The sequence below is a fragment of the Gossypium arboreum genome, chromosome 10 (assembly GCF_025698485.1).
Source record: "Gossypium arboreum isolate Shixiya-1 chromosome 10, ASM2569848v2, whole genome shotgun sequence".
Taxonomy (NCBI): domain Eukaryota; kingdom Viridiplantae; phylum Streptophyta; class Magnoliopsida; order Malvales; family Malvaceae; genus Gossypium; species Gossypium arboreum.
In genome coordinates, this window is record NC_069079.1 from 8,534,378 (window position 1) to 8,678,556 (window position 144,179).

Consider the following 144,179-nt stretch of genomic DNA (forward strand, 5'->3'; position numbering starts at 1 on the left):
TATCTTTTACTTTAATATTAAGTAAATTAATAATTATATAACAAGTGTACATATTTATATTATTACAAATATCATTATCTAATTTGCTTATTAAATAAAAATCTCATGATTTAATTAATACAATTAATAATTATAAAATATTTTTATACTTAAATTATAAGTAATTAAATATTTAAATTACAAATGTACCCATACAATTCTTACACATGTATATTTTATTACCATACAATTGTCTTCTATTTAATTTATTTATAATATATTATCAATTAAATAATCATAACAATTTAATATAAAACCATAATAATAATCATTATAATATATAAAACCTAAAAAAATCTTTGATTTTATTTCACCAATATGCCACCTCATTTGTAGTCAATGGCTTAATTTCCATTTTAATCCTTTTATTTTCTATTGCTTTATAATTAAACTTTTACCTTTTATTCAATTTAATCCTTTTTATTACTTACTCTAAATTAAGCTAAATTCACTTAATTAGATCCTAATTAGACACACTACTAGGCTCATAAATAATTTTAATAATTATTTTCGAACTTATTCCACTAAGACGGAGGCCCTATAACTCACTTTTCCGGTGCCCGTGAATTTCAGGTCATTACATTTCTCCCCCCCCTTAATAAATTTCGTCCTCGAAATTTACCTGAGAAGAGATGAGGATATTGTACTCTCATAGTTTCCTCTGGTTCCCAAGTCGCTTCTTCAACATTATGATTTCTCCATAGGACTTTCACTAAAGGAACCTTTTTATTTCTTAATTCTTTCACTTCTCGTGCTAAAATTTGAACCGGCTCTTCTTCATATGATAGATCAGGTCAAACTTCAATATCTTCTGTAGAAATTATATGAGAAGGATCTGATCTATATTTCCGTAGCATTGAAACATTAAAAACATCATGAATCCTTTGTAATTCAGAAGGTAAAGCCAATCGATATGCAACTGGTCCAATTCTTTCCACTATTTCATACGGCCCAATAAAACGTGGGGTCAATTTACCTTTCCGACCAAATCTCAAAACTTTTTTCCAAGGAGAAACCTTAAGAAATACTTTGTCTCCAACTGAATATTCAATGTCTCGACGTTTCAGATCAGCATAAGATTTTTGTCCATCAAAAGTCGCTTTTAATCTCTGTTGAATCTTCTTGATTGCTTTCTTCGTTTCACGAATCAATTCCTACCAATTACTTTTCTTTCGTTCAATTCCGCCCAACATACTGGTGATCTACATTTTCGACCATATAATGCTTCATACGGAGCCATCTGAATACTAGATTGGAAACTATTATTATAGACAAACTCAGCTAGTGGCAAATATCGCTCCCAACCTGCTTCAAACTCAATAATACAAGTTCAAGCATATCTTCTAGTACCGAATTACCTGCTCGGACCGTCTCCGGTTTGGGGATGAAAAGTCATCATCAAACTAAGTCTAGTACCCAACGACTCATGTAACTATCTCCAAAATCTCGATGTGAACCGAGGATCTCGATCTGAAATTATTGATATCGGAATGCCATGTAGTCTAACAATTTCTCAAATATACACGTCATAAGCTTCGCAACGACCAATCACCCCGATCGCTATAAAATGTGCTGACTTGGTAAGTCTATCAACTATCACCCAAATAGCATTCTTTTTGCTTGCTGACAACAGTAATCCCGTAATAAAATCCATCGTGATGCGATCCCATTTCCATTCAGGAATATTAATAGGCTGAAGCAATCCAGTAGGAACCTGATGTTCTGCCTTTACCCGTTGGCAAGTCAAACATTTACTTACAAATTCTACTATGTCTCTTTTCATCCCTGGCCACCAGTATAATTCTCTTAAATCTCGATAGATTTTCGTGCCTCCGGGGTGTATAGCAAACGAACTATCATGAGCTTCATGTAGAATTAACTCTTTGAGCTCAGAAGTATTTGGAATACAAATCCGATTTCGAAACCTCAAGCATCCACAATCATCAATACTAAAATTTTCTGATGTGCCATTCTGTACCATCTCTCTTTTCTTCAATAATTTGTCATCTTCCAACTGAGCTGATCTAATCTGATCAAACAATACCGGTTTTACTCTTAATTCGGCCAAAAGACTCCCATCATCAGTGATACTAAGTCGTGCAAACATTGCTTGTGACATCCCTAAATCGACCCTAGTCGGAAAGTGGTTTCGGGACCACCAAACCGAGTCATAATAATAATTAACCATCATAATTGATGCTCATTATATGTATATATGCATGTGTGAAAATTTCGTGTTTGGATTTTGTTAATAGTAAGTGAATTTTTATCAAATAGGACTTATGTGAGAAAATTTAGAAATGTGCTAGGCAATTGTAAGGTGGCCTATTAATACATGTGGGAAAATAGTTGTCCTTGCATGTCAAATAACCCACTTCCTAAGGTGAGTGGCCGCCATGACAAGAATATGGGCAAGGAACATGTTTCCAACATGTTTAGTTAGTGGATTATGTAGAAAAAATAAAGAAATAAAAAAATGAGCATGGATGCCCCCCTTTGTTGCCGTGAGTAGAGGAAAAAGAAAGGAAAAAATTGTTCATCCATTCTCAAAATCTTGGCTGAAAATACTAAGGGAAAAGGAAGGATTTTTGCTTCATGCTTGGTTTAGAAGAGAACTAGAAGGAGATTTGGTCATACTTGTGTCAAGATTAAGGTATGTTTGAGGTTGTGTCATGAGATTCATGCATGTTTTAGTTGCTAACTTGATGTTCATGTTAGCCCATGGTTCAAATCCTTGTTATGCCATGGAAATGGTATTTGGCCAAGGTTGATATTGTGTTAAAGCCATTGCATGCTAAATGTGAAGCTTGTTGATGATACATGTAATGATGGATTGATTACTCTTGAAATTTCTTTTAGCATTCTTGAGTAAGACATGGAGTTTTCTTTGTTCAACCATGACCAAAAATTGAAAGGGGATGGTGTGGGATGTATTCGCCATGGCATGCTCATAAGTGCGATTTATGCTTGTTGCATGATAGGTAAAATTTGTGTTTTGATATATGTGTATATGTGTTTGTACATGATGTTACAAATGGATGTGAAAATATATGCTAGATTGGGAAAATTTGATTAAATGTCCATGAGATGAAATTAGGTGATTAAAAGATGTTAGTTGACATTGTACATATATATATATTCGCCATTAAAGTGAGTATGTAGGTAATGTTGAATCAAGTTTTTGGTGCATATTCGGTTAGGTGTATAATCGACCAAATGGGCGATTAGTAAGAATGGTTGCCGAATATACAAGCATACATATGCATGTGTAGTTGAATTATGAATGTTTAGCAAGATGGTTAAACTAGTGATTTATTGATTAAGCTCAAGGAGTTAAAGAAGGAGAATCAAGCAAGGGAAAGACGAAGGTCATCGAGTAGCCGACTTGGAACTATTTTACCCAACACGAGGTAAGTCATTAAGCACGTATTTGATATTGCTTAAATGATTGTAAAATTTATGCAATTGTGTTTAATGGGATGATATATATATATAAATGAAAATGTATGTGTATGGAGTGATGACAATTGTTGAATGTAAAAGAAATAGTGAAATGTGTAGAAAGTTTGCTTTCGGCACTAAGTGTGCGGGCAATACGTGTGTACGGTGACGAGATTGGCACTAAGTGTGCGTGCTGGAAATATATGGCACTAAGTGTGCATGCTGGAAATATATGGCACTAAGTGTGCGAGCTCGAAGGGCATGGCACTAAGTGTGCGAATCGAGTATTAAGCACTTGTGTGTGCGTACTCTATATATATATATAAATATCTCCAATCGAACAATTATATGGAGGGTGTGTCTCCATCGAGTGAGTATGGACAGCGGATCGGGTAAGTACCTTGAGCTCATGACGAATAGGTAATACGTGCATGCTTGGGGTTGAAGTTGGTAAGCCTTAAATCTATGTGATGATTGAAATTGTATGGTTGTGCTGGAAAATGAGTTAATGTGTAAAAATGCTTGATTATCTTGTTGTGTAGAATATGAAATGTGGATGTATGAATTGGTGCGAGATTGGACCGAAAGGTCCGAGGTATTATGGTATAGATTCGATATGGACGAGTACCTAGCCTCATTTGTTGTACATGTAGTAGTAACTTTATCGATGGATTGACGAATGCTTATGACTTCTGAGTTGTAAACTCACTCGGTGTTTTCTTGTCACCCATTTTAGGTCTCTTGGACTCGTATTGTTGCGTGCTCGGAACCGTCGTTGAAGTCATCACAATGGCTGAAATCTTGTGGTATTGTTTTTGTTGTTGAAGAATATTTGGCATGTATAGGCTATTATATTTTGTCGAATTGTGGGTTGTAAACTTTAAGCCATGTGAAAATGGCCTATGTGGTCGTCGAGTGGGATGCTAGAACCTATAGCCACGAGTCTTAGAAACTCAAATTTTGTTAAGGTGGCCATAATTTGTGTCATGTATGATGGATGATTAAGGCCAAGGAAAAATTCATGAAATTGGCATAGTCTACTGCAGTAACTGTTGCGGACAGCAGCAGTGAGATGAGATTGAAAAATCACTAAAAATAGTAGAAGTAGAATTAAATAGTGAGTAAATTATGGAACTGATCCTTGATGAATCTATTTTTATATGGACGAAACGAAACGACTATATGAGCAGTATACTGGGAGATATTAAAGTTCTCGTGAGACAGGGCCAGAACGATTTCTGGGTCCCCTGTCGCAACTTTGAAAATTTACCATAAATTATCCAGAAAGAATTAGGAGTCATGCCTTATATGTACAGATTCCATTTTGAGTCTAGTTTCATTAGAAACAAACGGCACCAGTATTAAAGCTCTGTACAGAAAGATATTCAAGTTGTAACGCGCGGAGGTCAGAGCAGTCGATCCCTGTAACATGGGTGACTTTAACTAATAAACTGTACCAATTGGCCCAACCAAAATTCTAAAAATAAATCCATGGATGGGTATATGAGTCTAAATTCAGGAAAATTTACGAAACCAGTTTCCGAGTTTTGGAACTCGAGATATTATTTTAAAGGCGACGGTGACGCAGTTTTCCAGCCTGTCCAGAAATGCCAAATTGGTCGGTACTTTAAGAGGATTTGTCTCGTTAACCCTCGTGTCCGACACGGCGTCGGTCACAAGTTAGGGTGTTACAATTTTATTGGTATCAGAGCTATGGTTTAGTCGGTTCTAGGACTACCATAGCGCGTGTGAGTCTAGCTATACATGCCAAATTGATAGTGCTTAATAATGTGATGACTTCGACGGTTGAAATTTTTGTTTTGATTAGCGATGGAACCCGGGTAGAGACCCTTGGCGGATGACGTTGAAAGTGTAGCGCCTGCTCTGCGCAAAGGGACATCGCTGTTGAGCCTCATCATCCGCGAATAATCAAAATGAAGGGCGAAACAAGCCTTCTTCACTATGATGAATGAGTGGGTCGCGCAATATGCCCGAACCAACCCGGCTGTCCAACCATTCCCGAATTTAAATACTCCACCCCAAGAGCCCGCAATGCCTCCGATTCTTCGATCCTATGAGGCTGAGTAAACCACCGTGGACTTGATTAGGAAGCGTGGGGCCGAGGAGTTCAAGGCCATAGTTACCGATGATGCCGAAAAGGCCGAAGTTCGCTCGATAACACCATTAGAGTGTTAGATGAATCGTCATGCACACCGACGAATGTCTTAAGTGTGCTATATCCTTGTTAAGAGACTCACTTACTATTGGTGGAGGACTTTAATTTCCATAGTCCCAAATGAACGAGTTACTTGGGATTTCTTCCAATCCAATTTCAAAGAAATACATTAGTCAACGGTTCATCGATCGAAGCGTAAGGAATTCTTGGAACTCAAGCAAGGCCGGATGATCAGATCTCAATCTGAACATGAGTTCGTAAGACTTAGTCGGTATGCTCGGAGTGTGTGGCTGATGAGGTTGCGATGTGCAAAAGATTTGAAGAAGGATTGAATGAAGAGTTAAAGTTACTAGTGGGAATTTTGGAGATAAAGGAGTTCGTGACACTAGTCGAACGAGCTCGCAAGGCGGAAGAACTTGGGAGGGAGAAGAAGAAGGCTGAATTTGAAGCAAGAGATTACCGTAAAAGATCGACGAGTAAAGCTCCGTTCTCGGCTGTAAAGAGGTTCAGGGAGGACACCAGTAAGTCGAGGACGATCGGGAATTTCCATTAGAGCCCGACCATTGACGGACTCCGAGCTACTTGATAGCTAGTGTGGGCAATAATCGTCAAGAGAGACCTGAATGCCCCAATGTGGAAGACGACACCTAGGTGAATGTTGGGGTAAGTCATTAATAGGGCTCATTATGGATGCGGTTCAAGGACCACTTCATTAGAGATTGCACGAGCTAGATGAGAGGAATAAGACGCAAGGTGCAAGACCTAGTGGAACGACGGTGGAGGTAGGCCCCAGAATCTCTGGAGGTAGGGGTGGTAATCGAGAGGAGCCTCTAATACGGCCGTCCGATCCGAGACCCGTGCTCTGCTAGAGCATATGCCATCCAGCATCGAGAGGAGGCATCCTCCCCGACGTTATCACGGTACTTTTACTCTCTTTGATACTATTGTGATTGCATTGATTGACCCCGCTCTACTCACTCATATGTATGTGAAACTTTAGCATCCAAGAAGACTCTACCGTTGAGTCTCTGAGTTCGTAATTCAGTGTCAAACCCTTTGGGTCAATACGTGCTTGTTGATAAAGTGTGCAAGAGATGCCCCTAATAATTCGAGAATCTGTTTTCGGCCGATCCGATGCTTCTACCATTTCATGAATTCGATGTTATTCTTGGTATGGATTGGTGACCGTACATGATGCAATGGTGGATCGCAAAGGAAAACCATTAATTTGAGGAGTGCAAATAATGAGGTAATCCGAGTCGAGTCTCATGATTTAAAAGGAGTGCAACAATAATATCTTCTATGAGCGTCAAGATATGTGAAAAGGGTGTGAAACATACCTTGCGTATGTGTTTGGGAGTAAAGAGACGGAAAGGAAACTCGAATCGGTACCGATGGTTTGTGAGTATTCGATGTTTTTCCGAGGAGTTACCGGATTGCCACCGGTTCGAGAAGTGGAATTCGCATCGGTTGTACCGGTACTATGCCGATTTCAATAGCCCCGTGTCGTATGGCATTAACGGAATTAAAGGAATTGAAGGTTCAATTGCAAGAATTGACGGATAGAGGTTTCGCTCGACCGAGTTTTTTCTCCATAGGGCGCTTTTGTATTGTTTGTGAAGAAGAAGGACGGAACCATGAGGTTGTGCATCGACTATCGTCAACTCAATAAAGTGACGATAAAGAATAAATATCCATTGCCACGAATTGACGATTTGTTTGATCAATTAAAGGAGCCTCGGTGTTTTCAAAGATAGATTTGAGGTCGGGTACTATCGGTTGAGGGTCCGAGAATCGGACATACCCAAAACCGCTTTTAGAACGAGGTACGGTCACTACTGAATTCTTGGTGATGCCTTTTGGGCTCACTAATGCCCTGCGGTGTTTATGGATTTAATGAATAGAATTTTCAGCCATACTTGGATCGGTTCGTAGTTGTATTTATCGATGACATTTTGGTCTATTCGAAAGATGAAACGAACATCTTGAACACCGAGGCTAGTGTTGCAAATCTTACGAGATAAGCGATTATACGCAAAGTTCAAGAAATGTGAATTTTGGTTGAAAGAGGTTAGCTTTTTGGGCACGTGGTGTCGCGTCGGTGTCGGTGGACTGAACAAAATTTCGACCATAGTCAATTGGAAACCTCCAAGGAATGTTACCGAAGTTAGGAGCTTTTTGGGGCTTGCGGTTACTACCGACGGTTTGTGAAAGGATTCTCGATGATAGCCACACCCATGACAAAAGCGCTTGAGAAAGATGTCAAATTTGAATGGACGGAAAAGTGTCGAAAAGTTTCGACCAATTGAAAACCCATTTGACGAAAGCTCCGGTTCTAGTACAACCGAATCGGCAAAGAGTTTGTCGTCTATAGTGATGCCTCCCTACTTGGGTTAGGGTTGCGTATTGATGCAAGAAGGTCGAGTTGTGGCCTGCGCGCCGAGACAATTAAAGCCACATGAGAAAAATTATCCAACCCATGACCTCGAATTGGTCGCCATCGTATTCGCTTTAAAGATATGGCGACATTACTTATTTGGTGAGAAGTGCCAAGTGTATTCGGATCACAAAAGTCTCAAATATTTGATGACTCAAAGAGACTTAAATCTACGACAAAGACGATGGCTCGAGTTGTTAAAAGATTATGAACTCGTTATTGATTATCACCCGAAAGGCCAATGTGGTTGCGGATGCCTTAAGTCGAAATCACTTTGCTTGCTTTTGACGATGAATGTACACTTGTCTATTCTACCCGACAATGTGTTAGTAGCCGAATTGAAGGCCAAACCATTGTTGGCTCATCAAATTCGGAAGCTCGAAAAGTTGATGAGGAGTTGCTTGCAAAACGGGCGAGTGTGTTCGAACAAGGAATCGAGTTTCAAATTGATGATGACGATTGTTTGAGGTTCGAAGTCGTCATGTGTTCCAAAGAATTGAACTTATTTCGATAATTCTAAATGAAGCCCATTGTAGTCGAATGTCAATCCACCCGGTAGTACTAAAATGTACAATGACCAAACGCCAATTTTGGTGGCCCTATGAAACGAGACATTTCAATTTGTTTCAAGGTGTCGATATGTCAACAAGTGAAAGCGGAACATCAAGTGCCATCGGATTACTTCACCGATCATGATACCCGAATGGAAATGGGATCGAGTCACAATGGACTTTGTATCCGGACCGCCATTGTCGTGAGTAAGAAGGATGTGATTTGGGTCGTTGTCGATAGACTAACTAAGTCGGCTCACTTTATCCCCGTCGTCACGGATTTTTCAATGGACAAATTAGCGGAATTATACGTTTCTCGATTGTGAGATTACACGGGTGCCTATTTCTATCGTGTCGGATAGAGACCCAAGATTTACGTCGCGATTTTGGAAGAAATTGCAAGATGCTTTGGGTACCAAGCTGCATTTTAGCACCGCTTTTCATCCCCAAACCGATGGTCAATCCGAACGGATAATTCAAATACTCGAGGATATGTTGAGATGTTGCATCCTTGAGTTTAGTGGTTCATGGAACAGTATTTACCTTTGATTGAATTCGCCTACAACAATAGCTTTCAATCAAGTATTAAGATGGCGCCTTACGAGGCTTTATACGATCGTAAATGCCGTACCCCATTATTCTGGACTGAACTTAGTGAAGGTAAATTCTTGAGGTTGATTTGGTTAAGGATGCCGAGCAAAAGTTCGAGTAATTCGTGAAAGTTTGAAAGTCGCTTGGATCGCCAAAAGTCGTATGCGGATTTGAAAAGAAAAGATATTGAATATCGGGTTGGAGACAAGGTCTTTCTCAAAGTTTCACCTTGGAAGAAGGTGCTTAGATTTGGTCGTAAGGGCAAATTGAGTCCGAGGTTTATCGGGCCATATGAAGTATCCGAACGAGTTGGGCGATCGCATATCGATTAATTTTGCCCCGAGCTCGAAAGGATTCACAACGTTTTCATGTCTCGATGCTTGACGATATAGGTCTGATCCATCGCACGTAATTGCTCCATCCGAGATTGAGATTCACCTAATTTGAGCTATGAAGAGGAACCGTTCGCATTATGAGGCGTGAAGTAAAAGAGTTGCGCAATAGGAAAATCCCGTTAGTAAAGGTGTTGTGGCATAAACACGGAATGGAAAAAGCCACTTGGGAACTTGAGGACTCTATGAAAGAGCGATACCCGAGCCTATTTACGGTAAGATTTTCGGGGACGAAAATTTCTAAGTGGGGGAGAGTTGTGACATCCCTAAATCGACCCTAGTCGGAAAGTGGTTTCGGGACCACCAAACCGAGTCATAATAATAATTAACCATCATAATTGATGCTCATTATATGTATATATGCATGTGTGAAAATTTCGTGTTTGGATTTTGTTAATAGTAAGTGAATTTTTATCAAATAGGACTTATGTGAGAAAATTTAGAAATGTGCTAGGCAATTGTAAGGTGGCCTATTAATACATGTGGGAAAATAGTTGTCCTTGCATGTCAAATAACCCACTTCCTAAGGTGAGTGGCGGCCATGACAAGAATATGGGCAAGGGAACATGTTTCCAACATGTTTAGTTAGTGGATTATGTAGAAAAAATAAAGAAATAAAAAAAATGAGCATGGATGCCCCCCTTTGTTACCGTGAGTAGAGGAAAAGAAAGGAAAAAATTGTTCATCCATTCTCAAAATCTTGGCTGAAAATACTAAGGGAAAAAGGAAGGATTTTTGCTTCATGCTTGGTTTAGAAGAGAACTAGAAGGAGATTTGGTCATACTTGTGTCAAGATTAAGGTATGTTTGAGGTTGTGTCATGAGATTCATGCATGTTTTAGTTGCTAACTTGATGTTCATGTTAGCCCATGGTTCAAATCCTTGTTATGCCATGGAAATGGTATTTGGCCAAGGTTGATATTGTGTTAAAGCCATTGCATGCTAAATGTAAAGCTTGTTGATGATACATGTAATGATGGATTGATTACTCTTGAAATTTCTTTTAGCATTCTTGAGTAAGACATGGAGTTTTCTTTGTTCAACCATGACCAAAAATTGAAAGGGGGATGGTGTGGGATGTATTCGGCCATGGCATGCTCATAAGTGCGATTTATGCTTGTTGCATGATAGGTAAAAATTTGTGTTTTGATATATGTGTATATGTGTTTGTACATGATGTTACAAATGGATGTGAAGATATATGCTAGATTGGGAAAATTTGATTAAATGTCCATGAGATGAAATTAGGTGATTAAAAGATGTTAGTTGACATTGTACATATATATATATTCGGCCATTAAAGTGAGTATGTAGGTAATGTTGAATCAAGTTTTTGGTGCATATTCGGTTAGGTTTATAATCGACCAAATGGGCGATTAGTAAGAATGGTTGCCGAATATACAAGCATACATATGCATGTGTAGTTGAATTATGAATGTTTAGCAAGATGGTTAAACTAGTGATTTATTGATTAAGCTCAAGGAGTTAAAGAAGGAGAATCAAGCAAGGGAGATATTAAAGTTCTCGTGAGTAAATTATGGAACTGATCCTTGATGAATCTATTTTTATATGGACGAAACGAAACGACCATATGAGCGATATCTTGGGAGATATTAAAGTTCTCGTGAGACAGGGCGAAACGATTTCGGGTCCCCTGTCATGACTTTGAAAATTTACCATAAATTATCCAGAAAGAATTAGAGTCATGCCTTATATTTACAGATTCCATTTTGAGTCTAGTTTCATTAGAAACAAACGGAACCAGTATAAAGCCCTGTATGAAAGATATTCAAGTTGTAACGCGCAGAGGTCGAGCAATCGATCCTCGTAACATGGGTGACTTTAACTAATAAACTGTACCAATTGGCCCAACCAAAATTCTAAAAATAAATCCATGGATGGGTATATGAGTCTAAATTCAGGAAAATTTACGAAACCAGTTTCCGAGTTTTGAAACTCGAGATATGATTTTTAAGCGACGGTGACACAATTTTCCAACTTGTCCGAAATGCCAAATTGGTCGGTACTTTAAGAGGATTTGTCTCGTTAACCCTCGTGTCCGACACCGGCGTCGGTCACAAGTTAGGGGTGTTACATTGCTCTTAATTCAATTACAGCTTTTCTGCTTAATGCATCAGCTACAACATTAGCTCTTCCCGGATGATAGTCTATAACACAATCATAATCTTTTAGAAGCTCGATCCAACGCCTTTGTCTCAAATTCAATTCCTTCTGAGAAAGAAGATACTTCAAACTCTTATGATCAATATAGATGTAGCATTTTTCACCATAAAGATAATGTCTTTAAATCTTCAATGCAAAAATCACAACTGCTAACTCAAGATCATGAGTGGGATAATTCCTTTCATGTGATTTCAATTGACGAGATGCATAGGCTATTACCTTCCCATCCTGCATCAATACACAACCCAAACCACTCAAAGAAGCATCACTATACACTACAAATTCTTTACCCGATTCTGGCAATGTCAAAACTGGTGCTTCGATTAACATTCGCTTCAATGTTTCAAAACTTTTCTGACATTGATCATCCCAAATAAAAGGAACATTCTTCTGCAATAGTTTAGTCATTGGTAGTGCTATCTTCGAGAATCCATTTACAAACCTCCTGTAATACCCAGCTAAACCGAGAAAACTGCGTACCTCCGATACACTATTTGGCGCCTTCCACTGAACAATTGCTTCGATCTTTTTGGGATCAACTCGAATTCCATCTGCAGATATTACATGTCCCAAAAATACCACTTCTGATAACCAGAACTCGCATTTACTAAGCTTTCCATATAACTGTTTCTCTCGTAAAATTTGTAGAACTATTCGAAAATGCTGATCATGTTCTGCCTCTGTCTTCGAATATACCAATATATCATCAATGAAAACCACCACAAACTGATCTAAATACGGCTAAAGGATACGATTCATGAGATCCATAAAAGCAGCTGGGACATTTGTTAACCCAAATGGCATTACCAAGAACTCATAATGGCCATACCTCAAATGCGAAAAGTCGTTTTTCGGACATCACTTTCTTGTACCTTCAATCGATAGTAACCCGACCTTAAGTCAATCTTCGAAAACACAGAAGCTCCTCTCAACTGATCAAATAAATCATCAATGCGAGGCAACGGGTACTTATTTTTAATTGTTACCTTGTTCAACTGTCGTTAATCAATACAAAGTCGCATAGAGCCATCTTTCTTTTAACAAATAATCTTGGAGCTCCCGGGGTGAAATGCTTGGTCTAATAAATCCACGATCTAGTAAATCTTGTAACGCACCTTCAACTCTTTCAACTCAAGGGCGACATTCGATACAGAGGTATAGAAATTGGTGTTGTACCTGGATACACCTCAATAGCAAATTCAACCTCTCTATCAGGTGGTAAGCCCGGTAATTCTTCTGGGAATACATCTGGAAACTCACGTACAATCCTAATCTGACTGCACTGACTCCCAACTGAATTAGAATTAATAACATATGCCAAGTATGTTGGACAACCTACTGCGAGAATTTATTAGCCTTCATCACGAGATAATACGTGTCGAACCACTGGTACGGATGCCATTCACTTCAATTCTATTCCCATTTTCTGTCTGAATACTAAACCTCTTTTTATAGCAATCCAAAACTACCCCATGTTCATATAGCCAGTCCATACCCAAAATGATATCAAAATTACCAAAAGGCATGATCAACAAGTCCACAAGAAACATTTTATCATGTATTATTAACGGGCACCTCCGACATACTCTATCTACTAACACCGTTTGTCCCAAAGGGCTAGACACTTTTATAGAAACTTTAGACATTTCAGATTCTAATTTCCCCGATTCGACTAGTTTTGAATTTATATATGAGTGTGACGAACCTGGATCAATTAAAGCATAAATAGGCTCAGAATACAATAGAAATATACCTGTAACAACATCATGTGCATCGCCTTCCTCACGGGTCCAGACTACGTACATTCTGGCCGGCGCTCTGGCCTCTGACTGTTGTGTAACTATATCGCTGTTTCTTCTGACACCTCCACCTCTAGACACAGAACCCGAACCACCCTTACTAGATCCTCTGCCACGAACAGTAGGTACTGATCTTTGAGATGTTGCAGGTGTGGCACTTTCACCTTTCGGACAATCTCGAATGAAATGATATGTGGCCCCACATCGAAAACATCGTTGAGTTATCCTCCAACATTCACCTAAATGTTTCTTTCCGCAATGCTCACAGTCTGGAATTTCTATACTTCGGGATGAACCTCTCACACTACTAGTAGATATTGTCATCTGTTTACCTCTGCTTCTACCACCTCTATCTGAACTAAAACTGGATCTCCAGTCACTTCTTGATTCTCTGAATCTCTTCGGTAATGGATTAGAACTAGTAGTTCCCATACGTTTCCCAGCTGATTTACCAATTTCTGATTTTTTATCCAGACCCAGTACTTGTTCTATCATTTTTGCTCGCTCAACCAGATCAACAAGTTCAGTAATTCTGAACTTACCAATTGAATCTTGATTTCATCTCGCAGTCCCCGTAGAAATCATTTACAACTATCAGCCTCGGTTGGAATATATTCTAAAGCATACCTGCTCAATCTAGAGAACTCTCGCTCATAATCCAGTACTGACATACTCCCCTGTTTCAACACTAAAAACTCTTGCTTTTTCTCTTTGATGTACAATTCCCCAATATACTTCTTCTGAAATTCTTTTTGAAACAAGTCCCAAGTTACTTGATCATCCGGCAAATGTCTAACCACAGATTCCCACCAGAGATACGCTTCTCCTTGTAACAAAGGATACAAGACATATCGACTCTCTCTGGGTGCAGTCTAATTGTTGCAAAACTCTTTTTGTTGTTTCTATCCAATTTTCAGCAACGGATGGATCAGCTCCTTTTAATCCCTGAAATTCCGTGGCACCATATTTTCGTAGCTCTTTAATTGGGGCCTGTCTGACAGTGGGTACAGATGTAGTAGCAGGTATAGCTCTCACTATATGCTGTAATGCATCAGCTATATCTCTTAACACTTGTGAGGTATTTCTTTCTCTCCCTACGTTAGGAGATTGATTATTTAACGGATTCACACCAGGTGTAACAGATTCAGTTTCTTCTAATTCTCGACTTCCAGTATACATTTCCTATTCAACATTATCCATTCTTTCATCTGACATTTTATCTATAAAACAAAATCAAATAAATACATTAGCATCCAAAAATCCCGACTCAATTTCGACTCGATAGTGGCATGTACTTCTAAACTCACTTCCGAGCCCAATTTAGCCCGACAATCGGCTAAACCTGATAGCTCTGATACCAACAATTGTAACACCCCCTAACCCCAAACCGTTACCGGAACGAGGTTATGAGGCATTACCGGACATATCAGACAACTTACGAATAATTTACAATTAATATAACCTTCATAGTATAATATAATAATTAAGTCCCTATCTTGAACTCTCGAAGTTCAAACACGTATTAAAAGTAGAACGGGACTTGTTCGAGTATTCCAATTTTTTTTTTTATAAAAATTTCTGTAGCATTTCTGCTTATTTTTACCTAAACCTCCTGCAAATTCAAACCAAAACAACCAACACCAATATTTCACATTCATATACTAATATTTATACTATTAACAAAATTTTAATTTAATAACTATCATAGCATCATTCAAAATTGATTAAAAACTTCATTCATTTAACAACTTAATGTTCATGTATCAAAATATCATGTACTTTCCTTACCATTTCATTTAACCATCTAAATTTTATAATTCATCCTTCACTACTCAAAGTAATATACATATTCAAGTGACTAAATAACACCTATGTACATGCCACCTTTACCCAAAAGAAAAATATACATCACCAAGTTTGTGTTGGAGTCGGGATTGTTCTGGATGCTGAGCCGGGACACTTGACTTCTACTAACCTGCGCACGGAAACAACCGTACGCTGAGTATGGATATACTCAGTGGTATTACTATAAATCAAGACTATTTAACATTAATAAATTACAAACATCAACCATAAATTTTATAATTATTTAAACTACTTTTATATAAAATTATTTTACTTCATAAATCTTAAATTCATAATTTATTTTTCTCATACTAGCTCAATTCATAATTTAGTTCATACATTCTTTCTCGTACTTTTCAATAGTGCTAAAACAAATAATCTCATTTTCAAAATTTCATTTCAATTATTTACCCTATTAACAAAGCTCGGACTATGATGATACGCGATTCCATCCAAACACACCGAATGTCCAACCCAAACACACCGGAATATTGTAAATCCTCCATAACACACCGGTATAATATGTCCTCCCAAACACACCAATAAGGCATTAAATGCCTATTCGGATAAACCAAGTATATAATAACAGAAACATCCTCTCGGCGAACTACAATCTCTTCATCACATCACAAATCCAATGGCATGCCATTTGTATCGAATCTAGTCCGACAAGTTAATAGGGTATTTTTTTTTCTAATTTCAATTTCATTTACACAAAATTTTCAATACTCATTCAATTCAAATATCTATTATCTTAATTCATATACAAATTAATTTTCACACAAGTGTATACCATCAACACCATACATTTGTTACAATTTATTTATTTTCAATCAATACACTTTTCAAATAATCACATATTCCATAATTCACTTATTCAATTCAATTTGATTCAATTTATATCACTTTCATTTTCACTCAATATTCATATTGATTTCACATACTTACGCCAAGTCTTATTTACCATACATAACAATTAAAATTTCAGCAATCAATAATAATTAAAATTTGAATTATAGTAATACACACCGTAATTCTCCGTTTTAGTCCTCGATGACTTTCTCCTTTCCTTTCGATGTGATGCTTCCGGTTCTTTGTTGGCTACGAAAATAATAGTAATTTACATTATTATTTACAGCATTAATTATAATAAATAATTAAATTTCTAAACAACTCCTACCTTATTCCCAATTTAATCCTAACTAAACTTAATTATTTTCTTAATCCAATTCACTCTCTTTTCTATTCAAATTTTGTCTAAACTTATATTTAACTATAAAATTTCCAGCATATTTCTCTAATTTCGAAATTTCTTCACTTTAGTCCCTACAACATAAAACTTATAGCCCAGTTTACAATTTAATCCCTTAATCAATTCTAACTTAGAATTCATTCAATTAAATCCCTAATTCTATAATTTTTAAAACATGAACCCTACTTGGAAACATATGAACTCTTGAACTATCAACTTAATTTCATCAAAATCTTGTTTCAAAGCTCCTAAAACATCAAAATTAACTAAAAAGGACTTAATTGACTTACCAAATTAACTCCAAGCTTCAAATCCTTAGTTTTCTCTTTTATTTTTCTTTCCCTTTTTCTTTCTCTTTTTCTCCCCTGCTTCCCGTTTTCAACTCTGTTTCTATTTCCTTTTGTTTCTTTATTTCTTTAATTCTTTTATACTTTATTATTTTATTAACATAATATAATATTAATATAATATATTAAAATATCTTTTACTTTAATATTAAGTAAATTAATAATTATATAACAAGTGTACATATTTATATTATTACAAATGTCATTATCTAATTTGAATATTAAATAAAATCTCATGATTTAATTAATACAATTAATAATTATAAAATATTTTATACTTAAATTATAATTAATTAAATATTTAAATTACAAATGTACCCATACAATTCTTACACATGTATATTTTATTACCATACAATTGTCTTCTATTTAATTTATTTATAATATATTATCAATTAAATAATCATAACAATTTAATATAAAACCATAATAATAATCATTATAATATATAAAACCTAAAAAAATCTTTGATTTTATTTCACCAATATGCCACCTCATTTGTAGTCAATGGCTTAATTGCCATTTTAATCCTTTTTATTTTCTATTGCTTTATAATTAAACTTTTACCCTTTATTCAATTTAATCTTTTTTATTACTTACTCTAAATTAAGCTAAATTCACTTAATTAGATCCTAATTAGACACACCACTAGGCTCATAAATAATTTTAATAATTATTTTCGAACTTATTTTACTAAGACGGAGGCCCTATAACTCACTTTTCCGGTGCCCGTGAATTTCAGGTCATTACAATTTGAATAGTCGATTAATGATTAGTTTAAAATTTGTTGAATTAAAGCTCAAGAGCATAGGAGGGCAACTTCGAATAAGGGAAAAGAGAAAGTAACCGAGTAACCATTTCGCAACCGTTCAAATATATCCGAGGTAAGTTTTAAATAGTTTCCTTTAGCATATAATTGACGATACCACTATAAGAGTATAGTAAGTAAATTGTGATCTTTGGCTTGCACTTGAATTAAGATGTATAATAGATAATGCATGTATATGACTTATAGTTCACTTTGAATTTAAGATTAAATGATGAATAGAATGAGCGATATGAGATATAACCATTGAGCTGAAATGTGAATGATGATGTGCATATCGAGTTTATACTCGAATGTAATATACGACTATTAAGTGATAAGGTGACTGACATGTGTTATGATCAAATGAGTATGAGATTGGAAATATCCGGACATGAGATCCGCAGGCTATATGCTAGAAATATATCCGGACATGAGATCCGCAGGCTATATGCTAGAAATATATCTGGACTTGAGGTCCACAGGCTACGTGTTGGGAAAATATCCGGGTTAAAGACCCGCAGGCTTGCGCTAGTAATGTATTCCGAGCTCTAAGATTTGACAGAACCGATGCCAGTAAGTTAAATAAGATTTCGACTTCGAATATCAGTGGTAAACATCGTTGCGTAAGTATTATATGTTTTACATGTTAAGGTTCGTGTTATGTGCTTATATTTGAATTGATTTTTTTTAAGTGATTTAATAGCATCAAAGCACGAAATATATATATATATATATATATATATATATATATGTGTGTGTGTGTGTGTGTGCGAATGAATTCAGTATTTGAGGGTAAGACAATAATATAATTGGTTAATGTAAGTCTCCATATGAAAGAATGTGATTAAAGGTATTAGTATAATCTATGTAAATAGTGAAATATGTGCAAGAAGTCTTGTGTATACATACATACATATTCGGCCAAGGGGTTTGTAACTAATGTGCTGATGCATATTTGGTCAAGTGAATTACAATTAGAATGCAAGTTTTGTGATACTCAATGTTCAATTTTAATGATGAGCATTAATCGTATGAATTGCTTAAAACTTACTAAGCCTCGAAAGCTTACTCTGTTTCTTATGTCTTTGTTTTATAGATTGTTGATTTTGGCTATCGACTCGGGGATCATCAGCAGTTCTTCATACTATCGATCTTTTTGGTACAGTTATATTTTGGACTCGATATGGCATGTATAGGTTGGACTGTTGACACAAAAAACAAAAAAATATGTTTTGAAATTGTAATTATCTTGGCCGTATGAAAATGGCACTTATGACTTATAAATCTGTATGTATTCAGTTCGATTTATACTTGTGTTGGTAGATTATGTGATTGAAATTAAATGTTTAGCTTGGTAATACCTCATAGCCTATACCGGCGATCAGACACGGGCTAGGGGTGTTACAAGCTAATTTGACCTCTCTGCCTTTCAGAGCAAGTTAGATGCTAGAGGTAATAATTATAGACGTGTTGAAGAAGAACTCAAACTAACCTTCAAAGAAAGAGGATAGAGGAATCAACGTTGTTACATTGTCTTTGTGAGGCTAAAGCTACTTATCTTCACCGAACGTTTAGAATCAGGCTTTAAATGGATCGATCGGCTGAAAAAAAAAGGAAATTGTTTGAAAAGTTTTGGTTGATTTACGATATGAACTTCTACTTCCATGCTTTTAAGAATCTCACAGTCTAGTGATTTACGATTACAACTGTCATTTTTAAAGTTCACTGATTTAAGATCACAACTTTAGTTCATTGATTTACTATAATGGACACTTCATTAAGAGTTCATCAACTTACGATCACAACTCCACTTAAGCACTTGGCTAATTTATGATCACAACTATCATTTTCAAAGTCTGCTAATTTACAATCACAACTTTAATTCTTTGATTTACGAAAATGAACACTACATTAAAAGTTCATATATTTATTATCGCAATTGTCATCTTTAAAGCTTGTTGATATCTAATCTTGGGTTTAGTTCATTGAATTATGATCTTGAACACTTATTAGTTCACATGGAATGTAAATTTGTTGAACTAGTTCTAAGCATGGACGGAGATGATTTTAAACTAGCTAATTTTGACAAAGCTTCAGTTCATTGATTTATGATCACGTCTTGTTCACAAGAAATGTAAATTTGCTACACTATTCTAGGTAAGGCTAGAGATAATTTTCAACTAGCTATTCTGACCTCTCTACCCTTTAGAGCAAGTTAGATGCTAGAGATGATGATTATAGATGTGTTGAGGAATAACTCAAAATTGACATTAAAAAAAGGTGGATAGAGGAATCAATTTTGATAAATTTCCTTTGTAAGGCTGAAGCTACTTCTCTTCACCGTACGTCTAAAATGAAGCTTGAAATGGACCGATCTACTAAAAAAAATAAGGAACATTCTGGAAAGCTTCGGCTGGCTTTGGATCATGACCTTCTACCTATTAAATTATACGAATCTCACGGTCTGCTGATTTACGTTCACAACTGTCATTTTTAAAGCTCGGGGATTTACAATTAAGGCTTCAATTCATTGATTTACGATCATGAAAACTTAATTATGAGTTCGTTGATTTACGATCGCAACTCCACTTGAACACTTTGCTAATTTACGATCACAACTTTCATTTTCAAAGCTTGATGATTTACAATAACGGCTTTAGTTCTTTGATTTACGATCATGAATATTTCATTAAGAGTTCGTCGATTTACGATTGTAACTTTGATTAAACAGTTCCCTGACTTACAATGGCAATTTTCATCTTTAAAGCTCGCTGATTTCCAATTATGACTTTAGTTCATTGATTTACGATCTTGAACACTTCTTATTTCACAAGGAATGTAAAATTTCTAAACTCATTCTAAGCATGGCTAGAGATAATTTTCAACTAGCTACTTCTGGCCTATTTACCCTTCAGACCAAGTTAGATGCTAGAGATGATGAATATAGGCATATTGAGGAATAACTCAAAACTGACCTTGAAAGAAGGACAATAGTGTAATCAATTTTGTTACATTGTCTTTGTGAGGTTGAATTTACTTCTCTTCACCTTATGTCTGAAATGAGGTTTGAAGTGGATCGATTTGCTCAAAAAATAAGGAACATTCTGAAAAGTTTTAGCAAATTTTCGATCACGACCTTCTACATACAGGATTTTACAAAATTTCACCGTCCATTAATTTATGATCACAACTATCATTTTTGAAGCTTGTTGATTTACAAACACGACATCAGTTCATTTTTTTATGATTATAAAAACTACATTAAGAGTTCCCCAATTTACGATCTCAACTATCATTTTTAAAGCTCGTCGATTTACTATCACATCTTCAATTCATTCATTTACGATTACTTGTTTACAAGGAATGTAAATTTGCTGAACTAGATCTAAGCAAGGCCAGAGATAATTTTCAACTAGTTAATTCTGACCTCTCTGGCCTTCAAACCAAATTAAATGCTAGTGATGATGAATATAGACGTGTAGAGGAATAACTTAAAACTGACCTTGAAAGAAGGAGGATAGAGGAATCAATTTTGTTACATTGTCTTTGTGAGGTTGAAGCTACTTCTCTTCACCATATGTCTAAAATGAGGCTTGAAATGGATTAATCTACTTAAAAATACAAGGAACACTCTGAAAAGCTTCAGTAGATTTCTGATCACGACTTTCTACTTAAAGGATTTTATGAATCTCACAGTCCGCTAATTTACGATAACAACTGTTATTTTTAAAGCTCATTGATTTACGAACACGGCTTCCGTTCATTGATTTACAATCATAAAAAATAAATTAAGAGTTTGTTAATTTACAATCATAACTCCACTTAAACAGTTCGCTAATTTATGATCACAACTGTCATTTTCAAAGCTCGCTGATTGTCGACAATAAACAGTTCATTAATAGTACACAAATTTACGATCGTAACTCTAATTAAACAGTTCACTGATTTACAATTACAATTGCCATCTTTCAACCTCACTGATTTCCAATCTTAGCTTTAGTTCATTGATTTATGATCTTTAACACTTCCAGGTTCACAAGAAATGTAAATTTGTTGAACTAGTTCTAAGTATGGCTACAGATGATTTTCAACAAGCAAATTCTGACCTCTCTGCTCTTTAGAGCAAGTTAGATGCTAGAGATGATAAATATATGCGTGTTAAGGAAGAACTTAAATTTGACCTTGAAAGAATTAGGATAGAGAAATTAATGTTGTTATATTTTCTTTGTAAGGCTGAAGCTACTGCTCTTCATCGTATATCTGGAACGAGGCTTGAAATGGGTCGATCTGCTTAGAAAAAAAAGGAACTTTCTGAAAAGCTTTAGCTAGTTTACAATCTCGACCTACTTACAAGATTTTACGAATCTCATAGTCTGCTGATTTTTTATCAAAACTGTTATTTTTAAAGATTGCTGATTTACGATCACTACTTCAGTTTATTGATTTACGATCATGAGTACTTTATTAAGAGTTTGTTGATTGACGATCGCAATTGTAATTTTTAAATCACGTTGATTTAATATCACAACTTCAATTCATTGATTTACGATCAGGAACACTTGTTGTTCACAAGGAATGTAAATTTGCTTAACTAGTTCTAATGAAGGAAATAGATAATTTTCAACTAGCTAATTCTGACCTCTCTACCTTTCAAACCAAGTTAGATGCCAGAGATGATGTATATAGGCTTGTTGAGGAAGAACTCAAAATTGACCTTAAAAGAAGGAGGATAGATGAATTAATTTTGTCACATTGTCTTTGTAAGGCTGAATCTATTTCTCTTCACCCTACGTCTAAAATAAGGCTTGAAATGGATCGATTTGCTCAAAAAAATAATGAACATTCTGAAAAGCTTCAGCTGATTTTCGATCACAACTTTCTACTTACAATATTATATGAATCTCATGGTCCGCTGATTTATAATCACATATGTCATTTTTAAGCCTTGTTAATTTACGGTCATGGCTTCAGTTTATTGATTTACGATCATGAACACTTCATTAAGAGTTCACTGATTTATGATTGCAACTCCACTTTAAATACTTCGCTGATTTACGATCACAACTGTCAATTTCAAAGCTCGCTGATTTACAATAACGACGTCAGTTCCTTGATTTACGATCATGAATACTTCAATAATAGTTCACCGATTTACGATCGCAACTTCAATTAAATAGTTTGTTGATTTACGATCACAATTGTCATCTTTAAAGCTTATTGATTTCCAATCTTTTACGATCTTTAACACTTCTTTTTTCACAAGAAATGTAAATTTCCTAAACTAGTTCTAAGTAAGGCCAGAGATGATTTTAAACTTGCTAATTTTGACCTCTATACTCTAAATAGAGATAATAAATATAGGCGTATTGAGGAAGAACTCAAAGCTAACTTTGAAAGAAGGAATGAATCAATTTTGTTACATTATCTTTATGAGGCTAAAGCTACTACTCTTCATTGTATGTCTGAAGCGAGGCTTGAAATGGATAGATCTGCTAAAAAAAAAAGAAACTTTCTGAAAAGCTTTAGTTGGTTTACAATCACGACCTTCTACTTATAGAATTTTACGAATCTCACAGTCCGTTGATTTATGATCACAACTGTCATTTTTAAGGCTTACTAATTTATAATCACGGCTTCAGTTCATTGATTTACAATCACGAACACTTCATTTAGAGTTTGCCGATTTACAATCACAACTCCAGTTAAACAGTTCGCTGATTTACTATCACAACTGTCATCTTTAAAGCTCATTAATTTCCAATAATGACTTTAGTTCATTGATTTACGATCTTGAGCACTTTTTGGTTGACAATGAATGTAAATTTGTTGAACTAGCCTTAAGTATGGCTAGAAATGATTTTCAACTAGCCAATTTTGTCCTCTCTGTCTTTTAGAGCAAGTTAGATGCTAGAGATGATGAATATAGGCGTGTTGAAGAAGAACTCAAAATTGACATTGAAAGATAAATGATAGAGGAATCGATTTTGTTACATTGTCTTTGTGAAGCTGAAGCTACTTATCTTCACCATACTACTGAAACGAGGCTTGAAATGGATCGATCTGTTCAAAAAAACAAGGATCATTCTGAAAACCTTTAGCTGATTTTCAATCACGACCTTTTACTTACAGGATTTTTGAATCTCACGGTCCGTTGATTTACGATCACATGTGTCATTTTTAAACTTTGTTGATTTACGATCACAGCTATAGCTCATTGATTTACAATCATGAACACTCATTAAGAGTTCATCGATTTACGATTGCAACTCCGATTAAACAGTTCGCTGACTTACAATCGTAATTGTCATCTTCAAAGCTTGCTGATTTCCAATCATGACTTTAGTTCATTGATTTACGATCTTGAACGCTTCTTGTTTCACAAGGAATGTAAATTCACTAAACTCGTTCTAAGCATGGCTAGAGATAATTTTCAACTAGCTACTTCTGACCTCTCTACCCTTCAGTCCAAGTTAGATGCTAGAGATGATGAATATAGGCGTGTTGAGGAATAACTAAAAACTGACCTTAAAAAAAGGAGGATAGAGTAATCAATTTTGTTACATTGTCTTTGTGAGGCGGAATCTACTTCTTTTCACCTTATGCCTTAAATGAGGTTTGAAGTGGATCGATTTACTCAAAAAATAAGGAACATGCTGAAAAGCTTCAGTAGATTTCCGATCACGACCTTCTACTTGCAAGATTTTACAAAATTTCACCGTCCTTTGATTTATGATCACAACTGTCATTTTTAAAGCTTGTTGATTTACAAACACGACATCAGTTTATTGATTTACGATAATAAAAACTACATTAAGAGTTCACCAATTTATGATCGCAACTATCATTTTTAAAGCTCATCGATTTACTATCACAGCTTCAATTCATTCGTTTACGATCATGAACACTACTTATTCACAAGGAATGTAAATTTGCTGAACTAGATCTAAGCAAGGTCAAAGATGATTTTCAACTAGTTAATTCTGACCTCTCTGCCCTTCAGAGCAAATTAGATGCTAGAGATGATGAATATAGACGTGTTGAGGAATAACTCAAAACTGACCTTGAAAGAAGGAGGATAGATAAATCAATTTTGTTACATTGTCTTTGTGAGGTTGAAGCTACTTCTATTCGCCATAAGTCTAAAACGAGGCTTGAAATGGATTGATCTGCTTAAAAATACAAGGAACATTCTAAAAAGCTTCAGTAGATTTCTGATCACAACCTTCTACTTAAAAGATTTTACAAATCTCACGGTCCACTAATTTACGATCACAACTGTTATTTTTAAAGCTCACTAATTTACGAACACAGCTTCCGTTCATTGATTTAGAGTCATAAAAAATAAATTAAAAGTTCACCGATTTACAATCGCAACTCCACTTAAACAGTTCGCTGATTTATGATCACATCTATCATTTTCAGAGCTCGCTGATTTTTGACAATGAACACTTCATTAAGAGTACACAAATTTATGATTGTAACTCTAATTAAATAGTTCACTGCTTTACGATCACAACTGCCACCTTTAAAGCTCATTGATTTCCAATCTCAGCTTTAGTTCATTGATTTATGATCTTGAACACTTCTAGGTTCACAAGAAATGTAAATTTGCTGAATTAGTTCTAAGCATGGCCAGTGATGATTTTCATCTAGCAAATTCTAACATTTCTGCTCTTTAGAGCAAGTTAGATGCTAGAGATGATAAATATAGGCGTGTTAAGGAAGAACTCAAAATCGACCTAGAAAGAAGGAGGATAAAAGAATTAATTTTGTTATATTTTCTTTATGAGGCTAAAGCTACTGCTCTTAATCTTATGTCTGGAGCGAGGCTTGAAATGGATCGATCCGCTTAGAAAAATAAGGAACTTTCTAAAAAGCTTCAGCTGGTTTACAATCACAACATACTTACAAGATTTTACGAATCTCACGGTCCGCTTATTTTCGATCAAAACTATCATTTTTAAAACTTGTTGATTTACGATTACAACTTCAGTTCATTGATTTACAATCATGAGCACTTCAATAAGAGTTCATTGATTGACAATCACAATTGTAATTTTTAAAGCCCGTTGATTTACTATCACAGCTTCAATTCATTGATTTATGATCATGAAAATAATAATATTATTTATAGTTGTAAAGTAAATTATTCACATGTACCTTTCTTGTAAATTGTTGTGTTGATGCTCTAATGCTATGAGAAGAATGGGTAGCAAATCCTAGTTTACTTTGTAAATTTAATTTTAGAGACTCTTCTAAGGACTTTGTTATTTATTTTCAGATGTTGAGATTTATGCTCGATTCATTACAACGAATAAAGCTAATATTGGTATGTTTATAACTGTTTATTAATCATTGAAATGAAAAGAAAAAATCAATTATGTAATTTAATATTAATATGTATTAACTATTGAAAATATGTTGTTATGCACTTTTTATTTTTATCAACTATAGCTTCTTCTTTTTTGTTATATTAAAAATTGAAAATAATATAAATATTTTAAAATGAGCAGATTTAAAATAAATTTAAATTCATCATTTATATTTATAAATGATCGACCATTCCATCAAAAGTTTTAAAATTCTAAAATATTTAATGGTAATTCAACAAAATAACGAGGAAATATTATGTATCATAATCACAAACATAACTAGATTTACATTATTTAAGATATTTACGATTTCGAATAAAATTACTCTTTTTTTATCACGTTTTATTTTAAATTTTTTAGAATTTTACTTCACTCTCCATTTTGGGCAATTTCATAATTATCATGTTCTTAATTAATTTAATTTTACTAATGAAAATAGTTTTTTTCTCATAATTTGATTCAAGCTGAAATAATAGAAATTATCGGTGAAAGTATTGAAGAAGTTCTTATATTTAGGGACGAATTATATTTCAGCCACACTATTAAAAATTGATAAATTAACCCTTTTACATTTTGAAATGTACAAATTAACTCATCCATTAAATTTTATCGGTTAAATAATGGTGTAAAATATTAATTTAAATGGTTAATTACTAATTTGGTTCTTAAACTATAGCTAAAATATCTTTTAATTTTTTAAAAAATTCTTAACAAAATTCTAAAAATTTAAAAATTTCTTAAAGTAAATATAATTTTTAAAATTTATGCTAAAATGTTTTTTTAATATTATAATTAAGGAAATCTAAAATTCAAAATAAATATGTAAAAATTCTAAAAATTTATGATTTTCATTGAAGGAAAAAAATTTTGCTTCCATAAAAGCTTTTGGGGTGTTTTAAATTGAAGGAAACCCACTAATAGTATGGCAGCTGGGGTAAACAACATGGCAAAATATCTTTGTTCAAATATTCACACAAATTTCCTTCTTCAAACGTACAGTTATAATAAAATAGACAGTTTTAGATAATTAAAGGTATTCAAGGTAGTTAATTGGCAGTTTCAAACTCTATTTTAATTAGCCAGATTCATCAAATTTTGATACATGAAATTATTGAATTCTAAAATATGCCTCTAGAAAATAATCGAGTTACTAATTATCTAGCTAAAATGTCATTTAATGGGAAAGAAGATTTACAGATTTATGATAGAATTTTAAAAGTATTCAATTTAGATATAGTAAATGGTATTTATGTTAATATAGTATGTTTATTTAAAAAAATTTCACACAAATGACAGGTGATTGATTTATTATGTCAAATGAAAACCATAAAATTAAACTTAATCGCCATGTTGAACTGGTCCATCAAAAAAAATCCTGTACGAAGAGCTCCAAGAAAATTAATATTCTAAAACCCCTCATTTGATTCTTGATAGCTATTCCACTTCTCTTCCAAGATGTTTCCCTTGCCATTCGGTTCTTCCACTACTATATTTTTTATTTTTTTTTTTTTTTTGGGTTTTCTAGAATAAGGAAAAATTTCATGTAAAAAAACGATGGTGTCTGGTTTCGATTGGAAAGTTTGATATTCAAGTTTTTTTTTTTAGATTTTTACATACGTATTTTAAATTTTTGAAATTTTTATTTATAAAACTGTTTTAATATAATTTTAATATTTTAATAATTTATATTTTTTTAAGATTTTTAATTTTAGAATTACTAAATGATATTTTAATTATAGTTCAAGTACCAAATTGGTAATTAATTATTTAAATTAATGTTCCACATCATCACTTAACAGATAAAATTTAATGGAGGAGCTAATTTTCACGTTTTGAAATGTATAAGGGTTAATTTGTCTATTTATTCAGTATAGATACCGAAATGCAATCCGCCACAAGTACAGGGACTTCTCCGGTGCTTTTACCCGAAATTGTCTGGTCTTAGGGGAAAAAAAACTGTAATGCGAAAACAAGCGGAAAATGAAGCTTTTTTTTTCTTTTACGTGATTTAAGCAGAATCAAAACAGTAATCAAAACACAAATTCTGAAGAGGATCTAAGATTTAGCGTTTCAAAAATTAGAATTGTTGCTGAGAAGATTTTTGTTCTTCAGCTTTCCAATTTGGAAGGGTAATCCAAACGGAGCTCAACTCAAAGGTTCGATCTCTTTTCTTTGTTTAATTCTGTTTATATATACATCTACAATGTCAATGAAATGGTTTGCTAAGGGAATTGAGCTACGAAAGTGGTTCATTGTCTAATAGCTGGAGAAAAATTTGTAAGGTTAAGCTATTGATTGATCTGATAATCTGTTTGGATAATTTAATAGAAATAAATCCAAGAGAAGAAAACAAGGTACAAAAGAATCAGCTTTAGTTAACTAAACTATTGAAGTTATTATTGTTGATGTTAAACATTCTATTGATCATCTTAAAATTGGGGGTTTTAGAGCTTATTGAAAATTGATATTGTATAAGTTGGTACATCAGGTTTTTATAAAGCTGATGATATGATTTGTATATAGGACTCTTTATTAAGTGATCATACTTTGGAAATAATGAGCACTGTGGTTTTGATACATCAAGTTTTTACGAACATGGTTAATCAGGTTTTGATAAAGCTAATGACATTATTTGTAACTTTGTGTAGATGAATCTTTATTAAGTGTTTATAATCTAGAAAGAAATGAGCACTGTGGTTCATAGAACTCCAAAATCAGGGAGGCAGTCATTGTTTTTCCAAGACTTGGCATCACCAATCTCTGCCCGGAAAGGGAAATTCTCTAGTCCAGGTCAAGCAGCAGCAGTCTCGGCTTTATGGCGAGACAATTTCAGAGGCTCAGATCTTCCGCCTCCTCCTATGTACACCTTGGAGGACCGTGTGGATTTTTCACCCGAATCTGGAGTATTGGATTATCCTATATCTTCCGAAATCAAGTCAGATCCAAGAACTCCAGTCCGAAGTTCTGGACGTGACTTCTCTACTCCAGCAACGAACAAGTCAAGGGCTAGCACTTCATTTGCAGTACTTAATGGGCAGTCGAATCAGCAGAGCCCAGGGAGTTCGAGTTGGTGGTCACCCAAGTCAAGTAGGAGTGAGCAAGATGACAAGGGAAAGGGCTCTCCCGTTGAGGGCATGGCTCAGCCTGGTGCATTGATCACACTTCCACCTCCAAGGGCAGTTGCTAGGCCAGAGATACAGAGGAACTCCGTACCTACAGCAAATCTAGATGAGGAAGAATGGGTTACTGTTTATGGGTATGGTTCATAGTCCATTCTTTCATGTTCTACTTAATAGTTGATATATTGTCTTGTTGTCTTCTAGTAATCAGTAGTGTTTTTTCCTGTAATGTGGCCTCATTTTTCTGACGTAACTTTTGCTTTTATTATTTTACTGGACATTTATCTGCATTCCTATATTATCCTTATTCAGTTTTCTAAAATTTCATACCTTTATGTGTCAGGTTAAAAACATAATTATTTTGATGCTATCCGCTTAAATGTTTTGAATAATTGCTAGCGTGGTTTTGTCTACTTGTTGAAAAATGGAAACTTCTTGCTAGATTTCTCTATGTTCAATAGTGCAGCCTGAAATCTTCTATCTGTTTGTTTGATCCACTCTCCTCAATATAGAACCTTCTGATAAATCAGCCTTAAATTTTAACATTTTCCTTCTTCGTGATGACATTTATCATAGCATGTTTGTCTAGTAAAACAAAGTGTTCAACCTAAACATTTGGGGTTAAACTGATGGTGTTGTTTTGATGTTATATGTATGCAAGACCCCATTGGCTTTAATATTTGCTTTCTTTCCAGATTTTCTCCTGCTGATACAAATTTAGTTTTGCGAGAGTTTGAAAAGTGTGGTGTGATATTGAAACATGTTCCTGGGCCAAGAGATGCTAACTGGATCCACATTCTTTATTCGGTGAATCTTCTGTCTCCATCTTCCTATTTCCTTCCTCTTAATGTTGTTTAGTGATATTTGTTAAGTTCTTTTGTGAGAAGGATTATGTACCCTGGTTATCTTTCTTTTTAATTCCCTTATACCAATCTGTTTTGTTCGTGCCATTTTCTTTATTTGTATAAGAAACAAAAACGAGTCCGAGATTAATTTAAAAAGTAGTTGATTGGAATGATATGTTTGTTAACAATTAGGCTGTGTTCTTTTTATCCCATCTTTATGTTTAATCTTGTGTCATCTGTTCTGAAATATACGCAGTGTTGTATGTGAAAGTCTTTTGACTCTTGTGGATTAACAGAACTGGAAGGAGATGAAATCATACATGCTAATGTTAAAACCAATACATGGCAATGATTTCTTTCTTTTTGGTGTAGAAACGATCCGAGGCTCAACGGGCTCTTGGCAGGAATGGAATGCAAATTAATGGAGTACTAATGGTTGGTGTGAAGCCAGTGGATCAAATGCAACGCGAGGCATTAAATGAAAGATTGAATAATCAGGGCTTCATGACTTTGACTCCGGCATCAAGTAGAACATCAGAGTCTAACAATTTCAGGCCACCTCGACCGTACTATCTTCAAAACGGCAATGCCAATGCGCGACAGTCGGGAGGTGTTATGGCAAGCCCTACAAAATCACTAGGGAACAAAGTCATGGAGTACTTGTTTGGATCTTAGGAATCTACATATCAGCACAAGACAGGACGTATAATTTCAATAGAGTGAATTTATGATTCCACTTGAAGGAGCAATTTTCCTTGCAATGAAAATTGTTGCAGATTTTTTTGTAATTGTTATTGTTGAATTTTTTTTTTTTGTAATTTTCAATTGCATAAAGCCAGAGTTAAAACGAGCAATGCCAGTGAATATCTTTCTTTCGGGCCCAAAAAGTATGTCAGCCACCATTAAAAAGTACGTCAATTTAAAATATATGTCGGATTCATATATATTATATACTACAATGTCTTAGGTCGTAGGTGACATGTGGTACACTTATTGTGACAACACATGGTAATTGTGTTGTTTACTCCTTTTTTTTATTATTTTAAAAATAAAATATAATTTTTAATATGAATAATATCAATAGTTTATAAATTAAAATATTTAAAATTTATGTTTTCTTTTCACAAACAATTATCACTAAGCATTCTCAATTCAACATGCCATTAAATTTTCTTTAGTATATTGTTATTTAGTATAACTTACCATTTATGTTTTCCGCGCTCAAAGGTTAGTTCTACAGCATTTATTGTTGCGGCTTTTCTTGTTTTACTAGTTCAAACAAAATATTTCAAAATTCAAATTATCTAAATTAATAAAAAAATTACCGTAACGTAATTATCTTCTACCTTGCGTTTCTTACCATTATTTAGTACCTTTGCCTTTCCTTACTTTTGAATAAAATATAAATCCAATATAGGTAAAAAGTATTAAAAGAGACGTATTGCATTTTAGTTGTGACTAAATTAATTTTATATATTTTCACACATGTAAATTAGTTTTTTTAAAGTTTTCTATTAAATAATTTGAAACATGGTGAAAATTATTTTTTTATGGGTAAACTATGAAAATGATCATTCAATTAAGTCTTTTGTTTTATTTTTATCACTTAACTATTAATTTTTTATTTAGTCACTAAATTTTTAAAAATTAAATATTTTAGTCACTCTAAATTGATGTGGGTTTTTTATTGGTTTTAACAAAACTAATTCTCTAGTGTTTACACATTCTATTAATTTGATCTTAAATATAAAAAAAAAAAACTTAGCTCTCAATGTTTACAAATTTTGTCTTTTAGCTCTAATTCTAAAAATTTAATAAATTTGGCCTTCAACATTTACAAAATTTGTCAATTTAGTCCTAGCTCTAAAAATTTAAAATATTTTTAAAAATTTATTTTAACCCTTTATAACCCATCGACTAACCCATGTGATATATTAAAATAAGAAAAAGAACAGCCTCTTTCAAGTCACTCGCAATAATTTTTTTACTATAATTTAGGCTTCACACTAGACCAAACCAATTAATTTAGAATCTATCTGGAATAATTGGTTGCATTACTACCCAAGCAGATAACGTTTTTAACATCTTTATTTTCTTTTGGATCTTAATTTTTTTGTGTTTTATCCCAACTTTTTAGAGTTCATTTGCAAATGACTTGAAAAAGATATTTTTTTTCTTATTTAAATATCTCATATGGATTAGCCGTAGGGATGGAAAAAAAAAACCCAAATCCGAGAGGTTCTGGGCCAATTTGACCTGTTGGTTTTTTTTTTTTTTTTTTGAAGTTGGGGGTTGGGACATGGTAGATTAATTTTTAAAAATAGTCAAGTTGGTCAGGTTTAGAATGAAATCACTTACCTTGCCTTGAGATATTTACGAAATTACTCTTTATAAATATTTAATATTAATTAAATTTTTAAAATCCCTAAAATTTATCACTACTAGTCTCATTCTACTTCCTTAAGACTAGTCCCCCTTTCACCCCTGTAAGGTTATTTCTCCCATTTTCTATCTTTTTAACTTAATAATTTATTAAAGAAATATTTGTTCCTTTTAAATTTTCGGGTCTAGAGCAGGTTAAATTTTTTTAAAGTCGGAGTCAAGTCAAGGTTGGAGCATGGCCATAGAGCATCAAGTTAGGGCGGAGTGGGCAAAAAATCGCCTCACCCTGCTGTCATCACTAGTTAGTCGATGGGTTATAAAGGGCTAAAAATAATTTTTTTTAAATATATATATGTGACAGCCCTAATTTGACTCTAGCCAGAAAGTGATTTCGGAACTACAAAACCGAGTCACAAAAATAATTAGATGTTATATTCTGTGCTTATTGTATGTGGAATTTGTATGTGTGAATATTTCCTGCCTTGATTTTATCAATTAGGTGTTAATTTATAAGAAAGGACTCATGTGATAAGACTTGAAAATGTGATAGGTGAATTTTAAAGTGGCCAAATAATGCATGAATTATTGACATGGGGGACTTGCATGTCAAATGGACCACTTTTAATATAGTGGCCGGCCATAATGATGGTTGATAGATAATATATGCATTTTATTTTAGCATTATAATAGTTAATGGCTTTATATTATGAAATAAAGAATAATTAAAATAAGAAAAGAGTGATAAAAACAATGTATGTTCATCTTTCTTTTCCCCATTGTCGTAACTAGTGAAAGAAAAATAGAAGAAGAAGCCAAGGCATTCGGCCATGGTTATTTCATAAATCAAAGGTATGTTAATGTGATTTTTATGTAATTGTTTATGAAATTAAATTGATAAGTGCATTGTATAGTTAAGCCATGGTTTAAATTCATGAATTATTGAACATATGTGCATTCGGCAATTTGTTAAATTGTGATAATTTGATAGCTTTTGGAAGGTGTTGTTTAGATGTTAAATTTGCTTATATGATGGCCAAATGAGTGTAATGTTAATGAATGATTAAGTTGAATTCATTATTGAGAGGTATGAAGTTGAAGTTGCCGTATATATGTGCTTTTGAGAAAGGAAATTTGTTTTTATTTAAATTAAGCATGTTCTTATTAAATTGAGCTTTGAATTGATGTAATTAAGTGGAAAATGAATTGATGGAGTTGTGAGTGTATAAATTTCCTTAGTTGTGGCAAAGCATGTATTCGGCCATGTGGGTAAAATGTTAGATTTCAAACGTTTGAAGTTTTAAATTATAAATGGTTATTAGATGAGCTCTAAGCTTGTTAATCTTTGTTTGTGAAGTTGTCAATTGATATCTTAATTAGGGAATTGAATATTGTTTATAATTTGAGGTTATTGAAAGTCGAATTAGATGATAAATAACAATCGGCTATTGTGTTTATGTGAATATATATATGCTGAATGTAGTCTTGGATAAGTAAATTTTGATGTATTAGATTGGTAACATGGTTATGCCGATTGTGAAAATGTGATAAAGGTGCCAAGAAATAATTTAGTTGTTGATGTTTTAAAGTGAATTGAAATGAAGTTTTGCCGAATGTGTTTATTGGTGAGTGAAAATTTGAATTGTAACGTTAAATCGTTAGTATGTGTTCTATGATTTCCGAATGTGAATTAAGGTAAATAATATGGAGAAGGATGAGTTGAGTTGTAAAATTTATGTATATGAATTAGTGGTTAATGGACAATCGATCAAAGTGGTTAATATGCATTTGTATATGTTATAATGGCCGATTGTAATCAAGAATAAAAATGTGAATGAATGGTTGTTAATGAGTTGTCGTATGTTTCTTATTAAGAAAAAAATTGTTAATGTTTGAATCTAAATAAATTAGTTAAGTAATTAAACAAACCGATTTATTTTACCTAGCTCAAGAGCAAAAAGAACTTAACTCGGAAAAAGGAAAAGCGAAACAAATGGAATAGCCGATTCGTAGTTGTCCGATGACATTTAAGGTAAGTTCTTAAGTGTTTAATTTGATTTCATATACTTATTGATTAAATGAAAATAGCTAAGAGGATGTTGTTTTTATTTAGCTAATATGCCGAGTGAGAATGAATTAATACTATAAACCAAAGATAGCTAGTATAGCTAAGTTGAATTGGATATGGAATTATAACATGTTAAATGAGATTTATGATCAATGTACCATGTTGCATGGGTGATGAAAGAGGTTTCACCATTTTTGATTATTAGAACCTAAGGGTAACCATGTTTGGATGTGATATTATTAATGATGTGTGATTGCCGAATATAATTGAGGTATGGAATTCGAGTATAATACCTTATATCAAACATGTACTTTATTCGAATGATGAAAGCCTTTGTACAAATATATATGTGTTTCGGCCATAATTGAAGTTGAAGCATAAGATGTGAAAGTATGAAAGAACATGTGAATTGATTTTTTTTTTGTAATGTGACATTCGGGCTTTGAGCCTAGCAGGCGTAATGCCGGTGAAATGATATCGGGCTTCGAGCCTAGCAGGCTATAATGCCGGTGAGATGATATCGGTCTTCAAGCCTAGCAGGCAAAATGCCGGTGAATGAGTTTAGACTTAAAGTCTAGCAGTCTTTGTGCCGGTGATGAATTCGGGCTTAAAACCTAGCTGGCTTAATGCCGGTGATTTGATAAAAGTCTAAGACTATGATACTTCGTGTTAAAACAATAATTGAATACAACCAATATATTAAGTTGGCCAGCTACGTTTCATGTACTTATATATGAGTTTGATTTGAATTGAATCATAAGTGTATAATGTGATGCATATGTGAATAAGTGTTATGACTATATCTATGATCATGATACATTCAGCCAAAGTGTGAAGTTATGTGAAAATATTTGATTTACTTATGTTATATGAATTCAGATTCAAGTGAAGTTAATATGCTAAATATGCGATAAATATTTGTATATATTCGGCCAAATGGCAATATACCTAAGAAATGTCACTTGAGAATTTGATTAATCGATTTATAATTGAATTTAATTGTTTACATTGTTTAAAACTTACTAAGCTTATGGAAGCTTACTCCGTTTGTTATGTTTCTTTGTTTTATAGATCGTTGATTCCAGCCACTTGCTCAGGGATCGTCAGCAACTCGTCACACTATCTATCATTTTGGTACTATTATGTTTTGGATCTAGTATGGCATGTATAGAATAGACTATAGATGAATGATATTTTGGAGCTGTATATGAGTCATACGAATATGGTATCTTTTGAATGTTTGTATAAAGTTTATGAATACATATAAAAGTTAATGTTCTTATATCTATGTGATTGTACAAATGTGGTATTTTGGGTTGGTAACACTTCATAACCCATTTCGGTGACGGATACGGGTTATAGGGGTGTTACATTTTATTAGTATCAGAACCACGGTTTAGTCGATTTTAGGACTAATTTAGTGTGTGTGAGTCTAGCTATACATGCCATAAAGTGTTAATACGGTAGTGTGATGATTTCTGACAGTTGAAATGTGTTTTTCATATAGTAATGAATTCTGATCCCGATCGAGCGGTAGCTGACGATGTCGAGAGTGTAGCACCTGTTCCCACACACGGGACAGCGCCGATTGACTCTCAACCGAATGCAAGTAATCAAAATGATGAGGCTAAACAAGCCTTCTATGCTATGATGAACGATTGGTTTACCCAATATGTTTGAACTAATCCGGCTGTTTCACAACCCCCACCCCCGACTAACACAACCCCTGCACCTGTGGTACCTCCGGTAGTCGACCTGTTGAGATTGAGCAAGCCCCCGGTTGATAGAATTCGAAAGTACGGGCCTACTGAGTTCAAGGCTACTGACAGTGATGATGCCGAGCAGGCTGAGTTTTGGCTCGATAATACCATTCGCATGTTTGATGAATTATCATGCACACCCGATCAGTGCTTGAAATGTGTTATATCTCTGTTACGTGATTCTGCCTACTATTGGTGGAATACCTTGATTTCAGTTGTGCCGAGAGAACGGGTTACTTGAGAATTCTTTCAAACCGAGTTCCACAAGAAATATATCAGTCAAAGATTCATCGATCAGAAACGGAAAAAATTTTTCGAGCTCAAACAGGGCTCTATGACAGTTACCGATTACGAGTGAAAGTTTGTCAGACTTAGTAGATATGCTCGGGAATGTGTTTCGTCTGAGGCTATCATGTGTAAACGCTTCGAGGACGGGTTGAATGAAGACATCAAACTGTTGGTGGGTATTCTAGAAATCAAAGAGTTTGTAGTGCTTGTCGAGCGAGCTTGTAAAGCTGAAGAGCTCGGTAAAGAGAAAAGAAAAGCTGATGATGGAGCTAGAGAGTTCCGTAAAAGATCTTCAGGAAAATCCTTTCATCAGTCATCGAAGAAATTTAGAGATGACTCAGGCCGATCTAAGAATACTTCGGGTTTTTCCAGACGGGACCGTAATCGACCCCATGTGAGTACGCTAGCCACCTCTGTTGCCAGTGTCGGCAATGATCGTCAAGACAGATCTGAGTGCAAGCATTGTGGTAAATGGAATTCAGAAAGCTGTAGATTTCATGATTGCTTTTGTTTCAAGTGTGGATCGGCTGATCACTTTATCAGAGACTGTCCGAAATTAGTTGAACAGAATACTGATCTGAGTGGGAGACCTAGTAACACTGCAACACGAGGTAGACCACCTAGACATGCGGGTGATGCTAGTGGAAATCAAAGAGGGACCAAAGATACTGTTGTTGTAATGCCCCAAAAATTGGGCCTAGAAAGAATTGGGCCTTAAGTCTGGGATTCGAATAGAAGAAAACCTGAATAATTAAGAAGTTTTAAATATTATCGTTTAAGAAAAAAAATTTGAATTACTACTAAAAAATTTTATCAGTATTTATTATTCGGATATTTTAAATTTTATTAGTATTATGGGATAAAATTATTACTATTAGAAAAAATATATATCTTGTATGTATGTTTGAAAATTTTTATGAAAATTTTATTTATTGTATTATTTGAAATTTTATTATTAGATATATTTATAAAATTATTATTATTGGTAATTAAATAAGTAACGAAGGGCTTATAGTGTGGGGAAAAGTCCGTGGTTCGCCCACAAAATTCTTAAATTTGGCCTCTTAAGGAAATCTGGGTAGTAGGCCTTATTAATAAATTAGGCTGAGTTTTAGCATGAAGGAACGCCTAGCCCAGTAACTAAGCACGCTAGGAAAGGCATGGGAGGTGTCTGGGTTCAAGGCACGGCGTGCGCAAATGGTTGTTTTTTTTACAACCAAGAATTTCCGCAAGAAGGCCTTATAAATATTTCGAGAGGAAAGGTGACACAAAAGAGGGACGTGGTCAAGTGGCAAGGAGGGGCTAAGAGTGTGCATGTGGTTAGGAGTTCGAGTCTGGTAAGTAGCATATTTTGTTTTATCTTTAAACAAAATCGGGCCTGCAGCAGATAAGTCTTAAGATTAGTTGTGAGCAGATTATATCATGAGAAGAGCTTGATCTGATGGCAAAGACCGCTTCTGAGGACCGAGAGGGCACGAGTTCGAATCCAGGTGCTGGCGTTATTTTGATTTATTTTTAGGCGGACCAAGACTTCAGCAAGTAAGGTTTAAAGTTAATTGCGACTGTCATATATCTAAGAGTAAGCTACGACGTAGTGGCCAGCAGCATGCCTATACGTGTGGAAGGCCCAGTTCGAGTCTTTGTGCTTGCTGGATGCCCTTTTTGTTTGCATGCGTGTGGGAGAGTAGTAGAGTTGGGCCAAAACTCTTCCCAAGTAGGCTGAAGCGGTCAAACGGTGGATAAGGCTGCTAGGTGGTTGAATGAATTTCAAATGTCTAATTCATGGAGCAAAGCAAGGGAATTTGAAATTAGAAAGAATTTTTAATAAGCATTAAGTACCATATTTGTTCTTTTAATTTTGGCTTTTATGAATTATTCCCTTTTTGTTCATCTTTCCTTCATCGATAATAACCGAACCTATCTTCTTCTACTCTTCTTTTCTTTCTTTTCTTTTATCTCATCTCTTCCTTCTTTAATTTCCTTCAAAGCCGAATCTGTACTGTCATCTCCTCTTTTCTATTTTTCTATTTTCTCTTTTTCATTATACTAAAATTCGAAACATCCATACTTTAGTGATTCGGAAATTAATTTTTAGATCTATTTCCTACTTGCGATTAAGATAGATTCACAGTGGATCTAAGATTTGAAAAGTGTTGAAAACGCTTCTGACAAGAACGTCTTTGGTGGTAAGCATTCAGATCTTATTTTTTCTTTATTTAGTAATTCAAGGATAAGCTAAAAACCCCTAAATACTTTAGGGAGACTATCGATTTTTGCCAAGATTAAAATTAAGTATTTTCCATTCGATTTTTTTTATATGTGCGCATCGAAGGCTAGCGATCAAGATCTATTTGGAGGCTAGTAAGATCAACAAGGTTAATCGTGGGAGAGATCTCGTTAGCGAATCGTCATAAAACAGGTGTGTAAACGACACCCACTCATAGACTAGATCGACAAAAGCCGAAAAGTCGAAAAGTTAAAAAGCCAGCATTTGTGAACTTGCGAGCGTGCGAGCGCTTGTGAGGTGGTTTGGTTGTTAATTTTGGTAATCGCAAGCAGTATGATTGCAGAGTGCGCAATTTCGTGCACTTCGGTATATTTGGGCTTAATGGGCCGAAAACGAGTTAATGGGCCAACGAGCCCAATTCGGTAAAAACGCTCGGTAAGTGCTTCTGTTAATGTGTTAATGGTTAGAATATGTATGTAAACTCTAGAATAGTAAATTTTATTAAGTTACCCCTAAGTATGAAAATTATCGTTTTACCCCTAGGTGCAAAATGACTGTTATCCCGTTAGGGTTAATTTTGACTGAAATGCATGATATTCTGATTATGTTTGTTGTATGCCATGACATGTATATCTGTTGCATGGGGTTGGGTTTTGTTATGGAGGAAGAACCCGTTTTGGTGGCTGTGCCACATATTCTGATATAAGCAGCTTTGCTGTGGATTATAGTTAGTGCCACAACCGGTGCTAACACTGTAAGTATAGGGATGCCGTGGGTGATTTATTCCCCACAGGAAGTGTAAGGATGGATGGAGGCAAGTGCAGGGTTGGATGGGGTTATCATGCATTAATCATATGAGATTGTTTGAAATGGCCCCAACTGTGTTAATATGGGCAAGGCCCAATATATCTCGACTTGTATAGGGCTACGGCCCAGATTGATACTGATATGGGCTAGGCCCAGTATACTCTGTTACTGTAAGGGGCTATGGCCCAGATTAATATTGATATGGGCTAAGGCCCAATTCACCCTAAATTCTGAATAGGGCTTAGGCCCAGTAAAACTTGAACTGATTTGGGCTCTGGTTGGGATACTTTACACACTGAGTTTCCAAACTCACCCCCTTTCTTAACCTTGCAGGTGAGCCTTGAAGTGGGGGCTTGGAGCCGGAGGGGATTCAGAGTGGCCACGGTGATCGCTTTTGGGCTTTTGAAATAAGTGATTGGTTTTCTTAAGTTTACCTTATTTATTATTTATTTTTGGGTTGTAATAAGGCCATTTTAACTTTATTTTCTTCTCTTTTCTGGGATTATTTTATTTTAATAACTTTAAACTGGTTGATAATAATTCAAATGGGCTAGACTTAGGGCGCGTTTTCAAAACGATACTCGTTTTCAAATAACACAACATCACGATTAATTGGTTTATCAAAGATATCCACTCAAATAACTTTCAACTCGTTATAACCAAGTGTGGCAATGGTTGTGGGCATGTCCAGGATTGGATCCAATCGAAGAACTTGGTACTTAAGCAGCCTTCATGGCTCACTTCCTCTGTTATGGATACCTACCTGGTGCCCAGCTTCTATTCACTTTGTTAGCTTAACAAAAGTCGGTTTTAAAAACACTAAAAATGAAACATGGATTTTAAATTTCAATGTGGCACGTAGAATTTAGCCATAACGTCTGGGCCGGGTTTGGGGTGTTATAGTTGTACGTTCTGAGGCTCGTGCTCCTACCAGAACCTATGTTATACGCGCGCGCGAGGATGCTTCTTCGCCAGATGTTATTACCGGTACTTTCACTCTTTTTGATACTGATGTTATTGCTTTGATTGATCTCGGTTATATTCATTCATTTGTATGTGAAACTTTGGCGTCCAGTAAGACTCTACCTGTTGAGTCTACTGAGTTTGTGATTCGGGTGTCGAATCCTTTGGACCGTTGTGTGTTAGTTGACAAAGTGTGTAGGAAGTGTCTCCTAATAATCTGAGATTCCTGTTTTCCAGCCGATCTAATGCTATTACCGTTTGACGAATTTGATATTATTCTCGGTATGGATTGGTTAACTGTGCATGATGCAGTAGTGAATTGCAAGCGAAAGACAATTGACTTGAGATGTTCGAATTATGAGATAATCCAAGTTGAGCCTACAGATTTAAATGGATTACCGGCAGTAATATCTTCGCTGTTAGCTTAGAAATATGTAAAAAAAGGGGTGTGAAGCTTATCTTGCGTATGTACTAGATAGTAAAGAGTCAGAAAAGAAACTTGAGACAGTGCTAGTGGTTTGTGAGTTTCCGGATGTATTCCCCGAGGAATTACCTGGATTACCACCTGTTCGGGAGGTAGAGTTTGGTATTGAACTAGTACTAGGGACTACACCTATTTTGATAGCTCTGTATCGTATGGCACCAACCGAACTAAAAGAATTGAAATCTCAGTTGCAAGAGTTGATAGATAGAGGTTTTGCTCGACCGAGTTTTTCTCCCTGGGGTGCACCAGTGCTGTTTGTGAAAAAGAAAGACGGAACCATGAGAATGTACATTGATTATCGTCAGCTTAATAAGGTAACGATAAATAATAAATATCCATTGTCGCAAATCGACGATTTGTTTGATCAACTTAAAGGAGCCTCAGTATTTTCGAAGATAGACTTGAGATCGGGTTATTATCAATTGCAAGTTAGAGACTCTGACGTGCCTAAAACTGCTTTTAGAATGAGGTACAGACATTATGAGTTCCTAGTGATGCCGTTTGGGTTCACTAATGCCCCTGCAGTTTTTATGGATCTAATGAATCAGATTTTCAGACAGTATTTGGATCGGTTTGTAGTCGTGTTTATAGATGACATTTTGATCTATTCACGCGACGAAATCGAGCATGCCGAACACTTGAAGTTAGTATTGCAGATTTTACGAGACAAGCAGTTATATACGAAGTTCAGTAAATATGAGTTCTGGTTGAGGGAAGTCAGCTTTTTGGGGCATGTTGTATCCGCATCAGGTATCTGAGTTGATCCGAGTAAAATTTCAGCTATACTCGATTGGTAGCCTTCGAGAAATGTTTCGGAAGTTCGGAGCTTTTTGGGACTTGCTGGGTATTACAGACGGTTTGTAAAAGGCTTCTTGATAGCAACACCGATGATAAAGTTGCTACAGAAAGATGTCAAATTTGAGTGGTCAGAAAAGTGCCAGAAAAGTTTTGACCAATTGAAAACCCTTTTGACTGAAGCTCCAATGTTAGTTCAGCCAGAATCCGGTAAAGAATTTGTGATCTACAGTTATGCGTCTCTGAATGGTTTGGGCTGTGTGTTGATGCAAGAGGGTAGAGTTGTAGCGTACGCTTCGAGACAGTTAAAGCCTCACGAGAGAAATTATCTGACTTATGATCTCGAGTTAGCTGCTATTGTTTTCGCTTTAAAAGCTTGGCGACACTACTTGTTCGGGGAAAAATGTCACGTGTATTCCGATCATAAAAGCCTTAAATACTTGATGACACAAAGGGATCTAAATTTGAGACAATGTCGGTGGCTTGAATTACTTAAAGATTACGAGCTTGTTATTGATTATCATCCAGGAAAAGCCAACGTGGTTGCTGATGCTCTTAGTCGAAAATCACTATTTTCCTTGCGTACAATGAATGTACATTTGTATATGCCCGCTGATGATGTGTTAGTAGTGGAATTAAAAGCAAAACCAACGTTGATATAACAAATCTGGGAAGCTCAGAAAGTTAATATAGATGTGATCGCAAAACGAGCACAATGTGATTCGAAAGATGATTCCGAAGTTCGGATTGATGCCGATGATTGTTTGAGATTTAAGAATCGATTGTATTCCAAGAAATTCAGAGCTTATTCCAATAATTTTGAGCGAGACTCATAACAGCCGAATGTCAGTTCACCCGGGTAGCACGAAAATGTACAACAATCTGAAATGTCAGTATTGGTGGCACGGTATGAAACGAGACATTTCTGACTTTGTTTCAAAGTGTTTGATATGTCAACAAGTGAAAGCGGAACATCAAGTGCCTTCGGGATTACTTCAGTCGATTATGATACTTGAGTGGAAGTGGGATCGAGTCACAATGGACTTCGTATCTGGTCTGCCGTTGACTTTGAGCAAGAAAGACTCAATCTGGGTTATTGTTGATTGATTGACTAAGTCAACCCATTTCATCCCCGTTCGCACCAATTATTCACTCGAAAAGTTAGCCGAATTATACATTTCTCAGATTGTGAGATTACACGGGGTGCCCATTTCTATTGTGTCAGATAGAGATCCGAGATTCACATCGCGGTTTTGGAAGAAATTGTAAGAAACATTAGGTACTAAGTTGCATTTTAGCACCGCTTTTCATCTCCAGACCGATGGTTAATCCGAGTGAATTATTCAGATACTCGAGGATATGTTGAGATGTTGCATCTTTAAGTTCAGTGCCTCGTGGGAACGATACTTGCCTTTGGTTGAATTCATATACAATAATAGTTTTCAATCGAGTATCAAGATGGCACCTTACGAAGCTTTGTACGGTCGTAAATATCGTACACCTTTGTTTTGGACCAAACTCAGTGAGAATAATATTTACGGAGTTGATTTGATTAAAGAGGCCGAACAAAAAGTAAAAGTGATCCGTGAAAGTCTGAAAGCAGCATCAGATCGTCAGAAATCGTATGCGGACTTGAAACGAAAAGATATAGAGTATCAAATCGGAGACAAAGTGTTTTTTAAAGTTTCACCGTGGAAAAAGGTACTCAGATTTGGCTGTAAAGGCAAATTGAGCCCAAGATTTATCGGACCATACGAAATTACAGAATGGATTGGACCGGTTGCTTATAGACTATTTTTGCCACCTGAACTTGAAAAGATTCACGATTTTTTTCATGTTTCGATGCTCCGTCAGTACAGATCCGAACCTTCTCATGTGATTAATCCATCAGTGATTGAAATTCAGTTTGATTTGAGTTATGAAGAAAAATCGGTTCGTATTTTGGCTCGTGAAGTAAAAGAACTACGAAATAAGAAAATCTCATTAGTGAAAGTACTGTGGCTCAAACACGGGGTTGAAGAAGCGACTTGGGAGCCAGAGGACTTATTGAAAGAACGTTATCCTAACCTTTTCGCTGGTAAGATTTTCGGGGACGAAAATCCCTATGGGGGGGAGAGTTGTGACAGCCCTAATTTGACCCTAGTCGGAAAGTGGTTTCAGAACCACAAAACCGAGTCACGAAAATAATTAGATGTTATATTCTGTGCTTATTGTATGTAGAATTTGTATGTGTGAATATTTCGTGCCTTGATTTTATCAATTAGGTGTTAATTTATAAGAAATGACTCATGTGATAAGACTTGAAAATGTGATAGGTGAATTTTAAAGTGGCCAAATAATGCATGAATTATTGACATGGGGGACTTGCATGTCAAATGGACCACTTTTAATATAGTGGCCGGCCATAATGATGGTTGATAGATAATATATGCATTTTTATTTTAGCATTATAATAGTTAATGGTTTTATATTATGAAATAAAGAATAATTAAAATAAGAAAAGAGTGATAAAAACAATGTATGTTCATCTTTCTTTTCCCCATTGCCGTAACTAGTGAAAGAAAAATAAAAGAAGAAGCCAAGGCATTCGGCCATGGTTATTTCATAAATCAAAGGTATGTTAATGTGATTTTTATGTAATTGTTTATGAAATTAAATTGATAAGTGCATTGTATAGTTAACCCATGGTTTAAATTCATGAATTATTGAACATATGTGCATTCGGCAATTTGTTAAATTGTGATAATTTGATAGCTTTTGGAAGGTGTTGTTTAGATGTTAAATTTGCTTATATGATGGCCGAATGAGTGTAATGTTAACGAATGATTAAGTTGAATTCATTGTTGAGAGGTATGAAGTTGAAGTTGCCGTATATATATGCTTTTGGGAAAGGAAATTTGTTTTTATTTAAATTAAGCATGTTCTTATTAAATTGAGCTTTGAATTGATGTAATTAAGTGGAAAATGAATTGATGGAGTTGTGAGTGTATAAATTTCCTTAGTTGTGGCAAAGCATGTATTCGGCCATGTGGGTAAAATGTTAGATTTCGAACGTTTGAAGTTTTAAATTATAAATGGTTATTAGATGAGCCCTAAGCTTGTTAATCTTTGTTTGTGAAGTTGTCAATTCATATCTTAATTAAGGAATTGAATATTGTTTATAATTTGAGGTTATTGAAAGTCGAATTAGATGATAAATAACAATCGGCTATTGTGTTTATGTGAATATATATATGCTGAATGTAGTCTTGGATAAGTAAATTTTGATGTATTAGATTGGTAACATGGTTATGTCGATTGTGAAAATGTGATAAAGGTGCCAAGATATAATTTAGTTGTTGGAGTTTTAAAGTGAATTGAAATGAAGTTTTGCCGAATGTGTTTATTGGTGAGTGAAAAATTGAGTTGTAACGTTAAATCGTTAGTATGTGTTCTATGGTTTCTGAATGTGAATTAAGGTAAATAATGTGGAGAAGGATGAGTTGAGTTGTAAAATTTATGTATATGAATTAGTGGTTAATGGACAATCGGTCAAAGTGGTTAATATGCATTTGTATATGTTATAATGGCCGATTGTAATCAAGAATAAAGACGTGAATGAATGGTTGTTAATGAGTTGTCGTATGTTTCTTATTAAGAAAAAAATTGTTAATGTTTGAATCTAAATAAATTAGTTAAGTAATTACACAAACCTATTTATTTTACCTAACTCAAGAGCAAAAGGAACTTAACTCGGAAAAAGGAAAAGCGAAACAAATTGAATAATCGATTCGTAGTTGTCCGACGACATTTAAGGTAAGTTCTTAAGTGTTTAACTTGATTTCATATACTTATTGATTAAATGAAAATAGCTAAGAGGATGTTGTTTTTATTTAGCTAATATGCCGAGTGAGAATGAATTAATACTATAAACCAAAGATAGCTAGTATAGCTAAGTTGAATTGGATATGGAATTATAACATGTTAAATGAGATTTATGATCAATGTACCATGTTGCATGGGTAATGAAAGAGGTTTCACCATTTGTGATTATTAGAACCTAAGGGTAACCATGTTTGGATGTGATATTATTAATGATGTGTGATTGTCGAATATAATTGAGGTATGGAATTCGAGTATAATACCTTATATCAAACGTGTACTTTATTCGAATGATGAAAGCCTTTGTACAAATGTATATGTGTTTCGGCAATAATTGAAGTTGAAGCATAAGTTGTGAAAGTATAAAAGAACATGTAAATTGATTTTTTTTTGTAATGTGACATTCGGGGTTTGAGCCTAGCAGGTGTAATGCCAGTGAAATGATATCGGGCTTCGGGCCTAGCAGGCTATAATACCGATGAGATGATATCAGGCTTCGAGCCTAGCAGGCGAAATGGCGGTGAATGAGTTTAGACTTAAAGTCTAGCAGGCTTTGTGCCGGTGATGAATTCGGGCTTAAAACCTAGCAGGCTTAGTGCCGGTGATTTGATAAAAGTCTAAGACTATGATACTTCGTGTTAGAACGACAATTGAATACATCCAATATATTAAGTTGGCCAACTACGTATCATGTACTTATATATGAGTTTGATTTGAATTGAATCATAAGTGTATAATGTGATACATATGTGAATAAGTGTTATGACTATATCTATGATCATGATACATTCGGCCAAAGTGTGAAGTTATGTGAAAATATTTGATTTACTTATGTTATATGAATTCAAATTCAAGTGAAGTTAATATGCTAAATATGCGTTAAATGTTTGTATATATTCGGCCAAATGGCAATATACCTAATACATGTCACTTGAGAATTTGATTAATTGATTTATAATTGAATTTAATTGTTTGCATTGCTTAAAACTTACTAAGCTTATGGAAGCTTACTCCGTTTGTTATGTTTCTTTATTTTATAGATCGTTGACTCCAGCCACTTGCTCGGGGATCGTCAGCAACTCGTCACACTATCTATCGTTTTGGTACTATTATGTTTTGGATCTAGTATTGCATGTATAGAATAGACTATAGATGAATGATATTTTGGAGTTGTATATGAGCCATGCAAATATGGCATCTTTTGAATGTTTGTATAAAGTTTATGAATGCATATAAAAGTTAATGTTCTTATATCTATGTGATTGTACAAATGTGGTATTTTGGGTTGGTAACACTTCATAACCCATTCCGGCGATGGATACGGGTTATAGGGGTGTTACAATATATTTTAAAATTTTAGAGTTAGGACTAAATTGAAAAATTTTGTAAATATTGAGGGTCAAATTTATTAATTTTTTAGAATTAGAACTAAAATGAAAAAATTGTACACTTTGAGAATTAAATTTGTTGAATTTTTATATCCAGGATCAAATTGATAGAATATGTAAATATTATAAGATTAATTTTGTTACTAGACCAAAAAAATCATATCAACTTAGAGTGACTAAAATATTTGATTTAGAAAAGTTTAGGGACTAAATCAAAAAGATATTAGTTGGGTGATCAAAATAGAATGAAAGACATAGTTGAGTGACCATTTTTATAATTTACCCATAAAAAATAATTTTCAACATGTTTCACATCATCATTTAACAAAAAAACTAATTTGCACATTTCAAAATGGATATGAGTTAATTTACCTTTTTTTTCAATAAAAAAACCGAAATGCAATCTATCCTAAGAGCTTCCTTATACTTTTACCCTATATAACATAAATATTTATCACTAATAAATAAAACTTATATTTTATACCATAATGATTAAGAGCTAGTAGAGATTTAAAACTGCGTTTAACAAATCAATTTTCATTCTTGCCCGTTACTTGTTTCTTTTAATCAACGCTCTTTCCTATTTTTTAATACGATTAGATTATCATTTTTTAAATTTGACAATAAAATAAATAATTTTATATGAGTAACTATATGAATAAATATATAATTAAAACTTATAGATTTTAAGAAATTTATTTTAAAAGATAAAGATTTTTAGATTTTTCCTGAAATATATATAAGGATTGTTGATTTATTTATTCAAAATTTGACAAAATAAATAATTAAAATATTTATATGAATACATAAAATAATGAGAAATTTTGTTAGAATTTAAATCAATTTAAATGAGTAACTATATGAATCGATTTTGTCTTTATACTTCGACTATGACATGCACACTTCATGAAAGGAGAACCTGACATGTTTGATTTTTTCTGATTATACCACCGTGCTACAGACAGATAAAACTATGAATTTGCTTGTAGTAATGTAATGTATCTATGCATGTATCTTTAAGCTTTAACTTATTTAATCTCATCCATAGATACATACATATATATATATATATATATATATATATTTGTAAACAAACATGTGGATGTATATATGCCATGATATCTTAAGATATATGTTTGCTTGTATTTGTTATAATGGTAATCTTTAAATGATGCTTATTATGATGTATATATATGGTTTTATGTCAGTTGACATTTAAAAAATAGTTAATATACACAACATGCCAGTTTCTTCAGGCCTTTTAATGGAGGTGAATCAAGTTCTTCTAACAACGAAGGTGACCTTGAAACCACGATGTTAAGAGAAATCATTTGACTAGTTTAATGAATTCATCTGTGTAAAGAAATTTTGTATAATAACCTAATTTCTAATATTAATGAAACTTGTTATGTCTTAAGTTATTATATTTTTTGTATTAAAATTATTCGAGTAGATATTTCAAAATTTGATCCAAGTGTAATGTTATTATTTGTGAAAATAATATTTATCATTGTTATAAAATAATAATTAACTATAAAAATAATTATCATTTTAGCTAATAAATGATTTAAATTGATTATATAATTAATTAAAATACTTATAATAAGATATTGGAAGATACATTTTAATATTTTATTAAATCAATTTATAAATTCACATATTTTTAATAATTTTGTAAAAGTAAAATAATTTAAAAACTTCTATTTGTTATGAATATCTTATTAAGTGGATATCCATCATGATCAAGATAAAGTTTTAATGTACTTTAAATTCTAATAGTTCTTAGAATTAGATCTCTACTTCTTTTATACTTCTTTTATACTTCTTATGCCTATAAATAGAGACTCTGATGAAGCATTGTAATCATCCATGTTGATCAATAAAGTTCATTCTTTGTTGCTCTCATATTTTCTTTGTTCTTTATTCTTCTCATCTTTCTTTATTTTATAACACGTTATCCGCACGATCTTGCTCAAAGTGATAGTTCCTTTTATCAACGATCAAATTTATCCTCCATGATTTTCAATTTCTTTGATGGCAAGATGTAAAGTTTTTACAGGAAGTTTCTTTTATTTAATGTTTCATATCTGATTATTATTTTTTATTCTTCTTTCATTATATGTTATCATTGTTTTGATTAACTTATTTCACTTCTTGTTCTTAAGGATGATGAAAGATTTGATATCGTTATCTATATGAAATCAAGAATATTTTCGAACTATCTCATACCTTCTAGTGATGACGATGATGTTAAAGATCTTCAGGTATATTTTACTATGTTTTATTTGTTGTTTATAATAATTGGAGACTAATCATAACAACATGCATAGATAGATTTTGATTTGAAATCTCATGCATATTTGCGATGGTAATTATGAAATAAAGAATCTATTGGGATGTTTATAAGCCTGTCCTACTAGATTTGTTGCATTCCCCGAAGTAAATGTAAACATAAAGAAAATAAAAGATATACTAATGGACCACTAAAAGTGGGAACATAATAATAAACAAGAGAACAATGAGAGTTCTTAAGATAACTTTTCAAAAGGTAAAGATAACATATGTTATCAATGTGATATAAAATATTATTAGTCACATATGTGGCATATGCCCAGGGGCAAAGCAAGAACAAATTTTTAGGGGGGTCATAAAATTTTAATTTTTTATAGTTTATTTATTTATAATTTGTAAAGGATTAAATCAAAATTTTATAATTTTAGGGGGGCCAAATTACAATTTTACCTTTACTAATTTAAAATTTTTAAAAAAATTTAAGGCCTAAAAGAGCAAATTTACATTTTAGGGGGGCCGGGGCCCATGCCAGCCCCCCTGGCTCTGCCCCTGCATATGCCTAAATATTTTGTTTTTGTTAAAATTCTTTGAGGAAGGATATGAGAATATAGTAATAAATTTTATCATCATAGATAGAAAATATTTATCTTATTTGATATTGAAACAAACAAATATTATCCCAATATTTGATAGTATAAAATTAGTTGAAAGCTCTAGAAGAGCTAATATATTACTATCTAAAAAGCACAAAATTTGTGATGGTTAATGCATTACTTTTAAAAGTTATTTGTAATAGATCTCAAATTGAGATTGTGAATGAAGAAAATACTATATTTCATATGAATAAAAAGGGTATTGAGTTATTAATTTATAATCTTTATGATATTATTTTGTCATCATCCCGATTAAAGGGTTGAAAGCAAAATATTTGATTGTGAAAGATATACTCATGTGTAATAGAATATGATAATTCTATCTAAAGCTTATTATGGTTGGATGTATCTAAAGTTGCAAGTATTTTTTAAAAACTGTGAGTATAACTCAATAGTATTCAGAATAAGTATTCAATTAAAATTACGTGGTAAAATATTACTGATGAGAACTTGCAAGAGAGAAAACTTATGTATGAAAAGTCATTGGTTATGTACCTGTTATACACATGGAAAATAAAATTCAATCTCAAAGTTTGCTATTAATAGATTTTTGGTCATTTGAAGATTTTAACATATTCCCTGAAGCGAATATTGCATACAATTATTTGGAAATTATATTTACTGACTTGGTGGTAGAGGTGTGCATGGGCCAGGCAGCCCGGCCCGGCCCAAAAAATGGGAGGGTTTGGGTAAAAATATAGGCCCGAAAAATGGGCTTGGACAAAAAACGAGGCCCGTTTAAAAAACGGGCCGGGCCTTAGGTAAGAATTTTTTGGCCCGAGCTCGGCCCGGCTCGGCCCGGCCCGATTTTAATATTATATTTTTTTCCCTTTTTTATTTTTAAGTTTAAGTAACTTTTCTCTTTTTTTTTTCATTTTCGTTTAGTTCCTCCTGCTGCTTCCTTCCTCCCTTTATTCCCATTTCTAAGCAAATCCCTAGCTCACTGCTGTTTTGCTGCAGTTTGGGTGTTGTTTTGGTGTTGTTTGGGTGTTGTTTTGGTGCTATTTTGCTGCTATTTTTTGTCGTATTTTATTGTTCTTTTACAGCTATTTATTATGTTATATGTTGTCGTTTTTAATATTATTTTGATATTGTAAATTTTTTGTTTTGTTATTAATTTAGTTATTATTTTAGTTCTAATTTGTTTCAATTTTAATATAACTACTTTTTATTATATTTTTAATTTGTGTATTATTTTAAAATTGTTTATCTTGTTTTTTATTTGTTTTAATATTTGTTTTTATGTTTTAAATGTATTTAAATTTTTATTTTTAAAGTTTTTATTTTATAAAAAAGCAAAAAATATAACCGGGCCGGGCCGGGCTCGGGCCTATCAATTTTTTTCCTGGCCGGGCTTGGACAAAATTCTAGGCCCATATTTCGGGCCCGGGCCTTGTAAACGGGCCTAAATTTTTTTATGGGCCCGGCCCGAACCTGGCCCATGCACACCTCTACTTGGTGGCATTATAGACTTCACATTGATTTAAACATTTTCAGTAGTAAATGTCACAATAGTACTTATATGTGAATACAAATTAAAATGAATGATAATAAAATTATCAATTTGTTACAATTTAGTACAATTGAAACACATGCCAGAAGTTTACTAATACAAATGTGTTTACTACTTGGCGTGACCATTTGGACCATCTTGGATTATAAATGATGTGAAAATTAATTGAGAATTCATATGGACATTCAATTAAAGAACTAAAAGATTCTTTAATTTAAATAATTCTCATTTGTTGTTTGTTCTCAATGAAAATTGATTATTAGAAATTCACTAGCTAAAGTTGAGATTTAATATTTTGCATTTCTGAAATGAATATGGGCCCATTCTTCCACCATGTGGATGGTTTTGATATTATATGATTTTTGTAGATGGATCTACAAAATAATCACATGCATTATCAACTCGCAACCTGTCATTTGCAAGATTGCTTGTTTAAATGATTAATTTCAGATTATACTATTAAAACAATTCATCTTGCTAATGTTGGTGAGTTTACATCCCAAGTTTTTAATGATTATTGTATGTCAATTGGAATAAAAGTTGACCATCCTATAGCTCATGTTCACAGACAAAATGATTTAGCTGAATTGTCTATCAAATGCCTCCAACTAATAGCTAAAGCATTACTTATGAGAACTAAACTTTCTATTTCAACATGAGATTATGTTGATTTACGTGTTGTACGCATCAAGCCAATAAGTTATAAATACTCCCCATTATAATTGGTTTTTGATCAATTCCTAAATATTTCTCATCTTTGAATTTTTGTTTGTGTGTATTTGTTCCAATTGCTCCACCACAACGCACAAAGATAAGTAAATCCTCAAAGAAAGTTGAAAATATATATTAATTACAAGTTTCTTTGTGATTACAATTTTGATTCAATAATTTTCCCAACATTAGAGGGAGAGAAACAATAACTTGTAATGAGTTAGGGCGAGAGTAATTAAACCAGAAGTTCAATAAGGATAACTCATTACAAGTTAACTGTTAGATGTATTTACAACCTTAATGAGAATAACCAAGTGTTATATACCATCTAATATTTTAATTTGAATCAAAGTCCAAGTAGGACAATCAATTAGAATAAATAATACATTGATCGGTTCCAAAGATGAAAATTCTTCTAGATGGTCATTTAGTGGAGGCAGGTGCTCCAGAAGAGATCCAAGACATAACTAAAACTTCAAAAGAGATTCAGTACCTGAAACTGAATTTTAAAATAATGAAAATAAGAGATCTCGATAAGTTATGTCAATTCGAGAAAATATGAAATCGAATAATAAAAGTGGTCGACAATGATTTTGCATGCACTATTATTATTGAAATAATGAAATAAAAGGAGGATCTTAAATAAATCTATTGAGAAATATAGATATGGAATAAATTGATCAAAATAGAAAGATGCAACTCAAGTACAATTAAATTCGAGGAGTTTTTGGACCAGTAGTCCAAATATCTAAAGGTATAAAGCCAGTAAATGTGCAATTAGAGTAGTTTTGCAAAAGCGGAATAAAAATATGAATGTTTTCGCTAAGTCCTGGCATTGATTACGAAAAGATATAATATTCTTTTGTGGTGGACGCAATAACCTTTAGATATATTATTAAATTGACAATTCATAAACGATTTAACTTGCTTCTAATGGATATTGTTACAACCTTTTATGAATCACTATATAGTAAAGTTTATTTTAAAATTCTTGAAGAATTTAAAATACTAGAAGCATATTAAAATTCTTGGGAAATTTTTCATTTATATGAATTGAAATAATTGAACATATGTGGTAAATTTGACTTAGTCAATAGTAGATGAAAGAGGATTATAAAATGATCCAAAATACCTATTTGTATTTTTATAGAAGGATCATAATTAAAGTTTGCTATGATTATTGTTGAAATTCCAGAAGAGATCAAAATATGTTTCCTCAAAATTTTCCCTCACTCATGATTTTCAAAAGAATGGTGCTATAAATGCTTTGCAATACATTCAAATAGTCATTTGAAAAACTAGTAATCAAGATTGAATACGTAGAAAATGAGAAAGTATGTTATGTTTTCATGAGGGGGAGTAAATACACATTGTACTCTTTTTCCCTTAACCGAGGTTTTATCCCATTGGGTTTTCCTAATAAGGTTTTTAATGAGACAGCATATTATGTGTATTATAGATCGTGTACTCTTTTTCTTTCATTAGGTTTTTATAATAAGGTTTTAACGAGGCACATTATCTACCAATGGACATCCAAGAGGGAGTGTTATGAATATTTTATTAAGTGGATGTCCATCATGATCAAGATAAAGTTTTTATATACTTTAAATTCTAATAGTTATTAGAATTAGATCTCTACTTCTTTTATACTTCTTATGCCTATAAATGGAGATTCTGATGGAGCATTGTAATCATCCCTTTTGATCAATAAAGTTCATTCTTTGTTGCTCTCATTTTTTTTTGTTCTTTATTCTCCCCATCTCTTTTTATTTTATAACACTATTATATATATTTCTAATCTAATTTTCTTAATAGTTATTTTCTATTTTCACCTCACTCTTACAATTGCATTTGAATTCAAATACACACTCTACCGCTATAGTAACTAATTTCACCAGAGATAAATGCACTACTTATCCAGACTAAGCCTAAATCTACTTTTTTCACAAATACATATTCTATATATAAATACTGCATTTGGTACTTCTCCTTTCAAAGTGGTTTATGGTCCAGATCCACCATGCTTATTGTCTTATGAAGTTGGCTCTTCTAAAACTGATGCAGTAAAAGTTATTGTGAGACTGATTACGAATTTGGATCCTTGGTTTGGGTACGTTTACACCCTCATTGACAGAAATCACTTTCAGGGAAGCATAGAGACTAGTTTTAAAGTACAGGGACTAGTTTTAACAAATAGAAAACATAAAAAAGTTATCTTAAAAGAGATGAGGAAAATAGAGGGGGAAGCAGAAGAGAATAAAAAAAAACAGAAAGAAAGTTAAAAGAATATAAAAAAAATTAAATTATTCAAAATTAAAAAATATGGGAATCAATTGTATAATTTAACCTAAATAGTGTAATAGTTTAACTTATTTTTTTCATTTATTTACCCCGTATTTTACTTAATTAGTTGAATTGCAGTCCGTGGCGTTGATGGTCTTGTAATTGGAATCACTTTTTCTGCTGATTCTGGAAGAAAAAGATCCTTCTAAAACCCAAAGAACGACCTGCTCCTCATGTAAGATGTTTGCCTTTTGTTTGTCTCCTGTCCACTCACTCATCCATTGTTAACTATATTCAAGTTTTATTCTACTTCATTGATATGTGTTTTATATGTGCTTGTGCAGCCGGTTTTTGAATTGCACCCCCCCCCCCTTTCAAATTACTGAATGCAAATTATGATTCTTGTTTTAAATTTCCTAGGTCTCAAGGGTGAATCTGAACAGCAAGGTGCATCATCTTCTGTAGCAAATTCACCTGGTTCAACTGCTGCGAGACAACGTCAACAACAGGAGGCTGGTGGAAAGTTCATTAGAACATACTTTTGAGTAATGAAACGAGCCAAAATCAAATCTTCAGCAGCTGTCCAGGCCGGCAGAAAACTGAAACTATGAGTCTGGACAATGTCAAGAGACCTCTACGACCTACAAATTCACGATTGGGTATGATTGGTAATGTCTCTAATAATATTGCTGCTCTGGAATGTGATGTTGATACAAAAAGTGTTTCAGATAACAAGTTCATAAAAAAGGCACTGCATGGTTCAGGTTACTGATCATGGAGTATGAGCCCCTCTTCATCGTTCTGATGTTACACAAGCTAGTGAGGAGCGCTCGACTCCCTCTGTGTTACAATCTGCACAGGCCTCCAATAATCCCAGCGAAGATATTAATGCTTCTGCACATGAATATCCTGTATTGGGAAGTATCTATAGGTTTGGGATACAGTTGTTTTATCAAGTTGTTATGATTGAATTTGCAAGAACTAAGGAAGCTAATGTATGTCACTTCTGCATATGGTCTTTTAGTTAACCCAAGGAGAAATGAAAAGCAACGTACCTCATGGAAGCAGTGGACATAATATTCCATCAGAAAACGGTTAGTCTATCTGTAATGGATTGATTCAGTATTGATGTCACGTGCAGTATTACTACAATGTCATATCGATGATACCATTCAGCAGGTTCCAATAGACATTTTGTTCAGCATCCAGCAGCTCATAATATGAAGGATAATGGTTCTGTTACATAACATGTTCTTGAATAGTCCTTACCTGGTACTAGATTAATTACCTTATTAGACTGGCAAGAGCATGCATCAGCAAGCAATCGTGTGTGGTCTACATTTGGAAAGAAGTGTATGGATCAAAGAATAATGATGATAAATTATCGGTGGTGGTGTTGTTGTATGATCCAAGGTGCTTAGAAGTTTACTTTGAACCATACTGACCTTAGCTATGGGCTGGAGCTGGATCTTCCATAAGTGGATATTTCTTATTTTCATATGTCGTATTATCTTATGTTCTAAACTGTAAGTCTATTTGACAATATTATCAGAAAAAAGTTGATCTCGAAATTGAAAATTCATATTTCGAAGGATTAGAAATATCAAATTATAGTAATGGCCTAAATTCGTAAATATTGCATGGTACAAGGACCTTCAATACATTAATAACTTTTTTGGTACATTTCCTAAACCCTTCCAAGTCCAGACCCTGGCTAATTAAATTTTATGATATTATAGGCTGAAGCATAACCTACAACTTCCAGCTTACAGCAACTAAGGTAGTACTTAATTGGTTCTTAATAAAAAAGAAGTCAATGCATTGCTAGAAGAAAATGTAAATTACAAGGATGCAAGTGTATAACAGCTTTTCTCTTTACTGCAAGGAAAAAAAAATAATTACAGAAAGGTAGTTGTACATACAAGAACGGCATATGACAGTTTAAGAGCCGTACAATGAACAAACAGTTGTGTTCTGTGAGACAAATAGAAATAAAGGTTAAAGAATATGGTCCCTTTTCTTTTCTCTTCTTTATTGAAATTAAGCTAAGTAATCTGAACAATTTCTATTAAAATTTTGTGAAGCGACTGAGGCTTTGAGAAGAATGGGCAGTGATCACTCCCTTTAATCTTGTAAACTCCTTCTGGTGGGTTCTCTCTTACTAGTTTCTCTTGCACATCTGGTGAAAGAGCTCGGTCATCCAATGTCTGAATGTAGAACCGCCGTCCACTTCCGTACTTCTCGGGGGACAGTGACAGTTTCTCCATTATAGGACCCAGTGGAGTAGGTCTCATGGTAACCATGGCTAAAGCTACATCCTGGAATAGAAACCAAATATCATGTTAGAATAATATGATTCTATAAATGCACACAACATTTAGACTCGAGCACACAACATTTAGACTCGAGCATGGTATTAACATGTTAAAATGCAACGTAATATTCACCAATAAAACCAACACGAATCATCAGAAACTACGGTATCTTGAGTTTTGACATATATCACCTCTTGTTCAAAAAGTCTAATGATATAACTCCTTTCATGTTACGTTGTCCATGCAAACGATTGCAGCACTAGATTTCATTAACCATAATGTAAGACTACACCAAATAACAGAAGTGACATACACAACATTGATTGGCCCAAAAATGGCCATAATATGCATACTTCATAGCTAAAGCTTCAAACATTTAATTCTATGGTGCTCTTATTTCCAATACAACTTCAATAACCGTTGTTCAGTTGCCACAAATGAATAAGCAGAACAATAAATCTTAAACATCTAGCTTACAGAATGGTGGAGATCCTGCAAAGGGAAAAAAAAATGGATATTCAAGATTTACGAGGTTCACTGGTATGATGTTCTTGACCTGTAAGGCTGTAAAAGTACCTTTGTTGGTGAATGGTTGAAATATATCCCTTTCATTAACTGTTTCTCGAACATGAACCCTGTAGGTGGCTCATCTTTTCCGTTTCCATAAATCAAAAACTCTGACTCTTGCATGAAACGTTCAGCAGAACCAAGCTGCAACAAAATGAAGAGTTGAAGTAACATAGACTTAATGTAATTACTTGATGTACAAGAAACGGCAACAAGGCATCGATAAAAATACCTCTTCTGCAAACACATCGAAAGGTCTCTGACCATTAGACACCATTGTAGCACAAAGGAAGATTGCTTTGGAGATCTTTTCTGGGAAATTTTCTAATGCATAAGAAAGGCAAGCACCTCCACTGCTATGACCCACCAAAATAACCTTCATATAATTCATGAAATCAAAATTATTAACATAGCAGATGAATAAAATGCATGAGAATATCAAATATACTCACTTACCTTCTCGTCTTCGGGAAGGGCCTCTAGATATTGAATCAATGGTTTTGAATATTCAGCTAATGTAGTGACAGTGTTTGTATCTGTCAGATCAATACCGGAACCGGTCAGATCCATAGCAGTAGGTAAAAGACCCACTTCCTCCAACTGAGCAATTGTTTTATACCAACACCATGCTCCAAACCCTTCTCCATGTATCAGAACAACTCTTCTAAACTTGATATTTTCAAGAGACTCCACCACCTGCAAATAACATGAAAATAGTATCACAAATCACCTAGCTTTCATTAAGTTTATCACTGACCTTTTTCACAAGCTTTCATGGAGAGCATGATCCACAAATAGAAATAAAGAATGGTTCCCAGATTGCCTTTACATTGACATTGACCATAACAAAAGACCTCTTTTTTAAACTTTGAAATTGGATTAAAATAAAATAAAGCAGAAAAAAGAAGAAGAAGATATCTTTATCTTCTCAACTAAATTGTATTAGAGACTTGGAATCTACTTTGAAGATATAAAGCTCAAAGCACAGTGAATCGGTTAAATATTTTCCCTTATTCAATGAAAAAGCAAAAGAAGTGAACCATGATTGGCATCTTTTTTTTCTCTCAATATTTTGCTCTTGTTCTACAATCAATCATCAAAACCTCACTTTTTCAGCATAGATCCAGTCAACTAAAAGAGTAATTAACACAATGATTAGAGATGAAAAGTTGGAAACACACCAAGTAATTTAATATCGGTATTCAATAACAATTAATAGTAATAAAAAAAAACCACCTTTTTTTCATTATTAGCTAATGGATCAGTGTGTCTTCTAGAGCTGGTAGAGCCAATTCTCCTGGACATGGATCCATCAAATCTCTGAGACAATTGGTGCTGATGAAGAACCATAGACAAAGCTTGCCTATGCAAAAGCTCTTCTTCTGCAGCCATTTTCCTCTGAGACCTTCCCCCAGTTCTCCTACTTCTTGATCCATTATTTTCTTTGCTATCCTTCTTTCTCCTGTAAATGATATTACCCATTCTTCACAACACCTCAAAACAGGTTTTTTTTTTTTTTTAACACAACCCAGAAAGCTAAAGGATCATTTCTGCCAGGAAAGTTGAAGAAAGTCAAGAGATTCCCCAGGAAAGATGGGTTTTTTTTCAGTGAGCAAAAATTAGTATACAGCAAAAACCTTTCAGCTTCAAGATTTCATTATTTATATTTAGAAATCGTTGAAAAAAGAGATAAGAAGAAAGAGGAGAAAAATAAAGAGTTAGAAGAAGTAGGTTATAAATGCATAAAAAAAAAACATTAAACAAATGTGTTGAGACCTGCTTAATTCAGAGGCAGCCAACTAAAATTAAGTGACATTTATTGTGGTTTGGATACAAATTCTATCAACGGTAAAGACAGAGACTTTGAATGCTTTGCTCTCTTTGTCTACAAAATGAAGAAATGTTATTTATACTGTTTGTTGACCGTTGATTTGGGGTTATTCCAGTTTTACTGCTAAATGGTGTTCAATACAAAATGAAAAGAGTTTGGTTGGGGTAAGTAGGAGAGACATTTGTCTTATTTTTGGATTGTTTTTATCAAACACACCCCCCCCCCCCCCTCCCTTGCATGGTAGATGATTATTATAATTATAATACTTATAGTATTATGTGGTTTGAGTTGAAGGAGCAGTCACTGTTTTGTCTTGTATTTTATTCATTGATTTTGAGTTCTAACAATATTAATATAAATATTTGTTTTTGTAATTGTATTTAGGTTGTGGAGCCAATCTAATTTTAATTATAGAAGAAGTTGATGTGGTGGACGTCTTAAATGGACTAAAATAGTAAAGAGGTTTGTTTAACTTGTGGGGCACGCTTTGCTTTAAGTTCCTGTATGAAAGGAGAGGAAGGTTTAGTATTTAAAAGGTTAATATATTATTTGGTATTTAAATTTTTTAAATTTAGATTAGTATTTGAGTTTAGCTTTAATATTGATATTTAAACTGACGGAGCTTGAAATTTTGGGGAGAGGGTGGAATTAAATTGTATATTTTATGATAATAAAAAATAATTTTACCATTTTAATAATTTATATTTTATGAGGACCAAAGTATAATTTTTTATTACCAATTTAAAATTTTATAAATTATAAAGCGCCAAATTACATGTACTTAATTAGAAGACACACAAAACAAAAAAGAATGAAAGAAAAAAAAAACCTTAAACTTGAGCTATTTAAAATATAATTTGCACAATTTCAAAACAAACCATGTATCGTTATTATCTTGTGATGTGGAGTTGATCATCAATGATATCTTTTATAGTACCATTAATCTTGAATTTGAATATGTGACATTTTAATATTTAAAATAAAATTTAATTGATAAAGCATATCTAATTTTAATGAAGTTAATTTATAGTGTTAATTTTTAAATTAGGCGAGACTAAATTCAAAAGTAAAGATAGAAATTTTTGGGAGGTTGAATTAAATTATATATTTTTATGAGAGTTAAAATGTAATTTTATTATTTTAATAATATATATCTTTATAATATTTTAAAAGATTAAATCATAATTTTTTCAATTTTATGGGCCCAAATATAATTTTATCATATATTAACTTAAAATTTTATAAATTATGAAGAGCCAAATTTTAAAAATTCCGTTTTAGGGAGCCTATTAGACCTTAAAATTAAAGCGAAAAAAATATTGATTACAGAAAATCTTAACCTACCTTCTCGTAACAAACATTTTTTTTCATTCCCTTTTCAATAAAACCCCCTTCGTACAAGCAATTCCAACACCGTGTGGCCTCTTTCTTTAATTAGATCGCTTTGTAGTTATCCTCTCCTACCCACCAAACTGAGTCTGCTCTTTTTACCCTCTTTTTCTCCATATATGAACTGAAAATTGAATCTATAAATGGGAAATTAGGGGTTTATGACAATCCTTGCAATCACCAAAGTGCTGATTCTGATATTTAAACTTCTAAACCATGGATCTAATTTCTTTAAATTTTTAGATTTTATTGCTGGTCCTAGTGAGAAAGAGAGAGGATTAGGATTCAACAACCAATTTAAATAGTAGAATAAACAGAGCGTCTTCCACATTTTATTTGGTCTAATTTTGTATAAGCGGGTGAAGTTAAATGTACCACAATTAATTTTGTCTGTTTTAGGTCCCTGCCTCGATCCTCAATTAGTTTATGAGCCTAATTTAATGATGACCTTAGAACCAATAATAATATCGTGGTGTTTGACCAAACCATATGGCTATTGTATTTCTATTTAATTTTTAGTATAAGATGGAAACCCCAAGTGAGACAAAAGACAATTCATGATTCATCCATTAGAAGCTTAAACTTTACTCAACTACTCAGATTTTTCAGTGCTGGAATATTACCAATTTGATTATGTAATATTCTCCTTCTATGGTTTCTTCTTTCAGTACTAACCAATCACTAAAAGATCATTGGCACAATCTTTTAAACTTGCTACTATTTGTTTCCCAGGCAACTCCTCTTTGACACCAGGGTTACAAACTGTGATGGACAAGCTTAAAACAATTAAAAACTGGTAGTGGTATGAACAATGTAAGGTCTTCTTAAATTATGAGAGAAATATGGAAATGGTAAAAGAATTAATTCATTATATGTCAAGAAGCTTACACCACAGCATCTAGGATATCATCCGACTCATCAACTCCTACATCATTTCTGAAAAGCAATTTAAGATATGGAAGAACTTTGGGAAGCACTGGCAAATCTGCTATGTTAATACTCATCATGTCAAAAGCAATGCATGTCTTGTGCATGTGTGTCTCATCAAATACAGGAATTTTCGGGTATCTTTGGCTGAAATGGGTTAGGACGATGCGGTAAGCACCAGCGGAGTTCCCCACTTCAATGGCTTCCTTGGTTGTGCTGTGGTTTCTAGCAATGGCCTCATCAACCAAACCATCCTCAAAAGTTGCCTGTAATATGATCAAGTGTAAGCTGGTCAATCAAATTAGCTTTGAGAATGTGACGGTGATGGTTAATGCAAGTACAAAAGAGATCCAGTTTCAAATTAAACTCAAAGCTGAATAACCACTAAAGAACCCTAAATAGTTGGATTATACACCAGATAGACATGGAGAATACGAATGCATCTGAATGCACTAATCAAATATCTTAATTGTATGTCATGTCCTCCATGAAAGTATGTTTAAATTTACAAACTTGCATTGTATTATCTAAGGAAGGTGATGGCAGAACTATTAGTTACAATGAAGCTCAATTAAACATGCTATTAATATCTAATGCAATAAAAACTTGCCTCGTGTATGAGAACTGTTGCTCCACGACATGCATCTACCAGTTCTGGACAGGGCCTAGTGTCACCGGAGTACACAATCTTCCATCCTGGGATCACTTTTCCGACACTGCTGACACGCTCTGCAGCTTCCAAGACAATGCCAAATGCCTGGGGACAGTGCACAACAGGAAAACTAATCAAAGCCTCTAATCCTGCTTCACCTAGCATTTTCTTCAAGCTCTTTAGGAATGGATAAGCTGCAGAATGATCAACTGGACTGCCTGGTTGCCTCAAATAGCTCTGCATACGACTACCTTTAGCAAACAGAGTCTGATTAATTTCTTGCATGCTTTCATTTTTGGCATTTGAATGCCTTGGACTTTGTGGAGATGATCCATCATTATTTGATGCACCATCCCTCACGAAAGTATCCCATGAAGCTTTTGTGGTACTCCTACAATCAAGGAACTGCATATCAAGATCTTCAAGTCTTTGATATGCATCTAAATATCGCTTAAGCTGTCTCGGTCCTATAACCAGTAATGGTTCATGAGGCACTCCTTTCAATAAATCACGTCTCAAAGCAAGCACTCTTGCCAAACCCGTGTGGTGATCAGCATGAATATGAGAGATCCAAACACATTTTAGATTTCTAATAGCCTTGTCTGCACCATCTACACCATATCTGCTTTCTCAATAGAGACGCAACCACGAGTTAAGAGAGAAAAAGAGAAAGACCGTGATATTAATCATACCTAACTAAAATTTTGAGATAATTTTACCTTCTTTTCAGTTGGCCAAGGGTCCCTTCTCCGCAATCCAAGAGCAAGCTTCCTTTGGAGAAAAGATTGATATAGACAGAGCTAACATTACGATACTTAGAAGGCTGAGATGAACCTGTACCAAGAAGCACAATTTCAAGGTCATCTCTCCTTATGTTCTCCAAACAACCAGGCAGGGTATCTTCCGTCAACCATGGTTCTTCAATCACAACTCCATTATCATTTGAAGTAGGTAATACCTCTCTACTTTCTTTAAGCTCCTGCCAAAACTCTCTGACATGTTGTGCAGCATCAGCAATCTCTGGAATTTCTAAATGAAGCTCATCAATTACTTGAGACTGACCCATTGGAGTTGGAATATGTGATCTGTCCAGTCCCAGTTGAGCATAAGGGCGCAATGTGAACTGTCCAAAATGTAAGTAAGAAAAACTCTTAAAGAGGAAACTATTGCACTATTAATTTTCTTGAAGAGTCCAGAGCTCAATATATATAAACAGTCAGTTATCTACTTAATTCATGGAAATGTTTTTCACTTAAATGATTCACTTCTTTTAATACTAAAATCTAACAAACCAATTATTCACTTGATTCATGGAACAGAAAATGCCATTTTTTGGCAGGAAAATTGATTCTTAATGTTCGTTTCTTTCATTTTTAAGGAAAAAAGAAAAAGAAGCAGCGACAGCCACCCCAAGAAGAATACCTTTAACAGATTTTCAGCAGGAATACTTTCACAGATCTTCAAAGTGGGACCCTAATAAAAAAAAATACTACTAAGTTGAATGCAAACTTTTCATGGAATAATAAACCTGATTGTAAAAAAAGCCAATTCTAGAATGTAAACAGACCTCACTTGAACTAAGGTGCTGAAGAGACAAGAAACCTGGAGCTGGAAAGAACTGTGGGCATAAGTAATTAAGTCGTGATGTAACTCTTGCACTTGATTTTAGAATTGGAACCTCAAGAGTCTTCCTGCAGAGTGACATAAATAAGAAAATCATCAGTTCATAGGCAATGATGCATAATACCTGTTCCCTGAAAGAAGTGAAGCGACTTACTTTCCATGTCCAGCCATAATATGCTGCGCTGAACCAAATTTCTTCATCCACTTCTGGTAGTTGGGACTGCTTACAACAGAAGCAGGACTCAAATGAATGACACAGTTTACCATCTTAGTACTCTCTGTTAGGTGACTTGATACATCTGTATAATATCCATTGAGGCATTCTATGGATAACAATTCCTGTAGATGAGATTCTGTGGGACAGTCAACCAGGATGACAATGGGACCTGGAACAGGAGGATCCATTACATCAGCTGGATGAACCTATGCACAGCAAGGAAAATTTATAGGGGTCAAAAAGTATAGTAACTAGACAAATAACTGATGCATGAAAAGCATAAGACCACAAGTATTTTCCTTGGTAACAGATCACCCACCATGATGTCTAGGCGGTCTGACTTCACTGATTTACCATGTTGTAGCTCGCTATACTTTGGCCCAGCTTTCAGGCCAAGAGCTGCAGCCTTTTTGGGGTCAAATTTTCCCATAAGCTCGGGCAATTCACAAATATATAAGACAGACATTTCACCAGGCTTTATTTGGGACTGTTCTAAGCAATGAGGTTGTAGGAGAATTGCTGATATTTTGACAACCTCATCTTTGACAAGAACAATAGGATCTGAAGCTTTAATTGGAGCAGTCACATTTTCAGCAGCATCAGAAATGGGAGACTGTCCAAAGCTCTGGGTGTGAACCATAGTTGCATGTGGAATGAAAGATTTCATTGCACCAACTAAAAAATTGAGATCTGAAGGTCCCCAGATTTTGACCTTTACAGCAATAGAGTCTAGTACTTAAGTAATAGGGACAAAAATGTCAAGGAAAAGTGAAATATTTTATATCATTCAGACACTCACACTATACCCTTCTTCTCCCATGCCAGCCAAAGTCAGCAGCAAACCTACGAGAAAGAAGTTAAACTCAACAATTCAGGGAATAACCTTTGCATGCCTAGAATGTCTTTAACAGAATATCATTGCTTCTTACTTCAAGCAATTAGCAATAATTTTTCTGTGTGGACCTCCAGGAATCTTTCAAAATAAACAGAGAAGTAAAGCTCAAACATAATGATATATCAAACTTCTACAGAGCATTATAAACAAGATTCAAGAAAAACCTGGAAGTCCACCCGCAGTTTCTGAGCAGACCCGTGAGAGAAATATGTGATCTATCTGGAGAAAAAATCCACATCAGACATCTTTCTAGATCAAAAGCGAATAAACTGGCAAAAATATTCATGTCAAAAGACACGTGTATACCTTTGATAACTTTACTTTATGCTCAGTGCAAAATCTTTGTAATCCCTGCCATAACAGCAATTAATAATTAACGACAATACTGGTCAGAGCTCATAAGTCTTCTAGAGGACTTTTATCGTACTTCATCACTGCCAATGTTGCATAACATTTACAAACTGTCCTAGATCCATTCTACCTTCTGAGGCCCAAATAGTCATTGGTAAGACAATTCAAAGTTGATGCCAACCACCACTTAAGAAACTTAGCCATTGACATTTAAACTCATAGAAAAGGTAACTTAAGCTCATAAAATACAAGGGCAATGCCCATCTGTTTATCCAGCAAAAGAACAAAGAATATTGCATCCAATGCATGATTATATTGCAGTGAACAATAGGCCAGTATCCACTGGCCAAAATCCACAGTTAAGCATACATGAAACTGAACCACTATCCTTCTGGTCCTAGTAAGTGTTTGATTCTGTGATCTATAGTAATTGGACAAGACCAGACAACAGCTTAGGCATTAATTATGTGACACTATAGGTAATTGTAAGTTAACTAGGAACCATAACACTTGAGTTCACTATACTTCCTACATACCACTATACCAGTAATTGCTGGGATTGCACTTTCAGAAACTTTTTGAGTGAACAAACGAAGCAATTTCAATAGATAAAAATACCCAGGATTCTTCTAGGCCTTTCCTTGATTAATATTTTCCTCACCAGTCACATTAGGACTATATACATTAAGCAGAGTTAGAATATTTCTTACGCATAATGACGAAATACGAGCTTTATATTAAGCTGGAAGATGCAATATAAATTGTGCTGAAGCTACACATGAGAAATGCATAATAAGTATGGACTACATTCCACTCTATAAAATCCTTAAAATTGTAAATAAGCCATAATGCTTACCTCTCCGGCATTAAAAATAAATCTTTGTTTGTCAAAAAAGAGCAAGACTGAAGGCGATGTGTCTTGTGTATCCATTCCAGTCCCCAAAATCTGCAGATTGTAATAAAAACTTCAACTGCTTTAAACAGAAACAATGACTAAAAATGAACTAAAAAGTCAAATAATGCAATTTGTTATCCAAAAGTTCTAAACTTTTTAAAACGAAATTACTCAAAATTCACAACTTCGATCTAAAAAACAACACAAACCCATTTTAGAAAATCACTCAAATTGCCTAAAATTCCAAACCACAGTTTTTTTAATGTACCTGTACATATGCAATAGTATTAGTAGGATTAAGCTTGCGTTCTTTTAACTGGGGATTCTTTTTAGGCCTATCACTTTTATCTCGACCTTCAGCCCTTCTTTTATTAAACCCAAAAGAAGAAGAAGAGTCCTTTGACTGCCCAGTTGTTTCCTCCATAGTCATATCTCTGCCTCCGCCTTTACGGTCTTTGAAAGTGCTGTTACTTCTTCTGGAAAGATTGGAAAAGGAACGTGGTCGTTTTGAGGAAGAAGAAGCGAGGATAGTGGAGAACGAGAAGGGTTTTGGATTGGGTTTAGAGATGAAGAGAGGGACAGAAAGAGTGGGTCTTAAAGGAGGAGAGAAGAGGAGGCGCAAATTCGGAGAAACATATCGCATTTTTTTAAACACCAAAATGTTGGACGAGGCTTCAGCTTTACCTGCCTGCTTGTGAGGTTTTTGCAAGGGTTTTTCGCTCTCTTTTTTCAAGGCTTTTCCCCAGTTCTATCGGACCCTTACCTGGCTTGGCCCCTCTGCCATTTGGATCATTCAATTTTGGGTAAATATATATTTTGGTACCTGAACTTGCAAATAAGTCATTTATCGTAACTATTAAATTGAAAAAAAAATCAAATTGAGGTATCAATTTGAACCAAGAAGCCAAGTTCAGATACCTAATTGGACCAAAATAAACTTTAGGTATTAAATTGAACTTTAAAGTCAAGTTCAAGTACCTAATTGGACTAAAGAAAACTCTTAGGTACCAATATGCATCTTAAAGCCAAGTTTAGATACCAAAAGGCATAATTACCCTTCAATTTTATTATTTTTTCATGAAAAACTAAACGAAAGTTGGTGATACTTTATTCTTGTCACTGTTATGGTGCTAGTATTAGAGGTGTGCATGGGCTAGGCTATCCGGTCCTGTCCGAAGGCCCGCTTGAAATGGGGAGGGTTTGGGTAAAAATATAGGCTCGAAAAATGGGTTTGGACAAAAAAATAAGACCCGTTTAAAAAATGAGCCGAGCCTCGGGTAAGGTATTTTTAGCTTGGGCCCGGCCCAGCCTGGCCCGAATCACTAAAGGACAAAAAAAATCTGCATATTTTTTTTTTTGAATGTTATTTTCTTGTTGTTTTCTCCTTATTTTGCTACCATTTTACTATTATATTGCTATTATTTTGTTTTTATTGTTTGGATATTGTATAAAATTTATTTTATTGTTAATTTTCTTATTATTTTAAAGGCATTTGTTAATTTTTTATTATTTTAGAAGCATTTGCTTGTTAAGTTACATTTATCTTAGTGTTATTTAAGTCTACATATTTTTTAAATTTATTTTAATTTGTTGGGAAATATTTATTTTGATATTTTGTATTTTTGATGTATTATATATATTTAAAAATAATATAAAAAATTAATACTGAGATGGCTTTGACAAAATTTTAGGCCCATTTTTTGGGTCTGACCAAATTGAGCCCAATAAATGGGCATGATTTTTTAGTTGAGCCCAGCCCTGCCCGGCCCATGAACACCTCTAGCTAGTATTCAGTCAACAATTTTTCATGTATTTGTTTTCAAAATATGAATGTTAGATGTTTTATTATTTTTAATGTATAATTTTATGTTTTAAAATTAATGAAATTAAATTTATTTTTAAATTTATAGTTTTAATATTATTAAATTTTAATATTCAAAAAATTTATATGGTAAATATATTATCACATATATAATGTTATATCAATTTACTTGTTTTAAGTAATATGTCTTACTATTGCACCTAGACCTGCTCATGGGTCAAGTCACTCGGCTCGACCTGAAGGCTCGTCTGAAAAGTGGGAGAGTTTAAGCAAACTATAGGCCCGAAAATTTGGCTTGGGCAAAAATGGATTAGGCCTTGAATAAGGCATTTTTGGCTTGAGCCAGTCCAAATTTACAAAAGGACAAAAAAATTTACTATTTTTGTTGTTTTAATGCTATTTTCTTGTTATTTTCTCTCTATTTTGTTACTATTTCACTATTATCTTACTACTTACTTTGTTGTTATTGTTTGGATATTGTATAACATTTGTTTTATTGTTAATTTTATTATTATTTATTTTAGAAGCATTTACTTGTTAAGTTGCATCTATCTTAGTGATATTTAAATATACATATTTTTTAAAATTTATTTTCAATTTATTGAAAAATATTAATTTTAGTATTTTTAGCATTTTTGATGTATTTAAAATTTATATAAAAAATAATATAAAAAATTAGTATAGAGTGTCGAGCCAAGCCTGAATTTTAGTATTTTTATCTGCGCTGGGTTTGAATAAAATTTTAGGCTTATTTTTTATCCGAACTTAACAAATAGACCTAAATTTTTTTTGAACTCGACTCGACCATAAGCACCTTTAATTGCACCTAACCACTTGTTAATAACAAAATTTGACCCATAAGAGTTATTCGTGATGGCCACTTAATAAATTGGGCAATTTGTTAAGCCCAAAACAAGGCCCACAATCAATCTTCGCCCCACATTAAATCTTGGTCTTAGATAAGATAAAAAAGAACCACCACACACTTATTGCTACACATAACACAAACAAAACGGCATGCAAACATATCAAATTAATTGCTACATTACACATATATCTAATGCTTATACCAATAGAAGAAGAACTTTTTTATTATCTTTACAAATATCTGCAATGGGTACTCTCCAGCTTAGCATCCATGGCTTAGCTACTACATCCTCAGTGCCTCGTAAATTCAACTTCAGCAGCAGAAGCAGTACCACCCACCTCCGCTTCTCTACACCCAAAATCCGAGCTGTTAGCACCGTCCCCGACAGCGAATCCACCGCCAAGGACAAGGAGCCTGACGAGCCTCCCGCTGTTGACTTTGCATTTGTCCATGTAAGTTTAAAAGTGATAGTATATGCCAATGCTAGCTCAACATGGATTTACAATTTGATGGGAAATTTTGCTGTTTTCTTTCAGTCTGTTTTGCTGCCAGATGGAACCCCGGATGTACATTTTCGCAGGGCTTGTGGTGGGCAGAAACTTAGAGATATAATGCTGGATAATAACATGGAGTTGTATGGACCATATGTAAGTTCATATAATTAAGCGATATCTGTTCATGTATAAACCACTGTTTGAGAAAATATGAATTTGGGGTTGGCGTTCATTTTCAGGGTAGACCTCTGCTGAACTGTGCAGGAGGAGGGACCTGTGGAACTTGCATGGTTGAGGTTAATCCTATTTTGTTTTACAACATAAATGTGATTTTCATTTCTTCTAAGCCAAGAAAAAAAGTATTTCCGTATTGGATACATATTTGTATTCAACAACATAAATGTGATTTTCATTTCTTCTAAGCCAAGAAAAAAAAGTATTTCCGTATTGGATATATATTTGTATTCAACATTCACTTGGGGAATAATAGCTGAAATTGTAAGGGGAAAATGGGATTATGGTTGTAATTCCAATTTCATTTCGAAGATCAAACTAGAATACATCAATTTCAGGTTGTAGAAGGGAAAGAGCTACTAACCCCTCGAACAGACAAAGAGAAAGAACATCTAAAGAAGGTATTTTATAGCTTACAATTAACTCATTATTCAACACTTTGTGTGTATATATAAGTGCTCCTCATTGGTTATTTGCAGAAACCAAAAAACTGGAGATTGGCCTGCCAAACAATAGTTGGTAAACCAGATTCAAAGGGCCTGGTTTGTATTCTTTCTCAACCTTTTTTTTTTCTTAAATTTAATAAATTAGAACAATAAAAAATGTCATTAAAATGATATGAACATGTCCAATGCAGCTGGTGATTCAACAACTGCCTGAATGGAAAGCACATGAATGGTCTTACGAAAAATTTTTGCCTACAGAGGAGCCCTAGACACCATCTTTTTTGTTCGCACTTGCTGTACAAAAAATTCTTTCAAGTAGTCATCTTAAGATCATGATAAGTGTTGTTACCATGATGCTCACTTTTTACAATTATATGTTTAATCAAGAGGTGTGAGAATTTACAAGAAGAATTAATGAACCAAAAAACATTACATGAAATACAAAATGGATCTCATGTATTATGAAATTTTTATAATATTGTAGAATATTTTACATATAAAAGGAAAAAAGAAAAAAAAGAGTAAATTATTTTGTAACAGTGGATAGGAACTTTCTGCCCAAAAGGTAAACTAGGAATGCAGTTTCTTAGTGAAATTCTTTTATTAATCAATAAAGGTAAATTTGTGAAAGAAATAATATTTGTGCTTTGTTTAAGTTTTAGTGCTTTACCAGTAAAAGATAGCAGTGATAGGTTTGAGTGAGGAGCAAGCAACAATGGATCCAGAAGTTGGGCAATCTAGTCAACGAATATGAATTAAGATAAAATTATGAATTTTAAAATAAAAATTAATAATTTTAAGTTAAACAACTTCTATATATCATTTCAAACTAAGGAGTTAAAATATATATCTATATTTTTATTAAAATTACTTCAGTTTTATCATTTCAAACTATGTTTCTCACAATATCAAAATTATCTTTTTAAACATTCACCTATCCTTTGTTAGATTAAAATTTTCAGTTATGAGCACGAGGAAGGATTGTATTCCACGTCAAAGTTTCATACAATCCTTCCTCTTATGAGCACATATGTATAATATATAATGCAATTATAATGTGTAGATATCATAATTAGTATTTAATAATCGTTATTTAAAAGAATAGTTCAAATAAATCAAAATCTTCTTAACAATCTCCAACGATGAATTCAAGTATATTTTACATATAATTTTATTCTTAATAATTTGACATAATAGTTTCTAGTTTATATCATATTCTTTCGGTTTTACATCCTTTAATAAAATTGGAATAGTAATAATAATAAATATTTTTATTATTATTGTAGACTTCTAGTGATGTAGTGGATCTGTCATGTGTGTAATTATCATCCGAGTGTGTTTAGTTTATTTATTTATTTATTTTAATCAATAAATCACATCATATATATATATATATATATATATTAAAGGTAGTTAAAATATTATGTATAATAATATAGTTATGTATTAAGATAGATATAAACATTAAAAATATGGATTGAAAGTCAATGAGCCTTTGGCATTAATAGTAAAAGTTGAGATTCTAAATCATAAATAAATTTTATTTGATTTTCGATGGTCTGTTAAAAAATTAATCAATAAATAATAATTGGTAGTTCCTTAATATACTCGCAATAAAAAAAAATTTTAATTTAACTTCTTCTTTTTTCACACAAGATAAATTTTCCATGTAAATTGCTTGGTAAATAGTATAAAGCTAATGAAGAAGGCAGGCCCACAGTAGCAGTTTATAGCTTCCCAAAAATGAGTAACCGTCACCCCCACACCGTATCTCACTCAGTCTCGTCGCCAAAAGCCCCACCCATTATGCTGGACCGAACCCTCTCTTCCCGCCGCTCTCAGCCTCACCTCGATTTCGAATTTCCCTCCCCCGCCGCATCTTCCGCCGTGTCTCCCGTCCCCGAATCCCCCACCTCACTCGCCGACGAGTCCAAAACCAAGAAACCACACCTCTATCTCTTGGCCACCAATTACATTTCTCGCTTCGGTCTCGTCAAATCGCCGTGTCTCTGCCTCTCCCTTTGCCTTCTTCTCATTGTTTTCACGCTTTTCTCTTTGCTGCTAAACTCTCGTTCCTTCGTTTGCGTCTCGTCTTATGACCCGATCTCTCGGGTCAGTCTCTTCGGTCTCGACGGGGTTGACTCCGATTTCGGATCCCTTGGCGTTCCTTGGTGTAAGTTTTGCTTTACTCTGATATTTTTTGGGTTTTAGATCGGATCTGAAAACTTTCTCATTTTCTATTTTCATTTGCATTAGCTGAATGAGGTAGCCGTTTGGTTGTTGCGTTGCTTCATTTTTCCATTGTTGTGCTTTTCTTTTTCATTTTTTTACGCTCCTTATTTGGTTGTTAGATCAGATGCTTTTTTTTGTCATGATCAGATGCTTGTTTGTTTCTATTAAAGTTTTTACAAAATTATTCTCGACTGTAATTAGATAACTGAACATTTTGATTCTATTATTAAAACTTTTATTTTTATGCATTTTATTAAAGCTTAAATATAAGGATTAGATCTTTTTAATTAGCTGAACATTTTGATTCTACTATTAAATGTTCTATCATCAATGCATGTATTGGAGCTTAGATATAAAGCTTAGGTCTTTTACTAAAAGCTTAAGCTTCTGGAATAATTTTTCATGCAACTCTTTAATGTATTTCATATCTTCGATGAAACATTCACCGGGCTGTATAAAAAATGTGGGTTGATAATTTTGAATTTCATTAAGCAACTAGTTTTGGAGCAGAATCCTCTTTTGACAAAATTTGGCTAAAACGATAAAGTTGCATTAAAATCCCATTTACAGTCAATTTGATTAGACCTTCTTGTTTCATACATCTGTATTTAGTTCTTAGGAGATTCAACCTTTCTTTTGTTGATTAACAAGAAGGCGGGAACTAGTCTTCAGTTTCCTTCTGGTCAATTGTTATATGTAAGCGTTTTAATTGCTCATCTCAAAACTGAGGGCATTTGCATTATTTTCCTCCTTTGCTAGTTTTGTTGAAGTTTATGGTGTTAAAAGTGAGGGGTTTTTTTGGTTGAATATCAAACTGGATTGGGTTTTTTTAAACTATTTTATTTCATGCTAAAGACCTGATTTCATGTTGAATTCTTAAATCTTAACTCTCATGGTTTGTGCCCATTTAATTTGTATCCTTGAAAAGGCAGATCGAAACACGGAAAAACAGTTGAATGGACATCCAAAGATTTAATCAATGGCTTGGAGGAGTTTGTACCAATATATGAAACTCGTCCTATCAAAAACAATCTGTATGGGATGGGTTTTGACCACAGCTTTGGGCTTTGGTTCATTACCCGGCGGCTAAAACCAGATATAATGATTGAGAGCGGTGCGTTCAAGGGGCATTCCACTTGGGTTCTGCGGCAAGCAATGCCTGACACACCAATTATCTCGCTCACACCCCGACATCCTGAGAAGTACATGAAAAAGGGCCCTGCTTATGTTGATGGAAATTGTACATACTTTGCTGGAAAAGATTTTGTGGATTTTGGAAGTGTTGATTGGGAGAAGGTACTTAAGATTCATGGAATTTCTGATTTCAGCCGGGTTCTTGTCTTCTTTGATGACCATCAAAATGAACTGAAAAGGTACTTAATGCAGCTAAGTATTGGTGATCTTTTCTCAACAAGTTTAAGGTTTTGCTTGAGATGATTGAAGGTTACTTAATGTCTTGATTTTTACCTTTTATAGTTTTGGCTTTCGAGTTGTTGTGCTTATTCTCTTGTGATGTGGTTCATGCGCAGGCTAAAGCAGGCATTGAAAGCTGGCTTTCACCATCTTGTTTTTGAAGACAATTATGATACTGGAACAGGAGATCATTATTCATTGAGGCAGATTTGTGACCAGTTCTACATTAGAGGTAGATGCTCCTTCATTTTGTCTGTAATTTATATCCCTGACTTATTATTCATGTGCTCCCTCGTTTTTTCAGTATCTTCAAATCTTTGTGTTCTGAAGTTGTTATTGTCTTGTACCTGATAATGAGCTTTGTTTATTCAGGGGGTGGCCATAGCTGCTTTAAGGACAGCGATGAAGCCAGAATTCGATCAAAAAGAAAGAAGTTTTGGGAGAAGGCTGTTGATATAGATGAACTTTGTGGGCCACATGAAGCATGGTGGGGTGTTAGAGGGGAGATGCGAGATAATTTTAACCACAATAAGACCACAATCTCTTATGGTGAACATTTTCAGAATAGCAGGTTTGTCGAATCAATTCTTGATGTTTATTGGGAGCTACCACCAACAGCCGGTCCATCTTTGACCCACCAAAGTCGATATGATCCTGGCCGTGCACCTCCTCCTATTGTTGAAGATGGTCGATATCGCATGTTTCAGCGGCTTGGTTTAGATAGGCTTGAGAGATCCGTATTCAATGGATATACACAGATGGTATATCTGCAAATTTCCAAACCAGAATCTTGGAAGTATCCAGAATCAGATCTCGTTTAACTTACGTAGATGGAACTTGTGTCACTATTTTTTATTACCTCATAGCAAGTTATGATTATTTTCTTGTTAATTTATTTTTTTTTTAGTAAAAAAAGTTGTCCAATTTTTTAGGATTATGCCCTAAGATGTCTTAATTTACTGACGTGAGAATCAATGTTTTTCACTTAAATTATGAGTTGGGAAAGTGGGGAATAGTTTAATGAGAATGGTTTTATTGATTTTTGAAGTGTTCCTTCTCTTCAGTATGCACAATTGTATTTTAAAAATAAATATGAAAACCATCATTTGATGTGATTTTATTCAATTTGCGACAATGAGCTGAATATGAATACGAATCCATTTAGATTGGGTCTATTTGGGAATTTAAAATGTTTTTCATTATTGTAAGAGCTATATGAATTCTAACTAAATACATCAGAGGCAACATACATCTATGCGGCTGTGGACTTTGAAGATTCTTGTTCATGTTGTGTGCATTTCAGCATGGCCCTTTGAAGCTGCAATCATCACTCAAGGGTATATAAAGCAAGCTATTTAACATGTTACCTTCCATTTTTAACTAAATTTAAGAGAGAGAGAAAATATGGGAATATTTTGGATATAATGAGGTAAAAGGGATACCTAATCCAAGAGTCTCTGAACCTTTCATTATCCTTAGTCTCAAACATGAATTGGTAAACATCCTGAGTAACACACATTGTATTTAGTAAGTTTAATATTTTCGGGTTATATCTTAATTTAGGTTTTTTCTATTAAAAACTAATCTAAATTTAATTTATGTCAACTCAAAATTGAGTGAATATTATCTATTATTTGATATCTGTATTTTAATTTCTTATATATTTAAAAAAATTATATTTTATACTTATATTCAAATATATTAAATGAGAAATCCAAATGGAAGCCATTTTTTAACCTCGATCATCATTGATAATAAAATTTCATCAATTTAATTATCACACATATAATATAATTTGAAATTTGAGTTGGCCCAAACCTTAAATAAACTCATTATCTAATTATATCACATATATTATATAAGTTGTTGATATAAACCTAATTTTCTCTTCACATTTATATCACATATATTATATAAGTTGTTGATATAAACCTAATTTTCTCTTCACATATATTATATAAAATCAACAAACGTTAAATTAAAAAATACTTTAGTTGAAATGAAGTGTTATTGATATAAATCTTTAATTTATCCGTAAATAATAATAATAATAATAATAATAATAATAATAGTAACATTTTAAAATTATTTTAAAAAATAATATAAGGGCTAAATTAATTTGTTTAAAATGAGTTTAGCCAAAATTTAATGTTAAATGGGATTATCAAAAAATGATATGCTATGGTGCATAGGGGTAGGAGGGTATGGAAGAGCAGTTACCGCCACGGAACATCGCCGACAAGCATCCAATCACCGTCCTTGTCTTCATATGTCACCACAGATTCACATCCTATTGCTACCCCTTTCCCACTGCACTCCCCTGAAATGAAAATCACACTCACTCTTAGTTACCCAAAAAATTTTATGTACGTATGTGAGGGAATGGGGAAGTTTACCGATTGTAAAACAGCTGAATATCCTCTCCAAAGCTGAAGAGAGTTCCACGTGGTTATTGTAGGTTTTGAGATCGACATTTCTCAAGTATGGTGCTCCATCTATGCTCACTTTCACATACAGGCGACCGCCATCACCACTAGTCTCATCACTCTTCTTTGCGAAATTAGAGGCCTTTTTATTCTCACGGAATGATCCAACTGGTTGCCATCCTACCAACTCAGCCCTGTTTCGTTAATCTCGCTTAATAAAATTGATGTGAAAATATAATCTAACCGGCTCTGTTTTCAAGTGAATAAGCCAAAGAATGTACATTGAAAAGGCCAAAAGAAGAAAACGAAACAGGGTTTTGAAGATGAACATACTTTGTAGATGGAGCACTAAAATGGTCATTGGCAAGAGGAACAAGATTCTTCTCATCACATGGGAAAACCCATTTCTCATTAGGCCCATCAATGGCATATGAGAAACCCCTTTTAGCTCCAAACCCCAACTTCTTCAAAGTCGTAACACCAAAACCATTACTTGTATCATTACTCTCTAAATCTTTGCCAAAAAGACAGACTTTTCTGTCAGGAGAGTGAGAACCTGGTAAGCCAAGCCTCAGCTCAGTTCGTTTGAGATTGAGACTTGTTTTTCTGGTTTTTTCTTCAATGTACTCAACTGAAGAGGAAGATATATTCTCAGAGCTTCTTTCCATTGAACAAGTCTCACACATTAAAGTTTGAAAGAACCCTCTCTTATTAGTTTTTCCGGTGAAAGAACGAAACATTTTGGTTCATTATAATTATTCATGGGGATAAAAAGAAAGAACTGAATCAAGACATAAAGGGTTACCATCTTTTACCAAACAAAGAACAGCAAAAATTTGGCAGTCTCTTTAGAATTTTGCTGGTATTTTTCAGCTTTTGGATTTCTCAGCAGACATGCAACCCATAAGCCTCAAAGGTTGATTATTATATCCCATGTTCTTTGATTTCATTTGCACTGCTGCACTCTGTATAGAATTCAGTTATTGGCCAAAACAGTACCATCGTTAGTGAATACAAGTATCTATCATCTTCATTACAATTTACAAGTACAACAAGCAATAAGGGATGCAATACTTGTTTCCCTGCAAATTTGACCCCAATCTTAGTTGCAAGGTAAAAGATTTGTTACCTTGTGATCTGACAACATCTATCATGAGTAAAACTCGATTCAATTCAAAAAAATCAAATTTTTTTTAATATTGAGTTAATCGAATCGAGTTATTAAAGTTATTCAAATTATTCGAATCAACTTAAATAACTCGATTCGAGTTTCAAATTTGAGTAGAGTCGAATTTCACTATTCGAATAACTTGAATAATTCGAATAACAAATTGGTGTAAATATTATTTTAGTCCCCGTCAACTTTGAAAATAAGCAAATTGGTCTCTCTCACAACAAAATTATAAAAAAATTCAAAATATTTATAAAATTTCAAAAATTATATATTTTTAAAAAATTATTAAGATTCTAAAAATATATAAAAATTTAAAATTTTAAAATTTTTAAAATTTTAAAATAATAATTTTGAGACCTAATTAATGATTCAAATTTATCATACTCAAATATCTTTTATTATTATTATTATTATTTTGCTTTAAATTTTTTAAATATATATGATTTCAATTTTATGAAATTAGTTATACTGTAATAATAGATTTATTTGAAATATTTATTTTTTAATTTAACTCGATTAATTTAAAAATTTTCAATCGATTCGATCAAACACTCACCCTAGACCATTGGTAAAATATTAAAAGTAACCTGTGTAGGAGGGTAATTCTGTTTCAAGGTAAATAACGTAATTTTAAGATTTGAAATATTTAAATAAAATAGGTATCGTTTTTTAATCAAGCCTTTCATTACCTTAATAGAGGTGTCAACCCAAGACCCACCATTTGCTTCCTACTTATTTTATTTTAAATTATTATTTGATCTTCTACTTAAATTACAATAATGTTTTTAAATATATATATTTTTTGATTAACAAAACTAGCAACTGTGGTCGATATGTCCGAGTGGTTAAGGAGACAGACTCGAAATCTGTTGGGCTATGCCTGCGCAGGTTCGAATCCTGCTGTCGACGATTATTTTGTTCCTTTTCCGTAAACTACTCAACAGCCCCTTTAAAAGGAAAAAACTAAAGCCTAAAACCCTTTTATCCTTTTCTCTTTGGCTTTCGCAAAAGCTTCCTATTTTCATGGCTGCCTCACTTCGGTTCAATCCTACTTCAACCCCTTCGCTCTGCCCAATCTCCACCTACAAGAGCTTCACTCCGGTACTCTGTGGCCCACGCGACAACCGCGGACCTCTCGTTAAAGGCCGTATCTTAAGCACCGAAGCCATCCAGGCCATCCAATCTCTCAAACGCGCCCAGCGGAACTCTTCATCGACGGCAACGGTCACCCCACTCCCTTCCCTCTCCCGCCTCATCAAATCCGACCTCCTCGCCGCCCTGCGCGAACTCCTACGGCAAGATCAATGCGCCCTCGCCGTCCACGTACTCTCCACCGTCCGATCAGAATACCCGCCTCCTGACTTGAGTTTGTACGCCGACGTTGTCGTCGCGCTCGCTAGGAACCATCTTAAGGATGAGATTGATGGGTTGATTGAGGAGATTGGAAGCATCGAGTGCGATGACGAGAAGGCGCTTGTGAGGCTGATCAAGGGCGTGATTGGCGCCGGAAGGAAGGAATCAGCGGTGAGGATTTGCGGGTTGATGAAGGAAAATGGAGTCGGATCGAGGAAAAGAGTTGGGGAGTATGTGGTCAAAGTATTGAGCAAAGGATTGAGAAGATTCGGGGAAGTGGATTTGGCTTTGGAAGTTGAGAGGGAATTTGGTGAATTGTCTAGGGTCAATTCCGACAAATTAACAATTTACTAGATTTGATGATTTTTTCTATTCCAATACAATATTTTTTGTTTGTATTATATTAGTATAATTATATTTACCTTATTTGATATTTATATAATTTAATATTAGATTCTTGCACTACTATTAAAAGTTAATTAGGAATTAAGTATATTTTTTTAAAATTTAAGAAAATAGGTTGATTTTTAGAGAAAATAGAAAATCCTTTTAGAGTGTTTTCATTTTTTCATTTTTATTTTGTGTTGAGTGTTAAAAATTTATGGAGAAAGATTTATTTATATTTTTGTTTTATAGAAAAATTGTGATAGTTTTAAGGTATGTTTGAGTTCATGATGATGCGATTGCGTTCGGAGACTCGTACATTTCATTTGCACAATTACCTTAGAAGATGTCGCATTGTAACCCGAGCTTCTAGTTCATGGTGGTTATGTGATCACAAGTACAAGTACAACTCGAGGTCTTAGTTGATAATGATTATATGGTTACAGATTCAAATTTCTTATCACCAAAAGAGAAAACTTTATAAATTTTATACATAAGTTTGATATCATAATCATAGGGAAAAAAAAGGATTACTATTATAATCAACTTACTTTTTTTCTCCATCAAACTAGCATCCTTAACATCAATGTCCAAAATCTATGTCAAAGATGGGGCAAGAAGACTTTCAAAGGGGAGTGATAATGACAGTGGAGAAAAAGTTGAAACACGACTAGGAGTGACAACGGTACATAGTGTGGTGATTGTTAAAAAAAATGGAGTTAATGAAAAGACTAGAAAAATATGAATCATACTGACCGGGAGGTGGTGCACCCATCGGTATAGTATTTGGGGTTGGAGCTAATGATGAACTCGACGTATGCACTTTCGATCACAGCCTCATTGGGGTCATCTCGACCTTCTACGACGACATTGCCTACCCCTTTCCTCCTCCAGCAATAGATATTACTTACCGTGAAGTGTAAATCATGTCATGTAATTCGAACAGCTCATTAAATTTGGTCGGACAATTGGTTCGCGCATAGGTACAAAATCGTATCTATGTTCCCAGATGTAAATATATTTCCCATGAAATTTAGACCAATCTTCATCGGTTCTCCTTCACAAATTAATCTTGTGAAGTTCATCAAACTCCTAAGGTGACAACGAAATATTTTACATAAACCAAAACTGGCGCATCACTTGATTAAATTCATGCATCTCAACTGTTGCAAAAACTATCAATGACACATTAACGTGCTAGATATTGCGATTTGCCAAAAATTCGACCGAGATGCATTCTTAAATTCTAAAATCAGAGAATAACATCCATTCAAGCTACAACACGAAATTATAAATTTTATTAAATACCTAATATTAAATTTCAAATCCTTATGTAAATATTATAAAATTGAAAAATTCAAAAGCTAATATCGGATTATAATCATTGATTTAACAATAGCTGGATATCTTCAAGCTTGTCCGGTATACCCACATGACTTGCGTTATTGTTCCAGCTATTCAAATAATATGTTATTTAAAAAAATATAAAAATGAAAAATATTATGATAATTATATTATTAAATGAAATTTACTTCATTACGAGTAGGAATTCATAAGGGACATTTACTCGGGGATGTAAAAATGGTAAGTGATACCATGCCCATGACTGAAGGAGTATGCAACCATTGATTTTAATTTTTTGTGCTTCTGTTGCCTGACACATCTCTCGATATAATGTCGCAAACACAACTAATCCCTAATTGATTTAAGTCGACTAGTTATAGGAGCCACATTAAATGTACAGATTTCGAGATTTATCTAGCATCAGAAGACCCCTCGACTAACCTCAGTATGAATTCTCAAGCGTATTGTCGTCTTTTAACGGCATTAGCGGAGTTTTCTATATATAAGAGTTTGTCTTCTAACCATTTCATCTCTAATTAACTAGCACTAAACTTGTCTAGCACATTGCCTAATAGTTGATTGCAAATTGCGCTCCAATCGCCAACGCCACTACCCCCATAATAGCCGCCCCATCAACCGATAACTCAAGTTGTAATGCGACATCTTCAAGTGTTCTTGTACACTCACCACACGAAAGATGAAATGTTTGTTTCTCGGGTTTCCATCTTTCCACCAAAACGCTGATGAGTGCAGGCTCCAATTTAGTCCCCTTGAACATACTAGACACGTGCGAGAATCTCGCTTCTTGCAAGTGTTGTTCAATAACACGCGATGCCCTCACACTTAAATTGTGTATATATGTCTCGAAAACCGATCTTCGGTCTAATTACATAAATGTAAAAAATTTAAAAATTTAATAACACTAACAACTTAATAATTATATTAATTAAACTAAAAAATAATATTTTTTTCCATTTGTAATTGGACGCCAGAAATGTGTTTGTCATCCAAACGAATAAAAGACATTGACATTTTTAAAATTATAAAAATTAAATAAAATCAAAGAAAGTACGAAATATAAAATTGGGACAAGAAGAATTTGAGAGAAATTGAGAATAAAATAGTATAGAGAATATGATTGAGAGAATTGAAAGAATAAAATTGAATGAATAAAAAAGAAAATAAGAAGGATTTATATAAAAAATAAAATAGCCATTGGGGGCATAAATGTAATTAGAGTTTGAAATTTTAACCATTGAAAAAAATTGACCATTTTATTTGTTTGACCGTTGGATAAAATGATTGTATGGAGTAGACGTTTTCTGTTTCTCTCTTTAAAATTTGTCTATTTCCCTAAATTTTAGAAAAATCGGTCTAATTCCCTAATTAACTTTTAAAATTGACATTTTTCACTTATTATCCCCTACTATGTAAGTGAAAATCAAATTTTGTAATAAATATATTTATAAAAAAATTGGTATAAACAATGAAAGAGTTTTTTAATAATAAATAAAAACAATAGAATTCATACAACAACCAATTGTGAGTGCTCTATGCCATCCAAATCGTCATGTAAAAATGATAAAACCTTAATTGGCAGTTATATCAAATTGCAAAAATTGGGTGGTTGATAAGGTGTATGTGCAGCTAAAGCATCTGTTGTCTTGTTGCCCACCTTAAGCCTGTAATAGCCCATCATGTGCCCCTCATACCTCATCCTCAAGGAACAAACAATCCCCAATATTTCGCAGAAAACTAGCTAACCAAGTACCCATATGGTCCTTTACAACACTACCAGCAGCTGCGACCTTAGACTGCATATTCCTAGCCTCGTTGGTATAAGAAGTGTCCAAACAATAATAGTCGAAAAACAAAACCTTAGGATGTGATTCGGAGATTCAACCTAACAACCACACACCACGTACCGAAAGTCCACTGCTATGTGCCGGCAAACATGAACCTCACTCGTAAGCAACTTGTCTTGAGCTGCTAACTAAAGGAATACTATGCTGGGGGCACTCAAGCTGGCATACTTGCTCAATTGAATGCTCAAACCACTTGAGTTAAGGGAAGCCAAGTAATAATAAGCTGAAGTTATACTGAACTAATGATGCTTCTCTTAGCGCCAACCAGGGAAGTCATCCATTTCCCACCCAATCGATGGCCTCTTCCTAACTATTTATCGAACTGCCTCATCAGGTAGCAAGCCCCGAAGACGACACCAATCCCAATTTTTGTTGCTACTTGTCATCGTTGCAACCTGTGCAAAGTTCAAGGGAATAACCTCTAGGTTCACACAATAATTAATAAGTGGGCCATATTCTAGAATCTAACAAGCTCGCTAGAAGTCCAGTGTCACCCATTACCAATATTCCAAATAAATCCACTCGTATTCTATCCCATATTTTGCTAATGCCTTTCCATAGCCTAGAATAGTTTGTAGTGTGCAAGGAACATGGAAAAACACCCTCCCATTAATACTTTACTTGGAGGACCTGAACCTAGAACGAGTTTGGTCAAAGGATCTAATTGAAACCCACTTTTATTAGAAAAACATCCTTCTGTTTCCCTATGTTTTTGAACCCAATACCATCAGCCCTAACTAGTTGGCAAGCACCCTACCATATCACAAGAGAAATACTTCATTTATCCTCCAAATACCCCCAAACAAAGTTAGGGACGATCTTTTCCATCTCCAAGCACACATCCTTTGAAACAACTGTAAATTGCATAGTATAAATAGGGATCTCCGCCAAGATCGTTTTCATAAGTTTAATTTGTCAGCTAATGAAAGTGTCTTAGCTTTCCACTCAGTGTAACAGCCTAATTTTCAGTGGTGTCAGAAACAGTGATTCGAGATCACTAAATCCAACGAGTGAGTTTAAAAAATTTCATAAATTAACATTTATAAGTCAAGTATGACATTAGAAGTATTTTTGAATTAGCGAATTTTGTGATTTAAAAAAAATTATAAGATAAATTAGGTCAAAAACAAGGTACTGAGACCTCGAATTCATAAATCAAGCCATAAATATTTTTAGAAATATTTATGGAGTGTTAATGAGTTAATATTAAAGTTTCGTTAGGGAATTTTAACGTTTTGATAGTTAATTAATTAAAAATGACTAAATTGAAAGAGGTGCAAAACTTACTAAAGTGATTAAATAGCTTAAGTGTCTAATGAGGAAGGATTTAAAAGGCAAATAGACCCAAATTATATGGGTTGGATGGTATGGGCAAGGAAATGAGCAAGAAATCAATGTGAAATAGGGGCAAAATTGGAAATTTTGCAAATTTATTAGATCAAACAAAGATTAAATTGAAAAATCTAGAGTTTTCTTCATTTTTCATCAGCCAAAAAGCCATAGGAGAGTTCTCAAGCTGGTTTTTCATATTTTTGCACCATATCAAGAATCCAAAAAGAAACGCGGAAAAGAGAAAGTAACAGATTAGCCCCTGAATTTCTACAAATTCCACAAATTGGCCCAAGTAAGTTTATACGGTTGAATTTTCATGTTTAATTGTTAATTTAGGAATGATATAATGTATTATTTCATGTCTTTGTTATAGAATTATGATTATTGTAATAAAATGAAAATCGAAGCAAAAGTTCAAATTAAGTAGAACGCGGGATTAAGTATTGATGGTCGCTAAACTAACTAAAAATTCGACTAAGGCAAGCGCACCTATCGAATAGTAGTATAGTTATGGTGAGACCGAAAATATCTTAGCCACAAGAACTAAAAGGACTAGTAATTACTATCTTTTTATTATCTAGCCTAAGAATTAAAAGGGATGTTTTTAACTAAGATTAACTATCTAATTAACTAAGAACACGACAGAGATTAAAGTTGGAAAAATACTTTTGAAAAACAGATAGAGAAGACAATACCCAAAGAATAATTCACCTAGACTTCACTTATTATTTTTGAATTAGACTATTTATTCACTTGACTTAATCCATAGAAATCCCTAACTTATGTTAATATCTCTTTCGAGACTAAAAACAACTGAATCTAGGTTGATTAATCAAAATCTCTTTCTAATGAAAACCCCTATTGTCGCATTAACTCGGTCTATAGACTCCCTTATTAGATTTGACTCTAATTCGACAGATTTATGTCATCTTATCTCTAGGATTGCATGCAACTCCGCTTAATTATGGAAGATCTACTCTTAAACAGAGACTTTTGCTCCACTGAATAAGCACATCAAAACCTGAATTTATATCCTAGAATATTAAAGCAAGAATTAAAACTCATAACTAAGAATAATAAAAGTATTTATCATATAATTCAAATAATAATAATATCTGTCTTAGGTTTCATCTCGCTTAGGTGTTTAGGGAGTTTAGTTCATAACGATAGGGGAAAACATCTCAAAATTAGGAAATTAACAAAACATAAGAAACCCAAAAACTTTGGTAGAAATTGAATGGAGATATTCAATGTTGAAGTAATTCTTGCTTCCAAGCTTATTCCAATGGTTGTCTTCGAGTATTTTCTACTCTCTGCTCTCTGTGTCCGCTTTGATCCTCTTCTGGGGTGTTTTTATAGACTTTGGAATGCCCAAAATAGCCCAAAATTAGTCTTTTTTGAATAGAATTAGACTTGGGCTCAACAGGGATACGGCCGTATGCTACACCCGTATGAAGGTGCTCAGGCCGTGTGCAATTTTGACGTGGTTTAATGTCGACATGGCCATGACACATAGGCTTATGGCCAGCTCGTGTGTCACACATGGGCATGTGAATTACCCGTGTGGGAGTGCCTTGGCCGTGTGAAACACTGATTTTAGCCTATTTTATCTGTTTTTTGGCCCGTTTCTTGCTCTTTTCACTATCATATGCTCTCCTGAGTATAAAACATGAAATTAACGGATTAGGAGCATTGAATTCAGTAAAACCAAAGATAAATTATCCATAAATATGTCAACCATGAGATAAAAATATCTATATAATATAGTTTATCAAGTACAATCGTTCCGTGACCAGTGATGAATTGACGGATAAGACCATGGTTGGACTATGGCAAAGTGTGGAATGTAAGACTATAGCTGGGCTATGGCATTTCAGTGAAAAGACCATAATTGGATTATGGCATTGTGAACGTAAGACCATGGTTGGACCATAGCAGTATATGTGTGTATGTGTAAGACCATAGCTGGGCTATGGTATCGTATAAAGTGAAAGACCATAGCGAGGCTATGGCATTGTGATATCTGCAAGATCATGATAAAGCCATGGTAATATATGTGTAAGACCATAGTTGGATTATGGCATTAAGCAAACGATGTACTCAAATCCGTAAGACGTTCTCTATTTTGACAAGTATTGGTAAGTATTATTTGAATTAAAGTGTTGAAATCTAACTAGTTATTGACATTGAGCTCAACCAAGTGAATTCATCATTCGAAATTGTGGATGACAGGAAAATTTAATGAAACATTTCTTTAGTGATTTATTATTAAATGTTCGGTATGTAATAGTCGACTTTCAATGATGTCGAGATTAGTGGTTCGAGACCACTAAAATCAAAAAATAATCTCGTAAATTTATTTATTTATAATTATGAGCCAAATGTGATTTTTGAGAGATTTTTAAATTTGTAATTTGTGTTTTATAAAGATTTATTAAGTCAAGAAATTGAAGAAAGCAGTTATCGAGATCTCAATTTTATAAATCGAGCTGTAAATATTTTTATAAATATTTATGGAGTATCAATAATGTAGTATTAAAATTTCGTCAGAAAATTTTAACGTTTGGATGGTTAATTAAATAAAAAGGACTAAATTGAAAAAGGTGTAAAAGTTGCTAAAAGGATTAAATAGCCCAATTGTCAAATGAGGAAGGACCTAAAGTGCAAATAATCCCAAAGGAGATATTTTGGGCGGCAATAGCTAAGAAAAATCAGGAAAAGGGTGAAATAAGGGCAAAATTAGAAAATTGCCAAAATAAGATAAATAAAAATAGGACCAAATTGAAATATCTAGAATTCTCTTCATTTTTCTTTATTTTCATCAGCTGAAAAATAGCCATGAAAGAGGGTTCAAGCTGTTTTCATTCTCTAGTTACAGGTAAGTTTAATTCTTGCTTTCTCCTTGAAATTTCTATGTTTTTGGACTTTTGCAATTGGGTCCAACTTACTATTTCATTAGTTTTTGATTTCATGGCTAATTTTTAAAGTTATTATGGATGAGTTCTGGAAGAATATGATGAATAAACATAGAATTGAAGCTTTAATTTTGATATATCATAATTTTATCAAGTAAAATTGATGGAAATTGATTTTAGGACCTAATTGTGAAAATGTTTGGAATTAATGTCTAGTGTTGAAATTATGATTCCAAAAAGTTGTAAAGTAGTTTAAAGTGATAGAATAAAATGTTAATTGAAAAAAATCAGCTCAATTGAGAGGCTAATTGAGTGGGGACGAAATTGTTATTTATTAAAAGCTTAGGGAAAAATGGTAATAAACAGCTTGCACTAAAACAATATTGGACAACAGTAGTAGACTAAATTTGAAAAATCACCATAAATTTTATAAATCTAATTAGAAGATGAAAAAAATATGAAATTAAAGTTTATTGAGTCTAGTTTCTCATAGAAGAAACAGTGTAGGCAATGGATTTGTAAATCATAAGATATAATGAATTTTGTGAGATAAGGTCAGAATGAATTCGGGTTCCCCTGTTTTGAATTTCTAAAATCATCAAAAATTGGGGAAAATAATTATGGAATTAAACTTATATGATTAGAATTTTTAATGAGTTTATTTTCAAGAGAAATAAACGAGAACATTATTTGAAATCTGTACAAGGAGATAATTAATTTTTAGTGAAGACGGGTCGGAACTGTTAAACAACAGAACAAAGGTGACTTTAATGAATAAAATGTACTAATTAGCTAAACTAAAAATTCTAAAAATTTTATGATAAGAATATGTGTGAGTCTAGTTTCAAGTAAAATTAACGGATCTTAATTTCGAGTTCTGTAGCTCAAGATATAAGTAATTTAGTGACTATGACTCAAATGGACAGCTTTGAATATACATATAAGTAAATAGTGAAATTATTGATAATGTTACTTATAAGCATATTATATAAATTCATGGATGTGGAATGGAGTGGAGGAGGAGGAAAATATGTATGAATATTCATCTATCATGGCTAATTTTCATGTTTTAGGCTCAGGGACTAAATTGAATAAAAGTAAAACTTTATGGGTAATTTTGTAAAAATGTCAGAAATGACCAAATTGTATGAAATGGATTATTTTATTATTTAAATTACAAAATTGAATGAAATTGTTAATTTAGTTCAAGATGGGGGAAAACATGTTTTAGGGATTAAATTGAAAAGTGTTGAAATTATGAAAAATTCTGATATTTTATAGAATTCATGGGTTGTTATCAATATGTATGAGAATAAGAGATGGAAATAAGGATTAAATTGAAATAATTTTATTTTCCTGACCCTAAGGATGCAATCGTCATTAAATAAAAGTTTAGGGGTAAAATGGTAATTTTGCTTAGAGCATTAATTAAATGCATTAGAATATGAAATGAATGAAAATGATGATCAAATTTATTTATAAAGATCCGGACGACTCAAATAAGAGACTTAATCGTGGAAAAGAAAAGATATCGGATTAATGAAATTATAAACACAAACAAGCAATGAGGTAAGTTTGTGTAACTTGAATTGTATTTTTAAATATTTGAAATATGTGGTTATGTGATGAAAATATGATTTGAATGTTCAATTCATGAAAATTGATGGAATATTGATAATACTCGATATAAATTGAAAATAAATCCCGGTTGAATGGAATGGAATTCGATGGCTCATTGGAAAAGGAATTGACGGTAAAAAGGATCAAGCCCGGACGGGTGATCCTATTCTGATATAGCCCTCCTAATGAATATGTGGAAAATAGATTTAGCCCGGACGGGTAATCCGAATTAGGGTCTGAATTTAGCCTGGACTGGTAATTCAGATCTAAGCTCATTAGAGTAATTATCGTTGCAGGGGATTTAGCCTAGACTGGTAATCTCGACAATACTCTATGAGTTTATATTACAGGGGATTTAGCCTGGACTGGTAATCCCACTGTAATGATGAGGTTCGCGGGAGTGTGCTTTCTGAAATGAAATGTGTAAGGCCATGGTTGAAAGATACCATGGCAACATGATATGAAATGTGTAATACCATGGTTGAAAGACACCATGGCAACATGATATGAAATGTGTAAGACCATGGTTGAAAGATACCATGGCAACATGATATAAAATGTGTAAGACCATGGTTGAAAGACACCATGGCAACATGATATGAAATGTGTAAGACCATGGTTGAAAGATACCATGGCAACATGATATAAAATGTGTAAGACCATGGTTGAAAGATACCATGGCAATATGACATGAAAAGAATAAGACCATGGTTTAAAGATACCATGGCAACATGACGGAAATAAATAAGACCATGGTTGAAAGATACCATGGCAACATGACGGGAATGAATAAGACCATAGTTGAAAGATACCATGGCAATGTAACATGAAATGAACAAGACCATGGTTGAAAGATACCATGGCAACCTGACAGAAAATAAGTAAGACCATAGTTGAAAGATACTATAGCATCATGTCAAAGATAAATAAGACCGTGGATGGGAGATGCTATGACATCAGTTGAACAATTGATATTCAGGTAATATGTATCAGATGATGAATGATTATATGAAATGGTTCTGTGAAATGTTTACAAGAATTGGTCATATGGAAATATATGTACAAAATAGTTGAATGAAATAATTAAGAAGATAGATAAATGAAATAAGTATAGGTACATGGAATTTAATTTATGTTAATTTTAATATGAACTATTATCGAAATAAATATACATAAGATATATGGAAATTATGGTGCATGAAATATTGATATAACGAAATGAATGATATATGCTTATGAAGAAACAAGAAGAGAATAATATGTCTCGTGACATGTACATATATAATTATCTTTGATATGTTGATACAAGGAAATTATGTAAGTAAAGACAATTATTAAACTCAAGTGTGACATGTCGAGAAAATAAGTATATCAATGTTGAATTTATATGAAATATGTACAAGTATACTGACAATGTTGCTGTTTAATGCTTATACAAGTGCCAAGCTGTTGATTGAATAGTAATATATTTATTTATATGATGCATTGAATGTGTAAGTATTTAATTAAATTTTTTAGGTGATCTGCAAATTTTAGTAATGCTCTGAAACCCTGTTTCGACGATGGATACGGGTTAGGGGTGTTACACGGTAAGATTTATGTTTTAAGCCTATGAACTTACTAAGCTTTCTTAAGCTTACTTTTGTGTGTTTAATGTTATGTGTAGATTGACGAGAGTTCGGAGGATCGGATCAACACATCAAGCCACACTATCTAGAAAACTTCGGTAGATTTTATTAAATATCCTATGGTTTATATGGCATGTATAGGATCAAATTGAAAGAAAATATACTTGTAATGAGGCTATGAGTAGTATATACAAATACTTACATATGTATGTTTAAAAGAAAATATTTAATAGCATCTTTAAAAATTTAATGAATAGAGCCAATGTGGTAAATTGGTGCAAATGAGTTGTGTGATAATACATAGGTCTAAAATTTGAGTTATAACTTGTATTGGTTGCTTGATTGAAGTATTATGGTATATGAAAGTATTGAATACAAGTTGAATTATGTAAAGGGTGAGAAAAATGGCCTTAAAATGGCCTATTTTCATCCATACGGGTAGACACACGGGCGTGTGTTTTGACCGTGTGTGACACACGGCCTGGCACAGGGGCATGTGGGCATGTGGTCTGGCCCCGTGTCCCCTGCATCTTAAATTTGAGAAACAGAATGCTCAGAATTAAGCACACAGGCAGAGACATGAGTGTGTATCTCAGCCGTGTGTGCCACATGGCCTAGAACACGGGCGTATGTCTTGGCCTTGTGAAAACTGCACCTTAATGTTTTTCAAGTCAGAGAGTTACAAGGGTCAGGGACACGGCCGTATGACTTTTGTCACTTGGCTGTGTGAGCCATACGGCCTACCCACACGGGCGTGTGACCCCTGTATATGAGAAAAATTTGTAAATTTCACTAAAATTTTCCTATGTTTCGAGTTTAGTTCCGACCCGATTCTAACATTCATTTTGGGCCTTGAGGGTTTATCCTAGGTATGTTATGGTTAATATCGAAAATGTATAGTAATTGATATGAATTATCTGTAAATGTTCTAAAAACTCCGGTAATGCTCTGTAACCCTGTTCCAACGACAGATACGGGTTAAGGGTGTTACACTCAGCGAGTTTCTGACACATATTGGAGATGGTATACTGAAATGTTGACTTAGTGACCCTACGGTGAAGAAGCAAAATGCCTAAATATTTCCCAAGATCATCAACAAAAGAAAACTTAACTCCATGCTGATAGCACTCCTTAATTGTGATGAAATGTTCCTGGAAAAATAAGTATTCATGTTTTGCACACTAGAGTTATTGCTTGAATAGTGATAAAACACTTCAAGGACCAGTTTCAGAACTCTCATTTGATCCATCAACACTTCAGTGAGAAGACATAAGATCATCAGTAAAGAGAGTGAGAAACACTTGACCTAGAGGTAGATTTAAAGGCCTAAAATGAAATTTTTAAAAAAAATTAAATTAGTAAAAGTAAAATTGTACTTTGGCCCCCTAAAAATGATAAAAATTTGATTTAATCATTTAAAAAATTTAAAGATATAGACAATTTAATTTTGCCCCCTAAAATTTTTTCCTGCCTTCGCCCCTGACTTGACCCATGATTGAAGAGTTTAATAGGCTTCCACAAATGTTAAAAATTTTAGAGAAGTTAAAATTTTATTATATGATATTTTCCATATAGAAGATAAAAAACATCATCAAAATAATATAATTTCTTTTGTGAAGTAATGTTATTTTTGTTATTATCGAATTGAGTTGGACTCCAATTGACTTGAGGTTTAATTTTAGTAAAGTAGATATTGATAATTTATAAGGAAATTACATTGATGATCACCCAACAATGGTCAAATATCTTTTTGTCACCCAACAGAAAAAAGTTTAAAATGGACACTAATTAATCGAGTTTGTTTTCTTTTCGGTACTTATTAATCAAGTGTCCTTTTGTGGTAGGTTAAGGACATGGTAGTTTTAAAATTGAAATAATAACATATTTAGCCTTTAATGATTATATATTTTATCAAATTAATTATAATTCTTTAATATTTACAAATTATCTCAATTTAATCATGATTCTAATAAAATTATTGAATCATAATAATTCTTTAATAAATATATCCTATAAATATTTTCATATTTTCTAATTTTATATAAAATTTAAAAATTAAACCAACTCATTGTTAATGTTTTTAACTTTAGCATCTGAACTAAAACTTTATTTGTCTCTTTATATTAATTTTTATAAATATATTTCTTATATTATAAAATTTTCCACTTGTGCATTCTAATTTGTAAATGTGTCATAACTTAACTACTATCCATACTTATTATAAAATCCGACGAGTATTATCATATTATTATAAAAAAGAATTTACTTTTTCTTTTAAATAATAATTACATTTATATAAATAAAAAATAAAACAATTATATATTTAAAGATCAAATATGTAAATTTTATATTACTCCACCTATAATCATTTCAAATAAATTAAAAGAAATATGACATAATCTAAAAATATTTGACAGGAAAAAAATCTCTATACCTAACAAAAGAAAATGCCATCCATTTTGTTTGTTTTTAATTTTAAGCTTGAAGAAATCTTACAAGTCAAGGTGCGACGTGGGAACTAAATCAATAATTTAGCAGTGAGATTTCGATCGGATCGAGTGAATTTTTTTTTAAGTTAATCGAGTTTAAGAGTTCTATTTTATCATTCTAACTTGATTTGAAATTTTTCAAATCTAGTCAAGTGAAATAAAACTTGAGCTGAGTCAAATCGAGTGAAATTGTTTGAATTAAATTAAAAATTAAATATGTCAAATTAAAATCTTACTACAAAGATAACTAATTTCATATTAAAGCATATAAATTTAAAATTATATATATTTAAAAATTTTGTCACAGAAAATAATAAATAATAAGATATTTTAATATGATAAATTTATTTAGTTTCAAAAGTATTATTTTAAAATTTTTAAAATATTTTTAGAAAATTTTAGAAATTTTATAATTTTTAAAATATAAATTTTAGAATTTTTATAAATATTTTAAATTTTTAAAATTATTTTAAATTTTAAAAATTATTTTAATTATTTTAAAAATTTTGTTGGGTTCAAAACTGATATAAACAAAAAATTATTTACGTGAATGTATTATTCGAATCATTTAAAATATTTAAATTACAAAATTAAACTTAACTCAAGTTTTGAAGCTAATCCACCTCTCAAGTCTCATGGTTTTTAGCTGCATTTTCAGCCTAGAAAAAAAATTTTAAATTACATCTTCAAAAACCTCAGCGGGACATAAATCTCATCAAATGAAATTCCCCCAAAACAAAGAATCCATTTTGTAATCTCTTCAAATGATTTTTGTAAGAAGCAATCCATGCCCAGCACCACAGGAAGATGCTTGGATTACTTCTTACCAAAGGCTAGTTCCTCACTGGCACTCTGTTTCTCTTTCTCATCAGGTAATTTTCTTTTTTGTGACACTTTAATTGAAGTTGAACAGAAGAATTGATTACCCTTTGTTTATTTTCCTTTCATCTGTTTGGTTAATCACACAATTGCCTGGCAACACTTCAAAGTTCAAAATATTATGTTTTAAGGTACCCTAATTTCCCTTTAATATCCATGGGGTTACTTGTTTTTATTGAAATGGTATCTGGAAATTTTCTTTTTTTATGCAAGGGGAATAGGTTTTAGGGTATCAAGGAATAAAATTTGCTAAAGCTGAATGAAATTGCATTGTTATGGTGAAAATTTTAATATGAACTTTTAATTCTCTGTTTATGCATATGGAAGGCTTAATAGAAAAGTTTTGATCTTTATGCTTAATGGTGAATAGGTTAAAGATCAATATCCAACTGCTAGGTGGAATTCTTTTCCTGGTTGCTCTAATTCTGCTGTTATTTGAACCTTTGTAGATTATTTTATTTACACTTCTGCTATACTGCAGCATTCCACTATATCGATATCAGTATCTAGAGTTAATCAATTTGATGCTGCTAGATTGGATATTGAGATGTCAGCCATGTTAAAAGAACAGCTGGTTAAAGTTTTCTCTTTGATGAAGGTATTTTTGCTATTGAAGGCATTCGTGGTGTATGGAAAATGAACTTACGCTTTGCAATTCTATGATCTTGTTTCTCTATTTTGTTGGGGGTTAGCCAGGAATGTTATTTCAATACCAACCAGAACTCAATGCATTCCTCGAGTTTCTCATTTGGCGGTTTTCAATTTGGGTAGATAAGCCAACTCCAGGAATTGCATTTATGAATCTGAGGTATAGAGATGAACGTGCCGTGGCATTAAGAGGAAAAGGTAAGAAGGTCTGGACTTCTCTTTCTTATTCTGCTACTTAAGAATTGGCTTTCAATTCTTTGATTTCTCTTATGTTTATCATATAGATGAAGATAGATATATCTTTGAAATTTTTATGTTATATTTTGGCACTAGAAAAGTGTCTTGCTCATGTATAAGCATTGTTACTAACCACTTTGTCTTCATATAACTCATGTGCTGTGATAAATGATTTGTTTGCTATTGAGGATTTATTTATTTTTTTAATAGCAGGAATTTGTTTCTTTTACTTCTATTTCAATTGAGGTTTATGTATGCTATGCCTCACATTAGTTTGCCAAACAAATCATTCTCTTGTACCTCGTCCTTTTTTTTATTTATGGTCTTGACTTTATCAGCGACTGAATTATCAGTTATTGTATCAAAATAACATCTATTCCTTTTTGAAATAATCCCTTTTTACTGCATTTTAGAAGATGGAGCATTTGTCCTTATTTAACACTGTCAGTTTTAAAGAGTTCATCCTAATATCTGCATAGCACTTACCTTGGTTAGAATTTTCTTAGCTCTCCTTTCTCTCATGTAGCCTTACCTACATCCTTAGTTTGTCTTACTGCATATCTTTCTGCAGTAAGAACAGGTTTGGAAGGACCTGGGCTAACTTTTGCTCAAAAGATGTGGTATTGTGTTGCTGCAGTGGGTGGTCAGTACATCTGGGCTCGTTTACAGTCATTCTCTGCTTTTTGCAGATGGGGTGATTCTGAGGAGGTTCTGGTTTCTTCTTTGTGCTCTTCCCCTAGGAAGAGTTTGGACTCTGTTTAAACTCAATACTGTTTTCTCCTTTCTTCTTCAGAGGCCATTGGCACGGCGAGCTTGGGGTTTGATGCAACGTTAGGGGCTTTAAAAGGCTGCATCTTTTGGCAACCTACTCATATTTCTTTATACTGGAAGGTAGGTTTCAAAGTGTTGTTTTTCATAAGAGGTAGCCTTATAAATGTTGAAGCACATGTGTATTCGAATCTCATTAATACTGTAGGAAAATAAACTCATCTTAAGTTTTCCATTTGCCATCGTCACTTTGCGAAACTAATCTGTTTGTCTTGTTCTTGCTTTGGTAAATATTACCTTATTCTATCAAACATGAAACCTGATGGCTAGAGAACTTTTAGCTGGTTTGAGAAACCTTGTTATTCTCTTCAGCAGAGTTGATCTAATTCCACTTGTTTTAATGCAGGTATAGAAACCTTATTGAAAGATCATTACAAGGGAGGCTTGTCTATGAAAGTCCTAATATGAATCGAGCTGTTAGTTTTGAGTACATGAATCGTCAGTTGGTGTGGAATGAGTTCTCAGTAATCCTTGTTAAAGCCAGCGTGTCAATTCTTGTGCATCTGAATGTTCAGTTTCTAGATTTTTATATGTACTCTTTATTTATAAGAGGAACATTAATATTTGTCTATAGGCTAGTCTTTACCGAAGTAAAAGATATCAAGTGAGGTGTATATTGTGGAGAAATCGACAAAATGATTAGGAAGGGATGGGAGTTTCTATTGCTGGTAAATAAGTATATATATATATATACATATTGAGTTCCATCAAACTTGGAAACAAAAGAAATAAGGAAAATTGGAAAATATCTTTTTGGGCTATGCTTTATTCTGACTTCTGAGAGTGGGGTTAAAAAACTTCACATGTATTGCCACCATGTCTCCATTTAACTATGAATAAAGAAGTTAACACTCTGTCATTAACATATTCGGTGAAGGAGATGTCTAAGGCTTGTAATTTGCTCATGGAGTTTGTTTGCTCCAATGCCTGTATATTATAGGATCATAGCCTGATTGTTTACCATTTTGAGTCTGCTCAACAATGTTTCTTCTCATCTGCAATGACTGTAACTATAATACTTACATTATGCAGGAGATGTTGTTGCTGCTTCTCCCTCTTCTTAACTGATCAACTGTTAAAAGTTTTCTTCACCCTTTCTCAAAGGACAAATCTTCGAGTTCTAAAGAGGATGACTCTATTTGTCCCATTTGCCGGGCAAGTCCAACACTTGCTTATCTCGCTCTCCCTTGTCAGCATCGGTAAGTTAACTGAATTCTTTCCTATCCCTGTATACACTTCTAGCTCTTTTGTTGTTATATCAGGGTGATGCTGTGAACAACACTTAACCTTGTTCCGATTTTTCATATCCAGTCTATTTACGGGGCCTAATTTTTGAAAGAAATGAAGCTCCATATTGCCCTAAATTATGAACAACTGGCTTGAAATATGTCTTATGAATTTGAGCTCCATAAAAGAATGCCATGTGCATACTGTCACCATGCATCTTGGTAATTTAACGAATGCTACTCGTAACAGCTGTTTCCATGGAATGCATTTGGATTTTCATACGTGGCTTGCTTATAAATGATATTCACAGGTATTGCTATTACTGCCTTAGAACACGCTTTGCTGCGGTTCCCTCATTCCAGTGTTCCAGATGCGGCGAGCCTGTTGTGGCGATGCAGCAGCATGGCAGTGTTGTTACATAAAACTCAGTAACTTACATAGGAAAATACGGATAAGAGCGCTGTGCCGTTTAGAAACCTGTATAACAAAAATGGCCCAATGTGGCATACAAAACATTTTAGAAATGAAGGTTTTTTCCAGAGAAAAAATTGTACCCAATTCAGTTGGGGATGGGGGGGATGAATGATTCTTTGTCAACTGTGACATTAATAACGGAGGTTACTTTTTGCAGCTAGTGGAAAAGGGGGAGGCTTTTTTCATGATACATAATGTGTTTGAAAGCATCGTTTTGATGGTTAAGAATATCATATTCAAATTGCATTAAAAATAAAGAGAGTAAACACCCCATTGTCGTTGCTGAGATGGATAAATCTATTTACATATAAAGTAGGTTAGGTTGTAGTAGAGGATATAGGTAGCCCAGGAACTGTCGTGCAAAAGGCATGGGCGGGCGTGGTAGCTGCCATTGAACATAACAGGTCAAGGCTCACAAGCATAACAGGGCCAATATTTAGTGGCAAATTGTGTGGTTCTGGTAACACTTTTTTTTTAAGGATGACATCCTGTATTTTAACAATAATTTGTCTGATGTAATATCTTAGCTTTAATTTCGTTTATTAATAAGGTATTCGCGTTTAACGAGATTAAATACTAACATTATTTAACACTTGGTCAAATCATGAGCTTCTTTTGACTTATAGCTTAAGGATCTCATAGCAATTAGTCCAAAAGTTCTTTTCTTTTAAATTTAAATTAAATACAAAGCTACTTATTGATTTCATTTTTCTTTCATTCTCCTTTTGAATTTCTATCTTCTAAGTTTAAGTGATTGTTTTCAGGTACTTAGAGTTGATTGATTGTTTTTTTAGTAATGTCACGTGGCAATATATAATTGGTCCACGTGTCAACTTTTTTGAGAAATTAACATTGTTAAAGGTGAGTATCATATTGATAGACGAGATTAAAGTTCAGATATTACACTAGATAAATTGAAAGTTTGTTAAAGTAGAGGAGATTTTTTGTCATTATCTCTTTTTTTAATGATTTAATTTTGATAAAATTTAATTCGTTTTGTGTTTTGGTTTAAACACTTTGCTTTGTAAATTGTAACCAATGAATTACTTGTTCTTTCTTTAGTATTATGATCAGAAATGTCTTCCGCTTTTCTTGGAACTTCGAATTTCTAAGATTTAATTATAATTAAGTAGGCTTTCTATTTTTATCCTTTCTCTCGTATCTGTGGAGAGGCAAAAGCTTTGACCCAACCAAAATAATAAAATAGCAGTTAGATTCTTCCAAAAATAATAAATTTATAAATTAATATAATGACAAATTTTATTTTAATATTTTTAAAAATTATAATTATCTTTTAACAACAGCAAATTTTATTAATTATTAATAAAAAAAGGATCCCAAACAAAATATCCGAAATATCCAAATAACTATAAAAAATTAAAACTGAGATTTAAGTAAGCCGCAATCATTAATCAGTAAGCCCAACTCTAAATTTGCATTCAAGGGATAAGAAATTAATACATGGTGAAAACATAAATCTATGGATCTTTTCATTCAAATGGGCAAAAAGTGGTGGGCAGGGACCTCTATTATATCACCCATTGTTGTTAAACCAGTTAAATTACTAGTTTTCAATTGAATTATTGGTTTTACAATAATTAAATAAAAAATTTAAAATATTAATAAAAAATATATAAATAAAATTCATAGCCAATTGGCAGGGTGGTCTTTTTTAATCTTAATTTTCGATTTTTTATTGATTAATTAATTTTCGATTCAAGTGATTACCTTTTAATCAGTTTTCGTTGGCTTTCGTTTCATGGGTCAATTATAAAGTTTGATTCAAACACGTATTGACTTTAGTATTTCTAGTCATAATTCAAACCCACCACGGTTCTTAAGATGACATTTCCAATCATTTCATTAGGAAATATCAGTAACAAAAACAAAACATGTACAGTGCTTAATTACGGAAAAACAGAAAAGAACAGAACTATGGAGATATTTTGTATTCTTACAATATAGCAAAAAAACAGGTGAACATGTTATGTTTTTGAGACAAACTTGAAAAATGGGGGAACAGAGAAAAAGTGTTGGTAAGAAGAGAATGATATTGGGTAAAGGATCATGTAGAAATAGGTGGTCCTATCTTTCTATATATCTATCAAAATGGACAAAAATAATCATCCGAGCCAGCTAGCTGGGTAGCTTCATATACTCACATTTTGTCCATTAATCCTTTGTTTATCTGCATTTTTTTCTCTAATTCTATTATTCTATTCCCTTGTAAACTATCACGTACTTCAAGTCAAATTAAGTGTAGCATCCTACCCACCCTCTTTTTTACCCTTCAGGTACAATATACTTGATAATTTTGTTTCACTCAGGTCACGATCTTCAAAACCAAGTTATCAAATTTAATTGATAATATTAAATTATAGGAGATCTAACATAGAGTATAACGTGATAAAAAATGGATTCTCTCATGTCCTTTGCTGATGGAGGTACCGAAAAAATGGGGAAGCCGCCTACGACGGGTGACATTAGTCAGGTTGCTAAAAGAGTAGGATGAGGGAGGATGATGCGGAGTTTGATATGAGATTGGTGAATTATCCGCAAAGTGTTTCTTAACCGTCTTTCAAGTATACGCTTCTAAACAGTGGTCAGGGCTCTGGGGATAAAGGATCCTCTTGGTTTGACGATGATATTGAGTTAGAATCCCATGTATTAACTTTTTTGTTCGAGTACGCTCATTCATTGAGAAGAGTATGGCTAGTATTGTGATCTTGAAATTTCTAGGAAGGAAGATTGGTTTCAATGCTTTTATGAGTAAACTTCTTATGCTTTAGAAGCTGTCTCAAAATTTTCAGTTGATGGATATTGAAATGATTATGCGAAGGCTCTGTCAAGAGGTCCTTGAGTGATTTTTGGAAATTATCTTACAGTTCAACCATGGAGTAGTTCATTTTGTCTAAGTATCTCTTTCCCCAGGAATGTTATCGCATGGATTCGTCTTCCAGGTATATTAGGTGGTATGTATAAGTGAAGTATTCTAACGGCTAGTGGTAACATGATTGGTAAAGCGATTAAGATTGATTATAATATTGATCAATGTGCATGGGGTCATTTTACTCGTTTGACGGTTAGCGTTAATTTGAACGAACCGTTAATAGTATCGGCTAGAATTGATGGACGATTTCAATGTGTGGAATATGAGTCTATCCCTAACATCTGTTTTGAATGCGTATGTTATGGTTATCTACGAGAAATTTGTCCTAAGGTTGGTGCTGTTAATACTGAAAAGAACCCAATTGATGTCATTGAGTCAATGGAATCATAAGAAAATGAGATGGTAGTGACGGAAAAATTTGGACCTTGGATGGTGGTTGCAAGGAAAACGCATAGACAATTTAGGAAGGATAAAAATCAAGGCAATAATCCTTGGGTGATAGCTAATAAATCGAATTTTTGAGGATACACTCTTCAGGATGGCCTTGACTGCGTCCACGCTCATTGCACCAAATTTTTTAGATAAAAAACAAAGGAAAGAATGGCTATTCACACAATTGAGGTGTTCCAAGAGTCGTTGAGAAGGGTGGTTGGAGAAAGGAAAAGCATAAGGATGAGAGGTTAGGCCAGAGAGTATTTATAGGTGAAGTTGGTTGCTTCCTTGGCACTAAGTCTTGACACATATCTTTGCTAATCTTCTCACGATCGATCTCCTAGGGAACATGATAACCTTCTTAGCACAATAATGATGGGATTAATGAATCTACTTCGTGTAAAGAAGAGGTTCAACATTTATCTTTGACAATATAAATTGAAAGCACTCCACGTATCGAATATGTGTATGCCGACGAAGATCATGGTTGCAAGGTGCCACCCGTGGACGACGTTGCGTTCAGCGAGGTGAGAGCAAGAAATAATGAAGACTCTAGTAGTAGTAGTACAATTATTAATTATTTATATTCAAAATTGCTAACTGATTGCACGTCCTTAATTATGGAAACTGTATTGAAAAGTGAAGCATAGGGGTAAAGGGAAAAAGCACTATTTCTGTTTTTAGCTTACTTACATTATTACATGACTGAGAATTCTTTGCTAAGAAAAAAAAAAACACCCCATGCCACTGCTGCTTCATCATTCAAGCCTGCTCACCTGCAATTTTTCACGGTTTTATAAGTTTTTTTTTTTTGGGGGGGGGGGGGTTTCTTCAAAATTCCACACCTATTCAGTTAGTACATACCTATTTTATTTTTACGAAAGAGACCTATAAACTTTAAACTCAATCATATATATACATATATGTATATATATATATTTTGAATAACTTAACAATTTCTGCTTATATATGTTCTTTTTAACATAATACTTAGAATTAATTATAATCTTTCTTTAACTTATAAATAGTAAGATAATGTACTTCAACGTACTAAAGACTATATTCTTATATTAACAACAATACTCATATTAATTAAGTTAAGACTAAGTCAACTACACTTATATACTTTTATTTTGAGTAATTTGGTTTGAAATGGCGGGCCTCCTTGATATTGGATCAATTCTGAAATATCTCTTTTGTACAGTATAAAGCATTGCAAATGTTGTCTTTACTCAAAACTCAAAAGATTGTCAGTTGCCTATATATATATATATAAAACTTCTTTCTTTCCATATTCTTAAATTAAATAAGTTGATTCAAATAAATTCTTCTCCTTTCATCTCTTTTAATGATTTTTATGGTCTCAAACATTAAATCAACAATCAAATCGATGGCCCTTCCTTTTCTGCATGCTTTTGCTATGTCCCAGTGTGCACACTTTCAATTTCAAATTAGCATACATATTTTTAATTTTATCATATTTAATAATGTCGTAACCATTTAAAAAAAAATGGGTATCGACTTGGAGAAAAAAGAAAACGGGAGTCGCCACCAATCTTTTTAGGTGTGATTGGATCACCTTGTAAAATTAGTTGTTTTTAATAAATGGTTTGATTTATTTAAACAACGATTTTGGTCCACGTAAATCAAGAAAACAGGTTTGGGAGTCAGCTACGCATGAGGAAGGATTAGCACCCTCGTAGCGCCCAAAAATTGGTACCTAGTTGATTAATTAATATCTTAGTGTCGAAAATTGAAAGCTTGAAAGACATTGAAATACGATCCCTCTTCGTAAAAACGCTAATTTGAAAATGACCGAATAGATTAAAACAAACGTTAAAGACTCTCTCATCTCGAAGTAATAAAATGTCACGCCCAGTAAGTTAAGACACGACATATCAAACTTTGAGAATGAGCTTGCCTTTATTTAAAATTCATATATTCTAATTTTTTTTTAAAAGGTTGTTCGGTTATTTAGGATAAACAAGAAAAATCGAAACCCAGTAAGTTAGGGCACGTTTTCTCTAATTTCCTAATACTGAATACTGCCTTTATTTTACAACAAATTCTTACTTCGAGGAAACGAAGTGTTATACCCAGTAAGTTAGGGCACAACACCTCGTACTTCCGAAAATAAGTATTATTCAAAACTCGTATTGCGATTTAAAAGAGTATTCCATATTTAGATTAAATGAGAAAAGTCGAGACCTAGTAAGTTAGGGCATGATTGTCTCGAATTATCAAATACGGAATATTTATTTTTATGAAAGAATTATTATTGGGTTAGATAAAACCTAAATTCGTGATGGAACGAGATAATAAAGAACGCATAACAAATAAAAATCAATAACTATAACAAGATAAACATAAACACAAATATAAATAATAACGATAAATACGAAGGTAAGATAAATGAGTCGAACAAATAGTAAGAAAGGAAATAATGAATAAGCTAAATGTTTGAAATTATTTAAAAACTATAAGTAGAATAGATGATGAAATAATAATAAAAAAGTAATGATATGTAAATAAAATAAATATGCTAAAATATATATATTTATTAAATTAGTTAATATAAAAAATAATAGCGTATAAGTAAATACAAAAAAGAAAATATAATAATAATAGTAAAAACACAATAGTAATAATAATGAAAAGGTATTATAATATAATAGTAATAATGATAATAATAGTGGTATTAGTAATAATAATAATAATAGAAAATAATAACAATATTAAAATAACACTCTCTCCTCCCTTCTAAATCCGGCTATTGGTCCGATTTTGTTCGATCCACGGACCCCACGGTCATGCCGGCATTTGCGCCACCGTACACGCAATGGCGGACCTCAAAAAACCTTTTCAAGAATGAAAATATGGGTAAACTTCTTACTTTTATTTTTACTTTCATATAAAAACAAAATAAAATTGAAAGGAAAACAATAAACAAACAAAGAACTTAAGATGAGAATAGACAAAAGAAACCTCTTTTGCTTTGATCTTTTGATTAATCTCCAAAAACTAGCATTTCCAAAAAAAAAAACCTCTTTCTGACATAGTCTTGAATGACTTTTATAGCCAAATTTTACAACTAATTTTTTTGTAGGCAAGTGGAGTGGTTGGGATGGTTTAGTGGGGTGGTTTAGTGGGGTGGTTGGAGTGGTTTAGTGGAGTGGTTTAGTGGGGTGGTTGGAGTGAAGATATTTGAATTTTTTTTATTTCATAAATGGGCCATTAGGGTTTAGGTGATTGGGCTTTAGAGGTTGTTGGGTTTTGGGCTGTTGGGTTTTTAGATGTTGGGCTTTTTAGCCCGGGCAAAATTTGGGCTGTACAGCTGCCCCTCTTTGCTTATTGTCGTGTAACGTCAACAGAACAAAGACTATAAAAAGACCAATTTTGCCCGGGCTCGCCGAGTCTTGAGTTCTTGATCCTTGATCTTCTTTAAATGGCCTCTTGACGGCTTCAATCTGTTTCACTGCAACTCAGGAAAGCGATATCTGCTATCTTTGATCTGCTCCCCATCTAATACAGAGACGCCAAATCTGTCATCTTCGATCTGCTCCTCGTCTAATACAGAGACGGCAAATTTACTTCGTCAATCTACTCCTTGCAAACTCATGACTCTCATGTTGATATCTTAAATCTGTTCCCCGTCGAACACAGAGACGCCAAATCTGCTTCTTTGATTTGTTCCTTGTAAGCACAAGGATGCCAAATCATCTTGGATCTTGCTTCGGTATAAACATCTGAAGGCCAGATCTGCTATGTATCTGCTCTCCGTCGAAATGGAGATGCCAGACTTCGACTTGTTCTCTGACAATACAGAGATGCCAAATCATCTTAGACTTGCTTTAGCGTAAGCACGCGAAAGCCAAATCAGCTATATCTTCGATTTGCTCCTTGTAAGCATAACGATGCCAAATTATCTTGGATCTTGCTTCAGTATAAACATCTGAAGGCCAGATTTGCTATGTATCTGCTCTCCGTCTAAATGGAGATGCTAGACTTCGACTTGTTCTCTGACAATACAGAGATGCCAAATCATCTTAGACTTGCTTTAGCGTAAGCACACGAAAGCCAAATTAGCTATGTCTTCGATTTGCTTCTTGTAAGCACAAGGATGCCAAATCATCTTGGATCTTGCTTCGGTATAAACATCTGAAGGCCAGATCTGCTATATATCTACTCTCCGTCGAAATGGAGATGCCAGACTTCGACTTGTTCTCTGACAATACAGAGATGCCAAATCATCTTAGACTTGCTTTAGCGTAAGCACGCAAAAGCCAAATCAGCTATATCTTCGATTTGCTCCTTGTAAGCATAAGGATGCCAAATTATCTTGGATCTTGCTTCAGTATAAACATCTGAAGGCCAGATTTGCTATGTATCTGCTCTCCGTCGAAATAGAGATGCTAGACTTCGACTTGTTCTCTGACAATACAGAGATGCCAAATCATCTTAGACTTGCTTTAGCGTAAGCACGCGAAAGCCAAATCAGCTATGTCTTCGATTTGCTCCTTGTAAGCACAATGATGCCAAATCATCTTGGATATTGCTTCAGTATAAACATCTGAAGGCCAGATCTGCTATGTATCTGCTCTCCGTCGAAATGGAGATGCCAGACTTCGACTTGTTCTCTGACAATACAGAAATGCCAAATCATCTTAGACTTGCTTTAGCGTAAGCACGCGAAAGCTAAATCAGCTATGTTTTCGATTTGCTCCTTGTAAGCACAAGGATGCCAAATCATCTTGGATCTTGCTTCAGTATAAACATCTGAAGGCCGGATATGCTATGTATCTACTCTCCGTCGAAATAAAGATGCCAGACTTCGACTTGTTCTCTGACAATACAGAGATGCCAAATCATCTTAGACTTGCTTTAGCGTAAGCACGCGAAAGCCAAATCAGCTATGTCTTCGATTTACTCCTTGTAAGCACAAGGATGCCAAACCATCTTGGATCTACTTTAGCGGATCTGCTATGTCATGCCTATTACCCTCTCGCTAGAGGTTAAGGTCGTCATCTTTGATAACTCAGAGAATAATTATGCTTGATAATTAGGATGCCATGATCGAAATGAGTCGGATGTTCCTAATTAAACATGTTATGATGCAGAATTTTGTGAATATGACCCTTATCCTAGACGTCACCACTCATTCCTTCATTTGTCTTTTCAAAGCATTATTCTTGCTCAACCTGTAGGCCTGTACCTTTTCTCTAATGCTACGGTCCACTGAGGATGTGTGAATTTCTCGAACAATTGTCCTGTTTTAGTTTCTTGTATTATCTAGAAATTCTAGAGTAATGCGCAAAACTTCATTTGTAAATATATTTAGTTCGTCTATCATTATTTCAATGCAACATGGAAGATGAATAACTCTTTAAGAATAATTAAATTTGAATGAATTAAAAGGAAATGATATAAAGGAAATTAATCTGAAAGCCTATCTTTAGGAAGGAACAAAATCTAAAGATAGAAAACAGGATAAAAGTTAGATGCTCAAGATATTGCTGCTTGAGTGCCTATACACCAGCTCCATAAAGTCTTTCTTGAGTTCAACATGTGTTTAAAATGATCCAAAGTACTTTGTTAATGGCCCAATATGCAACGTGCTTCGCCCTTCAAATATAGCAAGATCACTGTGTACTCTTCAAAATTTGAGCTGCCCTTTCGGGTTTTCAACTCAAAACCCCTTTGGTCACAAGGTGCCCTTTGCGGGTTTTCACCTTGGCCTCTCCGTTTTTTTTTTAATCTCAAGGTGCCCTTTACGGGTTTTCACCTTAGATTCTCTTCTCCTTTAGACAAAGTATTTTTTAACTGAGTCTGAGTTCACTGGGTTGGGTAAACTTTTCCCACCCATTTCCATTAAGATCAATGCACCGCCGGAGAAAGCTTTCTTCACGATATACGGCCCTTCCCAATTCGGCATCCATTTCCCCCTAAAATCCTTTTGAATAGGAAGAATCTTTTTCAGTACAAGGTCTCCCTCGTGGAACTCTCTGGGTTGAACTTTATTGTCATAAGCTCGCATCATTCGCTTCTGATACATCTGACCATGCTGAATGGCTCTTAGCCTCTTTTCCTCAATCAAGTTCAACTGGTCATATCGGGATTGAACCCATTCAGCTTCATCTAACCTTATTTCAGTCAAAATTCGAAGAGAAGGTATTTCTACTTCAATAGGTAACACTGCTTCCATCCCATTAACTAACGAGAATGGGGTTGCCCCGGTAGAGGTTCTGACAGATGTTCCATAGGCCAGGAGTGTAAACGGTAACTTCTCATGCCAATCTCTATAGGTCTCAGTCATTTTCCCCACTATTTTCTTAATGTTTTTGTTGGCAGCTTCTACTGCCCCATTCATTTTTGGACGATAGGGGGAAGAATTGTGATGCTTAATCTTGAACTGGTTGCAAACTTTTACTATCATTTTGTTGTTCAAGTTCAATGCATTGTCTGATATGATCCTTTCAGGCATCCCATATCGACAAATGATCTCTTTCTTCAAAAATCGACTCACAGTCGGCTTAGTAACATTTGCGTAAGAAGTGGCCTCTACCCATTTTGTGAAGTAGTCAATGACCACGAAGATAAACCGATGTCCATTTGAAGCCTTCGGTGATATTGGTCCAATGACATCCATGCCCCACATGGAAAAGGGCCATGGAGAAGTCATAACATGTAGAGGTGAATGTGGTACATGTATCTTGTCTCCATAAATCAGACATTTATGACATTTCTTGGCGTAATTGATACAATCCCCTTCCATGGTAGACCAATAATATCCAAATCTCATGATTTGTCTAGCCATCGTGAACTCATTTGCATGTGTCCTGCATACGCCTTCATGAACTTCTTCTAAAATTAGCTTAGCTTCCACGGCATCAACACATCTCAAAAGTACTTGGTCTTTCCTTCTCTTGTACAGGATATCCCCGTCCAAGACATAGTCGCAAGCTAGTCTTCTCAACGTTTGTTTGTCATTTTCATTGGCTTGCTCAGGGTATTTAAAATCCCCTACATATTGTAATATATCCTGATACCAAGGGTTATCATCCTCTTCTTCCTTCTCAATGTTGCAAGAATGTGCTAGAGCCTCATAGACACTCATTTGAATTGGTCTTATCTCTTCTTCTTTATTCGCCTTAATCATTGAGGCCAAGGTTGCTAAAGCATCTGCCATCTAATTTTCGTCTCGTGGGAGATAATTGAAGGTGATGTCATCAAACTCCTCAAGTAACCCCAAAACTACCTTTCGATAATTGATCAATTTAGGGTCCCTTGTTTCCCATTCACCTCTGAGTTGATAAATTACCAACGCAGAATCTCCATATACTTTTAGGGTTTTTATACCCTGCTCTATAGCTGCTTGTAGTCCCATGATGCACGCTTCATACTCAGCCATATTGTTCGTGTAATCAAAGTCCCGTGAAAGGGTAGTGATTGCTATTTGGGGATACCAAGACTGCCCCAATTCCATTTCCGACTGCATTAGAAGCCCCATCAAAATTGAGCTTCCAAGAAGAATCTTCGGTCGTTGCTATACACATCAACTCCTCATTTGGAAAATCAAAGTTCAATGGCTCATAATCCTCTAGAGCCCTACTGGCCAAGAAATCTGCTACCGCACTTCCTTTGATATCCTTCTGACTTATGTAGATTATATCAAATTCTGAAAGTAAAATTTTCCATCTCGCCATTCTTCCATTCAGAGCCGTTGACTCCATCATGTATTTCAATGGATCAAGCTTTAAGATGAGCCAAGTGGTATGGTATAGCATGTACTGTCTTAATCTCCGAGTTGTCCAAATCAGAGCACAACACAACTTTTCAATCAGTGGATATCTCATCTCACAGTCAATGAACTTCTTACTGAGATAATAGATTGCCTTCTCCTTTTTCCCTGACTCGTCATGCTGGCCAAGCACACATCCCATATGTAATGGCCTAAATTCAAGGTTATCGGAACAATGGTTTCGTAACCATAGATCCGATTTAAAGAAAAATTTATTTTAATATTTTTTCTTGAAAATTTATATGATAGGAAAATCGTATGAAAATATTGATAGGAAAATTTTATCGATTTAGTGATTAGTTAGAAAAAGAAATTATTGAAGAAATTGGGTAAAATAAGGTATCGGGACCTCTATCTCGTAAAAACGAGTCAAAAATAATTTTATAAATATTTATGAAATGTTATTAATGTGGTATTAAAATTTCATTAGGAAATTTTAATGTTTGGGTAGTCAATTAAATGAAAAGGACTGAATTGTAATAGGTGTAAAAGTTGCTAGAGTGATTAAATAGCTTATTAGTCTAATGAGAAAGGATTTAAAAGGCAATTAGACCCAAAAGTTATTTGGGCTGGACGGCAAGGGTATGCAATCAGCAGAAAAATTGATAAATTAAGGGTAAAATTGGAATATTGCAAAATTAAGTAAATAAAACTAGGACTAAATAGGAAATATCTAGATTTCTCTTCATTTCTCTTCAATTCCAGCAGCTAAAAACGCCATAGGAGGGTTCTCTAAGCTGGTCTTTCATAATTTTTGCACCAAGTGAGTTAATCCTTGCCTTTTTCTTGTAATTTTTGTGTTTCTAAGACTTTTACAACTAGATCCTACTATTAAATTCATTAGTTTTTGATTTCATAGATGAAATTTAAAGTCACCATGGTTGAGTTATGTAAGTTTATGATGAAATAGAATGAAATTAAAGCTTTAATTTGTTTATGAGATGATTTTATTAGGCAATTTCAATGGAAATTGATTTTTGGGACCTAATTGTGAAAATGTTTGGAATTAAAGTCTATTGCTGAAATTCTGATTCCTAAAGGTTGTAAACTAGTTTAAGGTGATAGAATAAAATGTTAATTGAGAAAAATCAGCTCAATTGAGAGGCTAATTGAGTAGGGACGAAATTATCATTTATTAAAAGCTTAGGGGAAAAATGGTAATAAACAGCTTGCACTAAAACAGTTTGGACAGCAGCAGTATACTAACTTTGAAAAATCACCAAAAATTGTAGGAATCGAATTAGAAGATGAACAAAATATGTAATTAAAGCTTATTGAGTCTAGTTTCTCATAGAAGAAATATTGTAAGCAATGGATTTGTAAATTTTGAGATATAATGAATTTTGTGAGACAAGGTCAGAATGAATTCGGGTTCCCCTGTTCTGACTTTTAAAAATCATAAAAAATTGAAGAAAAACAATTATGGGCTTAAATTTATATGTCTAGAATCCTTAATGAGTCTATTTTTAAGAGAAACAAATGAAAACATTATTTTAATTCTGTATGAAGAGATAATTAATTTTTAGTGAAGAAGGGTCAGAACTGTCGACAGCAGAATAGGGGTGACTTTAAAGAATAAACTGTACTTATTGGATAAACCAAAAATTCTGAAAATTTTATGGTAAAAATATATATGAGTCTAGTTTCAGGAAAAATTAACGGATCTTAATTTGGAGCTCCGTAGCTCAAGTTATAAATAATTTAGTGACTATGACTCAAGTAGACAGCTTTGAATGAACTATAAATAATAGTTGAATTATAGAGAATGTTGCATATGAACATGAAATGTATTAAATTGATAATTAAATTTATTTATTTAGATCCAGAAGATTCAAATACGAAGCTAGATCGAGGAAAGGAAAAAGTTCACGATTAATAGATTTTTACTGTTTACAAACAAGTATCAAGGTAAGTTCGTGTAACTTGAATTATATTCTTATTAAATGCTTGAAATTGTATGTTATTGATGTGAATATGATTTGAGTGTTCATTATATGGAAATTTATGAAACATTGATATATTTGATAAAATGGGAAGAAATCCCGGTTGAATGAAAAGAAAATTCGATGGATCTCTAAAAAGGAATTGACGGTAAAAAGGATCTAGCCCGGACGGGTGATCCTATCCTGATATAGCCCTCCCGAAGAATATGTGTAAAATGGATTTAGCCCGGACGGGTAATCCGAATTAGGGTCTGAATTTAGCCTGGACTGGTAATTCAGATCCAAGCTCATTAGAGTAATTGTCGTTGCAGGGGATTTAGCCTGGACTGGTAATCCCGACAATACTCTATGAGTTTATATTGCAGGGGATTTAGCCTGGACTGGTAATCCCGCTGCAAGGTTGAGGTTCGCGGGAGTGTGCTCTCTGAAATGGAAATGTGCGCACATGAATATGAATTGACGGACCCGGAATTGTACACTAAAAGTGTACCTCTGAAAATCCATCGAAATTCCGATAAATTCAACGGGATAAATATGAAAAATAATAAGGGAATGAAAATCATGGTATTGATGAGTACATCAATCATGGTATATATATATTATTGATACATGGAAATTATTGTACTAACTTGAATGTTGAGTTTGTGCATGTTAGGGTAATAATGCATTGAATGGATATATGAATGTTTATTATATTGTATTGAAAATATTAGGTAAGTATAATTCTTGTTACATGAGCTTACTAAGCACAAAGTGCTTACCCGCTTCCTTTTCCCTGCTTTTGTAGTGTTAAGAGCTCGGAGTCGGATTTGGTTGGAGACACATCACACTGTCAACCTCAGGATTTCGGTATATAAAGAAACTTTATTTTGGAAATCAATGGCATGTATAAGCTAACAAAGTAAATGTTAACGTGAAATGAATGTAAAGTTAGCCATTAGTATGGTTAACAAACCTGGTTATAGATATGTGATGACGTTATCTTATATAAATGCATAAATCTATCATGAAAATATGTTGAATTGAAAAAAAAAAAAATTAATTCGTAAACTCCGGTAATGCCTCGTACCCTATTCCGACAATGAATACGGGTAGGGGTATTACACCATAGAATTACTGAACACTGACAAGTACAGTATTAACGGCTTATCTAGGCTAGGTGGAGATAATACCGGAGCATTCAACAAATACTGCTTGACCTTTTCAAAAGCATTCTGGCATTTCTCATCCCAAGTACCTTGATTGTGCTTTCTGAGGAGGCGAAAGATAGGGTCATATTTTTCGGTTAGTTGTAAAATGAACCGAGCGATGTAATTCAACCTTCCTAGGAATCCTCGAACTTCCTTCTGAGTACGTAGTGGAGGTAACTCTCGTATGGCTCTGACCTTGTCTAAGTCAACCTCAATTCTCTTTTCACTGATTACGAAGCCTAATAACTTTCCCGATCTGGCTCCAAAGGTGCACTTTACTAGATTGAGCTTCAACTGAAATTTTTTCAACCTCAAGAACAATCTTCTCAAGACCTTAATGTGCTCTTTTTGTGTATGCGACTTGGCAATCATATCATCAACGTATACCTCAATATCCTTATGTATCATGTCGTGGAATAAGTTTACCATGGCCCGATGGTATGTTGCCCCTGCGTTCTTCAGTCCAAACGGTATTACTTTGTAGCAAAAGGTGCCCCATAAGGTTATGAATGTGGTTTTATCCATGTCCTCTAGATGCATCTTTATTTGATTGTATCCTGAGAAACCATCCATAAAGGAAAACAACGAATATCCTGCTGTGTTGTCCACCAAAGTGTCTATGTGTGGCAGAGGGAAATTATCTTTGGGGCTACCTTTATTTAAATCTCTGTAATTAACACACATTTGTACCTTTCCGTCTTTCTTAAGAACTGGTACAATGTTAGCTACCCATTCGGGGTATTTCACTTCTTGTAAGAACCCTGCATCGAACTGCTTTTTAACTTCATCTTTTATTTTTAGAACAATGTCCGGCCGCATTCTCCACAACTTCTGTTGAACTGGCTTACAATCCTGCCTTATCGGAAGACGATGTACTACAATTTCAGTACTCAATCCGGGCATATCCTGATATGACCAGGCGAAGATATCCTTAAACTCTCGAAGCAACTCAACCAGACTATGCCTTGTGTCTTCGGTAATCAGTGTTCCAATTTTCAACTCCTTCCCTTCCTCTAAGGATATATTTTCTATTTCCTCTTTCTCATGTTGCGTGATTTGTTTCTCCTCCTGCTTTACCATTCTTAACAGATCGAGGGATACATCACAATCTTGAACATCTTCAAAATCCTGAGATTCCTCTAAACACATGTCTTGCTCGTAAGAGAAATCAGGAGTGGCAGTATCAGTGCTCATATCATTGATATTTAGAGACCTGTAGGGTATGAAAGAATATACAAAGAATGAATGAATCTAAGAATGATTGTTTATGTGCTATGAATAAAAGAATAAGAATTGCCTAAATTTAAAAAAATATTGGTTGATAAAAATGAAACAATGCTTGTTTAAAATCGATAAAAGTTATGTTTTATTTAAATAATAATAGATGAATATAGGCCTATTTTCACAAATGTAAAATTACTACTCCTAGGCCTTAGAGTAATAGACATGTTTCGGGAATTACTCTGAAAAATTCCTAAAGACTACAGGAAGGTCTTCAGCAGTCGAATTATTTAGAGAGCTCCCTGGCTCGTAAGGGCGAATGTCCTCGAAACTTCATTGCTCCAATCTTTCATCGTGCACAGCATTAATTTGATGACTCTCTTCTATCAGTAACCCTATTGACTTAAAGGATTTTGATATAGGTGGGAATGTCATAGGTTCCCACTCCACTTCTCCTCCGTTTAAACGCGCCTTCCTTCTCGCTTGGCGCCTCTCCATCTCCTGCTTTTTGTGCTTATGGTCTGGCTTAAAGCCCAAACCAAAGCGATCTTTCTTCTTAATCAGTTTTGGGATTTGAATCCCTCCTTGCAACTGTCTTCCTAGTCCTTTTCCCGGTAATGCCCCTTTTCCCATCATCATTTGCAGGGCCATCCTTGTGGCTCTAGACATTTTAGGTACCGGCACCTCACTTCCTTCCAAAATGAAAGTTGCATTGATGATTTCTAAAGAGCAAAAAGAACACTCAATAGCTTCTTCATTCGCCTCGACATAAGGGGCCTTGCTAGTGACTGCTGCTATAATGTCTTCCTCCGCGTTGATGGTTATTAACCGTCCATCTGTTACTAACTTTAATTTTTGGTGCAATGAGGAAGGCACCGCTCCTGCCGAGTGTATCCATGGCCTCCCCAATAAACAATTATAGGAGGGCTTGATATCCATTACCAAGAAATCAACTTCATGTGTATTTAGCCCAATTTCCAAAGGGATGTCCATTCGTCCCATCACTTTCCTTTCAGTTCCATCAAAGGCTTTTACCACGTTGTGACATGTTTTCATATGCGAACCGTCAATGGGTAATTTGTTCAATGTGGATAATGGAAGGACATTCAAAGCAGACCCGTTATCAATGAGTACACTTGGCAGCGTGTATCCCTTGCACCGAGTAGTGATGTACAAGGCTTTGGTTGACCCTATGCCCCCGGGTGGAATTTCATCATCATTAAAGTAGATGAAATTGTCCGCACTGATGTTATTTACCAACCGGTCCAACTTGTTAATGGATATGTTGTGGGTAACATATGTTTCTTTAAGTACCTTCAACAATGCATCCCGATGCACCTCAGAACTCAGAAGTAAGGCTAATACTGATATACGCGCCGGCTGCTTATGCAACTGATCGACCACATTGTACTCGCTATGCTTAAGGAATTTTAGAAACTCCTTAGCCCCCTTTTCCTTTACTGGCTCTTTGACAAGGATTTCAACCTCTTTCTTCTTCTCAACGTCAACATCTTTTGCTTTCGTGGGCTCCACTTTGATGCCCCCCATTATAGCCCTTCCCACTTCGCGTATGAGAACCTTCATTTTACCCGCTCTTAGATGCACTGGCTATGCTCTCCCCCTCAGGTACTGTTACACTGCAATCATAGCTCCATGACACCCTCTTGTCATCCTTGTAAGGGAAAGGAGTGGGCTTATGGATGACGATCTTGGGCCCATTTCGTGTCCCCACTTTCTTATTCCCTGGTAAGGAAATAATAATTCTTGGTCGGCTGGTTCCTTGTTGTTCATTTTCCAGCACACATATTTATCTTTTGCAAGAACTACCCTAAAAAATTTGTAGCTCTTTGTCAAACATAAGGCCTTGCACCATGGCCTTGAACTCCTCACAATTTTGGATCACATGACCCACCTCTCCATGGAATTCACAATAATTCTCTATTCCTCTTCTACCTTTTCCAGAGGTCAACATACCTCTCTTCACCATTTCCTCCCATACTACTTTCATGGGTGTCTTCACTTCAGCAATATCTTCCTTGATTTTTCCTTCCATTGTTTCATCAATGGCATTCACTCCTTGATTGCCATGATCTGGTAACGGATTTTCGGCATTAGGGGTACTGTCGAATTTCACAACCCCCATCTTGATAAGCCTCTCAACGGCTTTCTTGAATCCGGTGCAGTTTTCGATCGAATGCCCCGGTATTCCCGCATGATATTCGCATTTAGCATTTGCATCATACCATCTAGGGTACAGTAGCTGTAGTGATTTCAAATGAAATGGAGTAATGGCATGTGTATTATACAAGCTTTGATAAAGCTCACGATATGTCACAGGGATAGGCATAAATTACATTCTTTCCGAATTCTGTCTTATGCTCGATTCCTGTCTTTGGGTATTTTGTTGTTCGACCATAGCTGCTTTGGGTTGACCAACTGTGATTGCCCTCGAGTTGAGACTATTCACCTAATTGTCCTTTCTCCTTGGGGCTGATCGTTTAGTTGGTTCCCCTTCAATTTTACCGCCCTTTACGGCGTTCTCAATCATCTCTCCTACCATAATTATATCCGCGAAACTTTTCGTGGTGCTTCCAATCATGTGAATGATGAATGGCGCCTTCAGAGTGTTGATAAATAACATGGTGGTCTTCTTTTCTAACAGTGGTGGCTGTACTTGCATTGCTACTTCCCTCCATCATTGTGCGTATTGCCTAAAATTTTCATTAGGCTTCTTCTCCATGTTTTGAAGCATGATCCTGTCTGGCGTCATATCAGTCACATGGTTGTACTGTTGCATGAAGGCTTGTGCAAGATCTCTCCATGAACTGATTCTTGCACGACTCAACTGATTGTACCACCTAGCCGCTGCTCCTACTAAGCTGTCTTGAAAACAATGGATCAATAGTTGATCATTGTTCACATACCCAGTTATTCTCCTACAAAACATTGTTATGTGTGCCTCTGGGCAAGTAGTCCTGTTATATTTTTCAAACTCCGACATTTTAAATTTATGAGGAAGCACCAAGTCTGGGATCAAACTTAAGTCTTTGGCATCAATCCCTTGATGATTGTTAATGCCTTCCAAAACCCTAAATTTCTCTTCCAACCACTTAGAACGATCCTCCAACTGTTTTGAGGATTCAGTTGCCATTCTTTCCTTCTCCATCATATCTAGATCAGGAGTGACAGGGTCGATCAGGTTATCGCCCACGTTATTTCTCGACCAGATGGGAAATTCACGGGGATTTCAGCATCAACCGGCCCATGTTGAGGTCTTACAATAATAGATGACCTTCTAAGAGGTATCTCAGTTTGCAGTGGCACACGTGACGGAGTGAAACCCGGAGGATGATCCTCATCCTCCTCACCAGTGATAGCCATGGGGGTCTTCCCTTTATCAGTGGCCCTTAGAAGCTGAGCCATTTCAGCCTTCATACTCATCTGAACCTCTAGTATTTGTTCCCTCATGTCATTCTGCATCTTGGCCAATTGCTCTTGCAATTGGTCTTGCATATCCTTTTGCAATTGTTCGAACCTTTGATCCATACTCTTAGTTTTAGTGCGAGTGCCGTAGGGATGTGTGATTTCCAGATTTTCCTTTTCTACCTCTCTGGAAGTAAACTTTAACTAATTAGGGTCTTTCTATAATTTTGAATGCATATGATGTGATGTAATGCAAATGCATGAATGCAAAAAGAAAAGGAGATATTGATCTTGAATTCAATTCCATTAGAATAACTTTTCTAGAAAACAGATTTCTTTACATGAAAATAGATTACATATGCGGTCATGCCCTTCATAGTCCAAGTAAACGCTGATCTTTTCTTCATGGTCGAATCTTGTAAATTCTCTAAAAGATGCCTCTGCTAGCTAGTTGTTGCTTAATCTGAGCCTCGATCTCTTGTTCACTTATCTTCATGATACTCATAAAAAAGTGTCGGCTCTTGGATAATCTTCGTTGGCAATTAAATCAAGTCATGTATCCTTTCGTGGACTTCCGGTTTTTTCTCGTCATGCTCTTGGATAACCTTTGTTGGCTTGAATCTCTGGCAATTACATCATGTATTCCTCCATGGATTATCAGCTTTCTTTCGTCGTGTTTACTTGAACTATATTCAGACGACGGCACTAGAATCCACTTTATCAAGAAATTCATTTCCTTATGACAAACTATTCTATTTAGGAATCGAATTTCGAATCAACATCTTCTTTTCTTTGATGTAATGTAATGCAAATGCATGAATGTAAAAAGGTATCGATCTCGATTCAATCTCATTTAGAAAACTTTATTTAGAAAAAGAATATCTTTATATATAAATGGATTACATATACGCCTTTGCCCTAATGCCCAAAGTTCTAACTTTATCTAATAAAAGGGCTAACTCTCGACCTTTATCAGACGTTGACTCATACATCATGCTCAAAGCATCCACTCGTACTGCTAAGTCTTGAACAGATTCAGTAACCTCTCGGATCTGGGCTATTGCTCTCCAATAATATAATCCCTATCTCTGACTTGACCTTTAACTTGATGGAGCTCTTCTTTGAGACAATCTTCTTGCACCTCGAACTGCTCAATCCGAAGTTCACTACTATGCAATGCCGCTTCCAAATCTTTAACCTTACTTTTTAGCTCTTCTAACTCGACCGTAGGATCATGGTTTCTATGCCAACGAAGAGATCTTCCAAGCTCAGTTACCTTAATCTTCAACCCTTTATTCTCTCTCTCTAATGTCAAATTCTGCGACCACATTTCTTGGCACTTCTTCTCCCAACATTCGGCTCTAACTTTTTCCTCTTGAACTTCTTTCTGCCACTGTTCTAAAGACGTTCCTAACCCCACTCGCTTCAAAGATACTTGTGCCTTATTATACTTTTCTTTTAAATCATCTCGGTCTTCATCAACCTTCCTCTTTTCTTTCCTAACCTTTGCAACCTCCTTCTTTTACAGGTCGACATCTAGACTTAGGTACATCTTCTCCTCCTCAAGTTTTTCTATCTTCTTTTCGAGTTCTAAATTCTTTGTCTTAAATTCTTGCTTCATGATATCAAGCTCCGAGGGTATCACTTGTAGATATTCCTCCATTGGTCGAACTTCCTCCATTTTTGTCATAGGGATATTATCGTTAATCCTTCTACTCCTCCACTCAACATATTTCGATGTCGTAGCAGGATTAATGGCCACTTCCTTCAATCGATAAGTCTTGTTCCAAGTACTAGAAATTTCGCTAACCTTCCTCTTATAATCGGCTCTTCTGTATACAAACTCACTTTGAGCTAACCCTTGAGTCACTGGTACGAACTATCTCAATCCATGCTGCCTCAGCACGAGCAAAGAGGCATAACCAATGGCACCCCAAATTCTCAACAGGGGAACCCAATTAAAGTTGCCACATCGATAAAGTATATCACCAGGAACTATCCATGGAGCTCTCCATTTCACATCCTTCGACTGAAGATTCTGAAGTAATGCTATCCAATTCTCCTTCGGCACATCCACTTTTCTAGACGAGGCTACTATATCTTTCACTGGTGAGTAGTTCTTAAAGAAAACTCGATAAACAATCCTATCAATCAACCGAAAGTGACTATAGAACCAAGCCAAAAGTAACTGAGCACATCCTATAAACCTGCCTGCGCCAGCCCTCCTACATGCACCTAAGAACCTGAATGTTTCCGCCAAAATCGCAGGGACAAAAGTGACCCTTTTGCTGAGTCGATGAAAAAGATCCGTGGTTGCCTCGTCCACATATCCCAAAGCTCTAGGGAAAACCATAAGTCCATACAAACTTAAGGCAAAAATGTCTACCTTCTTCGTTTCATCAGAGTATGTCAAAATCAAATTTTTCAAAGCGCCCCACGAGATGCACTTGCACTCACCTTTTTCTTTAATTCTGGCCGTGACCCACTGCTCGCTCATCCCCGTAATGGCCATTAATTTCTTCCAAAAGGTAGGGACACAAGCAGCTCGAGAATAAATCCTATCACTTTGAAACTTGGGACAACGAAGTAAGGCGGTGTACTCCTCTACGGTAGGTACCAAGTCTACTTCTCCAAAGGTGAAACAACTGTACGCCGGGTTCCAAAACTGAGCAAGGGCTCGGAATAAGTGCTCATTTACCTGAATATTGAGTAAGCAAGGTAAATCTCAGTAATTATCGTATAATAACTGCTTGGTCCCATTGCCCCACTGATCCCAAATTTCCTTAAGTTCTTGGAGATTATTCTGTGTGACACTTATACGAGTATAATCTGGCAACTCCAACACATATCCTATAATTATACTGTCTCCCTTTTCTAATTGAGTTTGCTCTGACCATTTATGAACATCGGCGTTGTCCTCCATTCTATCAAGAAGTCCGTTTTCCATAATAAAACTTCCTAACTTAGAAACTGACTGTGAATCGATACCTTTATAAATGCAAAATGACATGCAAACAAAAGAAAAGAAGTAGTCAGTATTGCATGATGTCAATAAATCTCAACGATAGTTTATAGGGGTAATATCTAAGGTTTAATCCTAACTAAGTTGGGTTCTTACGGTTTTTCTATATGAGGTTGGTTCTAAAGTTTGAGGTACCTGAATCAGTAGATTCCTCGATCCTCGCCCATTATAGGCTCATTTGAATCGAGTTCAATTCAGGGGAATACATTTCCCTATGGCTACACGGAGATGAAAATCTCACGAAACCATAGGTACAAATGTATTCGAAAGTGATCCACTATCTTGCACAGAGGTGAAAACCTCACGAAGGCGTAGTTTCTGACTCCCACTTAAGGGTGTGACCACAACAGTCATGCAATGCAATGCGAGAAGATATATGCATAAAAACTTGAAACGATTAAAGAAAATAGGAATAAAATGATGAAAACAGTACGAAAAACGGGTGAAACGCAATGAAGAGATCGTATATCAAAACCAAATTCTCAATTTTTGAAAAAAGACAAAAGTTAATCAACTTGTGGCTTGACTCTCTTATAAAACTCCCCAGTGGAGTCGCCAAGCTGTCGTAACCATTTTCTAAAAAAACGGGTATCGACTTGGAGAAAAAAGAAAACGGGAGTCGCCACCAATCTTTTTAGGTGTGATTGGATCACCTTGTAAAATTGGTTATTTTTAATCAATGGTTTGATTTATTTAAACAACGATTTTGGTCCACATAAATCAAGAAAATAGGTTCGGGATTCGGTTACGCACGAGGAAGGATTAGCACCCTCGTAGCGCCCAAAAATTGGTACCTAGTTGATTAATTAATATCTTAGTGTCGAAAATTGAAAGTGTAACATCCCGAAATAGGGCCTAAATGGAACAGTGGTTGCGAAACCACAAATCCGAGGTAGAATGTAACGGCCTAATTTTCAGGTGGTGTCAAAATGGTGATTTCGATCACTAAATCGGACAAATAAGATTGAACAAGATAGTAACTTAATATTTATGAGTCAAGTAAGAATTTAGAAGAATTTGTGAAATGGTGAAATTAGTGAATTAAAATAATTTATTAGGTCGACGGGTCAAAAACGAGGTATCGAGACCTCGAATTTGAAAATCGAGCTATAAATATTTTTATAAATATTTATAAAGTGTCATTGAGTTAGTATTAAAGTTTCAGTTAGAAAATTTTGATGTTTGGATAGCTAATTAATTAAAAGGACTAAATCGAAAATAACTCAAAATTTATTAAATTGTGAGTAAATAGCTTAAGTATTTAAAAGATGGATTTAAAGAGCAATTAGACCCAAAGGTTAATGGCTGGACGGTTTGGGTATGAAATAAGCAAGAAAACAATGTGAACAAGGGACAAAATTGGAATTAGCATAAAAGTTAATAGTTAAAAAAATGATGTGATTGAAAATCTAGACATTTCTTCATCTTTCTCAGCCAGAAACACCGTAATAGGTCTCCTATGCTGGTTTTTCATATTTTTGCACCATGTAAGTTCAATTTTTACTATTTCTTAGTAATTTTTATGTTTTTGTGACTTTTACAATTAGGTCCAATCATCTAATTCATTAGTTTTTGATTTGGTGGGTGAAATTGGAAGTTACCCTGGCTGAGTAAGGGTAGTTTATGATGAATTATTATGAAATTGAAGTTCTAATTTCATATTAAGATTGTTTTATTAAGTCATTTTGATAGAAAATGGTATTTAGGACCTAATTGTGAGCAAAATTGTGAATTAGATGTTGGTGTTGAAACTCAGAATATCAAAGGCTGTGAAATAGTTTATAATGATAAAATAAAAGTGTTAATTTAGAAAAATTAGTTCAATTGATGGGTGAATTGAGTAGGGACTAAATTGTAAAACTGAAATTTTGGGGTAAAAGTGCAATTTCAAATTTTGAACAGCATAAATTGTGAAGTGAAATAGAAATCAAATAAATGCTAATGGGTAGAAATATTTTATATTATAGATCAAGAATCCAAAGAAGAACGAGGAAAAGAAAAAGTAAAGGACTAAAGTGTAAGGTTTAGTCACATTTTGTATCAAGGTAAGTTTACAGTAAATAAATGCAATATTCTTTTATTTTACATTATTATTGTCAATTTCCAGCATTTATATATTTATGTTATGAAAATATTTAAAGTCGAATTTAAGGTGAAGTGACAGAGGAAAAGTGTTAGAAAGCCCCGGTTGAACCCTAGGAATGTTAGGATATTAGGGTTGATAGGATGTAATGTAAATGAGCCATGTAAGTCCATATTAGAAATATGGCTTTGGAGACAGGATTGGGCCATGTAAGTCCATATTATATATGGCATTGGAGACAGGAATAATTCATGTAAGTCCATGTTAAAGACATGGCATTGGCAGGATATTGATAGACAGGAACGGCCCTAGTATCCTTAGTATTCCGAGTGGTTCAACGGGTCAGGATACGAGTTAAATTACAGTGAATTAACAGCAAAGGAAAAGTAGATTATACTTATGAAAAAGGAAATGTCAGGTAAGAAAGAAGGTAAGGGAATAAAGAATAAGATAGAAATTGAGAAGTAAAGAAATTTATGATGTTAGATGATATTATGCATAATTATCCATTATGTTGAATGTTGTGATTTATTTGCTTGTAAGCTTACTAAGCTTAGTGCTTAATCTCTTTATTTTCTTCTTCTTATAGTACTTATCTAGTCACTCGGGGATCGAAGGAAATGTTGGAGGCCGATCACACTATCAAAGAAATAACTCGGTATAACTAGTCGTTTTGTTTTGGGTATGGCATGTATAGAAACTTAGCTACTTTTGGTATAATATGAATAATGAATGATGTGTAAATACTTGCTAGTGATTAGCTAAGAAAATAGCTGATGATATACATGTTTATTAATATGTATGATTGAATGATGATTATCACATGAAAATTATGAAAAATGTGAAAGTAACCTAAAAACAGATTCAAGTAACAGAAATGATGTAACTTTGAAAATCACTAAAATTGTAAAAACATAGTTTGAAGATGAATAATATAAGAAATTAAAGCTTATTATGTATATTTTCTTATGGAATAAGCAAAACAGGTAAAAGTATTATATTTTATGATATATCTGAGTTTTAGTGAAACAGGGTCAGAGCGATTTCTGGATCCCTGTTTCAACTTTGGAAATTCACCATAAATTGTACAAAACTAATTAGAAGGTATAATTTATATGGTTAGAATGCTTGTTGAATCTAGTTTTGAGAGAAATAAACGACTTAGTCATATGAATTTTGTACAGGAAGAAAAATGGTTCGTAGTAAGAAGAGGTCAGTGCAGTCGAGTTTTGAAACAGGGGAAAATTTAACTAATAAACTGTACTAATTGGCTAAGTCAAAAATTCTAGAAAAAAATTAGTAGATATATATATGAGTCTAGTTTCATGAAAAATTTACGGATCTTAATTTCGAGTTTTGAAACTCGAGAAATGAATTTTTAAGTAACCATGATGCAGAAAAACAGTTTATTCCGAAAATTAAAATAAGTGATTTAGAGTTGTTTAAAAGGTAAGATAAGTTTAGTAACACCTCAAGCTTGACTCCGGTGACGGTTTCGGGCGTGGGGGCGTTACAGAAAGCTTGAAAGACATTGAAATACGATCCCTCTTCGTAAAAACGCTAATTTGAAAATGACCGAATAGATTAAAACAAACGTTAAAGATTCTCTCATCTCGAAGTAATAAAATGTCACGCCCAGCAAGTTAAGACACGACATCTCAAACTTTGAGAATGAGCTTGCCTTGATTTAAAATTCATATATTCTAAATTTTTTTTAAAAGGTTCTTCAGTTATTTAGGATAAACAAGAAAAGTAGAAACCCAGTAAGTTAGGGCACGTTTTCTCGAATTTCCTAATACCGAATACTGCCTTTATTTTAAAACAAATTCTTACTTCAAGGTAACGAAGTGTTATACCCAGTAAGTTAGGGCACAACACCTCGTACTTCCGAAAATAAGTATTATTCAAAACTCGTATTGCGATTTAAAAGAGTATTCCGTATTTAGATTAAATGAGAAAAGTCGAGACCCAGTAAGTTAGGGCATGATTGTCTCGAATTATCAAATACGAATATTTATTTTTATGAAAGAATTATTATTGGGTTAGATAAAACCTAAATTCGTGATGGAACGAGATAATAAAGAACACATAACAAATAAAAATCAATAACTATAACAAGATAAACATAAACACAAATATAAATAATAACGATAAATACGAAGGTAAGATAAATGAGTCGAACAAATAATAAGAAAGGAAAATAATGAATAAGCTAAATGTTTGAAATTATTTAAAAACTATAAGTAGAATAGATGATGAAATAATAATAAAAAAATAATGATATGTAAATAAAATAAATATGCTAAAAATATATATTTATTAAATTAGTTAATATAAAAAATAATAACGTATAAGTAAATACAAAAAAAGAAAATATAATAATAATAATAGTAAAAACACAATAGTAATAATAATGAAAAGGTATTATAATATAATAGTAATAATGATGATAATAGTGGTATTAGTAATAATAATAATAATAGAAAATAATAACAATATTAAAAATAACACTCTCTCCCTCCCTTCTAAATCCGGCTATTGGTTCCGCTTTGCTCTGGTCACGGACCCCCACGGGCCGCCATCGGCGCCACCGTACACGGCGGCCGGACCTCAAAAAAATTTTTCGATAATGAAAATATGGGTAAGCTTCTTACTTTTATTTTTACTTTCGTATAAAAAATAAAATAAAATTGAAAGGAAAACAATAAACAAACAAAGAATTTAAGATGAGAATAGACAAAAGAAACCTCTTTTGCTTTGATCTTTTGATTAATCTCCAAAAACTAGCCTTTCAAAAAAAAAAATCTCTTTCTAACATAGTCTTGAATGGCTTTTATAGCCAAATTTTACAACTAATTTTTTTGTAGGCAAGTGGAGTGGTTGGGATGGTTTAGTGGGGTGGTTTAGTGGGGTGGTTGGGGTGGTTTAGTAGGGTGGTTTAGTGGAGTGGTTGGAGTGAAGATATTTGAATTTTTTTTTATTTCATAAATGGGCCATTAGGGTTTAGGTGATTGGGCTTTGGAGGTTGTTGGGTTTTGGGCTGTTGAGTTTTTAGATGTTGGGCTTTTTAGTCCGGGCAAAATTTGGGCTGTACAAATAATTGAATAATAATTCATGTATCAATTAATCGATCTAGATCTAGTATGTGAAAATTCAGTGTATTTGGTAAATTTTTATAATAAAAATGGGAAAGTTAACCATGTGAGGACTAAATTGTTAAACGTTGAAAATCTGTTGATTAAATGGATATTTTATAAAGGCCATTAATCCCACTATCATTTGGAAGCATGTGTATAAAGTGGTAGCTAGCAATCCCAAAATATAAAATAATGGTTTGACGGTTCCGACAATTATACATTAATAAGATTATTAATGTTTTAGAATGTTTGGGGGTACTTAGCTGCTCTCTCTATATGTACGTATGTATTGATTGCATAATAATTCAGAAATCATGGTAACTAATATCAAGGTATCAAACCCCTGAACTAAGGGTGAAGTAAATGAGCTAAGATGGAATTTTTTTATATTTTAATATGATGTTAGGATGGAAACTGAAATCAAATATATATAATTTTAAGAAATACCATTTATTAAATATGAGTTTTTGGAATTAGATTATGGTTAAATTAGTCTGACCATGTATTCTTTATGTATTTGATTTAATTAAATAAATTATTAAGAATTAAAAAATTATTCAATTAATTTTTAAACATCATTCAACTAATTTCAAGTAATTCGCAAATTAACGAGTCTAGCTTTTCTCTCCAAGCCAATACTCTAATTAATTTTTAATCCAACCTGTTAATTTAATCCTATTTAAACATTATTAATTTTTTTTTTTTTTACAAACTACGAAACCCATCATTATATACCCTAAACCCTAGCAGCTAATTAAAGACACAAAATTAAAACAATCCCAAGGTAGAAAACACCCCAAATCAAGGAACTATGGTGGTAGAGGCCCCAATAGTTTAAGGACTGAAAATACTGCCCACTAGCTTCTTCTTTTTTTATCTACACCCCCACTTTATAATAAAGCAAAAGCTAAGAATAAAAAAGAATACTAAATAAATGAAAGAAGAATGAAAAGGGAAGCAAAGCTCCCAAACCCCACCCTGTATATAAAAATTCTTTCCAAGTTTCTTCACCCTCATCTGAGAAAGCAAACAAAGGGACCAAGGCACTGTTGGTAAAGCTTTTAACAAACCCCTCTTTGGTTGGGTGTTTAAACAAGGAAACTCACCGAAGTGAAAGGGTTCAAAACAAAAGGAAAAGAAGAGAGAAAGCAACTATTTTTTTCCTTCTTGTGCGTGTGGGGAACTTATTTTTGATGGATCAGAGGCATATCAAATTGAACTAAAGTTTTGTTGTTGTTGTTGTTGTTTTTTTTTTTTTGCAACAAATGATGGCAGGAAACCCTAGCTGGTGGAGCATGCATTTGCATCCACCTTCTCAACACCCTTCAACTTTGTTAGTTACACCATCCCCATCCCTTTTCCCTCAATATGTTGTTGAATATTCAGCTACTTCTTTGCCTGATAACCAAGAGCTTCCTCAGTCATGTAGCCAACTACTCTTGTGAGCTTTTCTTTTTCTCTACTTTTTGTTCATGCTTGTTATATCTTTATATCTGTTGTTTTGGTTTATCTTTTTAACAAAGGTTAATTATGGGGTTGTGGTGGGTAGTGGTGGATTCTCCGGCGAAGAAGAAAGGTTATGTCCAAGTAATTTCCAGCCAAAAAAGTTGGAAAATTGGGAAAACCAAATCCTGAATCCATCTCTGAGGGTTCCCGTAGTTGAAGTTATAAAGCAAGAGGTTACTCAACAACATAGCAACTTGTACGGTCATCATCATGCCAGTGAAGAATTTCAAGCACCTAGGCTTCCAGTTCCACCAGCTGCTTGGTCTCAAATCATGGGAACTGCAGTTTCATCCCCCAGCCCCAGGTCCTGTATCACCACTTCAAGCAGTAATATGTTAGACTTCACTTATAACAAGGCCACAGATGGGTCTATCTCTAATATTCAACCACCCGTGGACCATTCTTCTGAGGTAAATAAAGATTTTACTTATATATAATAATAATCTTAAAGAATGTTTTGATAAAATCCTGCATTTATTTGGGTTAATCTTTGTTTTGGCAGTGTAATAGCAAAGGCAGTGGTGGGGTGTACAAGAAAGCTAGGGTTCAGACGTCTTCAAGCCAACCACCTTTGAAAGTAAACACACAGAATCTTTCTTTCTTTTTCTCTTTTAATTCTGGGTGCTTGTGCATTTGTGTTTGTCTGCCTAGAATGTTACTTGTATATATATGTCGTTCTTGATTGTCCATTTTCAAGCATGTCTTATTCTTTTAAGATATTACCAGCTACCATTTTAAAAAAAATAATAAATTAAAAAGAGGGTCCAAAACATAGCAAAAAAAAAAAACCAACTTTGATTAATAGTGTGTGTGTGTGTGTGCTGAATTTTATGCCCTTATGTATATGATAAATCCAGGTGAGAAAGGAGAAGCTTGGAGATAGAATAACAGCACTTCACCAGTTAGTTTCCCCATTTGGAAAGGTAATCCAAAAATCCCCTTAACCTTCTTCATCACCTACACACACCCACACTCAATAAACCAACACAAAGAATAATATATAGTACATTATACAGAACAAGTTTTATTCTATGGTAAAACCCATAAATAGATTTCTTTCTTTTATTTTTTGTTATTATTTTTTTATGTACTGTGTCCAGTACACTGATCAATGCCTTCTTTTTTGGTTTGTTTAAATTGTTATTGGCACAGTTTTTAACGTTAAAAAATTGTGGTTCACTGTAGAAACCTAACTTCTAATTTTAATTTTTTTTTTTCATTAATACAAATTTTCTTCAAAGACAAATAAAATGATTTAATATAAAAAAGAGAGAGATATTTCTTTTTGCGTTCTGGCTTGTTGGTTTTTAACATTAAAGGGTAATCTGAGAAAGATGATTTGGGTTTGTTTTTCTTTCTGCAGACTGACACAGCATCTGTGTTGTTAGAAGCTATTGGTTATATCAGATTCCTTCAAAGTCAAATTGAGGTGATGTTTCTTCAACACTTACCCATTCATCTTTATACTCTCTGCATGCCCTATACACCTGCTTATTGAAATCAGTGAGGAGAAAAGCAAGCATGCATCTATACTTGTATCGTTTAAAGTTTCAATAATTCATGCTTTTTCTTTTTCTAGACCTTTAGTTATGGAAGTCATCAAAACAATATATGTATACATTATTCTGTTTTCCCCATTTAAAATGCAGGCTCTTAGCTCCCCTTACTTGGGTACTGCATCACCAAACATGAGAAACCAACAATCTGTAAGTACCATACATATCCATAAACCCACTTCCCAATGCAATTAGATATATACAATTATAGTATATGATGATGTGGGTATTTTTGTTTTTTAGGTTCAAGGAGAAAGGAATTGTGCATTTCTTGAAGATGAAGGACAGGTAAACTTTATTGGATCAATCAACTCACAAAGGCAAAGGGGGATGGGATGGGATGGATGGGAAAGCACTTTTTTTTTAACTATTATTTTATCTATAAAGAAAGGCATTGAAAGAACAAGGTTCTCAGCTTTAACAACAACACATTTAAGTGAATAAAAGTTAATCAAAAGCATAATCTGGAACTGCATAAGTATATGTAATAAATTTTTTTTTTAAAAAAGCAAGAAAAAGTGTTGAAGATAGACACAGTTCCAATGCCTTTTTTCCTTTGCCTTCTCCATTTCTAATAGTTTTTAAAGGTAGCTGTTGAGAAAAGCAAAAGGGAAGGCTCCTTAACCAGAAGAGCCCTTTCTTGATATGATAATGATACCCCCCTCTCTCTCATTTGATTAATTGTTCATTTATACTGTAATTATTTATCATAATCATGCATGATCATCATCATCATTACTGCTATTATTATTATTATATAACTTTAATTTGATAATATATAAAAACAGGAAAAGCAAGAGCCTAAGCCAAAGGACTTAAGGAGTAGAGGGCTGTGCTTGGTTCCTGTATCATGCACCCAACAAGTCGGAAGTGACAATGGTGCCGACTACTGGTCGCCGGCTTTCGGTGCGGCTTTTAATTAAGCACACACAAATATATTTATATATATATATGTGGTAGCTAAGGTTTAAAGTATGCATTGAGTGGGATGGAATTGAATGATATAACATCATGAGCAGTCACTCTGCTGAAAATCTTAAGGCTGATTGCTCATGATGCTATTGCATTCCAAAAAGTGCCTATATTAATTGTTCCTTCTTCTTCTGCTTATTATTATTAATGTAGGATAGCTTGTACTTTAGTTTCCTTTGAACTATGACATTGCTTCATCTATATAAGAAGTTCATTTCTATTTTTGTTCTTCTCAAAATGAAAAGAAAAAAGAAAAGTTGGGGAAGCACCTTTCTTTCTTCTTGAGGAAAGAATCTTGATTCTCACAAATGTACTGATAAACCCATCTCTCTCATTTTTTTTATATGGATTAAATACTCAAATGGTCCCTTAAAATAAAATTTGAAAATAAGGATAATTAAAGACATGTTAATATTTTTGTTAATAAGGAGCAATTTAGTCCCTCAAAATAAACAAAGCATAAATTTAGAAAATAAGCCGTATTAATCATTTTCATTAATAAAAGTTGATCTAACCAAATGCGGTTGTGAAAAACATGGTCTCATGTAATAAAAATTGGTTGAATTTTTAAAATTTAACCCAAAAAAATCAACAAATTTATATAATATAATATTTATAAAATTTAAAAATTTCCAAAATCGAACTTTTTAAAAATCTTTAATTTCTTTTAAAAGTATAAAAATTCAAAAAATTAAAAATAAAAAATTAAATTTTCAAAATTATATAATATTAACAAAATATTTTAACATTTTCAAAAAATTATAACAAAATTTAAAAATTAGAAAATAAATGTTCCAAACATTTTATATTTATATAATATTTTTAATTTTATTGAAAATTTCCACAATTCAACCAATGGAAGAGAAGCATCTATGATTTTTACAACTATTTTTAAATAACTTGTTTAATCGCTTTTGAATAGTGTATTAATTAAATTGCCTTGTTTATTCTGGAAGGGACTTAGCTGCTCATGACCAAATTGCTTATTGCTAATGTTCATTTTTACTGACTTTGAATAGTATATTAACCGGTTTAGCAGTATAAATAAACCCGCTTATTTTTGGTTTGTATAACATTAGATGTCAATATACATTTTCTTCAAACAATACTTCACCTAAAAACTTTTTCCTTTTTCCTTTGGGTCGTTTGCTTTTTCTCATTTGATTTGTCTAATGGTGTTGTCAGCCTCTTGAGTTAGATATCATCTGTCTTCCCTTTTCCCCCTCTCTCCCTATCAATCCTTTCTTCTTTGTTTCTCCTTTTCACCTAATATGTATTTTCTTTTTTCAATTTGTAGATCTATTTTGTAAGTATCTATGCTGTCTTCATGGGCTGTGATGGATAAAAGTCGATGTTCGCCGCCACTTAACCTCCACTGACCACCAGTAGTTTCTTTTATAAGGTGGGTTGGTCATTAATACTTCAATGATGACCCTTTGTTGACTTCTTGATACGTTTCTATTTTGAGAGTATTGAGGAATAATAAATGACTTCATGAGTTAATTTGGAGCCGTGTTGTCTTAAGTTTTATGTGTTTTTTGTTATTTTGTATTGTTTAATAAGTTTTCATTTTTTCTTATGAAATTTGTGGAATTTGTTGTCTTGTCTTGTACAAGTTATAGTCTTTGTTTTGCAAGTGCTTTTAGGGATGAATTTGTTAATATCCTCTTCAGTTTGGTTGATGCTTGATTCTTTTGTTGATTCTGCCCACCACTTTGGACCCTCTGCAGCTGGTTCTTTTATTATGATATGTGCTTGCAATCACACCTGATATGTCATGCTTGAGTTGTAATAAAGCCGTTTGCCAATGTATTGTAATGTTCTTTTCTTGTTGAGGCTGAAGCCTTTATTGTGTGAGGTACGTTGAACTCTCAAAGAGAATTCAGATTTAAACATTGGAAACAATATTATTATGAGGGACAAACATGAGTCCCGATAAGATTAATTTTATAAATCATAAAATGAATATAAAAATATCTTAATCATATAAAAAGGTTATAATAATAATTATTCATTCAATATTTTTATATAATATCTTTTTTTAAAAAACCTTAACCATTTGTTTTTAAAACTACTACATATGAAAATAACTATACACTTCGCATATGATTTAAAAAAAAAAACTACTCACGTCATATCAATTTTTTTAATATTTTCACTTTTCGCCAATGTTGTCCATACATTTTTTTTCATTTTCAGTTTGTCAAATATCAATATTATTCTATTATTTTATCTTTTCATATCATTAATATTTTGTTATTATTTATCTAAACTATTATTAAACCTTTTACAATGTTGTCCTGAGTCAATTGGGCACTATTTCGATTAGAAAAATTATGAACATATCTTTTCATATTTAAAATAAATTACATTACTTATTATGAGATTTGAAACTATGATATTTGGGTTAACAAGATTTTAACTTACCTCTAAACCAAAGCTTTAATCTAATATGTTTTATACATTTTAGTTTTATTATCCACACTTTATTATCTCCTCCAATCACATATATTGATAATGTTATTATCTGAGTTGGTGTTACTTAATTAACTCAACATCAACTCAAGATTGATCACAATACCAAGATAAACAATTGTAGTGCATTTAATATTTTTACTCTAATGTATTTATATCTTTAAATTTCATTTTACGCACAATTCAATCTAATTTTTTCATTTTAATATTGTATATATTATATGTGTTATTATTAATTAATTTCAAATAATATATTTTATTATTTATTGCATGTTATTTTTAAACATGCTCTTATATTCAAAATACGTAGTTTTCAAATATATGCATGCGTGTAATAAAATTTATAATATATTGTTTATTATTTTTACCCACAATTTCTAGTATTTATAATTTAATTTTAAAATATGAAAAACAATGGCCTACTTCATTTATAAGTTACATCAATAAAACTATATCCAAAGCAATAATGTTTAGAGTTTGAAAATATAAAAGGCATTGAATGGGAAAGTAGTGTTAAGAATGCAATGATGGTTATGAAAAAGAAAAGCTAAATAAATATCACCCATTTCACACACTTAAAATAAACTTTATAATTCACAATAATTAGGCCTTTGACAATGAGAGTACAGTCCATGTGTACCATTCATGTTATGCCTTTTTCTTTTCTTCACTTTTTTATTTAAAAATAAATAAATTCTCACATTGGTTTAAGGCATCTTTATCTATATCATTTTTTTATAATGAGTTAAATATATCCTAATAATTGGCTCTTTCCAACTTTGTTATAAAGAAATGGTAAATACTAAGGCACATGAATATTTTTTAATTTAATAATTTATGATTGGGGCACATTTAATTTCTTTCGCTCTTAAAAATTGGTTATGATTTGATTTGTTTTTTCCTTCTTCTAATATTAAAAAGAAAAGTAAAGAAAGCACTTGATGACATTGAATCATGTGGATAAGAATAATTTTTTCCCTAAAATACAAAAAAAAAAAAAAAGAAAAGAAAAGAAAAGAAGAAGCTATAATTTCATAAAAGGAGTTAACCTTTGCTTATAAGTTTTCCAAATTAAAATTTTTGACCAATCGACATTATCTTATGTTATAATAATGTATATGAAATCAATTTATCTCACAGACGATTTAGTAATGATTATATAATTAGAGTAATGCATCATTTATAGTTTGAATTATATTTATATGTTACAACATGAATGAATGATTTTTGTGGGAGAAAAGAGAAAAAACAAAAAAGTTCGAAATTAGCATTACAGTGTATCACCTTTTATTTATTTATATAGATATAAATATTACAAATTTTGGGCTAAATTAGTTGTATATGTCGAGGTTTTTTTAATTGGATTTTAAGATCGTTTTTTTTAATTAGGGAAATATGTCAATTTTGGAGAGAGTGTGAAACCACAAAAGTTTATAGGTAGATTTGAAGGCCGGGATACAATAACGCGTCTTAAAACACATACATTTCATATGTTATGTTGGGATAGGACAATTACCTCAAAAGCCCATACTATGGAAGTCAGGTTTCAGGGTGATAGTGTTTGATATGGTCACGAGTCGAAGTCTACGTAGAGGTCCTAGTTGGCGGCCATGATGCGGTCACAGTTCAAGTATAACTGGGGGCCAATTGACAATCGTTATTAGATCATGAGTTCAAGCTTTTTGGATACTCACAAATAATGCGTTATATATACCATACATAAGATTGAGGCCATAATCATAGGGGAAAATGGAGGTATTTCAGGTGTAATCAACGTAATTTTTTTCTCTATTTCTAGGCATGTGATATCTTTAACCTTTCATTCTTATCCGAAGGCTGACACCGAGGTGGACACAAGATGACTCTTAGACGGAGAGTGGATGTTCAAGCACAATAGAGGTCAAACTCGGTCAATGCGGTAGAGATTGTAGTTATTAATGGGTTGTTTAATAATGACAACTATTGCCACCCCGAAAGGAGCATCAGCTTTCTGCACCGCAATAGCTGATGTTCGTCTGAGAGTCCTGTATCCACTGCGGTGCTGGCCTTTGGATAAGAAGGAATGTTAAATATACCGATTGCGTGGAAATAGAGAACAAAATTATGCCGATTATAGTAGCAATCTCCATAGTTTTTCCCTATGATTATGTCCTCAAAATTATGTATGATATTTATATGGCAACATCTCTATGTAATGGCCTAAATTCAAAATTATCGGAACAGTGGTTTCGTAACCACAAATCCGATTTAAAGAGAAATTTATTTCAATGTTTTTGCATGAAAATTGATATGATAGGAAAATCGTATGAAAATATTGATAGAAAAATTTTACCGATTTAGTGATTAGATAGAAAAAGAAATTATTGAAGAAATTGGGTAAAAACAAGGTATCGAGACCTCTATCTCGTAAAACCTAGTCAAAAATAATTTTATAAATATTTATGAAATGTTATTAATGTGGTATTAAAATTTCGTTAGGAAATTTTAATGTTTGGGTAGTCAATTAAATGAAAAGGACTAAATTGTAATAGGTGTAAAAGTTGCTAGAATGATTAAATAGCTTAAAAGTCTAATGAGAAAGGATTTAAAAGGCAATTAGATCCAAAAGTTATTTGGGCTGGACGGCAAGGGTATGAAATCAGCAGAAAAATTGATAAATTAAGGGTAAAATGGGAATATTGCAAAATTAACTAAATAAAACTAGGACTAAATAGGAAATTTCTAGATTTCTCTTCATTTCTCTTCAATTCCAGCAGCTAAAAATGCCATAGGAGGGTTCTCTAAGCTGGTATTTCATAATTTTTGCACCAAGTGAGTTAATCCTTGTCTTTTTCTTGTAATTTTTGTGTTTCTAAGACTTTTACAACTAGGTCCTACTATTAAATTCATTAGTTTTTGATTTCATGGATGAAATTGGAAGTCACCATGGTTGAGTGCTGTAAGTTTATGATGAAATAGAATGAAATTAAAGCTTTAATTTGTTTATGAGATGATTTTATTAGGTAATTTCAATAGAAATTGATTTTTAGGACCTAATTGTGAAAATGCTAATAGAATGAAATTAAAGCTTTAATTTGTTTATGAGATGATTTTATTAGGTAATTTCAATAGAAATTGATTTTTAGGACCTAATTGTAAAAATGCTTGGAATTAAAGTCTATTGCTGAAATTCTGATTCCTAAAGGTTGTAAACTAGTTTAAGGTAATAGAATAAAATGTTAATTGAGAAAAATCAGCTCAATTGAGAGGCTAATTGAGTAGGGACGAAATTATTATTTATTAAAAGCTTAGGGGAAAAATGGTAATAAACAGCTTGCACAAAAACAGTTTGGACAGTAGCAGTAGACTAACTTTGAAAAATCACCATAAATTGTAAAAATCTAATTAGAAGATGAAAAAAATATGAAAATAAATCTTATTGAGTCTAGTTTCTCATAGAAGAAATAGTGTAAGTAATAGATTTGTAAATTTTGAGATATAATGAATTTTGTGAGACAAGGTCAGAATGAATTCGGGTTCCCCTGTTCTGACTTTTAAAAATCATAAAAAATTGAAGAAAAACAATTATGGGCTTAAATTTATATGTCTAGAATCCTTAATGAGTCTATTTTTAAGAGAAACAAATGAAAACATTATTTTAATTCTGTATGAAGAGATAATTAATTTTTAGTGAAGAAGGGTCAGAACTGTCGACAGCAGAATAGGGGTGACTTTAAAGAATAAACTGTACTTATTGGATAAACCAAAAATTCTGAAAATTTTATGGTAAAAATATATATGAGTCTAGTTTCAGGAAAAATTAACGAATCTTAATTTTGAGTTCCGTAGCTCAAGTTATAAATAATTTATTGACTATGACTCAAGTAGACAGCTTTGAATGAACTATAAATAATAGTTGAATTATAGAGAATGTTGCATATGAACATGAAATGTATTAAATTGATAGTTAAATTTATTTATTTAGATCCGGAAGATTCAAATACGAAGCTAGATCGAGGAAAGGAAAAAAGTTTGGGATTAGTAGATTTTTATTGTTTACAAACAAGTATCAAGGTAAGTTCATGTAACTTGAATTATATTCTTAAATGCTTGAAATGCATGTTTTTGATATGAATATGATTTGAATGTTCATTATATGAAAATTGATGAAACATTGATATATTTGATAAAATGGGAAGAATCCCAGTTGAATGAAAGGAAAATTCGATGGATCTCTGAAAAGGAATTGACGGTAAACAGGATCTAGCCCGGACGGGTGATCCTATCCTGATATAGCCCTCCCGAAGAATATGTGTAAAATGGATTTAGCCCGGATGGGTTTTCTGAATTAGGGTCTGAATTTAGCCTGGACTGGTAATTCAGATCCAAGCTCATTAGAGTAATTGTCGTTGCAAGGGATTTAGCCTGGACTGGTAATCCCTACAATACTCTATGAGTTTATATTGCAGGGGATTTAGCCTGGACTGGTAATCCCGCTGCAAGGTTGAGGTTCGTAGGAGTGTGCTCTCTGAAATGGAAATGTGCGCACATGAATATGAATTGACGGACCCGGAATTGTTCACTAAAAGTGTACCTCTGAAAATCCATCGAAATTCCGATAAATTCAACGGGATAAGTATAAAAAAATAACAAGGAAATGGAAATTATGATATTGATGAGCTCATCAATCATGGTATATATTATTGGTACATGGAAATTATTGTACTAACTTGAATGTTGAGTTTGTGCATATTAGGGTAATAATGCATTGAATGGATATATGGATGTTTATTGTATTGTATTGAAAATATTAGGTAAGTATAATTCTTGTTACATGAGCTTACTAAGCACGAAGTGCTTACCCCGTTTCCTTTTTCCCTGTTTTGTAGTGTTAAGCCGTGTGGACTCAAAATGAGTATTTAACACTTAATTTTTCCAACTCTGCAAATTTCAACCACAATCAACATAAAATACTTATGTTCCATCAATCCAGACACAATCAAATACGCTCATAATTTGCCAAATTTAAACATTTTATATATTATCCAATATTCAATTTTAATCACTTATCAAATATCATCAAATAATTCAAATTCACACCAAATTACCCAAATCCTATTATATACAATTACCAAATCTAAATCTACTTATTTCATCCTTACATTCTCAATTCAAAATGACATACACATAAGACACCCTAAGTACATGCCATTACAAATAATTAACACACTTTACCTTATTGAATTCGGGATCGGCCTGGGATGCTGATTCAACGTTCTAGCTTTAACTTATCCTGCACGGAAATAAACCGTACGCTGAGTATGGATATACTCAGTGGTATTTCTATAATCCGAACACCAAATAAAATGAAAATATAACAAACACTTAAAAATCATATAACAATTAGAATTATTCAATTATTTAATACGTAGATAAATTCTTTATAACTTATTTCATTCTTTTTACTTACTAACTTGTATAGCTTTTCGTAATCCGTTCACACGTTATTTTAAAACAATAATATTATTCACTTCTCAATCACCGTTCTATACTTATTTATTTCATTAACAGTTATTATTATTCATATCATATCATTATCTTGCTATTCCAGATAACTTCCATTATATACATTCGATTCATATATCTTAATTCACATTTCAATTCATCAAGTGGAATCAAATATTATCAATTCGAACTTCAATCATTTCATGAACCCTTGGTTCATGTTTCAATCTTATATCTCAATTTCAATTCTCAATTCAATTTCTCATTTCATTTCAATAGCTCAATCAATCAAATTTATTCGATTTATCTTTTCATTTATTTACCCCTAGTGCCTAATCGGATAATTCGAAGCAATAGTTGACACCCAGTGTCTCATCGGCCTAGCCGAAGTAAAGGTGGTACCCAGTACCTCATCGAATCTATCCGAAGAAATATAGTGACACCCAGTGTCTCATCGACTCGAGGTCGAAGTATCCCTGAGCACTTCCAATCCTATGGCATGCCAACTATATCCGACCTAGCCCGATACTGTTAATAGAGTATCTAAATCACATTTAATCTTATTTCGATCACAATTTCTCACATTTTCAGTTCAGTCATTTTTCCACTTTTCAATCAATATTCAATCCATTTATTAACACATTTTTCACAATAATCATATGAATTTCATCATATTATCAATCATTAAATTTTCAATATAACATACATTCAATATTAAATTTTACCTCACTCACATATATCATATAAATTCAATTCAATTCAATCAATATAAATTCAATAAATTCATTATATATCAAATCAATCCAGTTCAATTATAAAACACAATAATTCTAACACTAACAATTTCTATATGCATTAAATAAAAATACAACAATTAAAGACTAAGTTCGGATTATAGAAATACAAACCGTAATTTCCAAGCTAACTCCCGTTGTCTTTGCCTTTTTCCTTGCTTAGTCGAGGCTTCCGGCACAATGTTAGCAAATTAACTTGAAACCTTTAAAACCTTATTTTTCCCTTTTTCTTTTCTTTCTTTCTCCCTTCTCTGTTTCGTCCCCGGCTATTCTGTTTCTTTCCTTCTTTTTATTCTTTTGTTTCTTTTATATATATAATAGCAATAATAACTATAATAAAAATCTATTTAATAACAAATATTTATTTAACACTTGTACCAATCATTTTTATACACTTGTTTTTCTTTTCTTTTATATGTATATATAATAACTTAATAATATACTTATATAATAAGTAAATATACATGTATTTTACAAATGTATGTATACTAATATTACACATGTCATTATACATACCATACATTTGTCATTCTTTTCTTTATTTATCATATAAATATCTTTTATAAATAATAATTATCTTTTAATAATTAAACACATGTATTACAATTGTATGTATTTTCATTAATACACTTGTATCCAATCATTTCCATACATTTGTCTTTATTTAATTTATTTCATAATACAATATCAATTAAATAATAATAAATACATTAATATTTTTTTAAATAATAAGTAAATACATACATGTATTATAATTGTATGTACAATATTTATTACACATGTATTTTATTTTACCATACACTTGTCTTTCTTTTATTTATTTATTTTAGTAAAATATCTTTTAACTTAATAATAATACCTATTAAATAATAATAATAATAATAATAATAATAATAATAATAATAATAATAATAATAACAACAACAACAACAACATTATTTAATATACATAATTCAAGAAAATCTTGATTTTTCTTCCATTTACCGCCTCATTTCATGGGTATGGTTTAATTGTCATTTTGATCCTTTTATTTTCTATTACTTTAGAACTAAACTTTCACACTATATTCAATTTAATCCTTTTATCTAATTATCCTTAATTAAGCTAAATTTACTTAATTAAACTTTAATTAATCACTCACTTAAATTTTAAATATTTTTAATAAATATTTATGAATCCATTTTCGAAACGGAGACCGAAAATGCACTTTTCTGATAACTATAAAATTCGGATTATTACATTTACAATTTTTCAGGCAACTGAGTTTTCATAATATTTATGAGTTAGTCTTTGTACCTTTTTAATCACTAGTTTGATAAATGTATCTATCCAAAGTTACATATTTCATATAAAATATTATATCTGAAATTTATGTATAATTTACATTAGAATTTAGCAAAGACAAATATGAGTTACAATAGAAATATAAAAAAATTGAGTATTTTTTATTGATGTCATTTATATTTTCACCACAACAATAAGTAAATAAAAAATACATCATCGACGTCATCGAGCCAAATATGTGTCATAAGGCGATGGTTGACGAGTGCGCGTAGGATTTCTACGTACAACTACTGCTACCGACTCTTCCTCTCGATCGTGATCGTCGTCCTCATCTTCTTCGTTTTCACCTCCACCCTTATACCCATCTTCATCTCCATTGTCGTTTTCATCTTCATCTCCACCCTCAATTTCGTCTTCGTCTCCACCGCCTTCCTCCGTGCTTGAGTGCAGTGTCATCTTAGCCTCCCATCGTTTGTCCTCTAGTCCATGAGAAAATGGTTGCGTTGATGACCCACCTCGATAAAATAATGATGCGATGGGTGTTTATGACACTATCGACGAATAACCATATGATGTCGCAAAACTCGAATACGTAGGCATTGACCCTGGTATTGATACTGACATTTATGACGTAATTAGTGACAGTACATGTGTCAACATTTGTGTTTTAGCATTTTCATCGGCATCGACGTCGGCATAGGGGCATAGAATGCTGGGGACAAAGGTGTCTTGAAAAACATCCTTGCGGAAGGTGTAGATGTAGGGTGCTGCGGTGGTGTATAGTGTGGTACTTGTGGAAAAAACATAGGGTTAGTGAGATAAACAAGAATTAGTGGAGTAAACTGACCTGGATATGGCATAAACTTCGGTAGTGTTTGTTGGGTTGAAGCTGGGGACAAAGCCATTGCGACACCTCCTCCAAACCTACGCGGCTAAGGCAGTTGCCGGCGTGTTTTCTGACAAAGTTGCCTATTTGTCACCTCCAAAAATAGTAGATATTGCTTGTTGACGACTCTAAACCAGGACATGTACTCCAAATAGGTCGCCATGTTCGATGAGAAAAAGGGTTTGTGGATGGGTAAAAATTTCATCCTATGATCCCAAATGTCGATATACACTTTATGGTAATCTCACCAATTCTTGTTGGTCTTCCCCTGTAGGTCCAGCTTGTGTAATGCTTCTATGTTTCACAGTGGCGGCAGAATTTTTTGCCTCCACCCGAACTGTCGCATCACTTAATCTGATTCGTGCATCTCCACTGTCTCGTACATTATTAATAGTACCTTTGCGACCAATATACTCTGAATGGCCAAAAATTATGGCAGGACGCTTTTTATGATATCCGAATCGACATATGACATTCGTTCAAACTGCAGTGTACAATTGTAAATTATGTTATGTATGAAATTTAATTTATAATCATTACATTATTATTATAGGTTTGAAAAAAATCAATAACTAACCTCAAATTTAGAGTGTTGATCTAATAGCAGCCGAATATCTTCGAGCTGCTCTGGTAATGTCACGTAACTCGACCCATGGTTCCACTTATTCAAGGGATATGTTAATTCAAACATATAATAATAATAATAAAAACATCTACTATATTAACAAATATTATTATCAAATGATTTTTACCTTGTCACCAATAGGAACATATAAGGGTTTCATTCACTCTGGGATGTGGAAATGGTAGTCGCAACTATGCCCATGACTGCAGCAGGACAACCACCAATTGACATCTTATCTGATTTCGTTGTCCGACATAACTTCCGATACAACGTTGCCAAGACAAATAATCCTTAACTTAGTCGTCTGCATTCTTTAAAGTTGACTAGGTATAGTAGCCACCTTATGTGTACCAAATTTTGAGATTTATTGGGCATTAAAATGCCCTTGATTAACCTCAAGATAAATGCTCAGGCGTATTGTTCTTTGACGACGTCGAGCATATTTGAAGGAAGATATTTGAAATTGGTTTTCAACTACTTCATATCTATTCAGCCACCTTGAAACTTGTTCCGTACCTTCTCCAAAAATTTCTTACAAATATCCTCTTTACTGGGAACGATCGTTGACCCCATGACGACTAGCCCATCCACCAGTAAACCGAGTTGTAAAGCTACGTCCTCAAGTGTCATTTTACACTTGCCACATGCAAGAATCCCGTGTCTTGCAAGTAACCACGAATTTCGGTGTCTAGGCTCTTTGACAAGTTATATATGAATCCCACCAAAACACGATTATCCACCTATTTGTATCGACAAAATAAATTAATTTAAAATATTTAAAAAAAACTTTAAATTTAACTTAATTGAAAATAACGCAAATTTAAATTTCTTCTTACCATTATCGCTTGAGCAACGAAAATGTGCTATCATTAGTGAAAAGTTAATCGAAACAAATAATATACGAAATAATTAAATAAAATTATATTTTTAAGCAAGTGTATCGAAAAACGGAGAACAAAATTTTAGAATTGAGAGAATAGAAATAGTTGGATTTGAATGAAAAGAATGAAAAATGATTTGATATTTATAAAAAAAAATTTACCGTTGGCCCTTAAAAATTCTTAGTATTACTAAAGTTCAGAAAAATGTTAGGGAAATGACCATTAGAGGAAAATGTGTCCAATCAACTGTACAGAAAGCGCGTTTAACTAAACACACTTTTACACACTCTCTTAAAAAATACCAATTTCTTAATTAAGAAAAAGTCAATGAAAAAAATAGCATATAAACCTAATTTAGCACATATTTTGATTGATTAACTTTTTAATTAATTTTAACAAAAAAAATTATTATTTGGGGGCAAAATCCTTATATGTTTCTTAGCCAAATGTAACTTGAAATACGAGCAAGCGGTGGGTAAAGGCTCATGGCTCATGACAGTGGGAGTGGCAGACGCAGAGACCACTCACCTGACCCGATAGAATATGCCAAAATGGACCCCATGGCTTTCGGGTCTTTCTACGCTACCTTTTTAGATTACATTACACTGACTCAATCACTCAATTGTGACCCTGGGCCACCCCTTTGCTACCCTCGTAAGTCTGACGTTATTTCTTGCACCATCATGAGTCCAGCTCAACCACTTCAGTCAATAGTATCAGGGAGGGGAATTACAATGAAACTAATTTAACTAGGTCACTAGGCTCTAAACAAGTTCTATAATGGGTTCTTCGATTTATTTAATTTATATCTTTGGCAATTTATAAATGAGCTTATGGAACTTGCAATGGCAATGAAATTAGATTTTATTTAAGGGTTGGATTATTTGCTTGATATTGGATTTAAATGAATGATTAATTTAAGTCTCGAAAAAGAATGTCATAATGCAGTCAATCTTTTCTGTAATAGTCATATATCATAATAATATTTTATTTATAATAGTTAAATTTTAGTAGAATTATCTTCTTTTTATGTATTTTATTTTAATTTTGTATAATAACTTTTCACTTATAAAAGCATCGTTATAGTTATAAAGTACATTCTTTATTAAATTAATTCTCTATAATAGTAATTGTCCAAAATTTTAAGTAAAATTATATCTATTTCATATAAGCAAACCCATTAACTATAATTTATTAAATAAAATGATCTTAATTAAAATATTATTTTAATAAAATATTAAAATTTCATATGAAAAATCAATTAATCGTATTTTATTAAATGAAATAATCATAATGAGTGTAATTAAATATACCAATTCAAAAAAAACTATTAAATTCCTAATTAAATATTTTACTATGAATTTGGAATATCATAAACTTATAAATTGATTATTTGAATTTAATAACTTATGATAAACTAATTAATTTAATTTGATAACTCGGACTAATTAATCAATTTGTTAGATTTATAAACTTCATGAATACTCATGTGAAAGAATGTAAAATAAAATATGCATAAAAGCAATAATGCATGCACTTGCTAAATGCCTTTTAAATTTGTTGATTTGATTCATACTTTCTTTTTGAACATAATTCTCACTTGCTTCATTTGATGGAAATTCATTATATGAATTTTATTGTAGGTTTAAAACAATTATCTCTTTGTAGCAACATGTTGTTATAGATGTATAACGACCACCTCTCTATAGCATGCAAAATCTTGATGGACAAATGAGGTTGTTATAGAGAAGGTTGACTATACTAATTTTTATATTCGTGTGATGCACAATTTTTTATATTTATCTATTAAAATATTTTTAAAAATATATTTAAAAATTGCAACATTAGAAAAATAATATGTTTAAAAATTAATTTATCATTGTCAAAATCATTTTTTCAACATTTCCACACTTTTTGTAATTTTATATAAATGAATTGATACATTATAATTCTGATGATATGTGTTGTATGTAAATAATTTACAAGAGTAAGCATGTAAAATATTAAAAATAACAATTATATGAGAAATAAAATAGTAATATTTTAAAATTTATAGTAAATAGACTTAAAATTTAAATAAATTATGTAATATTCTCAAATTATAAATCAACAGAAAAAATCATGATTACAAAAACGAGACCAAAATAATTTCAATAGTACTAGGATGTTGATGTGTCAATCATGGAATGCATCATTTGTCAAAATATTAAACCTTCCACATCAAAAAGTTTTTCTAAAAATGTGAATAAATAAACAAAAAGTTATGGCTCAATCAACACTTTGTATAATTTAATTGTTATTTAATTAACACCACTACTAAGAAACTAGATGAAAATATGGTTCAATCAGCCCAAAACATCAAGAAGTGCAAGGAAATGGAGCCAACTATAAGCAACGTGTCTAACAATACCATAACCAATATTATAACCAGTATGGATACAAAGTAACCAACAATGATTACGAGGAGTACTACCAATACGATTATGATCAAGGTTAATAATATCAGTAACAACTAGGGGCGAAATATTGAAGTTATGTCGCTTACAATCAATATGCCCAACCATTTGGTCAAGGAGAATACTACCAGCAACCTTAGGCAAAGCAATCACCCAGATATTATTAAAACCATCTGAATCAACTTCATATTGCTGAAAGTAGCCAGAAGGCATAGCTTTAAAAGGTTAAGAACCGTATCATGTAGAACAATACTTTCACAACAACACATTAAACTACACGAGTAACTTAAGCTCTTGTAAGAAAAATGAAACCAACAACAGGAAAAAAATACAATAGAATGATCAAAACTTTTATAAATTAAGGGTGGAACAAGCAATCTAGAAATGGTGGACTTAGCATTGAGGCATAAGGATACAGTCTCATCAACAACTAGTTGTAACGATCACCCTAACAAAATGGGAGAAAGGTGAGTAGGGCTCGACCTAGAAGGGGTGGGTGTGGCATCGAGTACATTAATTCTTAAATGAAAAAGAGATGCGTTTAGGAGAGAAATGGACCTTTTGAACGTAATGGCAAAACCAAGAATGACTTCATTAATCTAGTATACAAATGATTATACTACTAAACACCTTGGAGCTAGCCTCAGTTCCTTTTATACTACTAAAGGGGATGTATAAGGGAACAAGAGACCTAAGGGAGAACCTACACTAGTATAAAAGTTATATGGGATTTATGTATGCCTCCGATGCCCTCAAATACAAGTTGTTTTCCTTAACGCTACAAGTGCATGGCGAAACTTGGTATTTAACACTTTCTTCAAAGTCTATAAGCAATTTTGATGAACTAGCTCGTCGATTTAAAAGGCAACGCTCAATTAACATACATCGTGAAAAAGCCCCACAACTTTGTTCAATGTAAAACAAGAAGAAGTTGAAATTTTAGGAGTAAATTCAACAATTTAGCATTACTATGAAGGGAATTAAGGGATTAACAAGTCATTGGGTGGTCTAGGCTTTCATTTCTAGAGTAACCTATGAGCATCTAAAGTAAGCATTAGTAGAGCATCAACCCAAAAAAGCTATATACCCTGTAACAACTTGATTTTCAATGGTGCTAAAAATGCAATTTCAAAATTCCATTTTTGTAAACCAAGTCCGTGCATATTAAATATGAATATTTATAAGGATAATATAAAAATATATTAAAAATTGGTCGAGTAATTATATTAAATTAATAGTTAATTAAGGCTCAAGGACTAAATTGTAAAAGTCTAATTGTTATAGAGTTTTAATAAAGGCCTAAAGATTAAAATAACAATTAGCCAAAGGTCTTAAATGGCAATTAAACCATTTTTCAATAGGAGAAAGTTGATAGTGATAGTAGAATCCACTAAAGTTTATTAGATTAAAATTAAGTTAATGAAACCTTAATTATGTAAACTAAATTAGGTTGATTAA

The 144,179-nt window shown here is 33.4% G+C and overlaps 9 protein-coding genes, 1 long non-coding RNA gene and 1 other non-coding gene across 18 annotated transcripts; 8 read left to right on the plus strand and 3 right to left on the minus strand.

The window, feature by feature from the left end:
- Positions 1–28,079: 28,079 nt before the first annotated feature.
- Positions 28,080–31,084, plus strand: LOC108480894 (nuclear pore complex protein NUP35). Its single transcript, XM_017784021.2, has 4 exons — positions 28,080–28,389; positions 28,882–29,489; positions 30,048–30,159; positions 30,570–31,084. Exons 2-4 carry the CDS (start codon positions 28,918–28,920, stop codon positions 30,870–30,872), a joined length of 987 nt encoding a protein of 328 aa, XP_017639510.1. The 5' UTR covers positions 28,080–28,389; positions 28,882–28,917; the 3' UTR covers positions 30,873–31,084.
- A 25,380-nt stretch (positions 31,085–56,464) lies between these two features.
- Positions 56,465–59,628, minus strand: LOC108480406 (putative methylesterase 14, chloroplastic). 4 transcript variants are annotated; one of them, XM_053020455.1, is made up of 6 exons: positions 59,328–59,628; positions 58,788–59,013; positions 58,008–58,247; positions 57,784–57,927; positions 57,561–57,695; positions 56,465–56,987 (listed from the first exon to the last, which is right to left on the minus strand). In XM_053020455.1, exons 2-6 carry the CDS (start codon positions 58,941–58,943, stop codon positions 56,715–56,717), a joined length of 948 nt encoding a protein of 315 aa, XP_052876415.1. In that variant the 5' UTR covers positions 58,944–59,013; positions 59,328–59,628; the 3' UTR covers positions 56,465–56,714. The 4 variants fall into 4 exon arrangements, with proteins under 4 accessions (XP_052876415.1, XP_052876414.1, XP_017638885.1 ...); XM_053020454.1 differs by having other exon boundaries at positions 58,788–59,101; positions 59,328–59,627; XM_017783396.2 differs by having other exon boundaries at positions 58,788–59,195; positions 59,328–59,627.
- Positions 59,629–61,614: 1,986 nt separating this feature from the next.
- LOC108480150 (tRNase Z TRZ3, mitochondrial) lies at positions 61,615–67,136 on the minus strand. Its single transcript, XM_017783042.2, has 12 exons — positions 66,600–67,136; positions 66,293–66,382; positions 65,392–65,436; positions 65,250–65,304; positions 64,990–65,033; positions 64,510–64,902; positions 64,128–64,396; positions 63,918–64,041; positions 63,773–63,823; positions 63,070–63,473; positions 62,309–62,972; positions 61,615–61,964 (listed from the first exon to the last, which is right to left on the minus strand). The coding sequence occupies exons 1-12, from the start codon at positions 66,972–66,974 to the stop codon at positions 61,656–61,658; spliced, it is 2,823 nt and encodes a 940-aa protein (XP_017638531.1). The 5' UTR covers positions 66,975–67,136; the 3' UTR covers positions 61,615–61,655.
- A 2,016-nt stretch (positions 67,137–69,152) lies between these two features.
- On the plus strand, positions 69,153–70,606 carry LOC108482414 (photosynthetic NDH subunit of subcomplex B 3, chloroplastic). Its single transcript, XM_017785542.2, has 6 exons — positions 69,153–69,473; positions 69,558–69,668; positions 69,755–69,811; positions 70,088–70,150; positions 70,229–70,291; positions 70,387–70,606. The coding sequence occupies exons 1-6, from the start codon at positions 69,171–69,173 to the stop codon at positions 70,462–70,464; spliced, it is 675 nt and encodes a 224-aa protein (XP_017641031.2). The 5' UTR covers positions 69,153–69,170; the 3' UTR covers positions 70,465–70,606.
- A 1,293-nt stretch (positions 70,607–71,899) lies between these two features.
- On the plus strand, positions 71,900–74,887 carry LOC108480966 (uncharacterized). Its single transcript, XM_017784125.2, has 4 exons — positions 71,900–72,368; positions 73,356–73,800; positions 73,957–74,072; positions 74,213–74,887. The coding sequence occupies exons 1-4, from the start codon at positions 71,939–71,941 to the stop codon at positions 74,659–74,661; spliced, it is 1,440 nt and encodes a 479-aa protein (XP_017639614.1). The 5' UTR covers positions 71,900–71,938; the 3' UTR covers positions 74,662–74,887.
- Positions 74,888–74,913: 26 nt separating this feature from the next.
- Positions 74,914–77,006, minus strand: LOC108481239 (auxin-responsive protein IAA17-like). Its single transcript, XM_017784400.2, has 5 exons — positions 76,600–77,006; positions 76,237–76,460; positions 76,061–76,160; positions 75,283–75,344; positions 74,914–75,158 (listed from the first exon to the last, which is right to left on the minus strand). The coding sequence occupies exons 1-5, from the start codon at positions 77,004–77,006 to the stop codon at positions 75,124–75,126; spliced, it is 828 nt and encodes a 275-aa protein (XP_017639889.2). The 3' UTR covers positions 74,914–75,123.
- Positions 77,007–78,267: 1,261 nt separating this feature from the next.
- TRNAS-CGA (transfer RNA serine (anticodon CGA)) lies at positions 78,268–78,349 on the plus strand. The gene has a single exon. It is a non-coding gene; the product is annotated as a tRNA-Ser (tRNA).
- Positions 78,350–78,387: 38 nt separating this feature from the next.
- LOC108482112 (protein THYLAKOID ASSEMBLY 8, chloroplastic) lies at positions 78,388–79,235 on the plus strand. Its single transcript, XM_017785219.2, has one exon. It carries the CDS (start codon positions 78,464–78,466, stop codon positions 79,145–79,147), a length of 684 nt encoding a protein of 227 aa, XP_017640708.1. The 5' UTR covers positions 78,388–78,463; the 3' UTR covers positions 79,148–79,235.
- A 13,695-nt stretch (positions 79,236–92,930) lies between these two features.
- Positions 92,931–96,920, plus strand: LOC108480753 (peroxisome biogenesis protein 2-like). Of its 5 annotated transcripts, XM_053019710.1 has the most exons (8): positions 92,931–93,242; positions 93,731–93,847; positions 93,942–94,095; positions 94,706–94,842; positions 94,928–95,025; positions 95,309–95,408; positions 95,995–96,161; positions 96,500–96,920. In XM_053019710.1, exons 1-5 carry the CDS (start codon positions 93,135–93,137, stop codon positions 94,967–94,969), a joined length of 558 nt encoding a protein of 185 aa, XP_052875670.1. In that variant the 5' UTR covers positions 92,931–93,134; the 3' UTR covers positions 94,970–95,025; positions 95,309–95,408; positions 95,995–96,161; positions 96,500–96,920. The 5 variants fall into 5 exon arrangements, with proteins under 5 accessions (XP_052875670.1, XP_052875669.1, XP_052875671.1 ...); XM_053019709.1 differs by having other exon boundaries at positions 94,706–95,025; positions 95,309–95,378; XM_053019711.1 differs by lacking the exon at positions 95,309–95,408.
- Positions 96,921–119,914: 22,994 nt separating this feature from the next.
- LOC128282638 (uncharacterized) lies at positions 119,915–121,505 on the plus strand. The gene is made up of 3 exons (XR_008272980.1): positions 119,915–120,069; positions 120,550–120,627; positions 121,255–121,505. It is a non-coding gene; the product is annotated as an uncharacterized LOC128282638 (long non-coding RNA).
- A 3,177-nt stretch (positions 121,506–124,682) lies between these two features.
- Positions 124,683–129,472, plus strand: LOC108480822 (transcription factor bHLH68-like). The gene is made up of 9 exons (XM_017783934.2): positions 124,683–125,243; positions 125,352–125,718; positions 125,811–125,885; positions 126,166–126,231; positions 126,672–126,737; positions 126,958–127,014; positions 127,108–127,152; positions 127,653–127,770; positions 129,134–129,472. The coding sequence occupies exons 1-9, from the start codon at positions 125,068–125,070 to the stop codon at positions 129,172–129,174; spliced, it is 1,011 nt and encodes a 336-aa protein (XP_017639423.1). The 5' UTR covers positions 124,683–125,067; the 3' UTR covers positions 129,175–129,472.
- Positions 129,473–144,179: the final 14,707 nt, after the last annotated feature.

Bases quoted from the DNA above. Each gene is read 5' to 3' on its own strand.
- LOC108480966 (XM_017784125.2), top strand. From the start codon at position 71,939: ATGAGTAACCGTCACCCCCACACCGTATCTCACTCAGTCTCGTCGCCA. The intron at 73,801-73,956 runs GTACTTAATGCA...GTTCATGCGCAG, and splicing joins CATCAAAATGAACTGAAAAG to GCTAAAGCAGGCATTGAAAG. The intron at 74,073-74,212 runs GTAGATGCTCCT...TTGTTTATTCAG, and splicing joins TGACCAGTTCTACATTAGAG to GGGGTGGCCATAGCTGCTTT.
- LOC108480822 (XM_017783934.2), top strand. From the start codon at position 125,068: ATGATGGCAGGAAACCCTAGCTGGTGGAGCATGCATTTGCATCCACCT. The intron at 126,232-126,671 runs GTAATCCAAAAA...TTCTTTCTGCAG, and splicing joins TAGTTTCCCCATTTGGAAAG to ACTGACACAGCATCTGTGTT. The intron at 126,738-126,957 runs GTGATGTTTCTT...TTTAAAATGCAG, and splicing joins TCCTTCAAAGTCAAATTGAG to GCTCTTAGCTCCCCTTACTT.
- LOC108480150 (XM_017783042.2), bottom strand. From the start codon at position 66,974: ATGCGATATGTTTCTCCGAATTTGCGCCTCCTCTTCTCTCCTCCTTTA. The intron at 64,903-64,989 runs GTGAGTGTCTGA...ATTGCTGTAAAG, and splicing joins TGGGAGAAGAAGGGTATAGT to GTCAAAATCTGGGGACCTTC. The intron at 63,824-63,917 runs GTCTGTTTACAT...TTTTTTTATTAG, and splicing joins AGCACCTTAGTTCAAGTGAG to GGTCCCACTTTGAAGATCTG.
- LOC108481239 (XM_017784400.2), bottom strand. From the start codon at position 77,006: ATGTTTCGTTCTTTCACCGGAAAAACTAATAAGAGAGGGTTCTTTCAA. The intron at 76,461-76,599 runs GTATGTTCATCT...TTAACGAAACAG, and splicing joins TTTAGTGCTCCATCTACAAA to GGCTGAGTTGGTAGGATGGC. The intron at 75,159-75,282 runs GTATCCCTTTTA...TGATGATTGCAG, and splicing joins TTCAGAGACTCTTGGATTAG to CTTCAAAGGGCCATGCTGAA.
- LOC108480753 (XM_053019709.1), top strand. From the start codon at position 93,135: ATGATTTTTGTAAGAAGCAATCCATGCCCAGCACCACAGGAAGATGCT. The intron at 93,243-93,730 runs GTAATTTTCTTT...GCTATACTGCAG, and splicing joins CTGTTTCTCTTTCTCATCAG to CATTCCACTATATCGATATC. The intron at 94,096-94,705 runs GTAAGAAGGTCT...ATCTTTCTGCAG, and splicing joins CGTGGCATTAAGAGGAAAAG to TAAGAACAGGTTTGGAAGGA.
- LOC108480406 (XM_053020454.1), bottom strand. From the start codon at position 59,033: ATGGGTAATATCATTTACAGGAGAAAGAAGGATAGCAAAGAAAATAAT. The intron at 57,928-58,007 runs GTAAGTGAGTAT...AATTATATGAAG, and splicing joins CCCTTCCCGAAGACGAGAAG to GTTATTTTGGTGGGTCATAG. The intron at 57,696-57,783 runs GTATTTTTATCG...ATTTTGTTGCAG, and splicing joins TCGATGTGTTTGCAGAAGAG to CTTGGTTCTGCTGAACGTTT.
- LOC108482112 (XM_017785219.2), top strand. From the start codon at position 78,464: ATGGCTGCCTCACTTCGGTTCAATCCTACTTCAACCCCTTCGCTCTGC.
- LOC108480894 (XM_017784021.2), top strand. From the start codon at position 28,918: ATGAGCACTGTGGTTCATAGAACTCCAAAATCAGGGAGGCAGTCATTG. The intron at 29,490-30,047 runs GTATGGTTCATA...CTTTCTTTCCAG, and splicing joins GAATGGGTTACTGTTTATGG to ATTTTCTCCTGCTGATACAA. The intron at 30,160-30,569 runs GTGAATCTTCTG...TTTTTGGTGTAG, and splicing joins GGATCCACATTCTTTATTCG to AAACGATCCGAGGCTCAACG.
- LOC108482414 (XM_017785542.2), top strand. From the start codon at position 69,171: ATGCAAACATATCAAATTAATTGCTACATTACACATATATCTAATGCT. The intron at 69,474-69,557 runs GTAAGTTTAAAA...GTTTTCTTTCAG, and splicing joins TTGACTTTGCATTTGTCCAT to TCTGTTTTGCTGCCAGATGG. The intron at 70,151-70,228 runs GTATTTTATAGC...GGTTATTTGCAG, and splicing joins AGAAAGAACATCTAAAGAAG to AAACCAAAAAACTGGAGATT.